The following is a 112128-nucleotide window of genomic DNA, read 5'->3' as shown; positions in this document are numbered from 1 at the left end:
TCTTGCGTTCAGCACGTTCTATCGACAAAAATTTCAACTACATTTTTTACTGTATCAAAGAAAAAACAAACTTTGAGAATAACTATACAAAAAAAAAACACATTTAAATATACCAGAGAGGGAGTTACTTCCTTTTTTACGAATTTTATAATTATTTACGATTTAACGGGACACCCTGTAAGAGGAGAAAAAGTCCCTTTTAAATTTTTTTGCCTATATATATATATATAAATGAATTTTCTCGTGTATAAATTTTTTTCTAAACGGAGTGTCTGAGTCTCTTCTCGTGATGGACTTGGTTTTTTTTAAAAATTTGATGAACGTTTACCAATTTATTAAATAAGACTTTCGCTGAATAGCTTCGGACAAAAAACGAGCTGTAAATTTGTTTGGTACTGATTTTAAATTTTGAATGAGTGTTTTGTAATGTGCCCTAGATACCTGTAGTGGTATTTTCGAGCTATTTTTTTTGTGTTATACGGTATTTACATATGAGGAATTGCAAAGGCTGATTTTGTTTGATGTGTCAAATTTACACATTTCTTTTTATATTGTGTTTCGTGTGCTGCGGATGTATATGTAATTTGTTTGTATTGCGAGAAATAAATTTTTTCAATAATGAATTTTTTAGAATGAATTAACGTAATTGTATTTACTTGATGAATTAATTTAATTGTTACTTTTTTACGAAATTATCATGAATGTTTTCCCAGCTGTTACCATAGCTGAAGAAGGGTCCTTCTTGTTCCTAGTTAGTTTTTCTTGATTCAAGGTATTACATAAATGTAAAAAAAATAAATAAATGGATAATAAATAAAATTAATTTATAAGCTTTTAGATTAAGAGATAAAAAAAATTAAGTACAGTCGAATCCCGTTATAACGAACTCAAAGAGACCGTAGAAATCACTTCGTTATAACGAAATTTGGTTATAGTGGAATTCCAGGTTGTTAAAAATGTTCCGGTGTAAACCTATCTAGGGAGTAGAAAATTGTTCATTAAAACGAGATTTTCGCTATAACTATATTCGTTAAAACGGGATTCAAATGGGTTAAAACTCAGTTCGAAAAAAGTGAAAGTTTTTATTGGTTTAAAAATGTTTCTATTTTGATAATCTAAAACCATGTGATCAACAACCTTTCATATTCCAAAAACCTTTCATATTCCAAAAGCCTAATGTCAATGCATAGGAGGCTCGCGTGCACCTAGGAATACGTGAGAGACTTGAGCACCAACAGAAATGTCCAGTAGGTGTGCATAAAGCCTTAGATATATATGCTTGGAAAGCGAGGAAAAACCTCAGATATGCGTCCGCATGCGAACTTCTATAAATGCGTAAGAGGCATGCGCATTCTTAGATATGTGTAAAAGCCATGTGGTCATTTTGAAAAGCGTAAGTGGAAGCGTGCGTATCACTAGACATATTTACAAGACACGCGAAACTTTTGAAACGCATAAGAAGTGTGCGTACCCTCCTGAATATATGATTAGAAGACGTGCAAAAAAAAAAAAAAAACAAAAAAAAACATTGAAATGAGCAGTTGGGGGGAGGGGAAGGCAAAAATTTTAAATACGTAGGAAGCGTGCGTACTACTAGATCTGCTTGGAAAACGAGCGAACTTGTTAAAATGCGTAGGAGATATGCGTAGAATGCGTGCATACTACTAAATTTGGTTAGAAGGTGGGTATACTTTTTGAAATGTGTACCATTAAATATGCTTAGAAGGCATATGAACTCCCAGAAGTGCATAGTAGGCGTACGTAGCCTAGAGAAGGTGTGCATACTCCTAGAAATGCGTATTAAGCTTGAGTACTCTCTTGCATATTATGGATAGTTAAAATGATCACAGAAATTTTAGATTTCTTTCACTTCCCCGTTGCTAATTATTTTTCACAAACCTCTGGCTTAGTAGGTTGGGGGGAACTATTGTCCTAATGAAAAGTGAAATATTTGTTGGTAACACAATACACAGGCCGAATTCGGCTTTGCTGCTCCCTAGGCTGATCAGGGGAATTACAATGCTCTTCCCCCCAAAAAAGGGGTCAATGACGTTTGGCTAGCCAATATGTTTGAGTCGAGGCCCGGAAAAAATGCCAGTCAAGCCGAGAATACATCCATTAATGCTCTAAAACGGAAGAAATCTAGGATAAAAATGTCCTTTTCATTAATTAGATGCCTTTATTACTTTCCCGATCGAGTTCAAGGTGAAGTCAATAAAGAATAAGAAGAAAAAAAACCGAGTTCATATCCATGTTTTGAAAAGTTGTTACTTGACCTAAAAGCTTTCATACTAGAGGCCTATCGGGGCCCCCTCTACGGAAATTGACACCTTTATTAAGGCTTTCTTTTTCGAATCTAGGGTTGATCCAAAAATAACAGGTATTAATTGACCTTCACGGGCAAGAGAAAGTCTGAGAAAAGGGCAGGATAATAATAATAATAATAATGTCTGGCAATGAGAAAATTTTCTTTGTTAAATATTAATCACAATGGACGGAATTTTTTGAATCGCCCTTTCTTTTTTGAAAATGAGGTTGAGAGACATGTTTTGTCACGATCTCTGCTGGCGTTGGTTCATGTCGACGCAAACGTGAATCATTATTTTTCTCCCAGGCACGTGGTCACGAATTGAAAAAACTCGTTAAATCATCATTACTATCGTTCATAATCGATATTAATCGATGAAGATAGAAGCTGATCCAACACTTATTTCTCTCGATATAAAAAAGAACGTATAATTTCTATATTTGAAGAAATAATTTTTTTTTTTTGGCCGCCAACAGCTCCTGTCTATCGCCATCGGAGAAATTTGCGCCGATGAGGGTGAGTTACGGCTGTGTCTAGTGTTATGTGTGAGGTAAATTCTCAGTAGATGCTGCCATCTATTTGCCGTATTAGCAGTTGGTGGATGCGTAATGAGAATTTATTTTTTTAAAGTAAGTTTTGGAATGTCTATTTTGTATAAATGTTAGTTTTTCGATACCCGTAAAAGAGATTCAAGCCAACGGCATCTTTGAATCAACAGGACACCCAAATTTTCGAACTGGAGTCTAGGCCGAAGTTTTTACCAAGCCTCCTGGGCAGGATATTTCTGGCAAAATTATTATTTAAAACAATAATAATGTTAAGATTCATCTCGGGCTACAGTCCTGCCAGGCCTCTATTATGAGGAGGACATGAAAACATTTTAGGCCGTCCTTCATGTGGCCCGATATGAAAATAGCACCTGGGTCCCCTTGTGTTAATACTTTTTGTTGAATTCTTAATACTATTACTTATATTTTCGTGAAAAAGTGACATGTGTGAAGCTATCTTATTAAAAAAAAAGTTGGTTAATTATTTCTATGAGAGCGAGTGTAGGCTCCCCCACCAAGCGTTGGGCCTTTTACGATTGCAGCTTTTGGTCATCCCCTAAGAACGGCTTTGCAACACAGGCCATTTTACAAGATACAGTCAAATCCCGTTTTAACGAATACCGTTAAAGCCAAAAAATCTTGTTTTAACGAGCACTTTTCTAATCCCTCAGATAAGTTTACATAAAAACAATGCAAAAATCTGGAATTCCTTTATTTAACGAAGCGATTTATCCGGTCTCTTGGAGTTTATTATACCGGGATTCGACTGGTGAGGCAATTAAAAAAAAAAATACAGTGAAGGTGATTCTTCAAAGGAATTTCAAACATTTTATTGTTCGCTGCACCCCTGGTATCAAGTATTTCGGTGGTACTTTAGCACCCCTAAAATGCGGTAACATACTGTTTGATAATTTGGAGCCATAATTACATACTCATTTGGCCAGGGTCGAAACTGTGAAATCATTGTTCAAGGATGCATTTTGGTGCCCTTCTGTTGAATCAGTTGGTTAAAGGCTGAATTCGGTGGCCTTCGATCTATAGAGACGGGGGAAACACAGTTAATTATTATTGAATCTAACTGTGAATTTTTTTCAGCAGATTTCGTGCATCTTTGATGCTGCCACCTACCTTTTGAAGGTGAAATTGACGATGAACGAATATTCCAATTAGCTCAATTTGAAAATTTTCTGAAGTCTATTTTCACCGAGGTGAGATTTCTTCAAACGGGTGACCGAAAAACTCTTAGAAGAGGCCCCTCTCAGTCCGTTAGCTGTGAGCAACGTTCCCTTCAAGCTACGTACGACTGAAAATGCACGCAGACGTTCTGTACATCAAAATATCGTCCAAAGGGAGGAGGGGGGATATGAGCGATAAAAATTTCTCTCTGAAGAACAATTTCAGAGAGAAATCCAGATTTATTCGGAGATACATGATATCATGGGCGGGGGGGGGGCAATGTGCCCTCAGCGTCAAAGCATGATATAATCACTCGTTATTTCTGATCTGATCTGATCTGAGATACATCCTGCGGAGTCCTCAGCAACCAAACTCTTACGGAGGTCCACGGACTACAACGAAGTTAACAGTTGATCAATATTGATTTGAGATGCCCTTAAGAGACTCTCCCCCCCCCCCTCTTCTCAGAAGGGCATGAAACGCGATTGAAATGACTTTCAAACAACCTATACAGTGTGTTGCGGTAGTTAAAATGCAACTACAAAAACCCGGCATATCGAGTCAAAACACCGTAGCCCATTGAACCAGACTGTAAAAGGAAAAGCTAGTATTCGTACCTAGTGCCGTCTTAACGCATGGGCCCATCCGGGCACGGCCCGGGGGCTTCAAGAGAAGAGGGGCCTCACAAAAATGAGATCTGGTTGAAATTTTCTAGGATTTACCAGGTAGGGCCTCCGAAAAACCACTTGGCCCGGGGGCCCATGATACTCTTAAGCCCTGTTCGTACCTGAACAATCAGAGACGAGTTCAGGTCCGAGGTTGTTTGGCGTGATCGTTGTTTTGGCATTAATGGCAAATTTGATGAAACTTTTTGCCAAATAAAAATGCATAAATTGTATGTTATTAATTTCAACCAAAAGAAAATCCTGATAGTGACAGAAAAAATGGTAGCTCCATCTATTGGCATACACGGGGGAGGGGAATTCATTAATAAAAGCAGTTAAATGAGAGTTCCGATTCATTCGCATTCACGTTTCGATATTTTTGTTGAAAAATGGACGTATAGAAAGATATCAATTGAAACTAAGAAAATTTGAGCCCGTGCTCTGCCACCTATCGAATAAAAACAAAACTGTTTTAAATTCGCCATGTAAAATTGACTGTTGGTTTTATACTGATGTGCAGCTTGGAAAATAAATAGTACATGTTATGATAAAATATATTGTTTGTTTTTACGCTGCATTGCGATGCAAACATATTATACACCTTTTATATATATACCGGTTACTATATATTTATGTTTTTACAAAATCAATTTTTGGTAAACATAGTAATAATGCATAAAATTGATATCAGTACATATGATTTATAATATTGGGGTTAACTGCCCCACCCACGAGACGAGATCATGTTTTTGGTCGTAAAAAATGTATGCTCCGCGCTTGAGAACATCCTACCTACGCTACTCTAGCAAAGTTACCATACAACTCAGAGAGGAGAACATTGATTGATCTCAGAACCACTGCAGTCCTTTTACATTTTAAGGTCTAGTCATTTTACGGCTCACCATTTTTTTCATTTAAATACCGTATTTACTCGCATGTAGGACGGTCCCACATATAAGAGGGAGCATGATTTTTTACCATCAAAGTAAAATATATATAAACAAGATTTATTAATTCAATTCTCTCTCTCTCTGCATATTTCGTTTATTCATAGATAATAGCATAAAAGATTTTCAGCACGTGATGACGTAAATGCTAAGAATGCTTTTATAAACTACTGTAGATGCTTCACCACCCACTGCAATCCCCTGATCTCACGCCACTGCCGGGATCCCCGTGTCTGGCCCAGGACTCTGAATAATACGGGGGGGGGGGAAGGCAAAAGTATCGAAAACTTCTACAAGTTATGAAACTAACTGTCTCATAAATTCTGAATCTTCATTAATTCTGGAAATATTTAACTCATTTTCGATTGTTTTATTCATCAATTTTCGATTAATTTACTCCGTGATTCTGACTAAATTTTCCATCAATGTTTAATTTTCAATGAATCCCGAATTATCATTTTCAATCAGTCAAAATTATCATTAGTTCTGGAGTTGTTTCTTAAATCAATTCCCATTTATCATTGATTTTTTTGTGTTTCAGCGACATTTTTTTAGATATTCGCTCGCGTATATGGGATGACCTAGGTTTTAGTGAAAATTGAATAAAAACCTCGTCCTATACACGAGTAAATACAGTAATCGCATGGTAATAGACCATCTGATCTAAAAAGACACGAAAATACACCGAAAAAATGCAGATTAACAAAAAAAACAATATATAAAATAAAAAACATCTTCTAGAATAATCTTTTTCTTAGAACACGACATGGATTCTGCCTTGCATCAAAAAAAAAAAAAAAATACCAGTAAAATCATTTTTCCACAGAAATGGAAAGCTAAAAGCAAAACATACCTTATGTATTCAAAAATTAAGAACATCATGTTTTTTTTCCCCAGAGACATTAATCTCTAAGAAAAACGACATCTCATTTAGATGTCGCTCTATAAAAACGGTAAAAAGATGTTTTCTTTCGAGCAGAATTCCTAAGAAATCATTAGTGTCCTTCACCCGTTTTCAAGACGCAAGGGAATTGTCGGAAGATTTAAAGTCACACAAATATATCTCATCCTCACGTTCAACAGCATCCAATATTTGAATTTTCGTCACGTGTTTAGACGTCTTTATCCACGAGAAATGAGCTGACACGAGTCACACTCACGGTATCGAACCAAAAAATAAATTAAAAAAATCACTTATTATATCACCGGTGATGTCTTTAAGGAGATTTGCTTATCCAAGCGACGAATCTTGACGAAGTCAAGCATGAACGATTGCAAGGTGAATATTATTGTTATCTTATACCGTTATTTACTATTTTGCTCTCGTTCGATGTATTTTTCCAGCATGATTTAATTCTGTAAAGGGTGAATGACTTCATAAAATGGCGACCGTCGTTGCCATACGAAGCGGAAAGTTTTGGTGGATTTTATGTGTTTAGCGGACTTTTAAAATAATTGATTTCATTCTATATTATGTATATGGACTTTATGCAACTGGACTGAGACGTTAATGTCCTGCGATTCATGTTGTTAATCGCGATATGATCACCGGACGTGTCCGGATAGGGTAAATCGGATGGATTAGTTTCCTTTTCAAGGATGATCTAAAACATGATGGGAAAATGATGATGTTAAATCTCATGTTGTAATATAATGGAGGGAAATTTATGCCTTATGACAAGAGGAAGTTGTTTCTTAGAACCTGGAGCGAGCATCGAGGTGATCTTTATCGGCATTAACGTGGATTTTATCGAACCATTTTTATACCATAATCGTTTCTTTCTGTAACTTTATGTTGATTGCTGACTGTAGTGTAAGGAGTCCATCAAAAGGCTTTGTTTGGTCAAAAAGGCATTGATTATGGCAGGGATATTATGGCCGAGTGTGGCCCTCAAGGACTTTTGTCGTGGTCAGCTGAGAATTAGAGATGGCAGCTACTCAACGTTGAAAGACGATTTAATCTTTCCCCAGTATATAGCAGATATCGCTGTGCCCTCACTCTACTACTTTCTTTTTTTCAAATCGAGCACAGCCAGCACCACCTCCGCACGCTGCTCGTGACGTCAACAAGTAGTCCTTTTCACTCAGAATATTCACGGGGAAAAATTTCCCTGCTCGTGCCAGTATCATCGTTGTGGAAATGATCGGGCTCAGAATTGGTGATTTCTATGCCCCCACATTCAATCACCATGCGGTACTTGTGAGCCAACCAGGAAGATTCTATGCCAAAATAAGAAGAAATAAAATAGGATGCTGTGGTAGGTAGTCTTAATGACGTTACAGATGAACCTGGCAACCCGTGTGGAGGCCTTCTACCTCTAGGAGGTGTTGGCACAACCCAGGTCTATCGCTATGGGAAAAATTCACTACCTAGTGAGTTGTGCCGGAAGTGTGTGTGTGTGTGCACTTAACATTCTAAGTTCGTATCTAGTGTTGCGTCTGATTTTGTATTGCTGCCATCTTTATTTCAGAAGTGAAATGAGTGAAGGGTAATGATTGAATAGCTTTGTATCGTTTGTAGGCCTGTTGTTCTCAGTGGCGAGACTTTTTAAGAGACTTTTATCGGCTCGCATTCACGTCTCGAAGCTGGGAACCAAAGAAAATGAATTTCAGCCAACAACCACTGTGGTGCCAGAGGGGCTGGCATGCATCTCATACACATTCTTCTACGGAATTTCTAACGAAATGGCACATTCTGGAATGTGTGTTCTGAGTGCACCCTAACGTATTTATGTTGTCAGAATTATGCTTGCATATTTTGAAATAAAGACGGTAAATGCTTGAATTTTCATGTTATGTCAGAATCATGCTCTATGTCTGTCTGTGGAGAGACTTTTATATATTGGAGACCGGCTCGCATTTACACCTTGAAATTGGAAAACCGTTAAAAACCAACTTCAGCCGATCATCAACGTGTGTGTCAACGGGGTTCGAACCTGGATCTTCGCGATGAGAGAGAATCACTTTGAATACTCTACCTACTTTGAAATGCCATATATTTTCCCCTTTTTTAAGAAGTAGGATTTCTTCAGCCATTGCAAAATAAGATATGAAAATGTGTTCTATTCAGAAATCAACTTTAGAAAGTATTTGGACTTGTCATTGATAAAATAAGAGGCTCCTAAAAAATCTAGATATCTCGTCAGTGCCGGTGAGAGCGTTAAAAAAGTAACGTTTCGATACAGCCCGCAGTTATTTAGAACTAAAAACATTTTTGGATCATGCACAATTTGATTTTTTAGGGGCCGTCTTAACGAGCTTGAACACCCGGGAACCCGAAACACTTTATTTGACATATCTCTGGAGGGGGCTAGCATTCAAAAATACATACATACACAGTGTCCCATAAGTTCGTAAATATTTTAAAAACTCATAAAAATTGGTATCTTTTGATGGGGTTCGCTGAAACGTTATTCTCACGAAGGGGGATTGGTTTCACTACAAAAAAGAAAATATTTCCCATTTTTATCGATGGAGGGCAATGCATGAAAGCAAATCACTGGAAGTATGCAAATCAGAGTCCTTTGAAATGTAGGGTGCACTATTATTGGCTCATTTCTGAATTTTCCTTTTAATGGTGCTTACATTTTTCACTTCAACGTTACATTGACGGAAAAGCACTAGTGGTGAAGTTGTCTTACCTGAGCCACGAATCGTTGGCTGAAGCTTCACGAACATTTTGGACACAGAATATGCCGAAGAATTCAGGTCCAGAATACTGTGATTTTTCATGCATAGCCCTCTATCAACAAAAATTGGAACTAAATTTCATTCGGTGCCAAAAAAAAAAAAAAATTCCCCTGTTCGTTAGAATAACTTTTTTGCAAATAGCACGGAAATATTCAATTCCGTTAATTTTTATGATTTTTTTAACTATTAACGTATTTATAGGACACCCTGTTTTTACAGAATTTGCAGAAATGCTGGTTTCAGACTGAATTAAAAATTATTTTGGATTTGCTAAAAAAATGTAATATGGGAATTCGTGGAAGAAATTATTTATAGAAAAACAAATACAGGGTGGTCAAAAAGTCCGTAGAAACTTTAGAAATTCAAAAACCGGAAAAATAACCGATAAAAAAATAACTCGAAAAACAGCCGATAGGCGGCGCTGATCCACACAAGTCAAAGAAAAGATACGTAACAGAGTACCTCCAAATCATTTATTACAGCAGCATGTGTTCCACATGACCACCACCACAGGGTATAACACACTGCAAGCGAGTCACAAATCCAGCAACGGCAGAGTGCAGCAGGTTCACATGCACGGTTTACAACCGTGAACTGGTTGTGGATTAGGAGCGCGCAAGTTCTTATAACCGTCTCATTTTCATATTTCCACCGAAGTCACTCGTACCAGCGCCACATATCGACTAGTTTTTGAGTTTTTTTTTCTTTGCCTTAAAATAATCACCGGGACTTAGTGATGCTAACCCTGCAAACCGTTTTTTATTTCGGTTATTTTTCTGGTTTTTATAAATTTTTAAAGTTTCTACGGACTTTTTGCCTTCCCTGTATATAGAAACACAAAGGGCACAACATGCAGTTTATCCTGCGATGTGGCACTAAAAAAAGTTGCCCATAAAAACTTTGGAATAACTAAACTACAGCAAAACCCAAAGTGAGAGCATATTTTTTATCTCACGGAAAAAAAACCAACCATAATAATTAATACACTCATTGCCATTAAAATTTGCGCACCGAGAAGTAACTGTCGGATCGTAAAGAAAACTTAGCATAACGAAACGTGTCTGGCAGATATGCAAATGATTAGATGCACAGCGTGATTGCGCAATGTGTAATGCCCCCAGAGGGCGTTGAACTTCGTTCTCCTTGGCGTATAAAAAAAGATACGCAGAGGAATTTTGCCTGTTATTAATCTGTTGCAAAGGGATGCTTTTCCGTTAGGGATGCCGTTACGCCACAATCGAAGACAATATGATCAGAGTTCGAGAGGGGAAGAATCATCGGGATGATGAAAGCCGGGTGCTCGGCGAGTAGCACGCCACTTAGACCGATCTGACTCTGAAGAGGTGTTGGGAACAGTGGGTGAGAGAGTGGCGTGGTGTGTGGTAAGATCCTCGTCTACCACCGTCAAGGTTGCTGTTCCGGGTTCAAATCCGATGGAGGATAAATATAAGATATTTTCCCTAACGAACTTGAGACGACCACCGATACCGCGCCTTCATTTCCAACCCATCTCATTGGAAGTTGCAATATAGCGATATGGCCAGAGTTGATGTTTGGGAAAGTAGTAGTGGATGAGAGAAAGGTAACATGTACGCGGCCAGGCTCAGGACGCCCTCGGCAGACCAATATCCGAGAAGACCATTACATCACTCGACAAGCACGCATCACAGCGCCAACTGCATCATTGTACGCCATTCGGACACACAGGCAGCAGATTCACTACAGGTCCCCTGTGTCTATTCGTACCGTCGCGAGGAGCCTCGCTGAAGACCATTTGGTATCGCGGCACTCATTACGCGTGATACCAATGACACCCATGACGCCAATACATACACGCACTCGGCCATTTATTCAGTCAGCCAAGAATATCAAGCAGTGATATATAAACTGTTTTCGGCGAGTACCGCCACCTGTGAGTTTTCCGTGTCTCGTGGAACACCCGGTATATACTTGTGAGAAAAAAAAAGCTTAAATTTTTTTTTTCTCACACTAGTTCAATTACCAACAACTGTAGCAAGCGACCCGATTCATGATCGATCTATCGATGATTTTGCATACTACGGGGTATTAAAAACCCCCTCCACAACATAAATATGATATAAAAAGCTTAAAAAGGTTTTAAGACGCTGATAATTGTAGCGGGTCAACCCTATAATATCTATTTCTTGGCCAGGGCCTGTCAATTCGGATAAATTGCTTATTTGGCTATAATTTCAGAGACAAATTCTTTTCTTTTTTACCGTGGCATACATCTGTTTTAGTACTCACATAAATGTATGTCAGCTATATGTATTTCACGCATGTAAAATGTATGTCACTTCCGCCAAAATACTAGACTTTCATCGATATGGATCGTTGATCCGAGTCTCGTTCGCATACTATGGCTCGTTCTCTCTCTTCGTTTATCCGTTTCATTGACTATCATGTGTGGACTTTAATAGTGATATTTACGATTGGGGGTTTTTAAAATATTTTAAAATTCAAAAATATATCTAAATTTGGTGGTTATAATGAATTTTGAGGTTTTATTAGCCCTCTCATACACAGGATGAACTCTCGGTGCAAGTCAAAAAATGGACTGGATGAAAAATGAATAAATTATAATTACCGAGTTTAAATTTAACTGTTAATTGAAATTTATTAATAATTTTTAAATTTCATAAAAGAGAAATATTTCCTCACTGATCATGAAACCTCTTCTTTCTAGTCCAGGAGTAGAGATCGACTTAATTGGATATTTTACAATTATTTTATCAATTAAAAGAATAATTTTCATACATTTTTTCGCAAATTAAAAAGATAGAAAAAATAATAATTTCGAGCTATTAATTTAATTTATTAATTAACTTAATTACCTTTTAAATTATTTCTCAGTTATGGGTCGCATTTGTCAATTTTTTACATCAAATACAAATATAAATTTCACTGTTTTGTACATATTTATAATATATATATATATATTTAAATATGATGACACTGTGAATTTAGAAAAACTAAATATTAAATTTATAAAACAATATTTCTTTGAAAAAAATAACGAACTTATAGATAATAAGTAATAAATGATGATTGCTATAATAATAAGTGAAAAATGAATACATTGCTGATAAATAAATATAATAAAGATATCATAATAATTTCTAGAACCATTACTGGAATCTTTAGTTGAATAGTTTAATTAAAAAAACGTTATACATAAGAAAATTTATCATGATATCAATTTCATCTGTTTCTTGAGAAGCATTTGTAGTAAATAAATATTTATTAATACATTTATAATAATTATTAATATATAACAATTAAATGGAAATGATTATATTAATTAAAATAATAATTATTATTAATATAGAATAATTGTATGAATATTTAAAATTATATGAAGATCCAGAATTAATATAAATAATAAAAATTTTATGTGTAAAATATTTAGTACTTTTAAGGCAGGAATTCTACAATTTGATATTATCGAGGCAATTCGTGACAACCTTATAATTGCCGAAACACTGGCATATATCGCCAAATTCTGCAGCTGCAGCTTCTAGACCTCATCCATAATTAATTAATTAAGATTGATAACTGATTAACCTTGTTTGCTCCTCACAATTAATTAATAATGAAAAATAAATAAAGCAGTTCTACCTCTTTAGAAGCATGCACACCGGTTGGGAATGTATCTTAAAAAGCAACTAGGCCAAATCACCACTGGTAATTATTATTATTATACATAATTACCAAAGAACAGTGAATCGTCGCTACAACGATACTCAATATAAAGATAAATCCGTCTACAACAATACTCGATATAACGATAAATACAAGATTCATCGAAAGACTATTTGTGGAGATGAAGATTACAAGGAAGAAAATTCATCACTTCCCCCACGGGGACTCGAACCCCGGTCTCTCGCTTGCCGAACGAGTGCTCTACCATCTAAGCTATGGAAGCATATAGAATATTTGAACCTTGGAGCGTATAATGTCTTTCGATGAATCTTGTATTGACAAGTGGAGAGGACGTTTCTATATGCATAACGATAAATCCCTCTACAAAGATATTTTTTCAAGTCTTGCCTGGAAATGTCCATACTCTAATGTTAAACTGCTCGATAATCCATCTACAAAGATATTTTTTTCTTAATCCGCAGAGTATCGTCATATCGAAATTTCACTATAATAGTACGAATCATCAAAATTTTAATTAAATAATAATTTCTATCAGAATCTTGCATAAGGTTTTGCAAAAAAAATAAATTATTATACTTGAATAAAAATTCCAAATAATGCTAAATAATCCGAATAATTACATTTCCCCTCCCCCCCAAAAAAATAATTACAACTAACAATAAGTCTCGTTACGCTGTTGAATTCATTAATTTACCAGATTTAGAAGGGAAAAAAATGCGAATTAAGAGAGTTGAATTTATTATAACAGTTCGCACGTGATGGTACGAGCGTTTCTCGGGTCTTTAAATCATTATTTATCATTATTAGTTGTTTATAGTGAACGCTTCTGCGCCCTCGGTTTTTCGGAGTAAAATAAAGAAAACATTTTCTCTTTTATTCCACGCCTTTTCTCCACCTTTTAACACTTTCTCCTAGAAATAAAAAAAGTAAAGCGTCGTGTGTTCTTTTCGGTGTTATTAGCGGAACGACACACTTTAAAGGATCGGACCCACAAACTGTGTAAGGTTTCCTTTCCTCCCCTTACTCTTTTTCAAGTCATTGGCCTGTGATCAAACACCTTTTTTTTTTTGCCGATTTTGTTTTCGTTTTTTTTTTGGCGGGCGCAGAAAGAATCGTTTTTCGGATCCGACACCAGAACGAGTCCAGACTCGATCCGTGTCAAACGGTTGCCAATACTCATTACTCCATTGTGTGTGTGTGTGTGTTGTTGTTATTGATATTCTATGTCTGTGTGTTAACGTGAAAGAATGTCCCAGAGACACTGAGAGAAGAACAATAAATACATCAGTGTTGATTTATTTTATTTATTTATTTTTTTTGAGAATTAAGATGGAAATCTGGATACCGGTTCGTGTCTTGGATAATTATTGTTGCTCTACGTTGGGAAATTTCAACGTTTTCTGCCGGTGAAAGCGTTTTATTCTGCGGATGGTTTTGAGTGTTTTCTAATTAGTTTCTACAACGTTTGTGGAAATATGTTGCCCTGAGAAAGTAAGTAAATTTATCGTTTTGATTTATGAATATTTTCGCAGTCAATATTTTCATATTCCATGATTGTTAATATTTCATATTCCATGTTTTTTTAATATTCCATATTCCATGTTTTTTTTAATATTCCATATTATTCCATATTTTCATATTGTAAAATACTTATCAATATCTTTCTATATTTTCATATTCCATATTTTCATAATCAATATTTTCACAATCAATATTTTCACAATCAACATTTTTCAATATTTTCACAATCAACATTTTTCAATATTTTCACAATCAACATTTTTCAATATTTTCACAAGCAACATTTTTTCAATATTTTCACAATCAACATTTTTGAACATTTTCATATTGCCCGTTTTTCAATATCTTTTCTCTTTAATTTTTTTAAATAGATACAGTTACAAAACATTAAGGGGATAAGCAAGCTTGTAAGCCCACAAAACAATAGCCGATACATATCTGTCAGCATAAGTGATAACAAAAGAAAAAAAAGAAACCATATATATATATATATATATATATATATAACACCAAGAAATATATTGTGTTGTGTATTGTTGATAGACAAAAAAACATTGTTTTGATAGTTATGCTTATTGAGTTGATAGACAAAAAAAAAAATTAATTTTATGTGAGATAATCAATTTATTGGGTGTTAGAAATTCACAACTTCTTTTAGATTGTTCACTGTGTTCTAGAATTGTTATTATCATTTTGAGTCCAGGCCTATCGTTCCAACTTTTTCCCTGGGTTTCTATGTAAACCAGACAAGCTGAAATATATATATATATATATATTTCAACTTGTCTGTCCATTTCTACTGCATTTTTTAAATTTTTGTAAAAGCCGACGGGGGGGGGGGGGTTGATTGTCTCACCCTGGTCCTTGCTCCCCCAAATAACGGGTCTGTTTGAATCGTAATGTAGGATATTCAGTTTCTCTTACATTTTAATTTTAACAAATTATATGAATATTTATTATTATTATTTGGTTTTTTGTGTGATTTCCCGTTATTATGCCACGACTTATATACCTGCAAAAGTTATCTTTCAGCTCTTGTATGCGGCTGATTCAAAGCTTTAATTAAGAATTTTTTTATGTACATTTTTCCTCCATTATAATATTTTTCGTAATATTATAAAATTCCCAAAGAGAACGTAAGCTAAAAAATGCACAAAAATTTTTCTTTTCTTCAAATATTTGTATTTTGTCAAGAGTTCTCAACTCTTGTATGAAAAATACATGCGGCTTATGCGATGCCGAGAAAACTTTATTTTTAAATTACAATTATAAAAACAGTTATCTTATTTTGTATAAACTTTATTCTCACATTTTATATGGATTATTTTATTTTTTATGGAAGATTTTAGGAGGATCAGTAAATTGCTGGAGATATTAGGAACTCAGAAATTATAAAATTTATTCCCATGCAATCTTGAAGAATTATTTTTTCCATTCGTAGTATAGAATTCTTTTTTTTGCAAATCAAATTTTCTCTTTTAATCCGAAATTTTATTGAACTAATTTCATCAAACATTTCGTGAACATTCTCAAATTCTATTCTTTTAATTCAATTAAAATGATTCCATTATCAATTTCTAGATGAAAAATACAATTTACGTATTTATATTTTAATTAATTATAACTAGAGTAGAATCTCATTATAACAGACAAATAGAGGCTGAAGGTTGCCCTTTATGATATTAGTCAGTTAATAACATATACTGTATATACTCGTGTATAAGCCGAGTTTTTTTTGTGGAAAAATTCAATCCTTAAGTGGGGGGGGGGGGGAGGGTCTTCTTATACTCGGGTCAGTTTTTGATGAGAAAATATCGACCCCCTCCCCCCCCCCCCGCAATCAGTAGTCATTTTTGTAGCAGTGTTCAAGAAACCGGCATTATTGGTAGGGGATATGTTCAAACCCCACTGAACCGATATTTTAAAAGCCGAGGCAAAGAAATCGAAAATATCATTGCCTTCGATACCAGGCGGGCTAATGTCAATTGTATAGCCTTTAGATGTGAGCATCAACAAGCCTCTTAAAGACTATTTGAGGAATTTGTAGATCGAGTTCCGATGATAAAGAAACTACGAAAAAAAGTGGTGCCTTGAAGAAACCTGACATTGGCCTGGTGTGCCAATGGGTACATGAGGCGTGGAATTCTGTTTCCACCGAAATTATCATCCGATCCTTCAAAAAGTGTTGCATCAGCAACGTGATGGACGGAACTGAAGATGATATCCTCTTTGAAAGTGACAATGGTGATGAGACAGCCCAAATGAAGATAAAAACGAAGATGCCGCACCCCTTATGATGATCTGATGGATTACGATGAGCTTGGAGACTCAGAAGAAAGGGATTAAAAGTTTGAATTATTTTCTATTGTAAATTTCCGCAAGCTATTCATTTTGCATGAAAATATAAGATTTTTCTTATCCTTCTCTGAAATGCACGGATTTTTTGGGGTCGGCTTATGCGCGGGTTTTCAATTTATTGCGATTTTGGTGGTCCTGAATACGCGTCGGCTTATACACGAGTATATACGGTAATTATTAAATCGGTGTAATGTACAGGGTGCATCAATGAAAGTACAGTAGTTATCTGTGAAAAGTGCTTATTATATATAAAATAAAAAGCACAGTCTTCAACATAGGTTTAATTGAAAAAGATGTGTACGTACACACTGTATTAATCTTAAATTTTCAATTGGCGAGCGGTATGAGTCAGGCAGTGCATCAAGATTCACGCAAAACAAGAAAAAACGATAGATGTTTAATTGCTTGCTTGGAAATGCTTTTTGTGAACGAGTTAATACTTTTTAAATACTTAAAACGAGTTTTAAACTGGTTACATAACAATTTTACAATTCTTACAGTTTTTTTAGTTGTCCGTTATGGTGAAATGTTCTACTGTACTTTTCAGATCTTTAAGTAAATAAATTCTTTTTGATATATTTTCAATTTAAATATGAATTTTCGGAAAAGATGTTGGACCGTTTTCTTTCTTTGTAGGATTAACTTGTCCCTAAAGACTTTTATGTATTTTTAAATTCTAAAACAAACAGCAATTTTAATCCATAAAGCATGAATATCATTATTAATGTGCTTTAGTCATTATCAGTAGATTTCTATATCAATATATCAATAAACAACGAAAATCGCAGAAAAAAATTATTTCAGTGTTGCACACCACCCTGCCTCCATTAATTCACATTAATGGGTTGCTTTTTCCCACTGTAGAATTTTTTTATCCTCAGGGAGTTAATTTTTAAAGGATTGTGTGTTTTGAGTTAGAAATATGGTGAATATGACATTTAAGGGGTTTCATTAGAGGGCAGCACTCAAAGTTAAATTTTCACGGGGGTGGTTTAAGATGGCTTCCATGAGAAAGTGTCTCCGGAAAAAACGTGATTTATTGCATAAAATTTAGCAATAAAATTCTGGGAAATTTTTTTTGTGAAGATCAATATGCCCTTCATCATCTTGGCTGAAAAAATTTGAACGAAATTATTTCTCTTCACAAAAAAAGAAAAAAAAACAAATAAATGAAAACTGAAAATTGGAAAAAAATAAAATAAAGATGTGCACAGATCTTCAAAACTGCAAAATCATCTTTAAAATCCCCCCAAAAAATAAATGCTCGGGCTCTATAGCATCAAAAAATTCAAGAGCTGCAGTATCAATCATTTTAGCTGCAATTTATAGGACATTCATTTATATGCCCATGATCTTTATTAAATGGTGTGTGGATGACTAGGGTAGGAGCTCCAGGATAGGATTTTTTATAGGCTGCTATGAAATTAGCTATTATCATGCATAAAACACAAAAAATAAGATTCACCTGAGAGCCCTCGTGCTGTAGCCTTGTCAGCCTTTTCTACATGGAGGTCATGCTTATTGAATACCTAAATGTCTGAAAAAGACTGTTCTGACTAGAAACCACCATTTCTCGGTCCAGATTTGCTTCCACGTGACTTTCACTCGTGCTCTGCACGTGTTCCTCTTGTCATTCCTTCTATTATTCACGGATAAATCAACAAGAATGAGGATAAGCTGTAAGGATCAGACAAGAAAATCCTCTTTGACATTTACAGCTGTATTACTATGGTAAGATGGAAGAATTCTTTTTACTGACAAGAAATTGTAATACCCATATTTCATTCACCGATATGTCTTGTGAAATATCTATATCTTTCATAAGACATATCGGTGTCCCAGTCAACAATCAACTGTATTGTTGGAGTCTGCCGGTAGATTTATTTGAAAATAAAAATGGAAGTACATTAATCAAAGTAGAGGATAAATGCAACAGGAAATCATCAAATTGTTCTCTCATTCATTGGGCATCTTTTACCATTTTTTGTCTTAACATCATCGTGACGATAAAATTGAAAATAAATTTGTAAAAAACAACAACCTCAATATTTGTTATCAAATATTACCCAAGGCTGAAAATAGAATTTTTACAGAAAATTCACTCAAACTATCCATACGCTTTACGGCTCGTGGATCTTTTCTACGTGTCGGAAACTGCGTATTTCTACTATTGCCCCCTCAAGAGTTTCACAATATTTATGTGTTTTTTTTTGCCCCTGTAATCTCAGAATAGAGGGAAAAGTGCAAATAAACAAGGTTCAGCGAGGAAAAGCAGATAAAAACAAACTTCTGACTTTTCAAGATTTTTGAGGATTTTTATTGATTTTCTATAACAAGGTCACGAAAGACGCTCGTTTATCCACAGGCATAAAATTTCAGAATACTCTAGAGATTACAACATTATCCCGAGTGAACTTATAGGAAAAAAAAATTACGTAAGTGAAATAACTGAAAATATTACTTATATCGTAGGATAGACTGTCCAAGCATGCACAATCACTTCTTGTAATTATGTATCTTGAATATTATATATTTGATGTAAAACGAACGCGGAAGAATAATATATTTTCTTTAAGATATAAAATGTTAATAACTTTTTAAGTTCTTTGTTAGTTTCACAATATACGTGTGTGTATAAAGACAAATCCGTTCGAGATACGCACGACAAACTTGACCGCTTCCTATGTCGAAACATCATACAATAAAAAAAAATGTAAAAAGAAAATCGTATGATAATGAATGAATGAATGAATGAAGAATTCAAATATTTCTGAGAAGAATAAATTCCGTCCAAGAAGACGAAATGAGAGAAAGTTTTGCAATTTTACTAGGTTTCTCTCCGTGGCTGAGTGCATTGCCCTAGAAAAACCTTTATTTATTTATTGTTATTGTTATTATTGGAATTCTTTTTCACCATTTTTTTTTCTCTTAAATACCACACGTGACTTATTATCGACCTTGGCTTCTGCCTCTTAACTCTTCTTGGACGCGAGCAGTTCTTCAAGTTGTTTTTACCATGACTCGTTGCACCGGTGTTATTAAGGAGAGTAATTTGTCTAATGAATGCGATTAGGTGTGTTCGATATACGTATACATCCCGGGCTGTTTGGTTTCCTTAAGTGTTTTAAGCCTAAGGGAAGACGTTATAAACCAATTTTTCATTTCCTTAACAATATTCCCTTGATATATGGATGTATTAAAAACAGGTGAAAAGGACGAATTAAGGCTGATAAAACAGTTGTAACAAATTGGTACACTTAAAGGAATAATATATGGAAAAATGGTTCTTTCATCAATATTTAAAACTCAGCAGTATTTTCTTATCTTTTGGTTCCTGAACTTTTGGTTCCTGAATTTTTAAATATAGTTGATAACCATATTTTTTGTTTTTTCGGGCATCTCGCTGGGCAGTTTGACTGTTGTGGCCTTTGTTTTTGTATTAATATTCAACGAATATTAAAATTCAACTGTTATGCTAAACAAAATTCACATTGGAAGTCAAAAACATATCTCAAGTTTTTTGCTAAAAAAAATTTATTAATTTTTTAAATAAATAATTTTTTTTTAAATTACTGATTAATAGAAAAAAACCCATGTTATTTTTTGCTTCATTCAGATTTTTCATCAATATGCTAAAATAATATATCAATATTCTAATACATTATTCACTGTACTTTCCGGTGTTGCTGAATTTTTATGTATCATGTTTGACAACTAATTTTTAAGGGAATTTTTTGTTCATTTTCAACCTCGTTGGGCAGTTTGCCTGCTGTGGCCTTTGTTTTTGTATTTGTATCAATATTTAAAAGCAATTTAAATTGAATGGTTACGCTAAAAGAATTTCATATTAGAAGATAGAAATATCATGTGTCAAAATTTAAAAAATTCTGGGAATTAAATGAAAATTTGTTCTTTTTTGTTTCATTCAGGTTTTTCATCATTATTTACTAGAATATTATCAATATTCTAACATATTATTCACTATATATTTTGGTGTAAGCGCCGCAGTCGTAAAAACAAACAAACATTAAAATGATAATTTCGACACAATTTTGCAACGGATTTAGACGCATCTTTTCATTGTGAAATTTGTTTTCATGCCAATAATTTTTTTTTCAATTCTGGAAACAAATATTTGTCACAAGATGCTCAGAACCAATTATGAATAAGTTGATATTTGAATGTTACACGATAATGTTTATTGTCAATTTCTTGTGACGATCGATTCTAAATACTTACGTAGACATCGCAAGACATTTTAATTATATTTTTAAAACGCAAGCGCCGAGGCAAACAGGTCAAGAAATACTTCATTTATTTTAATCAATCAATTTTAGTGAATTAAGAACAATTTTCAACCAACTGATTACACTTCAAAATATTATCGTCACATAATTTGTTTTAAAAATCGGTGACAACAATCGTTCATTAATGTCATTCACATCATTTAATGTCAACACTCATTTGTCAACAACTTTTATGTGTTGCCGGATGGTATTCGGCATCATTTTTGTTAAATAATCAATAAAACTAACATCAATGAGTTGTGTCAATCTGTAAGAAATAAAATAATTAGAATAAAAAGTAAAAATTGTGTGCGGCGCGGGTATATAGTATAAACTATACCCGCAATTTTTTAGTCTTTACTAGTACGGATAGATAGATAGATAGAACCGCTCACAGCCCCGGACTAATGAAAAGCACTTCACTTCCGTTACCTCAAAAGAGGCAGAGTTGTGTCGGAAAAGTTAGCAAAGATTTATAGTGGTGGCTCCCCTTGCCCCGTGCTCGCAAGTTTCGAATTACTCGCGTCGTTCTCCCCATGAAGACAGCCATCAACTCAATGCAACATATAAGCCATTTGTCAAATGGCTTATATGTTGCATTACAAAGCATCGCGACGGCCGGTGAGCGGTGTTGACGCGATGCGATTTCTGCCCAGTGCTCTGAATGTCAAAGTGAAGAAATTCATCCAAGCTCGAGTAAACGGCGGGAGTAACTATGACTCTCTACTAGTACGGAGATTAAGTTTCTGAAACCATAAAATGTTTGATTTTGTACCAATAATTCATTAATTTTTTATTTAAAAATGCGCAACCTTCAAGAAATTGATAATGTGAACATTGTAAGATAATAATGAGCATTATATTAGGCCGGTTGTCCATTGGAAGCGATTACGAGCGAAAACAAGTCGCGTGTATGAACGAGACCGCTTTAGTACTCTTGCGCATACACGCGACTTGTTTCCGCTCGTAGAAGTTTCAGTGGACGACCGGTATTATTGTACAAGATACAAACATCACCTAATTTAATTTCCAGTACTCAAGAATTGATTCCGAACATCAAAAAAGCGTTTTCTAATGAACATTTGTTGGAAAAGAATATCAGAAAACCCCATGTGTGAAGATTAATTTCCATTTTATAAAGAAGCGGTGCACACGCAAAGAAATGCCGCACATAAAAATTCATTAAATATCAATAAAGATTATAAATCATATATGTATATCATAGATGTATTTCTCACTAAAAATATTCGCGATAATAAAATTAGGTAGAATTGAGTTATCAATGATATCAATAAATTTGAATTCTAATAAAATTCTCTTTAATTAAAATATAAAAAAATTCATTTAAAACTATATATGATAAAAAAAATTTAAATATATAAAAAACTTCTTTTAAATTTAAATATTGAAAAAATTCTCTTAGATTTAAATATGTTGTAAATTTTTTTTTTTCTAAAATTACTCTTTTTCTACCGAGATAATTTTCAGTGTTACGTACTCATTGATATTATCTTCTTTCAAAATGTTCTATTTGTGTATTAATTTATGTCGTAACAAAGACATGAAGAAATGATGAATTATTTGAACTTTAATTGGTAGCAGTTTTATGACATGCGTAATCACGATTAAATACAAACTCATGATGAACGGTTAATTGAGCTCATTCACATGAATGAACGAGTGAACCAGATAGCGAATATGTCATCATGTTCTTGTTTTAACTAAGTTATATTATGTGGTTATGGTCTTCTTATTTTCTCCCATGAAGCATTCCATTCTTCTCTTTGTGTAACATCTAAATGCGATTTCATGCTCTAATTGTTTCTTCCGGTCTTATTTTCTTCTCAATTTTTTTTTTGTCGAAATCATACTCTTTTGTACAATTCGAACTATGTTTCCTTTTCACGCAATGTTTTCTCAGTTATATAAAAATAAATATTTTGCAAACAATTTGTTTTTTTGATAATTAGTGAGGGTCAATACACGAGAACGAGTTAGAAACGAAATTAGAAATATGTATGTCTCACGCATGTACACCATTTTTGATGAAATATTTCATCAAAAATGGTGTACATGCGTGAGATTTATAATTCGGAATTGCGAAGCTGAGAACGTAATCATATTTAACTGTTTTGAGAGGGAAAAATACAATATCATTGATGATTTGAAGTATTTATACATAAAAATTGGAAACTGATTTTCACATTTTGTTATATTTTTGAAATCTGAGTATTTTACCAACTTTAGGCTTGCATTAAAAATTTATAATCGGATTTAAAAGCGAAGATTATCTACCTAAAATAGGGATCTTAAATTTTTTTCGAATCATGAGCACCCTGTATGCCCACCATAACAAATAGAGCACTCGTACGGCAACTTTGAAGTGTGCTCAAGATGAAATTAGCTTGATTCTGATCCACAATAAAAGAAATTTAATTAATTAATTATTTTTTTTAAATAAAGAAACTAGTGAACAATAAGATTCTTTTATTTTAATTAAATACTAATTACGCAATTACGTCTGAAAAAATTAAAATAGTATTTATAGTAATTACAGGGCAATATATATTTTTAAAAAGTACAAAGGCTCAAATAATAAATATTTTATATAATAATATAATAATTCTATTAATGGTGCTAATTTTCCACAAATGTTTTTATTTTCGAGAATTTAATATTTTTTTGCAACATTGATCAACTTTAAACTTTTTACAAACATTTTGGTTTTCCGCAAATTTTAATGAATTAAAAAAAAATACACAGATTTTCCATGCACATGCACACATTTTTAGGGGAATTTTTTTATCCAAGGATGACGTCACTCTCCGCTATTCATATATATATCTTCTCGCATCAGCCAGCTGTTAAAAAACTGTTTAGAATTTTTTTAGCATATTTGTATTTAAGAAAATTCTTTATAATATTTGAAATTATATGAAATTTTTTCTCACATATAAATTTAAGAGAATTTTCTTATTATATTCAAATATAAGAGAATTTTCTAATCGTATTTAAATTCAAGACAATTTTTACCATAAGAGCGAGAGAATAACTTTTTTTCTATAAAACCCTTTTCTTCAAAACTAATTTAAATTCTTTCGCATTTTCTCAGGGGGAAATATTCATCTAATTTTATGGAAATTGTCAGTCATTGCTCTTCACGAATAATAAATATCAAGCCAAGTTGAGTAATAACAGTTGATTCAGAAAAGTTAATTTTAATTAAGAAAGCGTAAAAAAATTGGGGTTAAAAATCTACATTATTATAAGATTTCAAAAGAATATCAAAATTTATTTAATAGAATAATTCCGCTCTAAAAATGATACAAAGAGAGGAACCAAAGAGAATAAATGTTAATATTTTTTCTTTTCAAAATTTGTGAATGAAGTTTTTTTTCTTAAATAAGGAAGAAGTAAATGGAAAAGTAATAATACAATAAAAAAAACTTTGAGGAAACTTGAGAAACAATTTAAAAGTTATTGAATATACAATTTATTCTAGGTCTTATATAACGGTAAAAATAAACTATTTATTTTTACAAAGAACAAAATCTAATTATGTTTGATTTTTTTTTATAATTTTTGTGAAAATTCTAGTGTAGCAAGTTGAAAAGCTATTTGAGAGATAATCGATTTGAGGAAAAATCATATTCAAATATTTGTATTGAAATATATGTAAATATATATGTAAATATATATGTAAATATATATGTAAATATTTATGATAAAAATATCGATTTAAAAAAAATTAAATGAAATTTTTGATAGAAAATTGCAAAAAATAAAAAAATAAAATTGCATAACCTCTACCTTCTTTGGAAGATTAAAGAGTAGAATTTGTTCATTTTCATCTAATATATGTATTACATGCAAAACATAGTGACACTTTATGCTCATCATATAATAAGTAAATTGGTACGCGTTAATGGTTTCAGATCTAAATCTCTTATTATATAAAATACCAATATTGAGATAAATTTTAAATTTTATTAGATTAAATATATTTTTTTGTAAGAGTAAAATTTGGTCATTTTCATTTGCATAACATATATTTCATTCGAACATAGATCACAATCTATGCTCAGAACACCCATCTCGAATTAATCTCCTAGCTAAACTTATTGAATGAATATCAAAATTGAAATGAATTAACTAATTTGAATTAGTTAAAAGTTGATTGAAGTTGGCTGGTTTATTCATTTGTTTAATTTTATTGGGCTTGAGATCTACAGTTTGAATTATTTCTGGAATGTTAAATGGATGTACTATGTTCAAATAACTGTAAAAATTCGAAAACTGATTAAAATTATGTAACATGAGGATTTAGGCCAGGGGTCTTCAAACTTCCAGAGCTGGTGGGCCAAATTGAAACTTCCCACGAGGTCACCAACTCGTACTGAGGTGTTTAGAATTATAAGATGGAATCTCTCTCTCCATATTTAAAATGACACAATGACATCTTAACAGAAAAGCCAACGGGGGGGGGGGGCGAGGAAGGCTGAGTGAATTAAATAGGAACCCAAAATAATTGAACACTTCATTTATTCTGAGATCATAATATCATTAATTACCAATTTTCATTAATTCTGAAATCATGTCTGCCACAAATTCTGGAAAAGAAATATCTAATTGTTTTTTTTATATAGTTATCCTGAAATTACTTGAAATGATTCCGTCACTCTTTATTCCGATAATTCTGTAATTATTTTTTTCATCAGCAATGATATAATTTCTATCACTAATTCCGAAATTATTTCTTTCATTAATTCTGAAAACATTTGACGGAATAATTTCAATAATTCCGAAATTATTTCTTTCAAAAATTCTGAAATCGAATTGAAAAATTCTTGAAATTCTTGGAGGTAATTTGCTCCGCCTCTCACTGGTCTGCGGGTATAATCAATTTTTTTTCCCTAAATTCTCTTTCAATATTTTTGGCGATTTCTAAAGACTGTTCTTTTCTGTTCGGCGGGCCACAGAAAATAGCTCCGATGAACAAATGTGGCCCATTGGCCATGCGTTGAAGACCCCCGATTTAGGTCCTAAACAGAGTGAGATTAAAAAGCCGGGCTATTTATTTTTTAAATATTAAAAGTAAAGAACTACTGATATAAGATATTAAAAAAAAATCATTATAATGTACATGAAGTTACCCTAAAGATTTTTTCTCTTTAAATACGAATGGTATCCATGAGGTAAATTTATCCGCATGAATTAAAGGAAGGGATTTAAATTCAAGAGGGAAGAAATGAAACTTTCTTTTCGTTATGTATATATGATTTGTTCAAATGCCTTCTTAATGTGAATTTCTAAGGAAGTTATATCTGTTTTTCGTGAATCGTGAATGCGGAAGACATTTGTTGATAATACATTGCATTGAATAATAATGTAGTAGGATTTGATATCTGTCCCGAGGGTAATGATTCCTTTGAAATCTATTAGGGTTGAAAGATCACAGGTTTTCTTCAGCTTAGATAGTGTTCTTTGCATATTATTCTGTAGTTTGGAACATGATTTTTGTGAAGGTATTTCGAGTTGTAAAAACGAATTTTATAGTGAAATTTTAGAATTTTACATCTTGACAAAACATATTTTACAGCTATGTTACAGTAAATGAGATAACTGGTTAGTATATATAATAACCGGTTATTATGCATGCATGCTTACTAATCATCTTGTAAGTTTGATAAATTTATCACTTTTACCGCCGAATATGCATAATACCTAAGCGTCGTTGGTAAATTTGATAAATATTGAATACATTTCCATTTTCACCGGAGATTAGGCATAATAGACAAGTGTCGTTGGTATATTTCACGAATACTTGAAATTTATCGGCTTTATCTGTGATTATGCATAATACCCTAGTTAAATTGGTGAATTTCATAAGTATAAAAAAAATTCCAAATGAGTCGAGTATGTAGAACAACATAGTCAGATCCCGATATACAGTCGAATCCCGTTATAACGAACTCCAAGAGACCGGAGAAATCACTTCGTTACAACGAAATTTCGTTATAAAGGAATTTGAGGTATTTGCATTTCTCCTACGTAAACTTATTTGGGGGATTAAAAGACTGTTCGTTAAAACGAGATTTTCGCTATAATGGTATTCGTTAAAACGGGATTCGACTGTAATGATACATTATACGTTGAATTATAATGTATAGTATATCATAAGTTCGATTTATCATGTTCAACGACGAGACGCTTGGGTATTATGCATAATCACCGGTAAAAGTGTTAATTTTAGGGAAATTTATCAAACTTACCAAATTGTTCGGTGATTATGCATAACAACCGGATCAATCACATTTACTGTAACAGCTACATCCAAGGTGGTCTTTGAATGTAGTTATGTCAGTCCTCACCCTGTATTATAAAACAATTAACAGCCAAGTCGCGTGTGATACGATACTCATGTATAGCTACCTCTTTTACCATTAATACCTAAAACATTCTAAAAAGTACCATGTGTACGTTGCTTACTGTAGTTTTTATCCGGAATTTCTGCGAATTTCTGACTTCTAGGTGCGAATGCAAACCGGTCTCCCATTTGCTCTCTCTGCGGAGAGAGCAAATGGGAGACACGATACTTACATAACATGGGAAATTCAGACATTTGACATTTCACGTTAAAATATTGAAAACAGATGGCAAAACCAGTACAACGCGAAACAAGCGTAACTCTGATGACATAAATACGTTAAAAGCCACGCATATACAGGGTGGGCAAGAAGTCCGTAGAAACTTTAAAAATTCATAAAAACCGGAAAACTAACCGAAATAGAAAACGATTTGCAGGGTTAGCATAGCTAGGTCACGGGAATTTTTTTGACAAAAAAAAACAAAAAAAAACCGATAGGTGGCGCTGGCACGAGCGACTTCGTTGGAAATATGCAAACGGTTATAAGAACTTGCGCTCCTAATCCACAATCAGTTCACCGTTGTAAACCGTGTATGTGAACAAGGATGCTGAGAGCGAAGGATAAAGCTTTGTTGGTGAAGTTGTTTACGTGACACTGATGGTGGTCATATTGCTAGAATAAACGATTTGGAGGCATTCTGTTCGTTATTTGCGTATCTTATTTTTGACTTGTGTACGTCAGCGCCATCTATCGGCTGTTTTTTAGTTATTTTTTCCCTGTCAAAAAAAATCTCCCTGATCTAGCGATGCTAACCTTGCAAATTGTTTATTATTTCGGTTATTTTTCCGGTTTTCACGAATTTTTTAAGTTTCTACGGACTTTTTGCCCACCCTGTATATATTCACACACAACACGTTCCTGCATGTACCGTTTGGTTAGAAATTCCCCAGAGGTCTGTAAGTACACACTTATAAATGCATTTTGTGGGCTAATTGACAACGCCAATTTAAAAGAGATTCCAACAACAGCCGCATAAATTTGGCTGCGTCGGTTGATGATGCTACCTCTCGATATAACGACAGCCTCTCTCTGCAACGATATGTTTTCTTGTAGTATTTTTTTTCATAGTATCGTTATATCGAGGTTTCACTGTACTTCACCGAGCCTTGAAAACACACCACACCTTTCAAACTTGGATTAAATTCCACCAGAGGAAAATTTTTTTTGACTGTAATGAGAATTTTAAATAATGGGTCATTCAAGTATAACGTCATCATCGATGTGGGGGGGGGGTTCCGATTTGCTGACTTTTGATGACAAGGGGGGGGTGGGGGGGTGGGTTGGATAATGGAGGGTCCAAAATGGCTAAAAGTTTGCTTACGTAATACTTGAACGGCCCCTAATAGGTATTGAGGCTGAATCGTCACTGTAGTGTTGCCATAAAAGAGATAAAAAATCTTATCTAAGAAAATATAGTTGTCAGAGTAGCTAATAATAAACTTTATCATATGAAAAACAAACTTACTGTGGTCATTTGAAGATTATGCCCATTCAGATAGACGCCAGGACTGCTCTGATGTGATGCCACAGTGTATTTGGTCAATATGATTGCGATCTCATGACTCGATTTCATACCTTTCTTCACTTTCGAATACGATTTCTTCACGTGATAAGACAAGATTATCATTATTATGTGTATTATGTGAATACATCACGTGACTTTTTGAATCTACGCTGTGGGTGATGATGGTTCTTGGTATCTGTGGACGATGGAATTGGCATTGATCATTGTCAAGGAGGCCGTCACGAGTGGATGAGTGTGTATGAATTCTAATAACATTGTCTCAAGTAGAAAGACAAGCTCATTCATGCCCGTCGGATTTGAGGAGTGTGGTTAATTCTAACGGGTGGAATCAACTGCGAAGTCGTACAAATTGATCGAATGCTACCCGTGCGTAATTTCACTGGAAAATTGGTCTCGGGAAGGACTTTGAAAACTGATCCTGCGCGTCTTTTGGACGGAGATTAAAAGATGGCGAACGCGCATGAAACGCTTGAAGACGTCCATCGGTGAGGGATATTTACTCATGTTATTTACTGTGACGTAATATATCTCACGTGGACGATGTCGATGGTTTTTGGTGATTGAGCGTCGCCTGATTGAACACGAGTGTATAGCTTAACGCCGGCGGATGCAACAGGATACGACAATTATTGGTTGTCTTTTCGGAGCTGGGAGGAAACGGGATCTGTATGGTATAAGTCTCTTGAATATGTGTTCTTGTGGTCAGTTTAGTGTCCGAAGTTACTCACACAGTTGAAAGAGATCTGCTCGTGCTCTTTACTATGACAGTTCCTAGGCAAGAAGGGTTCAGAAATGATTTTTGTGTGATATAGTGAGTGGTGGTGGTGGTGAGAGCTTCTAGCGATGCCATCTCGATAAAAATGTGAGAATGCATTCTTGAGGAAAGCTCAAAATCGTGGTGAGTTGATTTATTCATTTAGAAGAGCCGAATGGCAATATAATTATTTGATGATGATCTAAGTACAGACGCGATTTCCCTTTTGAATTTCATGAATAGACTAGAATAGCTGTCAATTTTGGTTATCGAGATGAGTCAGCAACGTTCTGTATGGTTGAGTCTTCAAAATTTTGATAATATCTTCAAAGTTCCTTAATTACGAATATTTTTCTTCACAATATACAATATCAATCTTTATAAATACAATTTTTGTCTCATTAAGGCGCAATGCAATCTATTCGGTCTTTTAACCAAAACTGAAGATGAATTTTCACGTAAACGGGATATCGCGAAATTCATCTAAAAGCAATATATTTGTGGACACCACTGACGTTTATCTGCATTTTGTATTTTCTGACGTATAGTTCAAAATGATTTCGTTATGGTAGAATACCACGAGCTTGATACCCAAACACAATAATGAAGTGCCTCTGGATTTGATATATGAAATCTTATTCGTACCGTAGATACCGAAAACTTTTATTTGCTCCATATGGTTCTTGAGGTATGAATATTTGAGAGGTATTTTTTTACTACAACCTCTCAGAAGTGTAGCTGATTTGATCAGAAAATTGATTTACAAGACTGATATACACATAATGTATATGGACGGGTTAAAGTTACAGTGGTGCCAGTCTCATTTTCAACAATTCTGACCAAGTACAGAAATGAAATCTGGAAGTGCTAAACTTTAAAAGAAAAATGAACCAAGTCACATCTTTTCAATAGTTCGCCTCTAAATTGTGAAATCACAAAATTTTTAACATGAGAACTTATGACAAGAATTCTAGTGAAACCTTTTTCTCAAAATGAGAATTATTGACTTACACCACTGTAACTTTGACCCATTCATATATTCTCGTCAATATTGGAAGCCATTCAGTAAATATCAGGAAAAAAAATATAGTAATACATATCGTTATAACGTAAAATAACTACCCTGAGAAACGTCTTATGGCTCGAGCAGTTGAGATGATACCATTCAATCAACTTCACAATACACCACTCGAACTACGCAGCTGCAGGGACAAATAATTCTGTGAAATCGGTATAATCAGCAATTCGAATTAACGAGCATGTTCTTAATCATCATGACAATCACATGGAAAGCTATAACAGTCATCTTTAAGAAAAACCGTTTCTATAGTCGATGTTCAGGCTTGCGTAGAAGGAATCGGGGGCTTATGTATAATTGAGCGGATATCCAAGAGAATGAGTTGCGTTGAAGGAAAAGATGGAACAACATTAAAGGATGGAAACATTGCAACATCGTTGACGATGATAAGTTCCGATCACGATAGTGATCCGAAGAGTCTTTTGTGAGTGGAACACGAGTCACGCTTTGAAACTTGGCAAAGCATGAAATCGATTTCCATTCAAGTTTTCCTCTTCCCCTCCTCCTCCTCACATTGATAATGTGATATCAAGATTCCATTTGCAACTAATTTTTCTTCATTATCCATACCATATTGGGCATTTGATACTATTAGAGTGGCATTTTACACTTGCGTGAACCCACGGGAAAAACTGTGAGACTTTGAATTGAAGTCAAAATTGTACGTATATTTTATCATATAAGGTGCCTGATGGTAATACATGGCTAAATTTTTGTAGTTTTCTTATTTCGGACGGGAATCGAATGCATTTTACTCATAATTTGAACAGCTGTACGGTTCAATGCTACTTGACGTATTTTTGATATGGGATGTATAGTTTAGCCGTCACGACCTATTTTATTCCAGTGTCGTTGAAAATCTCACATTTCTTGCCATATTTTTGTTATTTAATCATTGCTCATGCAACTTTATATGCTCTTTTACGTGGAATAGCATAATTTTACTTGACATAAAAGTAAACTATAGTACAGTTTTTGTTTTTTTTTGACTAGGCTATTTTTTAATAACCATATCGACACATGCATGAATATAAATGGTTATAGTTTATAAGGTTTTCGCGGCCATCATTTGATAAAAATTGTTTTTTCGGGTTCGAAGACCGTCGTCCGTTTGAGTTTGTTCTCAACGTTTCCCCAACACTAGTGGTTGGCATCTTCAGGAGAATTGATAAACTGGATCAAAGTCAAGTTTTCCGGAGTCTCAGGTTGTATTTATGCACATAAGTGGCTTGAACTACACTATTGTTTTGTGATTGGTCAGTTGATTCTATGGCTGGCAGCGTATTGTAAACAGTTGTTATGCTGGTAGAACCTGATTGGCCGAGAGATGTGGAGTTATTTGATTGGCTGTTGTCATCATTCTGTTGCCGGACCTTGAAGGGGAAGGTTCTTGTTCTTCTGAGAGCGGGTGTCCAGGATCTGCTCAATTTCAAAGTTTCTTCTCTTCTATTATAGCTGTTTTTGTGCTTGTATATTTCAATAGCCTCTCTGTAGATTCGTGGGAAGAAGTGGTCAACATTAGCTATTACCTGTGTTTTGCTGAACTGTACACTGTGGTTGTCGTAAAGCGCATAACAGTTCAGCAAAACACAGGTAATAGCTAATGTTGACCACTTCTTCCCACGAATCTACAGAGAGGCTATTGAAATATACAAGCACAAAAACAGCTATAATAGAAGAGAAGAAACTTTGAAATTGAGCAGATCCTGAGAACAAACTCAAACGGACGACGGTCTTCGAACCCGAAAAAACAATTTTTATAAATGGTTATTTTATACAAAAATATTTATCCAATGAAATACCTAATTTTCTTATATTTCTTTCATAAGAATAAAAATTTCCCTAGTGTTTTTATTTTTCAACTCACTAAAAAATTTAAATTTTCGTTGTAATGTGTTTCAGTTTTATCTTTAAACTTAGAAAAGTTAGATTTCAAAGTTAGATTTTTGCGGCTTTTTTTTTTAAATTTATGAAAATTTCTTTCACGACTTAACAGTTCAATCTGTTTTTGAAAAAAAAACACCGATCTAATAAATATATACCGTATTTACTAGATTGTATTACGTATTGATGTACCGTATTTACTCGTCCGTAGGACGAGGTTTTCATTCAGTTTTCACTGCTTTATAAACCTAGGTCGTCCTTTATGCGCGAGCGAATATCTAATCAAAAATTGTCACTAAAAGACGAAAAAAAAAAAACAATGAAAAACGGGAATTGATTTAAGAAATAACTCCAGAATTAATAACAATTTTGACTGATTGAAAATAATAAATCGGAATTTACGGCAAATTCCACATTGATGAAAAAATTAGTCAGAATCAGGTAAAATAATTGTGAATTAATCAGTAAAAGAAATTGATAATTGATGAATAAAGTAATTGAAAACTAATAAGAGAAATAGTTGCAGAATTAATGAAAATTCAGAATTTATGAGAGACTTAATTTTCAGAGTTTGTGAAAATTTTAAAATAGTTTTGCCCCGTTCCCGTTTGATTCAGGGCATTGGTCCAGACACAGGAATCCCAACAGCGGTGACAGAGCCGGGGGCACAGTGGGTGCTCAAGCATCCTCAGTATTTTATCCCACCATTCTAAGCAACTCCCAGAATTTATTCAGAAATCTATTTTTCAATAATATCCGACCAGCGTTCGCCAGTACGCATCTGGATACGTGATTCAAGCTCCAAAGTTTAAATTTTACTCCAAATTTCACTGAGGAGTGAAACTACTCCTTCAGTAGGATGGTGAGATAACTCTTTTCAATAGTTAGAGTTATTTCTTTGTTTTTCATTAAAATAAATACCCGTTTTTTACAAAACTAAAATTCAAAATTTTGAGGAGGAGTGAGAGAGAGAAATAAATCTTTAAAACTATTTTTTGAAGACACTGACCCCGACTTACCTCGTCACCCTGTACTTGCGTCGTCTCACCTAAAAATCTTATGCTGTGAATAAGGGACCGCCCCATACTGTACGTAAGCAAATTTTTAGCCATTTTTGACCCCCCTTGTCAGCAAAAGTCAGCAAAACTCTGACGCCCCCCCCCCTTGTCAGCAAAATTTTGTCATCAGCTCTGCCCCCTCTGAATCCTAACGCATCTTGGTGGGATCAGAGACGTACACGGGGAGCATAGGGGGAATCGTGCTGCCCCCCGACGATCAAAAATTTATTTTTTAATGCAAAAAAATATTTTTTTAAATTGAAATTTCGGAAGAAAATACCTTTATACGTTATTATAATGAATTTCTGTTAATTTCAATGTGACTCCACCGTCTAAGCCTTATAATGATAAATCGCATAAACGCCCTTGGCCCGCGGACCAAATATGGCCCTGGGGGTTATCTAATGCGGCGTGCTCTGCTCAAACCTAATTTTGTAAAAATGAACTATTTACGGATCGCTTAGGTGTCCCGTGGTACAATTCCAGAGCATTTAAGCAGCCCGTGGCACATTTTCAGATCACTTAAGCAGCCCGTGGCACATTTTCAGATCACTTAAATGACCCGGGACACTTAATGACCGGGACACCGGGTTTCAGAACACTTAAGCTATCCGTGACACATTTAGAGATTCCTTGAGTGACGTGTGGCGCAGTTTTAAGTGGCCCCCAGTGCGGTTCTACATCACTCAAGTTACTTGCGGAACATTGCCATATTACTTAAGTGATCCGTGGCATAATTACGATCACTTGAGTGATGCGTGCCACAGTTCCAGAGCACTTAAGTGGCATTTCCAGCTCACTTGAATCCGCGAAACATTTAGAGGTCACTAAAGTGGCTCTGTAGGGCACTTATCAATGAGGGGAGGGTGTTACGTCAAGTGCCCACAAACTATCGAAAGGTTTTTCTCATTTTTGGAGCACCGAGTGAGATGCCATTAAGAATATTTCATATTTTCATAAAGGGTAGTTGATGACGTAAGCATTATCCAAACCCCCTCCCCCATCAAAAGTCAGCAAATCAGAAACTCCCACCCCCATCGATGGTGACGTAATACTTGAATGGCCCCTAAATGAAATGAGTTGAATTAATGAATCTAGTTTTTTTATTTTGCTCTCTAAAATCATACCTCGTCTTATATCCGTGTAGATACGGTGTATAATTTATTTCAGAAATAGATTAAAATAATCCATACAAAACTATGTGAGAAAGATAGCTTATCGGTCAAAACGTGAATATTTCGGAACATGAAAATAATTATCATCATGTGGTGTGTGTTGCATTGGTTTCATCACATACTCTATACCATGGATTTACAACTGGTGTTCCACGGATCCGTGGGGTTGAGTGAAAGCTGTTTTGGGGTTCAGCATGAGCAAAATTTGCGGAACCCTCAAATATCCCGGAACCAAGGGAGCCTTCAAAGAAGAAAACTTTCTTCTCACTATGTGTGTGTGTGTGTGTGTGACTCGCAAAGCTGTTCTTTATTTTGAATTTTAACGAGAAGTGTCTTTTTAAAAAAGAAATCAGACCACTCTTGAATAACTAAACAACATAGAAACCAGTAACATTATACTAAATTGCAATGCAATATAGCGATATGGCCAGAGTTGGTGTTTGGTAGAGTAGTAACATTACATGCCCCCCCCCCCCCCCACATACACACACATCGAATTTCCAAACCAGAAGCTCCAGAAGTTTACGAATGTCGCCTTCTGTGTCATCAGGGAAATATGAGTTGTGAAAAATAAACGCTTTTTGGGAAATTTTTTATCCACAAGTGTTACTCATGCTAGTGAGGATTCTTGAATATCAGAATTTACATGTACTATACGAGATGCCCAGGGTCATCTTAACGCATGAGTCTCCACCCAGGCACGGCACCCTCATTAGCATAGGGCAGGGGGTCTTCAAACTTCCAGACACGGCGAGCCAAATTGAAACTTCCCACAAAGCCCGCGGGTCACAACCCATATAATTTAGTTAGATTTTAATAGAAGGGACCAATGGAGCCCCGAGTTTAACAGGGACAGAAATAATTAAAGGCTTCCATTTATTCTAAAATTATTTCTTTTATTATTAATTTTGGTTAGTTCTGAAACATTTTTTTCACTAATGTAATTTTCTGTAAAGGTTTTTTTCGATTAATTACTAATGAAATTGACTATTGGTGAAATTAATTAATTCTGAAATTGTTTTTAATCTGAAATCACTTTAAATGTTCTTCAATCATTTATTACGGTAGCTCTGAGAGAGAAATTATTTATTAATTTTCATAAAAATCTAGATATCATTGCTTTCAATAATTATGCAATTACTCTTTAATTAATTGTGAAATATGTCCGTCAAAAATTCCGAAATAATTTCTTTCATTTTGTGTGTGATTTATAAGTTCTTTTTTTCTCAACAAATTCTAAAATTATTTGTTTCAAAAATTGTAACATCATTTAACTGGAACAACTGCTGTCACCTATCAAATAAAACTTACAACTGTTATATGATTCTTTTAATTAAGTTGTTGTCTTTTAATTAAGTTCCAAAGATTATTCACCGATAACTGATTTTTAGAATTTTTGCAACCGGCTTTAGTCAAAATCATCGAAGCTTAGCATGTTCATATTGCTACAGGCTGATTTTAAATTCATGGGACAAACTTTAAGAGATGACATAAAACTCCTAAAGCTTTTTGGCCGTAGAATGTGCGATCGAATCGCAATAGCCAAGTCGGTATAGGTTGTTTTTAGAGAGTGCTCAACAGCAATTCAAAGAAAAACAGATACATTTTTCCAACGGATTTGCTGCGGTAAGTGTAATCAGCCATTCGAGATCACAGGGGGTTGTAATGTGGTAGGACTACTCATGATCCAACACCTGTATAACGCAAATTCTGCCACAAGTCATCATACCACTTGATCATTGTTTGGTTCAGTATAACCTTGATGGTCCTTACACCAATAAAAAACAAACTCCAATCCAATCCGACCTCAAATGGTTGATAGCACATATCGCAGCAAATACGTTGGAAAAATATGACATTTGCGTTTGGTGAAGTGCTATTGAGCACTCTCTAAAAATCCATCGGTTTTTCCATTTAAATTCGATCACATACTCTGTGTTCGAAATGCTTTATTTAGGTGTCTTATATCACCTCAAAGAGTTTGCCCTATGAATTTAGAATCACATTCTATAGGTACCTTACAATGCACCTATAAATATGCTATTCCTTGCAGTAAAATAGTGCATTTGTTTTTTTCATTAAATGGGATGAAGATCTTATTTTCTAACGAAGGTTTTTTTTCCATAACTGAGATTTACTTTTCCAATTCTAAGAAAAAGGCAAAAAGCAAGAAAAAAAAAACCTTCAGGGATTGAGTTGAACCATAAATCTCAAGTACCTCCACGGGTAGAAGATGTCTCTTCGTTTTGTGCTGTGCTGCTGGAACTGAGAACGTCGTTGTCCAAGACGTCGTCTCAGCTCCCGTCGATAAGACATTGAAGACACCGCTGGAGACGACTTGCGTAAAAAGTAAAATAAAAAGATGTCTCCGGGGGGACTATAACGTAGTATAAGATATACGAGACTCATATTTATATATATTTATGCAATTAGCCCCGACTTTGACGTCATCAAATCAGGCTGACCAATCGGAAAATAAAGAATTGTCTTCCATCCTTGTTTTTTCCAACAATGTGATCCAGAAAACACACTGTTTAACAATCTTCCTTTACGAAACTTCTGATTGTTATAAGAATTATTAGATAATTTTTCGTTGCAAGAATATATTTTATTATATTTTTCACGGTTCACTATCGGATAGGTAAAGGTATGGTGTGTTACGATCTTAATAATGAATTAATAATTTGTGTGATTATCATGAATTATTTAATTTAATTAAGTATTTTTAAATTCAATTATTGATATGCGTACTTACGAAAATGCTCTTCCCGTCACATTTTATTGGAAGAAAAATATTAAAATTATTTATTCGGAATTTATAACAATAAATAATTCGTTAAATAATTAATTTCTTTCATGTGAGAGTTGACTATTCTCCTGATAATAATGATTTTCACATTATTGCTATTATTATTATTGTTAAATGGATGAATGAATACATGCGTTATCTTCTCATCTTTAATAATTGCAGATACAAATAATAATAATTGTAATAATCAAATTGTTGATAGATTGAATTCAATTGAATTTTCCATTATCTCTACATGCGTATTGATTTGCTTTTGACTAATCGATAGAAATTATTTGGATAAATAGTGTGTACACTTTAGTGGTGCCTAATTCAATCGCTTGAATACTTACGAAAATGCTCTTCCCCCTCTAAACTGGGGGTGGGGGGGGCTGACAGACCTAAGGGTCCCAAGATTAACCCTGTTATTTCTGGAAAAATTATATGGACAATATTGGTAGAGAGGGGCCAATCCTAGCTCAAGTTATGGAAGAGAAAGGGGGCCGTGTACAGTACTACTTATTCAAATTTGTGTAATATAGCTTATACTTGATTTTTTTTGTTTTAATTCAACCAGAGAGTTGGAGTTGCTTTTCTCTGATACATGCTATAGTCTCAGTAATTAATAACTGTTATTAGTTATTCTCTTACACTATTGTGGAAAATAAAATTTATTACAATAGTGATTACCAACCGATCATGCTTCAAGTATAACTCAGAAATAAGTAGGATCGCATCGCGCTAGTGTACGATGCTAGCTAGCTTTCTCCTTGGAATTATGTAGAATTTTTATGTTAATACTCCTTATATTTAAAGAGGCCCCGAGATACAGATGTTACTTAGCAGCATGAAAGCACGTTATTTTCGAGAAAATGCAACCAATAAGCTTATTGATGACACTGGAGCAAATGTTACCAACAAGCTTATTGGTTGCATCGGCTCGAAAGTAGCGTGCTTTCGTGCTGCTTGTGTACCACGTGCCTAAATGCGTAAGGAACTTTCTTTTTAACTAGAAATATATTGAATAGTTAATCTTTATACAAATGCGTACAAAGATTGCTTACCCCCTTTAAAAATGTCTAAGAAGTTTGTGTATCAATAGAAATGCATTGGAAAATTTGTATACATATTATTGTACATTATATTATACACTACTAGTATTGCACATTGTGTTATAACTAGATCGCTATATATAAAAAGGCATTAGTCACAAAAATTAGTTTTTAGAGGAAAAAGCAAAAAATTACCTAAAACTGTAGACTTTTCTTCTTATATTTTCGAACCTTTGTTACGTATCTTTTAACTCAGAAACTACAGAATGATATCTGTTTTTTGGCATAAAACAGCAAAGCCCCCCCCCCCCCCCTCTTAATTTCCTACGAAGTTTGGAAGTAAGGAGAGGAGGTATTTTAAGGAGATTCCAACGAAGTTCTGCAAAATATTTAAAACTATCAAGGGTGCTCGGAACGTCATAAAAGTTGGGAATCCTTGGATTGATGGTGTGTGTGGTGATTCCCAATTCTAATGGTATCAGAGATACAGAAAGAGAGAGAGAGAGAGAGAGAATACGCACATTCTTCAAACATACATTCAGATTGGCATGTTTTGAGAAATTCCGAAATGTCCAAACATCGGAAAAGTTTCAAATACTTCGGAAAAGAAGTTCTCGAAGAATATTCTTGAGTTAAAGGTCAATTACCCAAGAACGAATGAATGGCCACTTTCTTCTTGAAATAGTTGGTCGTTCACCCGGAAGAAATAACATATTCAAACGAGGCAGGTAGGCAATCATCATTACACACGTTCTCCGTCAACTGCAATCCTCTCAGTCACGACTCATCAGTTAAATCAAGGCTAAAAACGACAGGAAACCGCAAGAAATTCAACACTAACAATGTTAAAGAGAGATTCCACCACGTGCGTGTAAACGCGCTTTATTTGCGCACTTTACCACATACTGTACACATACAAGATGTCTGTGACCCAGAGACCTAATTCGCTTTCTCCGTTGATTAGAAAGAAACCATTCATTTTCCGTTCTCTCTTTTCTTATATATTCCCCCCCCCCCTTCCTCAATTTGAATGGCTCTTCTTCATCGACAGACATAATGAGACAACACTCGCGAAACTGTCCAGTGTCTTATTAAGTGAAGATTTGAGAATCCCGATAACCACCCGTGTTAAATGGACTGGAAACAATCCATCAGACGGAGATTTGGACTTTGATCAGCGGTCTCTTGGCTAGACACTATTTCGTGGCAATAAATCCGTCGTAATTACTAGGATTACATCAAGATTACCGTCGGTTTAAATTGATTATTTCGCGCGGTTTCTGTTATTTTCCAAGAAATTGGATCAGAAGTTCACTCAAGGGCAAATTGTTTTCAATAATTAAAAACAAGAAAAGCCCCACGATACAGTATTTAGAATGTGGGAGGCAAGAATGGCTTCATGTTTCCTTGAGGTTCATTCTTAATTTTGTCACTGCTTGAACATCAATCATCCTTTCCTGGATGATGTTCGCACTTAATTCCTCCTCTTTTTTGAACGACACGAATAAAAACAATATCTCTGTTTTCTGAATTAAGTTTAAATCTAGTTCTCACTCTGCTATATCAAGTTATAGAAAAAAAAAGATGTTCATACAGGGTGGACGAGAAGTCCTACTGGGACGTTCAAGTATTACGTCATCATCGATGGGGGAGGGGGTTTCTGATTTGCTGACTTTTGATGACGGGGGGAAGGGGGCTTTGGATAATGCTTACGCCATCAACCACCTTTTATGGAAATATGAGTTAGGATTCAGAGGAGCAGAGCTGATGATGAAATTTTGCTGACAAGGGGGGGGGGAGGGGGTCAAAAATGGCTAAAAATTTGCTTACGTAATACTTGAACGGCCCCTAGACACATTTTAAAAAGTTAACAAATTAACAATTAACAAACTAACAAATCAACCAATCGGCATGAAAAAAGTTCGCTTTGCACTAAAATACTGCAGAACCTCTCTATAACGGACATCCTTGTGGGCCAAAAGTTCTGTTTTGTTTTACAAAATATGTTACTCTGTGTGTGCGTGTGTGTGTGTGTGTACGTGTGCGTGCGTATGTAAAAGGGGATACACCGGTGATTATTCATAATCATCAAGCGTCTCGATAAAAAACGTTTGGTTAAATTTCACTACATTTATCACTTTTACCGGTGATTATGCATAACTCCCAAACGAAGTAGGAAAGTCTGATAAAAATATGGAAAACTTTATAACCATCACTATCTTCTTTAAACCAACTAATTATGCTTACTCACACATGATAGTGCGCACACATATTTTGCAATAAATATTAAATTTAATTTAAATAAATGTGAAGAAAATAAAAACATTCATAGCATTATCAGTCTTGTAATGTTGACTTTCTTCACAGATCAAATAACAAAACTAGCATTACCATTCAAATTGTTTAGTTCGTTAAGTAATCAATTGTCGATTTATGATATTTAACAATACGAACTTTGTATGAAACACAATCTTAGAATTGATGTGAATATGTATCTTAGAATTTCAATATGGAAAAATTAGAGTTCGATTGATTATACTGTCCTTTAACGGGGAGTGAAATACATTAAATCCTTATTCCAAGGGACCGGGATCAGAAAATTGGCCGTTAGGGGAGGTTCTTCTGTACGTATGACCTTGAAAACTTTCTTTTGATAAATTAAAAAAGTTCAAATTTCACTCACGGGGGCGCTTAGAACGAAAAACTCGCATAACATATAAATATAACACAATGTTTAAGGCAATTTTTGTTTTAAAGACCTATCAAACGAAATTCGTATATTTTGAATGTCCACGTTGCTGTAACAGATAAATCGGTTATCATACAAAATTACCGGTTATTATGCATACTTACAAATACAAATACAAATACAACGCCACAACAGGCAAATTGCCCAACGAGGTGGCTGACTTAAGAACATCATGGATCCCCGAGCCCCTACCTACTACTGCTACACCACACATGCACCCCCCCCTCCCCCGCGGAACCCCCCAACGAATCTGTACATGCGGGAATGTGCGTGTACGTGTAGTGCAACCTGACGTAAAGTTTGTTTCTGTGTAATGCTTGTTATGTGTAGTGCTGTCATCTGCCCCCAGTTTTACTAACTATGAGTGAAGTGTTATGGTTGAATGATTTACCGTTGTAGGACTGTTGCTCTCTGTGGCGAGACTTTTTAACGGGGAGATCGGCTCGCATTTGCGCCTTGAAGTTGGGAACCACAGAAAACCAACTTCAGCCGACCACCACTGTGGGGTTCGAACCCGGATCCTCGCATCACGAGTCCGGCACTATAACCACTCGACCACCACAGTGGCAAAAATTTCAACTATAATGCTTGAACAGGGGTGAACATGATACTTGCAGAACACATATGTAAAAAAAAATTGCAATGATATCTTTGCCATAGTTAATGTACTTGCAGTAAAGACAGTGCATTAACTTTCTAATGAGTAAAATATGAGAGAAATTCTTAGCTACAACTCACCAGGTCTCACTGATCAGCGACGTTAGGTAACATGGTGACAATGCCATGACAAATTTAATCGAAAAAAAGCGGTTTTAGTAAAACTAGAATTTTTTATATTTCCGAGAAATATGCGGAATATATTCTCTAGCTGTTTTTTCATTTCCATTTAATTGTCTCATTATTATTGTTACAAAAATTATAAATCAAACAAAAGAAAAATCCATCAAGGGATCCTATAGGATCCATACTGGTGGATACACCAATTCCATAAGCGTACAGTAATTTTAGATAGTTGAATCAAGTATATAATTTATGCATATACTACATCCATTAAAATGAAAAACTAACGAGAGAAGAAATTATAAACACAGAAACGAAAAAAGGGAGAGAGACGGGGAAGAAAACACAAAGTAATATCTATAAACACATAATAGGTTGTTGTATAAGTCATGATTTGCACAAATATTGATATTTATTGGTGAATCTGGTGTATGCAATGAAATGCATACACCCCAGTGTGTAATCATGATTAGCAAAAAAAGGAAAAACAGTATAAAAAAAAATAATTATATCAATAATAACATTTTATTATGAAAACTTTTCTACCAAAGTTTTCATAAGGAGACGAAAGATGATGCTTGTCAGCCGAATCTCGACTGTTTCATTAATAAGAGTTATCAGCTGATCATATCAGGCTTTTCAAGAAAGAAAGCATCCACACTAACTACAATCAATCGGAAATAGTGAAGGCAGAAAAAGTAATAATTTAATGCATTCATATTGCCAAAATTCACGGGATTTATTCATATAAGTTTGAATAATTAATTCATTAAAAAAAACCGGTTCGTTTGCTGTGTTGGGTTCAATTTTTTTATATAATGCTTCTGAATATAAAACCGACACCTACCCATATCTTTCCCATTTTAAATTCAACTCCCTTTACGCGATTTCGTCTTACACAACTATTTTACGGAACCAACTAATCACGTAAAGCGAGAGATCCCTGTATATATATAATCACCCTGCATATCTATATTCGTACTCAAAAATGTTTTTTTTTTTTAAATATTTTTGTAAATCTCTCGAATGCTTATTCGTGTTGTCATGTGAATGCGAATCAAGGAATACGTATAAAGTTTGGAAAACTCGTTCCGTTGTGAAATGTTCACTAATCAATCATAATAAAGACTTATCGTCATGAAAAACATAAAAGCAATCCCGATAATAGATTCACTTTAAAATGTTCGGTTTTCGTTTTTATAACAGAAAAGATGGATGGCTACATCAAAAGTGTCCGGTTTCGTGCGTTGTCTTTCGTGTGTGTGTCTCGTTCAACTCGCATGTCTTGATGAAAATGTCTTTTATCGTCTTAAATATCTGTCCTTCGAGGATAAAACAATGGAATCGAAGGAGATGACTACGATGTCTTAAAACTCAAGGATATAATCCTTAAAGTGACATTTCATTAAAGGGAGTATGATTCCCTATAAGCTTTAATAGTTGATGTCTGCATAATACGAGTGATATTCCTTTTAAGAAACATATCTTTGTTACGTGGACACTCAAAATTTAGCGCAATCAAGAATAGAAATGAAATATGTTTGGAAAATGTCAATTTTCAAACTTGTGAACGGTCATGTTATATATTTTCTTTTAAGCTACAGGTTTAAGCAGATCTATAATATTGAGCTTGATGAAAGGAAAGATGAGAAGCGTCTTTCCGAAAGCTTAATGAGAGTCTGAACTTGACGTTTGTGGGGTCATATCAGTATACATTATGGTTTAGTACTGTCATTTCGGTCTAATCCATGTGTTTAAGAATTACCGAGTCGTTTGCCTCATGAACAATATTTTTTCTCTCTCTCCTGTCTATTTGTCTAGAGTTAGAACACAGCTGGAATCGACAGGCTTCCTTTTTTCCGACGACTCCCCCCCCTCCTCCCCCAAGTCCCGAGTAAGTTGCTTTCGCTATGACGACAACGACTCACCTCCTGGACAGCGGTTGGTTGTCCCTGGTCATAGCGGGACACGACCCATCAACGACGAAGTTGACGACGACCGATCCGTCCAAGACCGTGATTCATAATCCTGCTAACACCATAGCTGCAAAACTCAAGGTGTCTTGCGAGAAAATGGACCTGGACAAGACGAGGGCGAGCAGCCTGTCGTCTCAGGACGAATCGTGCATCGGGGGCTGTTCCAAGAAAAACCGACCCAAAAATCCCAAGTAAGTGAAAATTTTTTAGTACATTTCTTCTAATTAATTGTTTGCATACATTCCATGCCGCGGTCACACACACTTAAAATCTCATTTCAAATCGCACAGAAAGGTATATTTAAAACAAATTGACATTGGCACAAGCACACGTTTGAACGTAAATACGTGTTTTGCATCTCAATATACGGTCTCTTTCGTGAATAAACTTGCTGTAACCAAAGCTGAAGACATGTTTAAACTAGGGCCCATTCCTTACAATTTCGGGTCCTGGAAAACATAAGTTTTTCGGCCCCACTTAATGCTCTTTAAGAAATCGCTGCGAACAGGGGGGTCTACGACACGTGTGTCCCCGCACTCGCATTGATAGAAACGGAAAAGATAATATCGATTGCGAGTTGTTTTTGTAACAATGTCACAAAAGCGTCAAGATAGCTGCCCTTCAACAATGAAAATGCTTATGAAAGCTAAATTATAGCTTAAGTTATTCGTTCCACTAAATGGGGCGTATAAACGATTTCAGCGCCCTGGGGAGGGGTGGCCCTAAACCATTTTATAGGCTCCTTTAGCTTGATTTTATATACTTGGGGGGGGGGCAGAGTCAGTATAAAAAAAAACGTGCATTATTATTAGAGTTGGGAATCGATTACAATTTTTAACTAGTTAATCAAAATGTTTTAAAAATCGATCAATCCACTAATTAATCGAATATTTTTCTTAACTGTATAATATTAATAGGAATATCTTCACTTTTTTGGATTTTGATGCTTTTTTTAAAAAAAAATCTGGTTTTTTTTTAGGTTAGTCGCTGATTTTGAAACTATTAAACTCGATCATACTGTCGCCAGTGACATCTTAATGCATGGGCTCAGAGAGGGCACGGCCCGGGAGGCCTCAAGTGTAGAGGGCCCCATGATAATGAGATCTGGTGTACATTTTCTAGATTGAGCACGTGAATTTATATTGGCACGCATTTTTCTAATCAGATTGGGGTCATCAGAAAAAGTGATTTGTCCTGGGGCCCCATGATGCCCTCACACTGTTACTTTCTTTCCAAGAAAATTCTCTCAAACGGTACTCGTGAGGAGAGGAGCTCTGGTGCTTCCAAGAATACGAAAAATTGCTATTCACACAGTGAAAACAACTAATTTTTGGTCTTGCGTACTGAAATTCCCATCAAACTCAATTCAAAACTAAAATAATCAGTTTTCATTGAATCGTCTTGTATTTTCCCTTGCCGAAAAATTTGATCAAAATATTGATCCAAATATTTTTAAACATGGTCACTCATCTAAAATGTTATATATAGATACACAATAAGACATCTTCGTTAAAAAAGTCAAGTCAAATATTACAAACGTTTTACGAAAATTTTAATCGGATTGATCGAGTCGATTAACTCGACTAAAATTTTTAACTGCGATGAGCAACTGATCGATTAACTGACCCAATTAATCGCATCGGCCCTAATTATCATACAATGCACAGGGATGCTGAAAAATATCTATACAAAAATGTGAACTCTCTCATAATTAGATGCAATTCACGCACAAAAATGTAGATTACAACAAGAATTGATGAAAATTTGAAACTAATGAAAGAATTACTGAACTAATTAAAATTCAAAATTAATGAAAGGAATGATCCAATAATTAATGTAAATTCGGAATTGATGAAAGAAACAATCGAAAATTAAGAGAAAGATCATAAAAAATAATTAATAACAATTCAGATTAGGTACAAATTCAAAATTAATGAAAAACAATTTTGTAATTTTTGATAATAACTCCAATTTTAATTAATTGAGAACTAACGAAAGAAATAGTTGGAAAGAAAGGTAAAAGAATAATCCGGAATTTATGCAAACTTGAAACTTATGAAAAAAAAATTCAAGAACTAATGAAAATTCGGATTTGTGTGTATGTGTGTGATAAAAGAAATAATTAGAAATTAATGAGACAAACTATCCAGAATTAATGAGACAAACTATCCAGAATTAATGAGACAAACTATCCAGAATTAATGAGACAAACTATCCAGAATTAATGAGACAAACTATCCAGAATTAATGAGACAAACTATCCAGAATTAATGAAAACTCATGACTAATGAAAGATATTATCCGGAATTAATGAAAATTCACAATTGATGAGAGAACTAATTCCAAACTTAAACGCCACCGCCCGTGAAAAGGTCCCTCTATTGTTTTTGGACCATGTCCCTTCGTTTGATGAGGGCGGCACTGGTTACAAAGTATTGGTATGTGTCAATTTGACTCTTATACTTTTGAAATAGATTCTGAAATATGTATGACATTTGCTGATTTAAAAATTTTAAAAAGAAAATTACGAAAGTAATATGGTAAATTTTAGGCCCTGAAAATTTGTTGATCCTTGGCACGTGTCCCGTTGGTCTGCGAGAAAGGGGAACCTGTTCAAACGTCATTACGTGTTGAATGACGTGATGCTTACGTATTCCCAAGAGATACGTACGATCTGTCCAGGGAATTTGTTGGTGATAGTAAGCACCCATGCCTGAACCGGGATTCGAACCCAGACCGGCACAGTCAGAGGCTAGCTCCCTAACCATTCGACTTCCAAGCGGAATGCACAGAGATATTGATATCCATGGAAGTGCCGTGGGATTTATTCAAAACAAGTATTTCCGTTGATACCATTGGGCTTTTTAGCATCTTGTACTTCCGGAGGTATACGAAAAACAATTTTGATGCTGTACATTGTCGCGGGTTTGGTACTCGAAACTTGAAGATGTATTCACACTGGTGGGATGTTGTTACCTGTGGAACGTCTTAGGGGTCATTAAAGTATTACGTAAGCAGACCCCCGTAAGCAGATTTTCAGCCATTTTTGACTCCTCCCCCCTTGTCAGCAAAAGTCAGCAAAACACTGACCCACCCCCCTGTCAGCAAAATTTCGTCAGCAACTTAGAATACTTCATATCTTCAAACAGGAGTGGTTGATGATGTAAGCAACCTTCAACCCCCCCCCCTTGTCATCAAAAGCCAGCAAATCCGAAACCCCCCCCCCCCGATGCTGACGTAATACTTTAATGACCCCCTTATATACAAGGTGCATAGGAAAGTCCCTTTATCCTGGAATGACTCGAAAACCGTTGATCACAGAAGCATACTTCAAATTAAGGAAAAAGTATCCAAGTAACGTGTAAATCTCAGATTCGTTATTCATATTGCAAGGGATTGTATACCCTGCTCTAAAAAACACAATTACAAAGTTGTTGCTCTGTTTCTCCTGAGGCCAAAAAGAACCCATGTTTTTCAGTGCAATGTTCACTTGGATTTTTGAATTCGAAAATCGCTGAAAATGAAGGAAAAGCGCAAACTAACGGACAAGTGCATTCTAGGCTTCATATGCTGCCCTTTCTTTCATTTGCACTTAAAAACACGGATTTTTTTTGGGGGGAGGAGAGGGGCTCAGGAGAGACAGGGCAACAACTTTCTACGAGATATACAGAAACAGGCTATATATAGGGATGTTGATTTTTTTTGGTTAGAAAAATTCATCTCTGTCACTACAAGTTTCAAAAGGTGCCGTGCGACGTACAGCGACAGCAATCACTTAATTCATTTTAATAGCCATACAACCCCTTGAAATATGCATGACGTATCTGAGGTCTACACGTTATTTGGATAATTTTTTCTAATTGAAAGTATGCTTCTAGGATCAACGGTTCGCGAATCATTCCAGGATAAAAGGACTTCCTTGCGCACCCTGTATTTCTTGGGGCACTGCCAAATTTTGTGAAATGCAGCCAGTTCCATCAGGTATATGATTTGAAAGACGTATTCACATCGATATGTCATCGAACTACCTAGCTCCTTGGAGAAGATTCTAAGAACTCATCCGGCCTTCCGAAGGTCGTATAATAACGCCTTCGGCATAGCTTGTAATGAAAGACTGGCGACGATAATGCTGGGCGTTTTTGAAGGTCGAAAGGAGCAATAAGGCGGCTAAGAGTCATCTTCAAGTAACGGAATTCTGAACGGAATCTTCAGATAGACATGTATAGGATGCAATACGTTGGCCGTAGTATGTTCAGAGAAAATTTCGCTTGGAATCATGCAACTCAACACTTGCCTCTATGGGTTCTCCACCTGTGTAGGTTACGAGTGGGATCAAAAAAAGTGAAAAGAGATTTTGAGTGCCCTTCACATTACATTCAAGTCCTTGATTGTCCTGTTGGAGAGCAGTCAGTCGCCCTAAATATTGACGCAAAAACGAGAAGAAAAGTCTTTCGCTTTACATGTAGGTTTATCCTCTGTCGCCATTTTCAAGGCGATATCAACAGAGATTCGATGTGCTTAAGAAACGGGTGTTACAAATGAATAGAATTCTCACTATTTCTCCAATGTGGAAACTACCTCTTTTCCTGTCTGATGTATTTGCATGTTTATAAGATATGTATGTTGTGTGCGTATGACACTCTATTCAAATGATCGAGGTCAACACATGTGCACGTGAATAACTTAAGAAATCACTTTGTGTGGGAGAATTTCAACATTATTGTATTCAATTTATGTTTATTATTTTGAATATGATGATACATGTACTGACAATTACAATATTCAATCAACAATGACTCAATTCAAAGTAAATCTGCTAGTAACAATCGTTTATGGAAAATGACTCACGTGCCATCCGGACGTATTCTTTTGCATATCAATACGTAGAAGCACTTACTAAGGAAAGAGAAATGCTTATATTGTTTGATTTGATGGATATTGATATGATGCACATTTGATGCCTTTTAATGTTTTTCATTATGTACAATTTTTAAATTTCTTCGTTAAATTGTTGAATCTTCCGACAATGTGTGGTTGTGTAGGTGTGATGATGGGCTTCATGTCGCGTAATCTACAGTTTAATTTTCACCACAGTGCATTGTTGTAGATCTGAAGTTGATTTTCAGCATTTTTTCCAATTTAAAGCCTCGAATGCGAGTCTAATTGCAGAGAATGTTTCACAACAAAAAGAAAGACTCACGAAACTACAAAAAAATCTATTCACTCCTTTGCAGTTTGAAAGATAAATAATGGCACGCAACACCGGACACGCTCATAAGCTGTAAACTTCCCTAAAGAAATCAAATATTTTGTCTCTGACATCACTCACCATTTTAAGCCACAACGACGAACGATATACCGATGTGATAAGAAAAATATTTTTATAAAACCTACTCCCTGACCACACAATCTCATCTGTACTATAAGCTGAATAACCTTCACATTTTTATCCCATTCGTCAAACAATCTAGGCAACCTTCATGTCACATTTCATCCGACCAATCTAAATATGCGCGTATGTGTATTTCTCTCTCATCCAATCTAAATAACCTTTCCATCATCCGTCAGCCAAATCTGGACGATGTCTATATTCCACTAAATAATGTATTCTAGTTTTCTTCAAACGCTGGTCCGCGGACCGCGAAACATTTAATCGAATTCTTAAAACTGATGATTGGGGGCATTATTCCGGATGGGAAGGATGCTTTTGAAATTTCTATTTACGTGAAAAGAAAATTGGAGATGTGTGTGTGGTGACAGATTTGGAGGGGAAGGGGGGTCCTCAGGGCCTTATACAAATTTACTCCTGTGGTACATGCATTTTCTCAGAGCGTATCTAATTTATAGACTCCCGTAAGCTTCCCTGTTTGATGCTGCTCCATACGAGCTGGATGAAAAAGATAAGAAATTGTTTCCATGTGATAGTTGGCATGTGAGTGTACGTGTATAAGAAGTGTGTCAATAAAGGATAATGAAATTTAAAGCCTAAGCTGTACTCAGAGAGTCAGTATAAATCAAATCAATATTGAAATCATTTTAGAAAATAGAAAATATTAATTCGATAAGTTGTAGCTTACCTATCATAGAAGGCTGCAGAGATAAGTCCGAAGTTTGTCGAGAAATCTCTATTAGATGTTATAATCTACAGGGAAACCTCGGACGATGTTATTGCCTTCGTAACAACCTGGGAACCTTACGTTTTTGGGTTCTTCGGGATTCCTTTAGACCAGCGGTTCTCAACCCTTTTTGACTCACGGAGCCCTTTTAAGTAAAAAAATTCCATGGAGGAGCCCCGTGGGCCAACTTTTTAATTATTCATCAAAGTTACTGATTTATTTGTACTATTTAAAAATATTTATAATTATTTTTTTATATTTTACTGTTTTTTTTATTTTCCTCGAGCGGCCGCGGAGCACCGGTTGAGAACTGCTGCTTTAGACTGATGATGTTTAGGGGGAAAAAAACCCCCGGTATGTTGTTATTACAATTATTACTGAAGTATCAAACTTAAAGAACGCCGAGTAAAATCACTATATTTTATTAGCCAGACCCATGATTTTTATATGTAATTACAGAATCTAATTATCAATTAACTGAACTAATAATTGATAAATATGTGAGGAATCATCCACCACTTCAAATCCAAACTTCTTTCATCCAAACTTCTGCTGCCACCTATTAAATAAGCACAAAACCATTTGTTATAATTATCCATGTAAAATGTTTGGTTTTAAACTGGTGGGCAACATGAAAACGAATAATGTTGGAATGACACTGTATTTTTTATTTTTGTGCTCACTTCGGTGTAAGTGTCAATACCTGTCAAAATGTTTTTACGTTTGCCGCACACACACACACACCACCAATACCACCAGTACATAGTAACTGGTATCAAAGAGCTTATAAATAAAATATACCATACCACGTATTGTTCATTTCATACTGCATACCGGTTTAAAACAACCGATCGAATTTTCTTCAAGATTTATACATGTAGTTTCATTTTTATGTGATAGGTGGCAGCAGGAGTAACAGCTCAAATTTTTTTTAATCATATTTAACAGCAGAGTATATAATAATATGAAATATAATAGTTCAAACGCGTGGATATAGGAAAAAGTTTCCCCCTATTATTTTCTCTTCACCGATTCGCAAACTTTTTTCCCCATTAATACCCGTTCGCAAAATTGTTCATTTATTTTCACCGGTCCGTAAGTAGAAAAAAAGTTTGAAGAACACTGTTCTACTGTCATCCGCCAGGTAATGTAAGCAGCGTTTATATATTCCTCTGTCTTGTCTATCAACGAATTCAAACAACCTCCAACAATCCATTTTCACTCTTTAATATTTATTTCTCTCTCGCGGTAGACAATATATAAAGAAAATTTACTTTCATTTCTATCTGTCAACCGCTAACCTCGTCTGCCGATCAGTCAGTATAGCCGATAGACTATTCCAGTGTTTCCTCTTAGTATGCGTCGCGGCGAGCTGACAATATTGATGTGAGCCTATTCAATACTTTGAAGTGGTTCTTTTCCTCACTTATATAGGAAGTCGCGGGTGGCAAAAGTTTGAGAACCACTGGACTAATCCATGTAGAAGGAACGTTACAAAAGCCCTGAGAGTAAAATCATTAAAAAAAATCAAGAAATATAGGTACAGCAAAAAATGAGTCTTTTTTAAAAATATCTTACTTCAGACGATATGAAATGGTTTCATTGTTCAATCCACTTTTTCAAAGCAAGTGAAAGAGAAAGCTTTGGGGAATCGGTCAAAGCTTTCCAGATATTATATATATTTTTCCTTATGGTTGGTAGAGAAGTCAAAGCCGTCTGGAGATGACGCTCGGAGTTTTTGGTTGAGGTGTTGCGCGTGTCTATGTCCGTTCCATGCGTATGTAGTGATTTTTGTGATTTGTTTTTGTTAATTAAAGTAAATTAAATAGATTATTCCATTGTCAATCACTACAACTGGTGACCTATATCGTGGAGAGGACAGGCAACCAAAGGATTTAAGCAGAACAAAATGGCAGATGAAAACGCTACTGGTTCGGAAGAGATCGCCCATGTTTCCGTAAAAGCTTCACCGTTTTGGCGAGCAAATCCGGAGATCTGGTTTAGGCAGATGGAAAGTCAGTTTCTCTTGGCAGGAGTGACAGCCGAGGTGACAAAGTATCATCATATCGTATCTGCCTTGCAACCCGAGGATCTTTCTGTTGTCGGGGACATTATCACCAGCCCGTCCACCGCAACAATATATGACACCTCAACCAAAAACACCGAGCGTCATCTCCAGACGGCTTTGACTTCTCTACCAACCATAAGGAAAAATATATATAATATCCGGACGGCTTTGACCGATTCCCCACAAACCTTTTTCTGGAAGCTGCCTCAGTGTACCCTGCACAACTGAAATTTCTATCAATTCTCAACGCTTTCTCAATACGTGTTGACACAAACTCTTTTATATTTTTCAATATAATACTTTTTCATCTACATTTCAACATAATGGGTGAATACAATATTAAAATCATGTCACAACTCCCTTACAGTCTAGATCTTGCGTTCATAATATGACAAGTGTAAGATAACAGATGAGATGGCATGGGGGGCCCCCACCAATTGCTTTTAGAATATACCTCCACCCTAATATATGTACATTCATCTACAAAAGCCCAGAAACTTTTCTCCAACTTCCAACTCATCTCGACTGTAATCACCACAAAATTTGATAATCGCGATAGTACCAAATTGTCCGGGGAAAATATGTTGTAAAAATTTTGTATGTGTGTTTTTCTTCGACACAAAATAAATTGTTCCGGACTCTGCCACGAAGCTGGCCTGAAAGAGATCTCGGCAAATCTCTCTGGATAAGACCAGTGGCAAAGTTTTGACGTTCATTCATTCAGTCCAGATTTTGTTCCATGAGATTTCTGGCTGTTTTTGAATTTGAAGGAGAAGCTCTCCGTGGGGAAATTATCAGTTAATTCATCTGTGCTGAGGCAACTTTAAAAAAAAAAGATTTTTATACTCGCTTTGATAAGTGACTTGAACGATGGGATCGTGCATATCTTCTGAAGAAAGATATTTTGGAAAAGAATATTTTTCTTTTGCTGCTCCTATCTTTCTTGATTTTTTTACGATATCACTCTAAGTTCTATAGAACGCATCTTGTATGTTCCAATCTGAGCAACTTTCCCAATTCACGCACGCTCATCCAATCGCATCCTTCTGTCAAACAATGTCTATATGCAATACTGTCATCAGCCAGTCAAAATAAACAACTTAAATGATGTACTCTCACCTGGACAAATTTTGATTCACTCGTACCTGTCAACACTGAACTGAAGACAGGGCCGCAACTGGGGGGGAGCAGGCGGGTCTGGTGACCCGGCCGCTGAACCAGAAGGGGCACCGAATTCACCCTTTAACTGGCGGTGTTACATAATTGTAGGGTTGACGTGTGTGTAAAGCACCATTAATGAAGTTGTTTTACTTCAGCCACGAATCACCGGCTGAAGCTTTAGAAACGTTTTGGACACGGAAGAGATTGAATATAGGTTCAGGTCCTATCAGTAATTACGGACTTTCGAGCAGTGTCTTCTACCAACAAAAATTTGAACTAATTTTTTGAAGTGAAACTTCTTTAATGGCATAAGAGTGAATTTTTTGTAGGAGAAAGGAAACCATCACAGATAGTGAAACGCTTTCTTTTCCTTCAAAACCGGTTCCGTAGAGAAACTTGTGTGTGATAAAGTTCCCACAAGCAGATGGGTTGGTGGTATTGGGAGGGATGTTAATAGAGAGAGAAAATAAAAGAAACAAACAAAGAGTTATATATAGGTGGAGGTGCGTTTTTTTTTAATAGTAATAGAGTCCTACTTACGCTACCCAAAGTTACGTGGACTCTGTGTTTGCGACTTTTTTAATGAAAAAATGTATATTTCTCAAATTCAAGTATAATTACAGGAGAATTTCTGAAAATTGGTAGCGATTATTAAGTTATAAGCATCTGTTCTCACGTGGGATTCACGTTTACAGGAGTAGCGAAAAATATCTCAACAACTAATCAATGAAAATGGAAATCAATTTAGGAAGTGACTCCAGAACTTATTTAAAGTGATAATTCGGCATTTATTATAAATTCAAAATTAATGAAAAATGACAGCAAAAAAATTAAGGAATTAAAAATAATGCAGCCAACATTGAACAACATAATAATGAGACAAATAGTTTCAGAATGGATGGAAATTCAGAATTTATGAAAGACATAATTACTGAAAGCTTATAATTTTGGTGACCTCTGAATGATTCAGGTTCCTGGGCTAGACTCATGGGATCTCAACAGTGGTGTTAGGGTTGCAGTGGGTTCGTGTAACACCATCTATAGCGAAAGGCGTCCGAACGAAGCTCGTGACGTCACTGAAGAAGGCCATTTCACCTATAGCCATTGGATATGCTACAAAAAAGGGTAAAAAGATGGCGCATGCGTCGGCCTGCTATATATCCAATGGCTACAGGTGAGATGACCTTCTTCAGTGACGTCACGAGCTTCGCACGGAGACCTTCTGCTATAGACGGTGGTGGTCCGTGAGAGTTCCAAGGCCATTAAACGCCCGTTTGACCTGTGAATGATGCGATATTAGGAATCAAAAGTTTTTGTATCTGATTTCGGGTAGCTCTAACAAACTAGTTTAGAAGATATTTTTGTTGGATTTATAACATATAACACAACCCAGAAGTTTCACTTCTATCGCGCGAGGTAGATTTTTTTTTGTATAACAAAGAAATCTCCCCTTTCGGGGGAATAACTTTTCGCAAACCGCATTCAAATACACCAGTTCCTTCAATTTATATTAATTTTTAAACTACAGTCGAATCCCGTTATAACGAACTCCGAGCGACTGGATAAATCATTTCGTTGCAACGGAATTCCATGTTTATGCATTGTTCCTAGGTAAACTTATCTGGAGGATTAGAAAAGTGTTCGTTAAAACGAGAATTTCGCTATAACGTTGACACGGGATTTGACTGTATATTATTCAGTCTCATCCATCGCCACTGTGGTGGTCGAGTGGTCATAGTGATAGACTCACGTCGCGAGGTCCCGGGTTCGAACCCTACCGTCGCCACAGTGGTGGTCGGCTGAAGTTGGTTTTCTGTGGTTCCCAACTTCGAGGTGCGAATGCAAGCCGATCTCCCCTTTAAAAAGTATATATAATATGATATATAAATATAAGAAATACAAATATAATTCAATCATAACACATTACTCACTCCACACCACGCACTCAGACTGTTAGGTACACACATGGATGATGGTGATAGATCTGAGTTGTGCTCGGTTTGAAAGAAAGAAAGTCTCATCCGTCAACCAATTCGAACAAACTCAATATTTGAAATTTCGTCCATCAGCTCATCGTGATTTAGCATGTTATTACCACACACACAAAAGGTGCGTAACAAACCTACTACTACTAAACCACACATGAACTTCGTCCATATCCACATTTCTCTACGGAATTTGTAACGAATTGGTGCATGTTGGAAAGTGCGTGACCATGTAGAGAACCTAACGTTCAATTTGTTTCTGTGTGATGCTTGGTATAGTGCTGCCATCTATTTTTCTAACTATCAGTGAATAATGATAATTCAAAAAAATAAAATTCATAGAAAAATACTTTTGACGAATTTTAATTTAAAAACGAATGGTTAAACAAAAGAGATTGTCAACGAAAAAACAAAATGGCGGAAACGATTATATCAAGTTGATTAATGAGCTAAACATTGTATTTATTATAAGGGAGGGACAAGAGATTTAGAATTGAAAAAGGAAACAAAAGCAAATTCTCGTGTATGTCCATTCATTGCACCATACATAATGTATATAATAAAAAAAAATGAAGCTTAATTCCAAACAAAAAAACCCTAAACGCATGCGTGTGAGAAAAATGCCGAACCAACCGAAAAGCTTATTTTCCTCCATAATTTTTTTTATACATTATTATCCATATAATAGCCTTAACGCGAATAGCCTAACTGAAACAATTCTTCTCTTTTTATAACGTCTTCCCGGTTATGTTTTTTCCCACCTCCATAGCCTTTATAACCAGTTTATATCCATCCTTGCTAAATGAAAAAAAAAAAATTCGTCTCGAATGACGGATTTGAGATTCTTTTCACCTTATCATTATTTCCTATTATTTTCGACCACAGGCGCGAAAAACTGTTGTTCGGTGGATTATTGTTCGGTGGATTATATTGTGGTGATCCATTGCCGTATTCGCGGCTATGCTAACTCAACTTAACTATTTCGTTGTGTGGATTTACTGTTACGCATGTGTCCCATGTCCAAAAAACAGTCTAACGCGTATAAAATGAAGGTGGAGAAGTTTGCGACTGAAGATGATGGTTATCATAGACAGTAAGATTTTGTTGTTATCCTTCGATGTTTTTGTTATCGGAAAAATAATTTTGAATAATTTTTGTTAAAAATTTGTTTGTTGTGGTAATAATGACTTGAAAAAAATAATAACGATGACTCGAAAAAGGGAAATGATGATGATTAAATTGTGAAAAGATTCATCAGGTGTTTGAAAGTATTAGGGAAAAAATTTTTGCTTCATATTTGTCTCATTATTTATTATTTTTACATTGTTATTACAATCTTAATTATTATCTTATTATATTTAATTAGTCTTATTATTTTATTAAAATTTTTAGTTTTATTACGCATTACTTTTTGTTTCGTGTTTCTGAAATTCAAATTTTACATTGTGTAATTGAAATTTCAGATTATATTTTAAAATATCATATTAGTTTCAAACTTTGTATTTGTATTTTAACGATTTAAAATACAAAAACAACAAAAAGCAAAATGCCAAAAATATACACATATAATGTCAAATATTTAGTACAGCAACTCAAAAATAACAATTATCACGAAACAAAAAAATTGAAATAATGGTGATTGAATATAATGTCAACTTTATACGAAAGTTTGAAATTTCCATTTTCACTCCACTAAAAATTTATTTTGACATTCTGAAATTTTAAATTCCATATCATCAAAATTTATATTTCATAATTACAGAATCTAATATTCATACTATATTATTGAGATTTCGAAATTTCAAATCTTATTTTCCGTTTTATATTATGTGTTTATGCAATTTCACATTTTATTTCATCATCAAATATGAAATTTTATTTCTGACATTGATAAAATTTCGAATTTTTTCATTGATGTCATTACGGTCTATTAACTGTTCGTATTTTGAAGCTACAGAAATAACTTCTCTTAAATGATATATAATGGATTCATCATTATTTTATTATGATTTTCACATTCATGGAAACATTCTATATTTATATCTAATTATTAGATGGCAGAATAAATTCAAAATGTAATGTTTTCTTTAATATTCTTTTACATATATTTGCCATCGTTCTAATTTTAAATGTACATAATTTTAGAATTTATTATTTACCTATTATTTATGTTTAAAATAAAATCTAATTAATTATTTGTATTCACACATATAGTTAAAATTGTGATACGCTAATGATATCAGAGGAAAAAAAACTACAAATTATCATAGAAAATACTGAATAATGTCATATAGTATTATATATATTTACTAATTCAATGAACAAAAACTATTTGAATATAAAAATCAATAAATATACAAATTGAAAACTGATTGTTTTTCTTCTGAATTCACAATAATTAGAAATAGTTTTGACCAGACTTAAAACAATGAAATAAAAGTAGTGATAATTATCAAATTTAAAAATTATTTCTGATCGTCGTTGATTCATGCAATTGATTATAGAGTATGTAACTGAAATCGCGCATTAGGGAGAAAGTATAATTTAAATCCTGGTTTATTTATTTTTTTGACACTAGAGGGCAGTAACCGCCTGTGATCATTGAGATTCTTTGTTAATTCGAAAGATGGCGCCACTATAACTCTTTCCGATGACACCTATGACAGATAAAAAAAAGAAGTTTCTGTTTCACTTTCGCTCTCTAATTCAGTGACTACTGGGAGGTGGGCCGTTACACCAACAGGGCTGTAGCTGCTGATTTCTATCGGAGGGGACAACTGGTATTTCGAATTGGGGGGAGGCACATAGGATTGCGGCTGTGTGCATGTCCAAATTTATTGTCAAAAACGGATATTTCATTGACTGTTACATAATTGTTACCATTCCAACATGTATCTCGTTCACGGGCACCAACGAAAAGCCTGGGGGGAGTGTGGGATGGGGGAACCATAAGTGTGTACAGCCTCCTTGAACGGGGGGGGGGGCGGGTGGTAATCACTGAGGGTTTGCATAGGGGGGCGATTATCAATCTTTCCCCCCCCCCATGCTCTCTTCTACGCCAATAATAGTAATAAAAGTTTTTTACTGAACTAGCGGGGAAGAGACGATCGCCCCCTTCGCTCTCCCCTGTATCCAGCTATGTAGGTAACTCGTTTATGGACCAGTGGTGCCCGGTATAAGAAGCAAAGAAAGCAAAAAGTCTCTAGCGTAAACAACAGAAAATAAATCACATTCAGAAAAACATGCACTAAATTCCCAGTTTCTCACTTCGGTCTGGAAGACAGATGGCAGCACAGAACCTACAGAACACATCACACACACACACATCAATATAGGGAATTTTATTTCAAACTTAACTTTGAATAAATACTTACTTCATCGCATACTGTAGTTCAATAATTTCTAAATATAGTGCTGCGGTACGCTACAGCAATGGTACTTACCAAATCTGTATCAAAGAGAAGTGTTTTCACTTATATGAGGAAACCTATCACCAAAGCTGTATTAAAAAATAATACAGTTTTTTTTTACAGCTTTGTACAGCTCTTTAATACAGCTTTGCCTGTCGCTCTTAACCACATCCTTATTCATAAAAATTTTGTACGTTGCAAATGTATTCAGAAATAATTTTAATAACGGTAAAAGGTCTCACTCCTGGATATTGCGGGCAGTGACGTCCTAACGCATGGGCTCACCCGGGCTCGGCTCGGAGGCCTCAAGAGAAGAGGGGCCTCAGAAAAACGAGTTGGATTTTTCGAGATATTTCTTTTAAGGTCCTCAGAAAAATCACTTAGCTCGGGGCCAATGATGCCCTTTAGACGGCCCTGGTTGAGGGCCCTGATTAAGATAGAGAGCTGGTGGGGGGGGGGGGGGAAGTACTACACTTTTTACATGCACTTCGTGAACATTCCTCTGTGGATTTTCCGACTGCAGTCGATTTTACGAACCCGTATGGACGTAATTAGTTCGTAGATATGAGAGATGATGTGAAAAAGAAATGCAGGAAATAAAAAAACGATTTCGTCGCTCACCTTCATTGACGAATTTACATAGAAAATAAGTTATTTTTGTTTGCTTCATCGCAACGTTTTGGTGAACATGAGACTCCATAGAATTGATTTACGACAGTGATTCTCAACGTGGGCGTTAACGCCCCCTGGATGGCAATGGAATGTTCCGGGGGCGGGAAGCGGTAGAAGCTACGGATATCCTATGGGTTGGATTGCATTAGGGGGGCGATGAGAAAAAATTTCTGAAGAAAGGGGGCGATAGGACAAAAAATTTGGGAACTATGATTTAAGATAACATTTCAAGCGAATCTCTTTTCTCTGAAGTATTTTCAGGATGATGGAACCCCGCTAAACTACTTGCCGTATAGAAACGATCTTTTACTGATCTTTGATTAGAGGACGCAATGTAATTTTTTGAATCCCGTACTTTTTTGGTAATTTCTGCGCTTGTAAGAGAGTTCGCACGTTAATTTCTTTCAAAAAAAATATATTTTTTCATTCACTGTCAAGCACAATCTTTTCCGTTTTGTTGACATTACGAAGTGGAAAGTAGACGAACCGCAGTTGGCTGAATTGGCTGAAGTAGAGTTCGATCGACTCTCGACTTAGAAATGGCCTATCAACAACGCTGTCTTAACGCGTGGGCCCAACCGAGCACGGGCCAAGGGCCCCAACATTTAATTGGGCTTAATCAAAATTAAATCTTGTCAAAATTTTTGAAAATAAAGCGTGTGAATTGTTAGACAGGAAATTTTTAGCCAGTCAGAAAAATCACTTTGCCTGGACTCCACGAGTCTCTTAACCCTTTATATCCGACATTATGAAGAGTAGAACAAGAAGAAATTTATAATAAACTAGCTATAATACCCGGCGCTGCCCGGGTTTTCTTCAATGAGGCTTTTTGGATCACATGATATCTTTCTTTGAGGAGAACTTACAAACCTTGTGTAAGGTAACCAATATGGCGACTTCCTGCGCGATTCATGAGATAAACAAATCTAGATTTAATGAAACGTAGAAATGAATATATTTTTTCCCCTTTTTTAAGGACGCTAAGTATTTCGATTCCACTTCTCCCCTTTTTGAACTTCAAGTTATCTATTTCTGCCTATTTCAGCTTCCAAAAATGCTTAGTTACAGCTGTGGAATTTCTTCGATGTACTTTTTATGGGTACCCATATAATTAATTTTAAAACCACCTAAACTATATGAATTTATGCAGTTGAATATTAAAAGAGAAAACGAAGACATTAATTTTCACGCTTGAGAAGATATAAATAAAAAGTTGAAATCAATGTTATTGCCTGGATATCCAACTCAAAAGTAGGTCCGGATAATTATTACTTTTCGTTTAATTTTCTGGACTTCGTATCTCTAAGTGAACTTCAGTATTCAAACAATCGAGAATTCAATACAATTTTTAAAATTATAGATGTGACAGAAAACCCCACCAAATTTCAGCATTTCTACAGTAAAATCGGCAATTTTAACACTGATTTCTATGAGGATCACCCTTTTCCTGATCCTCAAAGCGATGCTTATGATGATTATAGCATCTATTCAAAAAGCCTCATTACTGAGAGTATTGAAAATGTGGCAAACCATTATAAAGGCATAAACTTTTATACATATGCATATATTAACAGAATTAAAGAAGAGACAAACCGTTGTAAAGGCATACACATGTCTGAAACGCATTGCTAGGGAACCACGGTAACCAAAGTAAACGTTCGGAAAGTGACTGTTGAGGCCCAAAAACCATTGTTGCCCGACAGTTTTTCTCCCGTTTGGGACATTTGCCCTGCTCTGACGAAATTTTAAAGTAGCCTATTGTCCAAGTCGGGTCCCATTTGGTATATATGCAAAATTTGGTGACGATTGATCTAAAATTATACATTTGTATAGAGAACATACACACACACACAGACATACAGAAAATCAATTTTATATACATAGATTATAGTAAAAGTATAAATGTAATGAGATAATAATAAACAATTATCATGGTTATTTGGGTACATATAATATATAACAACCTTTATAAACATTATTTGTTATTTTAGTTCTAATTAAAGACAAAAAAAAACAATGTTTTTGAAACAATTGGTTAGCTCAAAACAAATTATCTAACCTGGTAAAGTACCGTCAGGATATAAAGGGTTAAAACTACCCTGCTTATCAATCACCAAATGCATCATACCATTTTTGAAACCACCAGTATATCCAATCATAATGCCGAAAGAGTGAATTGATAACACGTTGTCAACGCATCTTTAATTCCTGGCATGTAATTCGCAAAACACCTGTATGCTGGTGATGACAAATTGGTCAAATTGAGCCTTCTAGCTCCTATCTCTTCCTCTATTTTCTTTCTTCCGAACTGGGAAGCAAACAAATTGGCTGGCTGTTTTAAATGTTGTGGACATGAGATTTCTTATGGTACGTATTTCGTGACTTCAGCTGTTATGTCATGATCGACTGAGCTAGTTAAACCATGAGATGTTCTTCAAGCATTTCGTCGGATGCCGTGGTTGTGTTGCTCATAAAACCACGAGATTTTTTCTCCAAACTGTTAGCGTTTGTCAATTCGCTGATAAAGCCATGGTATTTTTTGGGCTGCTATGGGTCACGCCATTCGTAAGCATGGGAATTTTCAGGGTCGTTTCCGTCATGATTGTCCCGATGGAAACCATGAGATTTCGCGTAACTGTTATACTGCGGTCGAAACACTCGAGAAACCAGGAGATTCCTCCAGGTTGTTATTCTATTATCAAGTCATTTGAAAAATATCTTTTTCCCCAGGTTATCATGGGAGATACCGATTGCTATGGAGAAGCGACTCGACCATGGCTTAACAGCTGCGACAATACTTCATGGTTTCAGTTTTTCGATGGTTTTTATTTTCACCGCAGTGCTTATCCTTAGACATGAAGTAGCCATGAAAATATCGATTCAAAAAAAAGTTGTCGACTTACAAAAAAACATCCATAACATACAGCTCTTCTGAATCACGCGTGGTTAGCACCGCAATGAATGGCTCACATTTAACGCGAAAAAAGCATGAATTATTCCCGCTATTGTTCAGCGTTTGATTGGATGTTTAGTGACACCCACTCACGATTTATACTACTATCCATACTGGCCCTCTGATGTATATAAACTTGAATTTACCTATTGACATTGTGTGTATGTGTGCCACTTTGTGCTTTTCCTCGACTAGTTTTCGTGCGGTGTTAATAATTTCCTCTCTCATGTCATCTCATCTAAGCTAGTTTGACCTTTTCTTCTCTTGAATTCGTATTTATCCTCTGGCCCCATGTCATGGCACCCATTGGAGAACGCTCTCTCGTTTCCCCCGAATAGAAATAAGAACAATACTCGTGCAATATATTGCGTATACACTATAATTATGGTGCGACGCATTTGCTCATCCGTGAATCTGTGAAGCGCATGCAATTTATTTCTCTTGAATGTTTGCAGTTATGCCCTGACGTGTATGATTGCGTGAGTATGAAATGAATATAAGGTATTTATATATATATTTCATATCATTACACTGGGAATTATTCGGTAATTACGGTCAAAATCTTCAAGGTAAACTGAAGTCCTTGGATGTCTTCGATAACTATGATAAGGTTTTAAAAATGTCACCAGTTTTTGTTATCTGTTTATTTATTTTATGGTTATGTACGGATATATGTTAAAGTATATTATCCACTTAATGAGGAATTTTTGATATTTATATATTTTAGCATTAAGCCAGGGCCATAACTGTGAATTTTGCGGCCCGGGGCAAACATTATTTTGCCGCAACCACAGCTTTAAAATTCAATAATTTTGTAATGGCGTTCTTTGTCCCCACCTAAAACAGCCGCTCCCCGTAAATCCTGCCACCCGGGGCAGTTGCGCCTCTACTGCCCTCCTCCCCTCTAGTTACGGCCATGATTAAGCATATAAAAACGTGATGAATCTCATCACAAATTTGAATTAAAATAAATTCTGAAGAAAACGTTGATGGAAATTCGAAAAATGTTAGAAAAATCATTTAAAAATGTAACGAAATAAAATCTATGATAAATTAGGGTGTGGCATTGATGAAAAATCTCGTAATAGAAGAATAAAGTAGGAAAATCACAAAAAGTTATATTTAAAGTAAATTTGAAAAAAACTGATGAAACAAAATTGATGAAAGAGAAAGAATTTGTGAAAATTTGAAAGAAAAATGGAAAATTGTAACAAAAAAATTTCATGAGGATCTAGTAAAATATAATTCAGGAATGAATAGAATTTGAAGAAAATGTTAATGAAATGAAATTCAAAGAAAACTAGAGAATGAAACTTATGAAATATTTCATTGTTATTGAAAAAATAATGAAACTAAAATTATGAAAATGTAAATGAAGACTCTAAACTTTTATAAAAATATAATGAAACTAAAATTACAAAACGCAGCGAAACCTAGATATAACGATACTCTGTGGACCAAGAAAAAATATCGTTGTAGAGGGATTATCATTATATCGAGTATCGTTGTAGCGAGGTTTCGGTGTATAATGAAACGAAATATATAAAATGAAAACAAATAAAATATTGTAAAAAAAATCAAATAAAAATAAGTATATAAAAATTTAATGAAGCAAAATTGATAAAAACAAAAATTTAATGAAACAAAGTGAATAAAAATTTAATTAAACAAAATAAATAAAAAATTTAATTAAACAAAATAAATAAAAAATTTAATGAAACAAAATAAATACAAAATTTAATGAAACAAAATAAATAAAAAATTTAATGAAACAAAATAAATACAAAATTTAATGAAACAAAATAAATAAAAAATTTAATGAAACAAAATTCATAAAATGTGTAAAGAAAAGAATTTTCCTAATTAAAAACTAATGAAAATTCCTGAAAAACAAAAGAATAAATTTGATGAAAAATATTTTGAAAAGAAAGAAAGGAAATGTGATGGAAACAAAGCCGATGCAAAATAGAATAATGCCGATAACTTTTTTTTTTAATAGAAGTAAAATAAAAAAAGATAATGAAAAATAAAACTATGTACATTTAATAAATATCACTTGATTCGCGATTAATATTACGATATTTCATCATTGTTTCACAAAATTTTTGGAATTTTATTCCATAAAATTCAGTTTCTCATGAACTTCTTTTCCTCATTTTTAATCAATTTTGCATCATTAAATTTTTCACAAAAAATACAACTCACCAGTATTTCTTTTTAATGAATTTTCCTTCAAATAAAACCGTTATAAATATGCCTTTATAACTTTTTCATAAAAATTGTGTGTAACACTTTAATTAATATGAAACAACAATATTTTTCATGAACATTGAATGGAGTAAAAACTCGTGGGGATTCACTGATAAAGAAAAAAGTTATTGAAAAATAACGTGACTGTATTTTTACAAATTGATGTGATCTTTCCATTTCTACTCAAATCATATATTACAACATCTTAGAAACCAGAGCCTATGAAATCCCAAAACTTTTTCAGTTCACGGCACCCCTGCTCTATCCCAAAGCCCTCCGGTGACACCCTAAAAATGATGTAGACTGATATGGAATCGCAGCCCTATTACTAATTTCAATGTAATTCTATCACAAAAATATTTCGCTGCATTCCAGACCGATCTTTCGGAACTCTAGATTACCAGGGCACACCGTTTGGGGAATCATCAAGTAAATAAGATGTCATGGAAAAACATTTTTCATGTTTTGACCTTCTCATAAGCAGCAATAAAACTTGGAATAAATTCCAAGATGATCATATACTTTCATTCGTAAATGCAGCGAAATTTCGTCCGTAGGGTAGGCAATCATTGCCCTAATACGGTTCAATGGTTTGACATGAAATGCTTATTCTTACGGAAGTTATTACCGATACATTCTTTGCTTATCCAAGATAGAAATTCTTCTGGTGATGGCCGAGTGAATTTGAGAAAAATATAGCAATTTTTTCGAGCAAAATAACCAATTTATTGCTGGTCCGTTATTCGTTTTCCGCCGGATTATGTATTCTCTTCGCTATTAATGATCATTTATGGATTTTGCGTATTTTCTTAAAAACATCTCTAAGACGAACACACTCCCGTTACATGGGAAATTGACCTCTTATTTAATGGTGTCTCTTTTATAGGGGATCCTTAAAGAATGATTTCACTGTAACATTTTTTTATTTCTTTTATTTATTGTTCCTTTTTTCTTCCACATAATATTCCTCTTATACATATAGTCTGTAGCAGAAGTACATGGTGATCATAATTAAAGTTCCCGTACTTTGAGTAGTTTTTCCTCAAAAAATACTCGTCCGAATACAGCCAGATTATCAGAATATCTTAATAACACCATGAGAGAAAGATTTATGCAAGGAAAAAATAGTTCAATTTTTGACCACCAGGTGAAAAGGTAGTGCTTTTTTATTGCATTTTTTTTTCTATAGTCTATATAATATATATATACCAAGTTCCGATGGAATACGTCCACCATAACGGGCGCTACATTGGTCTGATCCGTGTCAATATACTGACGGGCGCTACATTGGTCAGAGCAGTGTCAGGATATTGAAACTACTTCGAAACTACTATGGATTTACCAACATGAGATTCATATATTAAAAATCTGAGATCAAAATGAGAAGCTTTTGATTTTTTTTTTATTCTAGAAAAACGATTGCCTATATACTTTTACGACAGACTATATGATACAATGTTAGCTTGAAATTTCTATACAATGGGTTTTCCACGCATTGCGGTTGCGAAAGCTATCGAAATTCTGGTTTTTACGTGTGTATTGTAATTTCATTTTGAAATACGGATGACACTAATTGATCATTTGCGATGGCGTTGGTGAGAGAGACAACATGTAAGTTAATTCTTTAGCGATGATTTTTTTTTGCTATTGATATCTGGATTTCAAGTGTAGATTGATAAAATAACTGCTATTTTTGTATTTTTTGGGGAGGGATATTACTGTTATTTTGCACGAGTAGAGAGAGAGAGAGAGAGAGAGAGTGTGTGTGTATACAGCATATGTATTGGTTCTACTTTATTAAACACGCGTTATAATGTAAGATGACTGCGTTCAATGATTTACGACACCGATCTGTTGGCATTTGAATTCTTGGTCACCAGAATGGAAAAATGAAATGAATGCTCTTATGCTTATTCTTATGAAAAAATCGCAGTTACTGTAGAGAGGATTCCGCGTAGGGCGGACAGTTGTCCAGGTTTTGCGCCATTAAATTAACTGTCCCGGAAAAGGCTTTCGGGACGCCTATTGTCCCGGTTTTTCTTTGCGCAGTCAATGATCGAATGAAACAGAATAATTTTCAAATACATTCTGTCCCGCTTAATTTGGTAATAACTAAACGGATACCCTCTTGAACCAAAATTTCTCCTATAGAGACAATGTTAAGGTACAATATCAACTTTTCTCCGCTTAAATGTGAGTGTCGCACAACCAGAGTCCTGCACGAAAATTTTGAATAATAGCTATTCTTATTTTCATTTCAGAAAAACAATTTTTTAAAAATTAAGTATAATAGGTATAATATTCTTGTTACAGTATTATGAATTTTTTTAAATATTTTTACAAAAAATTAATCTTAATATTAAATTTTAATGTAATATGCCAAGAACTTTTATTGGGATATCTTGAATAAACGAACTTTTCGGACTGAAATTTCCTACCCTTCTCCCGTAGTTTCAGAGTAAATTTACATACGGATTACTACTAAAAAAGAATAATAACTAAAATTTTGATAAAACGAATGACAAAAATTTATAATTTATGTAAATACATTAAAACTTGATTATAAGGACATCGTAAGGAGTCATTCAAGAATTACGTCAGCATCAATGGGGGGGGGGGCAGGGGTTTCCGATTTGCTGACTTTTGATGACAAGGGGGGTTTGGATGATGCTTACGTCATAAACCACCATTTATGAAAATTATGAAAATGTAAAATATTCTTATTCGCAGTACGCCAAAACCGGAAAAAACCTTTCGACAGTTATTGGGCACCTCAACTAACATTCTTCTTATTGATAAGTCCCCTACAGAGCCACTTTAGTGATCTCTAAATGTTTCACGGATCCTTCAAGTGCTCTGGAACAGTGCCACGCATCACTCAAGTGAAACTATGTCACGGATCACTTAAGCAATCTGGGAATGTTCCGCGGGTAACTTGAGTGATGTAGAACTGAAGTGGGGGGCTACTTAAGTGCTCCAAAACTGCGCCACATGTAACTCAATGGATCTCTAAATGTGCCACGGATAGTTTAAGTGTTCTGGAACTGTGACGCGGGTTACCTAAGTGATCCTTTAGGCCTACTTCAGTGATCTCAAAATGTGCCACGGGCCACTTAAATGCTTTGGAATTGTGCCACGGGTGATTTAAGCGGTTTGCAAATGTGCCGCTTAGTTCATTTTTACAAAAGTAGGTTTGAGGGGGCAAGCTACATCAGATAAAGTTCAGGGCCAGATTTGGTCTGCGGATCGAGGGTTTACCATATATTGCTTAAAGGGTGGGTCGCAATGAATTTCTTAAAGATAAATTTTGAGTTCTTACCCTTCAAATTGCATTGAAATTAACAGAAATCGATTGTAATAACATATAAAGGTATTTTCTTTCGAAATTTTAATTAAAAAAATATATTTTTTGCATTGAAAAAATATATATTTTTTCCATCTGGGGAGAGACCCCCCTGTGCCCCCTTTTCTTGCGTACGTTTCTGATTCCACCAATGTGTGTTAGGTGGTGGGGGCAGTGCTGACGAAATTTTGCTGACGGGGGGGGGGGGGTCAAAATAGGATAAAAATTTGCTTACGTAATACTTGAACGGCCCTGAAATGGAGCAAAATTCATCCAAACATTTCACAATTAATATTGATGGAATGAAACTTTTAATGCTAGAATTTAATGAAAAACGTTTTAAGAATTAATGTTCATTAAAATATTTTATTATCACATAAATTAGAAACTTTGCCTGGTTTTAATTTATACAAAAATTCAACCGGTCGAACGGTCGACCGGTTGAATTTATTTGTCTTGAAAACGTAGCAATTTTGGCATAAAATAAAATATTTTAATAAAAATGTAAAGATAAAAAGGTTGATGAGGAAAAATTTTCAAAAAAATTTGTACCAAAATTCAAAATAATTCTTTCTTAGGAAAAACAATATCTCTTTCCCAACCAACGAATTCTCTTATGAAGGCCTCGGCCAGTAATTTTCGTATCAACAAATAAATAAATAAAACGAAATTTATTGAAAATTTCGTGAAACAAAAGTTAAATGGAATGTTTTTACGAAAAAAAAATTAAAAATGTGTAATGAAACAAACCACATTAAAAAATATAAAAATTATCAAATATTTTATTAAAAAATTATCAAATATTTTATTAAAAAATTATCAAATATTTCATTAAAAAATTATCAAATATTTTATTAAAAAATTATCAAATATTTTATTAAAAAATTATCAAATATTTTATTAAAAAATGTTCAAAAATTCAATGGAAGAAAATTTGTTGCAGTTTGAGGATAAAACAGAAAATATTAAGAATGAATTAAAAAATGAAATGAAGACGATTTGATAAAAACGATATCTCGTAAATTAAGTAGGAAAATATCCATCAAATTTTTGAGTTGAAAAATTATGGAAAAATTCTGTAAAATACAAAACTAAAATTTTGAAAAAAAAAATTTACTCATTTTTTCTACTCATACATCAGAAGTAACAATTCCTTAAAATTTGCGTAAAAACATTTCAGTTCAACGAAATATTTGAATAATATAATATATCATCATAAATCTCCCATACTACTCATTAAAAATGAACTGAATTATCTATACAAAAAAATAAATGTCAAGAAGATACAAAAAAATAATTAAATTTCCAAAATTACATAACACTCTTCAAACAGAAAATGATACGGCAGAAAAAACCGAAACCGACACACGTTAATGAAACGTAATACTGCAATAAATAAAACCTTAGATAACATTTCCGCATTATCCAGAGCGTAACGATCCAGGAAAAAATATTCAAAGATGATATAACTGTAATCAAACCGAGATTCCCAATCATTACTTATCTGGACTTGATTTCGTTTTCGATTCCTAAAGATTAGGTTCCTTAAAAAGTGATTCATTTCAACCCTTTTTATGTCCTAGCTTCACACGACCCGAAAATGGAAGAAACAATAGTGTAACGTCTTCCATATTAAATGTAGTATAGTATATGCATATGCACGAAAGAAGAACCAACACCTGAATATTCTCGAAGACGTAAAAAGAAGAATCTGGTTCACAGCACTGTTCACACTCAGGTAATTTCTCACTCGTTACGGTTTGAAGCGTTTTCCAAATGACCTGAGAACGGGTCAGGATTGACGTGAAAGAAGAGAACAACAACAGCAAGTCCAATAAAGTAAAGTAAAGTAAAGTAAAGAAAAAGACATTAAAAGAGAGAGAAGTTGGAGAAAGAAAAGTTTTTCTTTCCCGCATCCATGGCAAACAATGTGTTAGCTGGAGTTTTTAGTCATTTGCTTTGAAGTCTACGGTGGTGTGGATCAGATGAGAAAAGTCCTTCCTTCCTGGTTGAGCTGGACTTGATGAGAAAAATACCTCGTGCCCGTTCTGGAATGGAAGTATTACCAGTGCATTTCTAAGTGTTCGGTTGATATGGATAATATGGGAGAAATTTTCTAATATCGGTTGGGAAGTTTGTTTGGAGTCGATCGTGAATGTCGTTCTTAGTCTTGTTGACGGGAACCGAAAATGAAAGGCCAGTATCGTGCGAGGTGATTTCGAGCAGTGACTTAGACTACAGCAGCAGCTCCAATGTGGATGATGACATGTCCAGGATTCCGGACTGCAACGATCTCCGTCTGATGGGCGGACGTCCTGGGAACACATCCGTGGACAATCCTCGACCGAAAGGTGTCTATATACCTAGTGAACAGTTTCGTTCGAGGTACTTGAGGTACATCAATTCTCACTCTTCTACCAGCGCTTCCGACGACTCCAATCATTCGTCTTCTATGAAAAATAAAGGGTGAGTTTTCTCGTGTTCCAATTTTCAACTGGTGGAACTTCCATTCGATCAAGCGAAATAATCGATTAATTGAATCTAGTAATGGCATTTAATCATCGAAACGTGCAGCAGCTTTCAGTTTCACTTTTTATGAATGGTAAACATGATGCTGAGGCATTCATTTTAGTCAGAAAATGAACTTTTTCAGCACTTTTTACATGGTTTGAATGTTTGAAAATTTCGATCGAAGATTAGGCTCTAGATTAGCGTTTGTCAACCGGTGTTCCCAGATACATCTCCTGGAATTCTACGGGGAGAAAGAATAGCTGGGTTAAATACCTCTAGTTAATATCTGGGTTTTGAGAGAAGTACCTTATAACATGGTCGAAAAGCGTAAAAAATTCTGTTGTAGAAATATCATAAAATTTTTATTAACCACTGATTTATTTCAAATTTAGTACATTTTCGATTGCATATCCTAAGCCAATTACACAGCGTGTCCTGCCAGCTCTCTTTCTCTCTCTATCTCATATATATATTATCTCATAAAACGTCCGTCGTAGAGTTATTTTTCCAGTTTAAAAATGCTCAAAATGTGTTCAAAATCCCTCTGTACCAGTTTTGGGAGTGAAAATACAGTGTGTCCCAAAATAAAAGAAACCAAATTTTTAAATAGACACCCCGTCAGCAAACCCCAATTCGAACGTTGATGACCTGACAAAAAATTCCGCGTTTCCAAGCGCAATATTCACTAATATATTTGAATTAAAAAGTCGGATAAAAGTTCGGAAAGAGCAGCATAAAAATGAAGCTAAAGAAGCGTTGTACATTCGTTTATGCACTTCTTTCCAAACTTATGTCCAATTTTCGAATTCAGATATCTCAGCGAATATTGCACTTATAGAAAAGCGAACTTTTTTTGTTACCCTTAGAAAAGCCAGGGCAACAATTTTCCAATTGGGTTTTTCTGTACCGTATAGAAACATAGATTTTTATTTTTGGTCACACTGTATTTTCAATCTCAAAATTGGTACAGGGTGTGATTTTTGAACACTTCTTGAGCATTTCTTAAACCGAAATCATTCCTCTACGACGAGCGGTTGATAGGATAAAGGATAGAGTTAGGACTTCCAGGACACCCAGTACACATATCTTCAATAATTTTGTTTGCAAATATTCAAATATTAAGAAATATAACGTATTTTATTCAATATTGCATCAACACTTTTCACGCATGATACAATATCATGACATCAATATAATTTGATAAAAATTATTTCAAAATAAAGGAAATTATTCAGTTCAATAAATGAGAAAAATATTTGAAACCTATTCGCATAAATATTTGATTTTAAAAAACAATTTGATATTTTTTAATTTTTTGAACTTCGAATTTCAAATTTTATTTAAAATAAGATTGAGTAAATGAAATTTTAGTCTTTTGCCACATTTGATGAGCTAAACAATTTTCATTACTTTGAAATCAATTTTTATTCAATTATATTGATGCCGTTCAATTTTATCGTGCGCTTAATGTGTTGATGTAATAATGAAAAATATTTTTTTCTCGATATTTGGAAATTTGCAAAAAATAATTGCTGGAGATATGCATAAAATTGTATTGGCCATAGCAGAGCATATAAAACCTAAAATGTGTACTAAATTTTAAATATAAATATTGGTGTTTAAATAATATTTAAATTTATTTCAACAGGAGCATAGGTTGTGAGGATTTTTGACCATATTAAAGGGTGTGAGACCCTTTAAAGGCGGAGAGGGGGAGGGTTTCTGATTGGAGTGGAATAATAGAAACCATTGTACCTTGAAGAAGTTAACTAGAACATCAATATTACTTCACAAGGTTTTTACAAGGAAAATGGATTTAATTTAGAGAATTTAAACATTTAGTAATTTGAATCAGTACAATTTTAATATCGACATTTTGGTTAATTTTTGTGTTTGTTTTATTCTTCAATATTGAAAACTATAATATAGTTTAGTGAAAAATTGTGATTATATATGATTTAGGTCTGATTTTCTGCACGAGCAAATGCGTCATCTGTCCAGAGCCACATAATTTGAGGCAACATTACTAATTTAAACATACACTCACATTGATATCTCAAACATCTTCGACCGTAATCGTAGGGAGGGTAAAAAAAAATGCTTGCTTTACACAGAGCTTCTCCAAGTTTAAGTCGAGCTATGCTACCCAGAAAGTTGAAAATAAATACCAAGTCATTATTCAAAATTTACCAGCTATTCCATTTCAGTGGAAAAAAATAGCATTGTTATGTAATCAGGGCCCGAAATGATGAAATTTTCATTTTTTTCTTAAATTTTTTCGTTGTTTTCACTTTTAAGGTATTTTTAAAGCGTTTTTTCCACTTAATTTTTTCAGATTGAAGAAGTTTAAAAAACTATGTACATGCCGTTGCATTGGTAAATTATGAAAAAAAATGCTATGCTTTCATCACTTCACTTGTATCTTTCTTTATACATCACAGGCAAATTTTAGCACAAATTCCATGTAAATTTGGTATTTAGAAAAAATTCCAAAAGTTGGCTACTTCACTAAACAATAAATGAAAGTGAATTGAATGAATTTTGATCTTTTATGTGAGGTTGAGTGAGAAAACTTTTATTTTTCGTTGTCCAAAAGGGTGAATTGGGAACATGACGGAATATTGCAAGCACTCTCTACTGGTACAATTTTCAAATCTTCAAATTCATGTGGAATGATTTTGATCCGATGGCATTCATAAGATTTCACTAGTTTTGTTTTGCCAGGAGAATAATGAACGGCATATGGCATACAGTATTTGTTTCCACTATTCAGTCCTTACAAAAACAAGGCGACATGGCGCTTATTGATGCTATCGATTTAGTCAGTGAAGCTAAAGATGGGATAGGGTAATTTTCACGATTCACTGAGACTGGTTATTTGTGGAGATTACAAGGAAGAAAATTCTCACACACACACCTCTGCCCCCACGGGGACTCGAACCCCGGTCTCTCGCTCGTCGGACGAGCGCTATACCATCTAAGCTATGGAAACAGAATATTTCAACCTTGGATTGTATATATATTTTGAAAGGCTCCGTACATGGACGGCGGCAGCAATCAACTAATTGCTCGTGAATCACATAGGCCATCAGATGGCCACATGCATATAGAAATGACCTTGCCACTTGTTAATACAAGATTCATTGAAAGACTATAGTTATTTGTGGAGATTACAAGGAATCATGTACGCGGAGCCTTTCAATATATATATACGCTCCAAGGTTGAAATGTTCTATATGTTTCCATAGCTGAAGATGGTAGAGAACTCGGCCGGCAAGCCAGAGACTGGGGTTCAAGTCCCCGTGGGGGCAGAGGTGAATTTTCTTCCTTATAATTTCCACAAATAACCAGTCTTTCAATGAATCGTACAAGTGGAGAGGACATTTCTATATATGTAAGGGTAATTTCCTATTACGAAATTGGACAAAATGATGGAGGGGGGGGGGGAAGAAATGAACTTACTGACCTCAGAAAAATCTATGATGTCTTGACGGGAACGTCTGAAAATTTTGAAGTCGAAGAGAAATTAAACTGTAAGTAGATCACTTTTTTTCACAAATATCTCCAATAACATCTGTTGATGTTGAGAAAATTTTGTTTCAGTATAAAAAGTTTACTCGGAATTTATACTAAAAAAACACACTTTATAAATTATAAATTGTTCATTGAAATTAAAAAATTTCATTGAGTTTTTGATAAATTGTGATGTTTTGAGCACACATTTTCATATGATTTTCATGCTATAAACAAAATGTTTTTCTTTGACTTTCGAACATAATAGGTATTTTAAGAAATTTGTTTTGTGTTACTTTAACAGTATTTTTGTCATTTTTTCGAGTTTTTAAGGTTACAGCATCCGGATCTTAATTATAAATATTGATTTCGGGTTGTTACATATTAGCTTACATTATCTCAATGAATTTAGAACATGGGCACACAAAGTTTATGACTTGTGGGCCATATTTCATAGAGGATTACTTTGGCGAGCCGAGTAGAAGGATTTCATTCGACAATCTCAAAATCAGAACTTCAAGGACCAAATACAAAGGAGAAACACTGATAAAACCAATTTGAATGTATTTGTTTTTTTAATTAATTTGCGGGTCGTATAAGACTCACGAATGGGCAGTTTTTCCACCCATGATCTATATCTAAACGAAAAATTTGGATATAAAGTCCCGATATAATTATTAGGAAACGCATCAATACTGCAGTATATGCCTCTAGCCAGGGTCATTTTAACGAGTTCGAGGGCTTGAGGCTCTTTTTTCACGACCACAAGAATATAAATCATGGATCGAACTGCTCAAAACAAAATGAAATGAAATATTGAAGAAATATAAATGAATGAATATTTAAATAAAATAGTTAAAACTAATAGTAATCATTAAAATTTTCGATGATTTGGGGATTCTTCTGCCTATTCGTTTACACAGAAAGAAGCCGTAAATTAAGATAAATATTCAAACCCTGATTATCGCATCCGCATATATATATTTTATGCAATATATTCTCTTCCAGTTTCTAGCAAATAAAAGATGAAGCAATTAATCTTTTATTCATTACAAAAATAGATTGTTCATGAATAAGAATCCGGTACGATTTTATAATTATAATCCCATCTAGGAAGCTGCGCTAATTCCTTCAAAGTAAACCATACACAATTTCCATTCTTTTCATGGATTGAGACTCTTTTATATGTTTACATATTTATGCATGTTTTATTCATTTTTTTTTGGTGATCACTGAAGCTCAGGTGCGACACTTCACTGCTCGTAAATTTACGCCAGTCCGAGTATATGGAACACACATGGAGATTCCGCAAGTTTCGCATGAGATAGCGTGTTAGAATTTCCCATGAAATGAGGACGCGTTTAACAACTATCATCGCCCCAAAGAATTCCAGCAAATTTATAATCCATTAAGTATGAAGAATATTTAGAATAAACATGTAATAAAAAAGAGAAAAGAATCAACATGCTACTTTCATTACGAAGTAGGAATGTGTAATTTTATCAGTTGGAGGTATAATGTCCTATTTTCCCATGGAATTTTAGAAACGACATGTCGTTTTTATTTACAATTTTTTTCGTTTTCCTTCGATGTGGATGTAGTATCACAGCATGATCTGATCGCACATTTACGTGTAATCCACCCGGAAAAAATTCAAGTTCATATCTAGTGGTGATACGAAGACAATGCGAGCTGAACAATGGAACTAACGCCTCAAGATAGAATAGAAATCCTAATCTTTTGCTCTAGTTTCCAATTTCAAGAAAGAAAATCCGGTGGGAATCGTTGAACCTTGGAATTTTTGTCTTGCGTGCACCCAGAATATCTCGGAATTCAGGAAAATCGGCCATTATAACAAAGAACCGTGATTTAGATTCAGATTTCGATTTAAATATTCATAGAAAAATTAGAATTTTCGATTAAATACTTATGAAAAAAAGGGGATCAAAGTACCTTCTTGTACAAAGTGCAGTTGTAGATAATCCAAAGTGCAATTGTGTGTGTGTGTCTTTCCATGTGTAAGTCTACACATAATGCCCATATTTATAGTCTCTAAAGATCCTGTGCAGTGAAATATTTTAAGTTTCAATGTTTGCCCAGTCAAAGTTTAATAACAGGAAAAAGGTTGCTTCTGTGAAAAATATGAGCACACACGTTACAATGTCCAAACATTGTCCAGCACAGCAAGCCAATTCTTGCTATTATCCCTAATTCTGCCAAAAATATCGCCAAATATTGTCTATTTATGACCAAATTACATAATGTTGTGTTCTGTCGGGAAGCTCTGAAGTCAGACGGGACACCGGTGTGTCTAGTCATTCTAAGTTATGAGTGTTGATAGCTGAAACAAGAAATTCTCTTATGAAAAGACTTATTTTTAGTAATAGTAACCTATTTATAAATAACAATCGGTTACCATTTAATTTATTTCTCAACTAATTGACGCATCTGGTAAATGATTATTTACCAATTATAATCACAGTACATCTGGTAATTTATGTGATCATCTATTGACGTATCTGTCCCTATGGCTGAAAGTGTAAGGTGATTGATGTGGTCATTGATTGTTGCGTTCAGTCCCCATCTCTATTAGACGTATGAGGCGGTCGATACACTTGGGAATAACGGAACGATGCACCTGGTCATTGATTGGTGCATCTATTTCCATGCTATTTAGCTATAATTTAGTAAAATATTATGAGGTATTTGATACACTTCATATCTGAATGATACACCACCTGGTCATTAATTGTTGCACCTGTCCCCATGGCCATTTGAAGTATGAGGTGGTTGATAGACTTGATAAGTACAGAACGATGTACTATTTGAAGTATGAGGTGAATGATACATTCCATAACTGAATGATATAACACCTGGCCAGTGATTGTTGCGTTGGTCCCTGTGGCTATTTGACGTATGAGGCGGTTGATACACTTGATGACGGAACAATGCACCTTGTCTTTGATTGGTGCATGTATATCCCCGTAGATTTTTAAGCGTATATATATATAATATGCAACACAGTATCTTTCATAATGGAGGTATCTCTACACACATATATGGAAGACAATTTTTCTAATTGTGCACTCTTTTTATACAGTTCATGCAACTACCCATCCATTCACATATGCTAGTCAAGAGAAACAATCCATGAAAACATCATATAAAAACGGAATTTACATTGGAAATTTCACCGTTTGCTCATCTGTTCTCTGGTTAAAATATTTTGTTGCTTCCACTTTTTCCCATTTGTTGTGTCCACATTACCGTCCCCTCACGTCACTCCTATATATATCAACATCCGACTTGAAATAAAACAGCGATTGGAACATCCGGTCAAACATATATCAAAACATATACTTCATTCAGACAAGAAAACAATCATTTCAGTTATCGGTCGCAATATAGGTAAATAATCGAGTAAAAACCATAATGACATGATAGAAAACAAGATGGAGATCAGACACAAGGAGAAACCAAAACAAAATTTAAACAACATTTTTACTATAGAAGTTCAAAGATTATAATTTTCTTCTCCGATTCCGTCTCAACTCGGATTATCCTTATTGTGATAATCCAAATAATAATAAGATAACTGCATGCTAAGCTAGCAGAAAATCGATGGATTAATGATATTGAAAAAATTTCAGTTTCGGTTTCTCCTTGACGGATCTCAATCTTGTTTTTTACTATGTTATTATAGTTTTTGGTGTTACTTCTTTTTTTTTTTGCGAATAATATTGGATTTTGGTCTTTTACTTTTGCAATTTGGATTTATTTCCTACTTCCTTTCATTTTTCTTTCAACGTCTTTTCTCTTTTATCAAGTCTTTACCAATAGGTTGCAATAACGAAATTTGTAAACCAGGCAAGATCAGGCTTGCATTACTTCTGTCTGAATATGAACCATATAGTTTTAAAACTACAATAACATTATGGAAAAGAAGATAGACATGAAGAAGAAACGGAAACTAACTTTGAACAACGCCTTCAATAATGGAAGTTTAAAGATTACAATTTTTTTCTTCGATTGCCTCTTAGTTTGGATTATCTACATCGTACTAATCCGAACAATAATGGAAGAAGTGTGTATAATTCCGGCTAAAAAAAATCGATGTATTTTAGTTTCGATTTCTCCTTGACGAATCCTCATCTCGTTTTTATTATGCTATTATAGTGTTTACGATTACTTATACACTTTTTAAAGAGAAATATCAAATTTTGGTGTTGCAGTTCTGTTGTTTGGATTCATTTCTAACTTTCTAGCATTTCTCTTTCAATATATCTCTCTTCTTTTTTATCTAGTCTTTTTCAATAGGTCGCCGTAATGAAATTGATAAACCAGTCTTCACGATAAGGCTTTCTTTTTACGAATTCGGCGTACTTTACTCTAAAAAAACATAATAACCAATTAGAAAACAAGATGGAGATCAGTCGATGAAAAAACCAAAACTAAAATTTTGAACAACACTTTCATAATGGAAATTTAAAGATTATAATTTTCTTTTTCGACTGTCTCTTAGCTCGGATTATCCACATCGTAATGATTCGGACAATAATGGGATAAATGCATGTAATCAAAGCTTAAAAAATATAAAAACGCTGTTAAAATTTTCAGTTTCGGTTTCTCCTTGACGGATCTCCATCTTGTTTTCTACTATGTCATTATAGTTTTTGCGATTACTTATTCACTTTTTTTACGAGAAATATCGGATTTCGGTACTTTATTTCTGTGGTTTGGATTCATTTCCTACTTTCTTTCAATGTCTTTTCTTTTCTTTCAATTCTTTTTCAATAGGTTACGATAACGAAATTGATAAACCAGTCGTCGAGATAAGGCTTTCTTTTTACAGATTCGGTCGTTTTCTGTCGCAACGCTCTGTTAATTCGTGTAAATGATCGGGTTTTTTACTTTTTATCCTAAGTAGAAGAAAGGAATATCCTTACTTAACGTCTTCCTGTATTAGAAGTAAAAGAAATAATGATGGCGGTGACAAGACAAAAAAAAAAACTGTCTTTAAATAGCAGTCTTGTACGTAAAATAAGCGTAACAAGTGGCTGCAGGTTACTGAGTAGAAATTAAAGCGTGGAAATTAGCATAGGAATGAAATTATATGCACGAGAGTTGATGATTCGGAAAATATCCGCTGAGTCGTGCATGTACTGTTTGCAGTATCATCTTATAATTAGATGGAACATCATTCGAAATCCGTTTTAGTTCCGGTGCGTGCTGAATTTGTAATTTTTAGGATTTGATGCATGGATTGCGACGTTCCGGGATGTCAGCCATGACAGACACTACCACGATATGGCATCCATGTTTGTTGGGAGTCAAATTATCTGAAAGACTCAGACAAAGTCTTTCAGATAATGTGACTCCGAGCGAAGGGAAGTGAATCAGAACTGATTTTTGTCAGATGTTTGAGTGTCTCTGATGTAGGTTATACAGCAGTGTTCGTCAACCTCTGGTTCGCTGACTGCTGCTACCGGTCATTGAGAATTTTCTGCCAGTCGGCAAAACTTTTCGACCAATTCATATAGCTGTTATACAGGGGTGCATACATACCAGTATGCCCCTCGTTTTACTGGTCAACCGTTAATCCTAGAGGCATGTTTTCAATTACAAAAAGTACCCAAATAACGTGTAGAACACAGATACGGCACTCATGTTGTATAATTATTAAAATAAAAAAACTAACTTTATATTTATATGGACATTCTGTCCTCGGAAATCCAATTAATAAAAGTTGTTATTCTGTCTTTCCTGAGGCCAACAAAAGAAGCTCTACATTTTTACGTGCAATATTCGCAGAGATATTTGAATTCACAAAATGGAGAAAAATTGGGATAAAACAGCCCCCCCCCTCATTTTTATGCTGATTTTTCGAATTTTTCTCCATTTTTTGAATTCAAATATCTTGGCGAATATTTCACTTGGAAACGTGGAATTTGTTTCGTTGGCCTCAGGAGAAGAAGGAAAAAAACCTTTTAAATTGGGTTTTTGAGCACAGGGTGTCCACATTAAAAGTCTTTTTTTTTTTTAATTTCAATAACTACACAACCCCTTGCAACATGAATACAAATACAAATACAACGCCACAACAGGCAAAATGCACAACGAGATGGATGAGAAAAAGATGCCCACAATAAATATGGATGTCATATATTTCAAAAATACAGCAACCCAATTAAAATTGCAATTACAAACAATATATATACATGATGAAATACAGGGTGATTATAAAAAAACTATCCCGACATATGGGCCCCTAACTATCATACCATTCACAGAAACAATGAAATTTTTTTTTGTATTCGCTCAAGAATGATATGGAAAACAACAGTGTCACTCTAACAGTTACGGTCACAGTGAGAAAATTTCTAAAATATCAAATGGCAACACCAAGTTTTTTGTATTGGAATGTGATCTCGATTGTGAAAAACCCTAAATAGCCTTCGAACGGCAACTGTAGCATGAAAATCACCGGCGGTAGATAGGCTAAAAGTGAGGACAACCAATAAGGACAGAGAAGCAGCATAAAATAAAGCATTTTATTGTGTTTCACAAATTTTCCACATGACCTTGTGGAGGACTAATCAGGCTGGGATCTCAGCCGAAGAAACGGTGTGACGAATGAAACGAACATTAATGCTCTGGTGCACGGCAAAGTCCTTTTCACTTTTTCCTTGCCTAGCTCCGGGGATTTTCGTGCTACAGGTGCCACTCCAACGCTATTTAGTGTTTTTCAGTATGGAGATCGCATTCCAATACAAAAAACTTGGTGTTGCCATTTGCTATTTTCGAAATTTTCTCACTGTAACCGTAACTGCTAGAGTGCCACTTGTTTTCCATATCATTCTTGAGCGCATACCTCAAAATACCTTATGCCAAAATTTCATTCAGTTTCTGTGAATGGTATGATAGTTAGGGGCCCATATGTCGGGATAGTTTTTTTATAATCAATCCGTATTATACAATGCCTATAAGAGTACTTATGGGGTTTTGTCTTACTCTAAGTTTGGATAACTTCTCGGATGACGTATCTGATTTCAACCAGCACCTCCTAGAGATAGAAGGCCTCCGCACGGGCTGCCATAAATGCCATTCAGACTACCTAGCAAGTTTGCCACATTTTAAAACACAGCATCCTACATCGTTCTACAAATTCTCATTTGTAGGCACAAAAAAAAAGCTGCAGCATCACAAGTAAATTCATCTGATTTGGTTGCATTCGAAACGTGAATGCAACCAATGCATGTACGATGTCAAAGGAATACAGGGCTCTCAAAGAAAATAATAACCCAATAATCATACTTCAAAATGCTTATAAATAGAAATGTAGAAATCATAAACACACATGATATACTGGTGTACAGAAGGACAGAGCTGAAAAGTTGAGGCCGAGTACTCTTTAAGGATGAAACAGATTTTCTATCGGTCCCCTCAAATATATACATATATACAAATATACAATACAATAAAATACAAATATGTACATACATACATTGAGTACATGTACTCCCCCCCCCCCCGGAAAAAGTTGAAATGACGGCCCTTGTTCCTGCTATTGCAGAGTTTATGTATTACACAATAAAAGGGCTTAATGGAGAAGGGTAATAAAGGGCAATTTCGGCGCAGATTCAGAAATAAAAAAGGTGACTGGAACCATAATGTAATCGCTTTTTAAAAGAGCGGCAGAATTCACACAGGCTTAGACAGCCTTGAAGAGACATTTAGCCACGGAAGAAGGGACATGGACAAAGAGAAGAATTAAAAGAATGAAAAGGGCACAACGGGCTTTTTTGAATGCCACCAAAAAAAAAAAAAGTGAAATATTAAAATGCATTTTGTCTTTTTATAAATGAACGTGTTCTCATTTCTAGACAAAAAACCGGGGGTCTTATGAATGGGATAATTGTGACATTTATGGCCGCATACACGATTGCCAGAAAAAGCTGAAACGAGGCAGCATGATTCATATTACCGTGATTTCTATGGTTCCGTTTTCTTTACTCCTAAACGTATTATACTATCCATGCATTTCTGTGAAGTGTTGAAGGGATATGCATAGTTTATATACTTGTAATATGATGCTAGTTGATGGCTCTTCACAAGGAAGTGGCTGAAATATTTTCAGTTCTAGAGTCCCTATATATATATTTTTTTTTTCACACTATAAATTTACTAGAAAATAAATATAAAAGCCTACTAAAAATTCCTGCCCTGGGGAGTGTCTTGTATTCACCCCAATATGATTCATTGGCATCAAGCATGATTGTCATTCATTTGTTGTTGCTACACCCACACATTGTTGGTATCCTTCCAGTTTCAAGTCACTTGGTTTAAGTAAGGTATCTTCAATCTTTTGCTCGGTGCTCGCCGAAAAATCCGAGAGTGCTCGGTACTTACGTGTAACTTCGTGAAACTTTGGCAATGGCGATAGAATGGGCTCTTTTCTGTAGTGTTGGAAAAGTGGAAGTTTCCACATGCTAGGTAGCCAAGAAGACCATAGTCCAGTTGAAAAATTTTCGAACTTTTAATCCATTCTTTGGTGACGAAGTCATCTTACATGTTGTCCAGAAATGACATTTTTTTAATATCGTACACATCCCAGGCTCTATCGACAATCTTCAAATTTAGTCATTGAGGGCTGAGAGAGAGATAGCTAAGGAAACTACAGTACTTTTGCACTCATCTCATTCGAAAAATTGTCATTACTCTTTTCTGGGATTAGCTAAACATGTGTTGCCACATGGTTTCTGATGTTGAGCATAAACGGTGGTTGCACATTATATAGTATGCATAATACCCAAATGCCGTTGATAAATTTGATAAATATTGAAAACATTATCACTTGCACCGTCGATTATGAATAATAAACAAGTTTCGTTGGTAAATTTCACAAATACTTGAAACTTATCGCCTTTATCTGGGATTATGCATAATACCCTAATGTAATTGGTGAATTTGATAAATATGAAAAAAATTCAAAGGAGGTCTAGGATGAGTGATTAATCTACTCGCACCCCGATATAATAACAAATCTTACTATGATACACTAACGACGCCGACTATTGGGTGTTATGAATAATTGTCGGTAACAGTGATTAATTTAGGGAAATTTATCAAATTTACCAACGACGCTTGGATTCTATGCATAACCGTCGGTAAAAGTGATTAATTTAGGGAAATTTATCAAACTAACCAAAATGCTCGGCGAGTATGCTAATAACTGGTTATTATGTAAAATAACCAGATTTAACACATACAAGGCTTGGCTTTCGTACTTCTATAAATACTTAGAAGACAAGGTCCATTTCCCTAGAAATGCGTAAGGGACTTGCTGACCACTTGCATGCGTACCTTCAGAAATAAGTAGGAGGATTAGTATATTATGCCATGATCCGTGTTTTTCATCTATTTATTACTATACTCATTTTCTTTGGTCATTGCTGATTATTTTTCACGTACCCTGAATAGCTCATCATGTACCTCAAGGGGGTACACGTACCACCGGCTGGCAACCACTGTCCCAAGCAATTACAGTTCTTCCAATCGAGTTTCCAAGGCTCAGTCGGAGATCATACCTTGAGCTCAGATCACAAACGTTTCAAAAAAAAAAAATCTATGGAGTCACATCACTTTACCTCATCGAAAAATTTATGGATAAATGAATAGAGCAAATGTGTTCGCGTCTGACATGCAGAGTCAATGTCCCACGTCAACAAAATATTCAGAGACATTCTACTGACACAGAATCTTGTCCGTGTTCAGATGATATTTCACGCTCAAGGAAATGGAATATACATGAGTGGAGCCGCCTAATGGAGATTGATGGAAATGGCAGCTGCGGCCGCGCGATCAGGGTTAATCTTAGAATCTCCACTGTGATGTACGTTTTTTTAAAGATCGGAGAAACTCCTTGATTCATGATCTATAATTTACAGAGAGCTCGGAGGAATTCACTTGGGCTGTTAGAGCGTAAGTCGAGCGTTTACCCGGAACGCAAGAGTAAGTCAAGAATCCGTGAAACGTGATCGACAAGACCGCGTATCTTGTACGTATAAACGAGAGTGGAGTGAAATGCTCCTGCAAATTGATTCGACATCAAGTCACACGAGAAATCCCAGGTTAATGATTCTTATCATGGGAATTGTCAGGTTTATGTACTTAATGCTCGGAATGTCTCACGTAAATACTACATACTTACTACATACTACTCGATTAAGATGTTCAAGGAAAAGAATTTTTCCTTTTCCAACACATTTTTATTCTGAGAAATACGACCTTATTAGCGAAAATGTCCCCGTTTCTCTACGAGAAAATGTCGATCAGTGTTTGATGGATGAAATTAAAAAATTTGGGATGGATAACTTATGAATTTTCCATGTTATATCGTGGTTTTTACGCTCATGAAATATTCAGAAGTAAATAGGAGAGGAATGTCTAAGGAGAACTGCTCACATATTGAATAACCAATGACTTCTTGAGTAATTTTAAATCAGGGGTCTTCAACCCTTCAGATATTATGGAGCAAATCGGGTGGAAGTATTTGCCTACATTCATATTCTCTAAAATCATACCACCAGATCTCATTATGGTGATGGCTTCTATGCATTTGAGGCCGTTGTTGGGTGCGGCCCATGCACAAAGGTGACCTTGCATATCCAGAATTACGAGGTTTTCAGTGTAGGGCATAGTTTCCCAAACTTTTCATTCCATCGCCCCCTTCTTCAGAAATTTTTTTCTATCATCGTCCCCCCCCCCTGCATCTCAACTGAACCCATAGGATCTTATATTAAAGTCGTAGCTTCTATCGCCCCCCTGGACCATTCCATCTCCCACCAGGGGGGCGATATTGCCTACTTTGGGAGACTGGTGAAGGGTATCCCTTTCAGATCCTGCACGCACCAATGTGGTGTGGTTGCTTTTTCTCACTATAGAATTTTTTTCGTTTGACCTCAGGGAGTTAAGCCCCGACTAAAATGATTCTGTAAGTTTTGAGTTAGAAATATGGTGAACATGAAATTTGGGGGCTTTCTTCAAGGGCAGAACCTACAATTGAACACTTTCAGGGGTTTTTCTCTCAAGATGGCTCTCAGGAGAAAGTGCCTCGAGAAAAATGTAATTTGTTACATAAAATTTAGCAATAAAATTCTGAAATTTTTTTTGTGTGAATATGAATATACCTTCCAAAGTGAATCTCTACAAGTGATTTCGAAGTGATTTCTCTACAAAAAAAATATTTGTTGACAATGAATTTTCAGTATCAACAAATCCAAAAAAATGCTTGGATTTGAAAGGGTTATAGTTGCGTCTAAACGAATGGGCCAGTAAGCCACGAAGAGAACAGAGGACCCTCAAATAATTTAGAAATTCCATTATTACTCTGAAATTACTTCTTCCACTAAATATTAATTTTTATTATTTATATATATACATAATTCTTAGATTTTTTTTCCTTTCCAAAATTTAGAAAGTTTCTCGTTCTTTTAAAGTTTCTCGCAGTAGTTCTTGAATTATTTTTTCTCCATCAAATACACACGGTGTGTGGTGAATCTCATCAAATACTAAATAAGTTCTTTCACCAATTCTGCGAAATTATCTCTTTCAATGATTTTTAAGTTTTCCTCCATCAAGTTGGAGATTATATCCGAAAATAATTATGAAATAATATTTCGGTGAAACCAATGATAATTTGATAGGTGTTTTATGATTTGCCGCTTGAATTTAAAAATTAACGGTAGGATCTAGAATCACAGCATTCCTTTCGGACGCTTGTGGTGAAACAAACTAGGTCGCTATACATTGCCCAAGTGGCGTGGTGGTAAGATGCTCGTTTACCACCGTGAAGGTTGCTGTCCCGGGTTCGAACCATAGGGAGGATATAGATAAAATATTTTCCTTAAAAAATGAACTTGAGGCGACAACCAGAGTTGGTGTTCGGTAAAATATATCCTATACAATATTCACTATATGATATATGTATTAGTGTCACTACCGTGCAAATACACCACGAGAAGTGATTCCAGAAACATTTACAGGAATGCACAGGAGATTTGAATATTCTTAGAAATGTGCACATACGAGACTTGCGTATCCTTATAAATGCGTTGTCACTTTACTAATTTTTCCACCATCGTTAACTATTTTCCTCGCATAATCCTGAATTGCCTTTCATGTACATGTACTATTGGAGGGTACGCGTATCCCGATTTGGAAATCACTGCATTAGATGTTAGGCTGGGATAGATCTCGGCAACGGGATAAGTACGACGGCAGAGTTCTGGCGTTCATTCATTCATGCGTTAGATGTTGCCATCGAAATTCAACAAGAGTTCCTCTGGCATAATCATCTTCATCAGACCGAGAAAGCGCTTCGTTCGCCTTCGATAATGATTTCATTTCTATTGCCGTAAGTAAGTGTCAAATATCTCTACAGATGGCGGTGATTATCTCCAAGATCAATCCGTAAATCTTTACTTCAGAATATTTACATTAGTAGACAACTATCCATCTGTGAAAGTGAGTGGCACCATTTCCTCCATCTCTTGGATCTATAAAAAAGTAGCAATCAGACGATGATCATTATTATTATTATTATTATCATCATCATCCATGGAATCTCGAAGCATTTAGAACACCTTCCGGTTTCGATACTTTCCTTCCAAGACGTTATAAGAAATGAACTGAAACATGATATACGATGTGCTGATCCGTATCTTCAAAAAGAAAAAAAAGCCAATGCTAGAGACACATACATACAAGGAAGAACAATCTTAACATCGAAAAATTTCAAATTTCGAGCACTCTTACAGCCAGTTGAACACTATTCAGTGATAGATCGTAACGGTTGAACACTCCGTTTTTGTTTCAGGCGTTTGGATTGCATATCTGTGCTGTGATATGAAGACATTATAATATACCGTCCCATATCTTCGCTGATAGTCATTCCTAAGACTAAAGGGGTATCATCTACATTCCCCTCGAGTTTTGTTTAGACCTCTATATGAATGTATATTTAGAGGTAAAAAAAGCACAAAGCCAACTGAGCGAAACTTTCTTTTTGTCTTGATGGAAAGCTATTGTAATGAAATGCGTATGTTGTACGCTATGTACGCAAAAGGTTCGCTGAACCCTCACTGTTCTTTTGGGGTTTTTTATTTCTATACAGTACAACGTGTAACCTTAACTCATCTCGGTGAGGATAAACCGTGTTAACATGCGAGATATTAATGCATCAGTGATCTGGGTCATAATAATTCATGGGGAGGAGTATTTTTTGTCAGATTTTTATCACTGATATAGAGTACTCTGTATTAATTTTTTTCTTGATTAAATAAATTAAAATTTCATTCGAGTTTTTTATAGATATTTCTATTTTTGCGGAACAAAAGGTTTATTACGGGGGTATGATTGATATAAGATGAGTATTGTGGGAGAATCGATGGTTATGGTAGGTGGGGGGGGGGGTTCAATCTTAGGACGTCATTGAGTTCAGGAAAATAATTTAGAATTTTTCAAAATACCCTCCAATACCCAAGTCACACTCTACTCATTAAATTGATTTCTGAGTAAATTTATAGCCTACACAAATTTTGTAATTAATTAAGGTGTATAGAACCCCCCACTGAATTTTAGAAGCAGTCAAAATTTTCCTGCCGGGCTTCACTTGAATGCTCCACATTTGTGATTAAGCTTAAAATACGTGCAGAGCTCCCTGTGTGCTCCTTGAAATTCATAGGAGTCTTGTATTTTCCATTTATATTGTCAGAAGGCTTGCGTACTGCTAGGAATGTACGACTTCGCATATAAGTAGGAAGAATGCATATCTTCTTGCCTGAAATAACTATAATGTGATTTACACTTTTTCATTGCGTTACACGTTCCCCCCCCCCCCGGACTTGACTTATTAATTTTCGCATATTCCCTGGATAGTTCTTCATGTACCTCTATGGGATATGCAGAGCACGAATAGGGGAATTGCTGCTCTAGGAAAAAAAAAAACTTTTATAAATTGGGTGATATTTCCCCTGGAAGATGCTGAGGCCGGTCGTCCAATGGAAACGACTTGAAGAGATAAACAAGTCGCGCGCAGATATCTGTATTTGCAAGACTGATCTCGTTGTCCAGAAAGTCAGCGAACTTCCACCACTGATTTAAGGCAAAAAATATTGCGATCATTTTTTGCCTGTTGTGGTGTTGTATTTGTATTTGTATTTTTGATCGGTTGTTCCTTTCATTTCGAATTGAAAGTTCCGTTCATTTTATGCAACAGCAGACGGAAAAAAATGTTCCGATCTAAATGGCATCTCGTGCCTCTTCCTGTATCTGCGCAGGCACAGCGCGGTTGTTTACTTTTTTTCATGTCATCCGGTTTTTTCCACGGTATCTCTCCTTTTATCTCCCTTCTTCTCCACGTGAACAATGAAGCTGTAATTTGATAATCGCCCTTCATAGGTTGTGATGGTAAGTAGTAATCGATGAAATATAATTATCTATTTATTTATAACACGAACGTCTTTTCCGAGTTTGTGTGAGGTGTTTCATTAAGTGTGGACTTTTTCAATATTTTCTCAAGGCTACTACTGACTACTGAACCACACATGCACCTCGTTCATATTCCTCTGCGGAACTTCTGACGGATTGGTACATGTTAGAATGTACGTGTATGTGTATTGAACCTGACGTGAAGGTTGTTTCTGTGTAATGCTTGTTGTATGAAGTGCTGCCATGAATTTTTCTAACTATGAGCGAAGTGTAATGATTGAATAATTATATTGTCGTAGGCTTGTTGATCTCTGTGGCGAGACTTTTTAACGGGGATATCGACTCGCATTCGCGCTTCGAAGTTGGGAACCATAGAATATTTTCTCAAGACTATTTAACGAACACACTCGTCCGCATGGAATGCAGTCGCGAGCTGAGTAAAGGACGACTGGTGTGAAACGAATCAGGCGATAATCACTAAAGTCTTCAATATGGGGTCAAAAGGGTTGGCTTAGCAAAGGGAGGTATTAGTAATTTCATTCTCTTAGAAGGAAGTTCAGTAATCAAATAAGGTTTGTAAACTATTGTAGACTGAAATTCCGGGATTTAACATTTCACGAAGCTATCAAAATGTAGATTCACGTGAAGTATATACTTATATATAACATCGGCTTTAATTTCATATATATATTTCTACATGTTCTAACTACATTATCCACACTTGAAAGAAATTGCAATAACAACATCAAATTTGATCAAATCCTATTTTTTTTAAACTAAAACCAGATTGGCCGTCTCAGTAGACTTTTAACTGTCTCCATGTTGCCTGGAGCGTACGCAGGATCGACCTTTGAAAGGAGGCACAAGGAATTTCGTCCAGAGAAATATTGAGTTATCAACTTTCGAAAGTTAACAGAAATTGATTAGAATACCATATACAGCTATTGCTTCAGGTATTTTAATTTTTAATCGTTTTTTTTTTGGGGGGGGGAGACAAGTGCCACCTGTGTCAACTTACCTCTACGTATGCCTCTGTATGTTGCCACAAAATGTTTATTTAAATATGACTGAAGGACATCAACAGCGCGTAAACATGCATCTACAAAATACACCAGGAACTGAACTTCCGAGGGCGAAATTACTACCACGTCTGCTGCTTTATTAAGGAATAAAATAATTAATCATTTCTCTCACTTTTATCAGGCGTAGATCTTTTCACCTTGTATATCATTACTGATTCCTGATCCGTCAGCAATCTTCTGACCGTGACGGAAGCTATAACGAAGTTCCGTCAGCCGTCTATTATGTAAGGGCAAGGGGTACAATACTGTATACGTGCCTTTAGTAATGGAACTAATAAGAGAATAGTGTTCAACTTTTTTCTACTTGCGGGCCGGGGAAATTAAGCGAACCATTTCGTGGACCGCCATAAAAGAGGGGAATAATTTTGAGAACCGGCGATAAAGCAAAAAATAATGGCAGAAAAATATTCCCAACCTCCGCTTATTATACATATATATTCCAAAATCTACTATTATACATTCGAGAAACATCATTGATTTGCGATTTCTGCTGCCACCAATCGAATAAAAACAGAACTGTCCGCTATGATTCTTCAAATGAAATCGGTTGTTAGTTTTAAACCGTTTGCAGCATAAACATGAACAATATATAGTAGAACGCTACATATTATTTTACATATCATTATTTTTTTTAACTGCGCACAGTGTAAATTTGATCTTTTAAAATATATTAAAACATCGATTACTATGTTTTTATGTTTTCCGCTAAATCACATTCTTTAAGCGCTGTTGCAGAAAACATTAAAGCATATTAGAGAATTTCTTGACGTATAAGATCAACACCATTATACAACATTAAAAAGAACAATATATGTGATATACACCACATATTATTTATTTTCATGCTGCTCCCTAGTTTAAAACACAAATAAAATTTTAGTTAAAAAAGTCGTAGAAAATAGTTTGGTTTCTCTTTGATAGGTTGCAGCAATGGGCCTAACGCAAAGCTTCTCTATTTCAAGCAATATTCATGCGCATTTCTCTTCTATACCAAAATATCGGAACGGGAAAATGAATAGAAAATTAGACTCATTCACATCAATGCTCAAGACAACACAATTAACCTCCTGACGCACACAAATCTTTTAGAGAAATCCCCAAATCAGAAAAAAAGACTAAAGATTTTCATCCGCACTATCACTGCTCTGAAGTCAGCAAGAAATCCAAGTAGGCCCCTAGTAAAATATATCGACGCAAACGTAAATTAAGTTTGAATGCATTTTAAATGTTATTTATATTAAAGGCAATCAAGGATGATGGAGGAGGTATGAGTTGTTGAAGTCTCATGTACGGCACCCTGATGAACGAATTGAGGATAAAATTCTCATTTGTTTCAGTTGAACATCCACTGCTTACGTTTCTTCAGTGCTGTCTCTGTAATTATAAAGTATTGCATTAACTTCTATTCCATTTTTTTATTTGGTTTATATTACCGACACGGCTGACCAGTGTGTGTGTGTGTGTGTATTTTCTGCACGTAAATAGAAATTTAAAAGCATCCTTATCGCCATACTAGTGGCTTTAAGGTTGAGAGACACTGGAATAGAACAGTCGTTCTCAACCTTTGGAAGCCCGCGGCCCGGTTTTATTTATTTCGTAAGGGGAAGGCCCTGTCAAACACATGATTAACGGAACATGAATGGGGGAAAAGGAAACAGCAGATCTGTCGCGGCCCGGTATGAATGTCACGGCCCGGCGGTTGAGAAACACTGGAATAGAACACTCTCTTAGAAGAATGTATTTTTGAAGAGAGTGCACATCAAGGAAAATATTGTAAAAGTTCAAAATTTCTATTAATACATTCAAATTTTATCGATTCAGAATTTGTGCTCAATTATAGATATTTGGCTTGAAAGCTAGATTCAAGTTTTTTCTGAAGATTGCCATTGTGCTGATCTGAGTTTACGCGAATGTTAGAATCGTCATGGGGTGTTCTTATAACGGTGGCTTTGAAGATAACGGGTGGAGATGGTGCTCGTAAATGAACAAAATAAGCCTAAATACTCTATTACAGGAATACCCAACCTTTCCATTTCGCGGGCTAGATATGCGGTGATTCTGCTGCTCGAGGGCGAGAAACTCTTATATATAGGCTGACCTGCATTTTGCGGGACATCCCGGAATTTCGGTAGTCCTACCTTTTTCTTAAATGTCCTGCCTTTTCCCTTATTTTCAACGATGCTTACTTGAATTTTGGAGATCAAGAAATTCACTAACCTTTGAAATGTTTTTAAGCTGCGATTGGCAACTTTACTTGCCTTTGAAAGGTTCTTGACTGTAATTTACATTTTTACTTTGCTCTGAAAACTTCTAGACTGTAACTGGTAACTCTACTAGCCTTTAGCAATTTTTTTGTGTGATTGGCAATTTCACTTGCCTTTGAAATTTTTTTTGGCGATAATTGGTGATAACCCATATGGATTCTTTATATTCCTCCATATTTCCTTATTTTTTATGAAGGAAATACGGTCAGCCTGCGCATGTAATGTGTTGCGCGTATTAATACTTTTCAACTGGAATACTTTTCGTGGGCCGGATGGAATCCTTTGGCAGGCCGCATTTGGCCCTTCGGGCTAGAGGTTGTGCACCTCTGCTCTATAAGAAGGCAGACAACTATAATTCTACATAGCGATTAACACTTTCTATATAATTTTCTGAACATTGTTCAGCGGTTGTCAAAAAATCGAATAGAATGCTTGGTCTCATTTTCAAAAAGGTCTCTTCGCGTTCTCCTAAAGTCATTCTTCCGCTTTTTCGAGGCTTAGTTCGTCCTGGACTGGAGTATGCTGTAAGGTTTTGGAGACCATACCTACAGAGGGACATAGACTTGGTTGAAGGGGTGCAGAGAAGAGCTACGCGTGTCCTTATTGGCACACAGGGCTTGAGTTATGAAGAAAGACTTCATTTTTTGAATATGTTTACATTGGATGAACGCAGGTGTCGAGGAGATATGATCGAAGTGTTCAAAATTTTCAATGGGATGGATAGGATGGACCATGAACTTTTAGTACACCGCCAATCGACTGCTTTTACAAGGGGACACCAGTATCGATTGGTGAGGGACAATGCAAGGTTATGGTGTCGCAGGGAATTTTTCTCCAATAGGGTTGTTAATAAATGGAATAGCTTACCCCCGGAGGTAGTAAATTGTAACACAATTGACACGTTTAAAAAGAAATACGATAAACATGTTGGGGTAAATCGGGAAGCTATCCATTCTTAGAATAAGACAACCATAAGTATTCTTTATGGGCATTGTATAATATTTTATCATGTGTATATATTGTTTGTAATTTGTGTTAATTGCATTTTTAATTGGGTTGCTGTATTTTTGAAACATATGACAACCATATTTTTATGGGCATCTTTTTATCAGCCACCTCGTTGGGCATTTTGCCTGTTGTGGTGTTGTATTTGTATTTGTATTTGTATAAAACATGACTTGCATTATTTTTGCACGGCGAATCGCAATCAGACGCATCATTTGATACAGTATCTGCGTATTTCCATCCGGTCCAGTGCAATTAATTTCAGGAAACCCCTCATCATGTTCGAATATGCATCCCCATACTTTCGGAAAGCATTGTCTATTTGAGGAATTAGGCTGTAGCAATTTTGTGCTTTCGGGAATCTTTTTTGTTTTTTTGGTATTGTGGGAATTCAATTGTATAGCCATTTTATTTTTGTTGTAAACTGTTTTGAATTTTGGTATTATTGAACTCTTGTGTGTGTGTGTGTGTGTGTGCTGGCAGAATTTCGGATTTGACGGGATCATGGCTTAATGAGATTTCGGTGTCGTCAGAATTTCGGATTTGCTTGGTAGTCGTCTCCAGTATTTTCAGAATTTAGTTGCTGGGGGGATTTTGCCGAAAAGTCTGACGAAATTTTCTGTTGACTTAATTTTGGGTATTGTATTTGTGAATTGAATCTCAACTTTCGGGAAGCAGTGTATTTAAGCATTGAGTTGTCAGGATTTGAGTTTGTGAGAATTTCAAGTTCAGGGGATTTAAGTATTGTTGGAATTTCGGGATGTTGGGAATTCAGCTTATCTATTCAGTTTACAGTACAGTCGGGGTTTTTCACCTGTTTTTATTCTAATTATGTTATACAAATACGAAAGCTACAACAGACAATATATATAAGGTTTAAAATATGATTTAGGAAATCATTAAACCATATTACATAATGAAACGGGATACTTTATTTAAAAATATATCTGTCACTTCCAAAACCCGAAATCAACCAGTTCGCGAAGTGGCAAATTTCGTCGTAAATCTAAATGGCCAATGTCCGAATTTTGGGCGTTGACGAGCCATTTCGCTAACTGGCTCGAGATCCCAGGTCAAAGCCCGAAAACAGAAAGCATGATTAGAGGGCCGTCCGTCGCTATGTGTCTCATTTTTTCGTGATAATTATTTCCACGTTAGCTCTGGCAACCCGTCACGTCGCAGTCGCGATGCGGCAATCATTTTTCTTTAAAATTTGACACAAAAAACTATATGTCTATATTATTATATAAATTGCTTTTCTCTTAAATTTTTTTTTTCTCTTGTCACATAGAGCTAATCCTATACAGCTGCTAGGTATAACCATGTTCACTCGTTAACGATGAAAAAAAAAAGGATTTGGGGCCTTTTTTTTTTCAAACCGTTCACAACTCAGGTCTATTGCCATAGGCAATTTACTACCTAGTGAGTTGTGCTGGAAGTGTAAGTGTGTGTATCTAACAGTCCGAGTGCTTATCTAGTATTGTGTATGATTTTTCAGTGCTGCCATCTATATCTCAGAAGTGAAGTGAGTGATTTGTAGTGACTGAATATTTGTACTGCGAGTCCGTCACTATGACCACTCGACCACCACAGCGGCAGGATTTGGGGCCTACTGGACCGTCATACATCAGCACATTGAACATCGACCAGGGATCTCCAGCCACTTCGCGAATTGGCCCAACAAAGCCCGAATCATTTCTGCAAATTGGACAGTGGCAAAAAATCTCAGCCAATGGGAAAAAAACTCTTGGCCACACCTCGGGCTTTGGCAGTAACATATCTAATTATAAATACAGACAGTGGCAGACTAAAGTCGTTGAGGTCCCGGGCGAAAAAGAAAATACTGGGGCCCCTTGAATTAAACAAAAGTGTAAAGTTTGGGTTTTTCGGGGCTCTTCAGAAGTTGGGGTCCCGGGCGCGCGATGTTAAATCCGCCTCTGAATACAGACAGATTATCTGAGATCAGAAGCATTAAGAAGTCATTACAACCAAAGTATAATAGCGTGCGCGACTCATTTGCATTTCATGGACCTCGTGGATTAAAAAGTAAAACTTATTAGTTGATGAAAGATACGATGATAACTTTCTCTGGTTCCATATTACGATATTTTAATCTCCATTCAAGAACTTTCCTAGATTTTTCTTTCTACTTTCCGAAAGGATTATAATAATAATAATGAGATTTGGAATATACGATACGCTATAATGATACATTCTGTTTCAATGACTTCCTAAGTTGATCCCTCTGGATCCATTTCTTTCACATTTGTTTCCAAGGGAAAAATTCCCACGTTTTCCCTGACATTGATCTAATTCCTATAACATTAGGGAAAAAACTGAGCTATTGAAGTTCAAGGCTAGACATGAGAAAGAAAGAGATGTTAGAATATATACGCACACTTATATGTATATAAATAAAGCCCGAAATTGGTTAGATCGCGTATCGGCCAATTTCATTGCAAATCAACTTGGCCAATGTCCAAATTTCGGGTCGTGGCCAGCTAGTTCACAAAGTGGTTGGGGCCTTACCAAAGTCCGATAACAAAAGACATGATTTGGGTATCATCGCCAATTTTGCGTTTTCTTTCGTGATAATTATGTCCACGTCAGCTATGGTAATCCATTATATCACGGTCACGACGCGAAACTATGTTTATATTATTATTTTTGTAGTTTTTTTTCTCTCAAATTTCTCTTTTTTTATTCTCTCGTCACATGGAGCTAATTCAATACAAATCTATATATAGCCACGTATCACACAATGGCGATGATAAAATGGATTTGGCGCTTACCGGACTGTCCTACATCAGCACATCGAGCTTTAGCCACTTCACGAAAAGGCCGCACTTTTTTTTGCAGTAACATATATATACTGGGTGTCCTGTAAGTGCTGGCTTGGCCTTCATAGCGCCCGAGTGTCGTGGTGTTAAGATGCTCGTCTACCACCGTGAAGGATTCTATCACGGTCCCGATAGATAGCGAATGACGACCGATAGATAGCGCCATCATTCCCAGCCCATTTCATTAATGACAGTAAATTGCAATATAGCGATATGGCCAGAGTTGGTGTTTGAAGTAGCATGCCCTTTATCTCATTAACCGTCCATCGTAGAGGTATGATTCCAATTTTAAAAAATGCTCAACAGGTGTTCAAAAATCACCCTGTACCAGTTTTGAGAGTGAAAATAGTGTGTGTAACGAAATAAAAATCTAAAGTCTTATATGGTCACCCTGTGCTCTAACTTCCAATTAGGAGGTTGTTGCCCTGTCTCTCCTGACGCCAACAAAAAAGATTCTATGTTTTAAAGTGCAATAATCGCAGAGATATTAGAATTCGAAATTTGGGAAAGAACAGCGTTTAATGCAAAAAAAAACCTTTCAAACCCCGCATTCAACGCTGCTGTTCCCCCAAATTGCTTCCATATTTCGTATTCGAATATTACAGTGAATATTGCACTTAGAAGCATGGCATTATATATATATATATATATATATATGTGTGTGTGTGTGTGTGCGTGTGTGTATTCGATTCACACATGATGATAATGAGACATGCTGTCAAAGAAATTCGTATTTTCATTTATTGCCATCTCTCAGAGACTCATCTCAATCAATCTCTCAATTCAATCTCAGTGGACTAGTGGACTCAGACACTATCACTAGTCGACTAAATTTTTTTTTAGATGTCCCGAACAAGTCAATTAATAAAGAGCAAATACGAGTCGAATTGTCGTTCAAAAGAATCTTGCCAAACCATTGAGATTGAGCAGATTCTCTCTTCCTATTCCAAAAATGTATTCATTTTGATCATTCATTTATTGCTATTGTAAAGGACGGATTTCAACACTAACGAAGTCTCAAACTTATCTCTAGTCAAACACTTTTTCCTGGCTGCTACATTCCAACTCAACCCTTAATTAATTTTGGACATTAAATGGTTTGGAACGTGCTGAATTCACTCGTACGGAATAACTTTCGATAAACAAACCTTGGAGACGTTATCACGTTATCGTTGTTTACGAGGGTCCAGTAGATGAGGAGTCCATTAGTTTTTGTTTTGAGTCCATGGTAAAAGATGACTACATGAGCATCTTTTGAGTCCAAGACGAATTCATGAATTATTTTTTAATCCATGAATGAATGATTCCTTAAGACTTTTATTTTGGGCATAAAAATGTATGTTGCTACTACCAAAGCCCGAAATTGGCCAGTTCGCGAATCGGCCGATTTCGCTGAATGTTGATTCGGCCAATGTCCAAATTTCATTCTTTTGCGAATAAATTCGTTAAGTGGCTGGAGATCCCTGGCCAGGGTCCAAAAAGAAAAGGCATGATTCGGAGGTCATCACCATCTGGAGTATTTTTTCGTGATAATCATGTCCACGTTAGCTAGCCATCAAACCGCAGTCACGATGCGATAATAATTTTTTTTTTAAATTTGATAGAAAAACTACGTTTTTTTTCTCGTCATAAGGAGCTAATCCAATACAGCCACTATATATCGCCATGTATCACATATTTGCGATGGAAAAAAAATGAATTTGGTGCCTTCGGACTGTCTTACATCAGCTCATCGAACTTTGGCCAGGGATCTCCGGCTACTTCTCGAATCGGGCGGTCAAAGCCCGAATAATTACTGAAAATCGGATTTTGGGCAAACTTCTCGCCCATTTCGTGAATTTGCCGCACTTCGGACTTTGGCAATAACATGTATAAAGACGAGTCGAATTCATAAGCGTTTTTTAGTCAAATATGAAGACGAGACCATCACCATTTCGTTGGTTAAAGATGATTCCATGAGTATTATTTTGTGTCTATGTTTAAAGACGAGTCCATAAGCATTCTTCATCATCATCAATAGTACATCAATCCTGAGACTGGTTCGCCCCCAGTCCAACTCCTAACTTATTGTTGTGGAGGGATGAGGAAGTAGCACATTTTCTCTTATCGTTCCTTTACAATATAATGTGACATTTATAACTTTTCTCAATAACTTTAAATAGAAGAACTTTCTGTTAACCATACCCTCATCCTTAACGAAGGATCCAGTTGATAAGTACTTTTTTAAGTCCAATTTTAAGGATGAAAAATATATTTAACTGTGTGGAAATTTTTATTGTGTCTTACGAACAAGTCCTAACTTCAAACCAAAATATTCCTCAATAACGATGAAGTGTTAATATGACTTATAGTTATTAGATTATTTCATCAACAACCATCATGAAACTGAAATATACATTTATATTGCAGGACGCAGCAGTTCATTCTGATGAGTTCGACATACGCCCAGTTACTGGTCGTAATATGCGTAGTGTTTTTCACATCGGAAATCGTCACGCCGAGGGTTCCGCTATTCTACTTCGAGGTACGTATAAAAATACACTTAGTCTGAAAAAGGGGCCATTCAAGTATTACGTCAGCAGATTTTTATCCATTTTTGACCCCTCCCCCCGTCAGCAGACTTTCGTCAGCTCTGCCTCCCCCCCCCCAACGCATATTGGAATCAGAGACGAACGCCGAGGGGCACGAGCGCCCCTTATGCCCCCCTTCAGACGATATTTTTTCATGAAAGAAATATTTTAAAAAATTAAAATTTCGGAAGAAAATACATTTATAAGTTATTGTAATCAATTTCTGCTAATTTCAATGCTATCTGAGGGCTGAGAACTCAAAATTTCTCTTTAAGAAATTCATTGTGACCCCCCCCCCCCCCTATAAACCAGACATCTTCAACTCATTACTCACGAGCACCGCGGTGATTCCTGATGCACCCAGAGTGCTCGATGCCCGTGTCCGATTTCGTGCTCGCGAGCGCTTGATAAACGTTCCAATTAAACACCTCGTACAAATTGCATTCAAGGACAGAAATCATCCTGGCGTCACCCATTTTCATGCCAAACTTGCCGTTAGGGTGGTCTTCTCTTGATGATCCGTACAAGAAGTGCTCGCAACTAAGAAAAGGTTGAAGACCTCTGCTCAAAAACATATGCTAAACCCATCGCCCGAGCGGTTACCTGATGTGGCAAGTCACCTCAAACCTAAATTTGCAAAAATGAACTAAGAGGCACATTTTTACAGATCACCTAAGTGACCTAAGGCAGAATTCCAGCGCATTTAAGCGACCCGTAGCACATTTTCAGATCATTCAAGTAGGCCTGGCCCATTCACAGATTCCATTAAGCGACCCGCGGCACAGTTTTAGAGCACTTAAGCGGCGAGCAGTGCAGTTCTACATCACTCAAGTTACCTGCGATACATTCCCAGATTACTTAAGTGATCCGCAACATAATCATGGATCACTTGAGTGACGCGCGGCACAGTTCCAGAGCACTTCGAGGATCAGCGGAATATTTAGAGAGACCACTAACGTGGCTCTAAGGGAAGGGGTTTCCAAAGTAGAGTTGTTCGCGGAAACCGTCTTGGTTGTAAGGCTGTACAGCGGAAACCTTGATGATAATGAGGCTGTTATACGGAAATTTTTGAACATTCATCCGAAAAAAAGTTTGTCCCTACTTGCCATCTCAATAGCGTCAGGGCGAAATGATAGATGGCTTAGGCACAACCTCTTAATGAGGGGTGTACACAGAATCGACCTTTAAAGGGGGCACAAAAGGCTTGGGGGGGGGGGGTTCCAAATTTGTCTTCCCGAGAAAAAAAAAAGAACGGCCCCCCCTATACATGGAGGGGGGGGGGCTCTGCTCTTAATATACATATTTATTATCATAAATCATATTGCGTCAGATAATATAGTGGAACCGCTATTCAACTGAGGTCCCCGCATGTCCCCCTATAAGGTGGTGGGTTTGGCAGTTCTACAGCCTGAGGCCAGAGATTACTCTCATCATTTCTGTTTATAAGTTCATAATGGCGGGGGTCAGTGAAGCGTCTTGCCTGGGATCCCACCAAAGGTCTCAGCTGAGGGTCCTACTGTAGGTTGGAGGAGGGGCGTGGGTCTCCGTACCGTGCCTGATTGAACTCATGGTTGGGACTGAGAGAGCCCTGTCAACTTATCGGGAGGCATATTCACGAATCAAGAGCTTTGATTGTAACCATCCCATCACCAGAGCTCCTGTACAAGAACTTTGGCATGTGCTTTAAATAATCATGAAAATGCTTGAAATAATTATGAAAATGCTTGAAATAATTATGAAAATGCTTGAAATAATTATGAAAATGCTTGAAATAATTATGAAAATGCTTGAAATAATTATGAAAATGCTTGAAATAATCATACTAGAAATAATCATGATGCTAATCATTGAATCATAGGGTGTTCATCTGAGTGTGTCACGTTTTTGTTTTGCACTATAAAATTCTTTATAGAGGAGGTCCCCCACTAACGATCTCAGTCTGGGACTTGGCTCCAGGATGGGTAAAAGTGGGGTCATGATGAGCGCAGAAATGCTCTCGGGGAAAGGAAAAATTTTTTATTCCTCCATGAAATGTGCCCTCCAACTATTGTTTTCTTCCAAATGAGGGCATGTTGTCTTTTATTTCTCTGCATAAGAAATTTCGATTATCTGTACAGCGAATCTCAAAATAATATGCTACCTCATACAATGTAGAGATTTTTTTTTTCTTCTGCGCAGCAAAAAACTCTATGAACACGGAAAACATTCTCAGTCTATAAACATCCATATTTTGTAAACTTATTGACCATGAAAAAATGGGGCCTTTCTTAGTAGTTAAGCGTTAGTTTGTGCCTTTTCCTTTTGCCCATAACCAACAAATGGATAAAAATGAAATTTTATCAACCATAAAATATGCCTTTCAGAAAAAAAACTATACAGTACAGGATGTATTAGATTAGGAAACATCATTAAACTGGAACCCGGTTCTGTCACCTATTAAATGAAAATACACAAGTGTTCGATTTGAATGGCGTTACAAATTTTTGATTAACGTGCCGCACGCAAAAAAAAATACAGTATGATATTAGTAAATATTTTATAAGCAAACAATATGTTGATTAAATTGTTAAATTGATTTCAAAGTTTTAACAGTTGATATTTGTGTAGCGTATAATAATACGAGGCAGGGGCGTAGCCAGAAATTTCGTTCGGGGGGGAAAACCAAAGTGACAGAACAATGGATTTGGCCATCTTTTTTCGGTCATTTTCTCACATTTCGGGGGGGGGGGGGGACCAGACCCCCAAGTCCCCCTATATAGGTTAGTGATCCAAGTGGTGTGAATTTGTTTTCAACGCTACACTATCTCGTTAAAATTCAAAACAAGGAACAGCTTTGCGAATATCAGCAACAAGAAAGTTTTCTTCTTTGTGAAAGCTTTCCGGGATTTTTAAGGGTTCCGCGGCGTTTGATCATGTGGAACCCAAAAAAGCCGTCCCGGAACCCCAGGGTTCCGCGGAACACTAGTTGTAAGCCCGTGCTATAGAAGCCTTATCAATAGGAAGAACGTTTATTTAGGTGCCCTAAAACTAGGGAAAGGTTTCTCTCGTTTTCGGCATACCCTGTGAGATGCCGTGAAGAATACCTCATATTTTTATAAAGGGTGGTTGATGACGCAAACATCATTCAAATCACACCCTCCAGTAAAATGTCAGCAAATCCGAAACCCCACTCTCTTGTTGCTGATATTCAATGATGACGCAATACTTGAATGACACCCCCCCCCCAAACGTCTCAAATGCATAATTCTAAATTCAAAAACAATCTCTAGCCTAGTTAACGACCTCCTAAACTGAGTTCAGATGCTGTTGGATTGATTCTCCACAAATAAGATGGAATTAAATCATTTTCAAAGAAAAATCACCCACGCAAAAAACGAAAATGCCGATTAAAATCACCAGGTCAAAACGATTAAAATCATTTCGAATCGTAAAGTGGAGAAACTGTTTCTTGTCTCTTGGATGCATCTAAAGTCGACCTAAATTTGATGATGGCCGTAGTTTAAAAGAACCATAGAAAATACAAGCAACAACGGTCGCTTATCATTACTATTATTATGTATTATTAGTATTGCATCCGAACAACTTGGTTGTTATTTCGGAACATTATGGAGGAATTTTAAGGTATATAATACACAAGTTTGACCGAGTAAACTCTGGATAAATTTCTATTCCCTTCGAGGTTAATTTCACCGATTTCGTAAAAGAATTCTTGTTTGATCTTCTTCCCCCGAGGGCCTATGGGTCTTATCTAGCCGTGGCCCCTTCTAGAATCTGAACATGGTTTAAATGTACTTTCAATGGTTGACTTCACGTAATTATAGGATGCAAACTCGTTTTCGGTGAACGAGCAGCTAAAATATATCAATTTATTCGTCGTTTTTATTGTAAGAAGAGAAACGTACTATATGTCGTTAAATGTCAACTTTAATGGTGCAATGATTAATTCACCTTCGGGGTAACATAGTTGGTTTCCTGTGGTGTTTTAATCGGTACTCACCACAGAGACAGTTCCGTGACAAATTCGTAAACGCGCATTCCAGACGTTATGCTAGTTCAAATAAGGAAAAGTAAATGGTAGAGTATTCTGAATGAGTAGAGATTTCTTATTGCGTCACGATGGCTGTAAATGACCCCAACAATATTTCAGTCAAATTCGTACGCTCGTCATAATACGTACCGATATAATTACCTAATTAAGTAATAAGACCATGATTAAGTACTGATTTGCTATGACTAATAGACGCGCATGGACTATACTATACAGCTGAGGTCTTCAACATTTTTCTAGTCGCGAGCACTGCCTGTATCCATCGACAAAAGAAGAGCACTATTTACGGCAAGTTTGACGTATGAATTCATGGAGAATCAGGATTGATTTCAATCCTTGAATGCAATTTGTGCAAGGTATTTAGTTTTAACATTGACCAAGTACTCGCGAGCACGAAATCTGGCACGAGTATCGAGAACTCTGGATGTTTCAGGGAGCACCGCGATGCTCGCGATCAACGGGTTGTAGATGCCTGCTATGCAGGGCGTGTAGGTAAACAGGGCGTATAGCATTTTACTGGCGAACCTAGAATTTAACGAACCTTTACTGGCGTTGGTCCTAGAAGCATACTTCCAATTAAGAAAAGTATCTAAATAACGTGTACCACCCCATCGGATTCCGGATGAAGCGGAGTAAAACGCGTCTTTTTCATCCGTTTCGTTTACACATCCCGAGGAAGACCGCTGACGTAAAGTTTCTTCCCTGATCGGAATAGATCAGCATGGGGACTCCGTATCGAGGCGCCCGATTTTGCACAACATTTGTGCCAGCGTCTCGGCCTCCTCATCGGGAACGGGAAATGCTTCTGGCCAATTGGTGAAACAGTCCATCACCGCAAAAATGTACTTATTAGATGTTTCTTTATATGTTTTATTATTTAATTCACCATTTTTGTGTTTTGTTTTGAATTGCCATCGTACAGGCTTTGCAAATATTTTTTTTTTATTTACTGTTCAGGGATTCTACGTGTTCCTATATTCAGTGAGTCTGTTGTTCTTGTTGTACGTTTACGCTTATCTGCTGAGGGAGCCAGCTTCAAAGCCATCCAAGAAAGTGACCATCTTCGATGGCCTTAAGCTGAAGATCGGAGAGAAAGGAGCGAAGAAGGACATTCCGGACAACAGCAACATCAACTCGACATGTCTCACCGTGACCAGAGGCAAGAAGCATCGCATATCCGAGAACGATCGGAGCCACGGCAGCCTCTTCCTCAGGATAGGAGCGATAGGTATCAACTTGAAACCATTTCCACAATCTACTTTTGAAAATAAACTGAAATGTATTCAGTATCACATTCACATTTGTTTAAACTAATTGTCAAAAAAAAATCGGGCACATCCGAATTAATACGTTCAATTCTGATAATATTCGTCGTAATCTAGGATGGTCAGTTGTCCTGGGTTCCAGGGAGTCTTGGTTTTGACCAATCATACAATAGCTGTTTCTATTAGAACGACTATAGAACAGACGCACTCCATAGATGTGGCTGTAGTCGATGCCCCAAACTGAACTCAGACACGCCACTGAGAGAGAAGACAAGCTGGCTCCATTCTGTACCCGTCCGCTTTTTACTCGGAATCACACCACTGCAAACGCAAGTGACGGTGGATGGCTGTCAGTTGTAGCAGACAGATGTACATCAGCCAAAAACTTTGGCCGCTGTAGTGGTCGAGTGGTCTTAGTGACGGACTCGCATCATGACCACCTGTGTTAGAACCCCACCGTCACCACAGTGGTGGTCGGCAGAATTGGTTTTCTGTGTTTCCCAACTTCAAGATACAAGTGTGAGGCGATCTCCTTGTTAAAACGTCTCGATACAGAGATCAACAGGCCTCTACAACGATACAATTATTCCATCATTACACACGACACTTCACTCACTGATGGCAGATGCACACTACACACCTAACAAGCATTACACAGAAACAAAACCCATGTTAGGTTCACAACACGGACATGCGCATTCCAACATGTACCAATTCGCTAGAAGTTCCGCGGAGGAATACGGACGAGCTGCGTGTACGGTTTAGTAGTAGCCAAAGGTTTTCGAGTAACACTGGCAGGTACCTGTAATGATTATGCAACATGTCTCCGTGTGAGCTGGGCATTGCTCTATTGTTCAACATGCTCAAAGCATGTAGAAATTTCGACCGTTCATGCAATTTTTACTACACATGCCCGACGCCGGGCCTATAAAATATAAATATCAGAAATTTAAACACTTCCGTTTATTTAATTTTTCCATCGACGATGATGCCAGTGTTCCTACACACATACGTGCAATTTTACCAAATGCTTTCTTTGGCAGCCATGATGCAAATGTGCAGTCAACGTATTTTGATCTATTTTTACGATCATAATGTTTAGCAGCCCATTTCAGGTTGTATTTGAGCCATGAAAGGTTGCGAGTGACTGCAGTAGCGCAATAAAGAAAGCAGTTTCACACTTTCTGGGAGATGGGATGTGCAAGGTGTGCTGTTAATATTATCATGGGCCCTCAAATACTGCAGCTGAGCTCATAGCTGGAATCTTTGGCTCCCCGGAATATAATTTTTTACGGGCCTATACCTAGAAATGATAAATCCGTAAAAAACAATAATATCCGGATAAATTAATCGGTAGAAAATCCTGCCCAGGATTTCTTACGGATTTCTATAATTTATTGGTTGATTTTAACTCTTTAATAAATTTAACTCTTTCGTTAAAAATAGTTAGGATTTTCATCCTAATCTGGGGTTGTCCTGGTTTTTGACCAATAGATGCAATAGCTGTTTCTGCCGGTATTTGCTAAGCTAATTAAAGATTCAATAAAATCAAAATCAAATTATTTTTAAGAAGAACATGGACATGGTGGCGAATATTGGCGTTGGCCTCCACACCTAAAATTTTTGGTTAGAATACATTAGTTGCCTTGTGATTCCTTATACGACTATCCTGCCTCTTACTTTTAGTACTCTACGTCTTTTAACCCTTTAAGAGGCACATTGACGAGATATCTCACCTCTTTAAAAGCTTCTTATTCTAGCGTGATAAGCCTGGATATTTTGTAAAGTTAATTTCTCAATAAAACAGCCCCCCCCCCACCTCTACTTTTCACTTTTCGTTTGCTTAAAATCGGAAAAAAGTTTACTTAAATTGAAAAAGATGTGGCATATTTTAAAGATTTAATGATTTAAGAGCCTTTCAATAGGCCAATGATTCGTAACCTGTAGTACACGTAGCCCCCAACATTCGTACTCTAGAATTTTCATGGGGTAAGCAGAAAAATTATCAAAAATGGCGAGAAATAATAAACGAAGTATAAAGAGGGAAAGCATTGCACAATATGAGCGGTTGGGGGTACTAAAGCTCACTACACACTCCTAGGAGCATACACACACACACACTTGTCCCATATTTCTATTTATCTACGCATATTTGGTGGGGGGGGGGGGGGGTTATCGGAATTTTGAGTATTACAGTTTTAGTTTTGTCGGGGTGACGTCGTGGGGAATTTTTTGTTTTGAAAATTTCAGTCCGTTGGAATTTTCCCAGAATTTTGAGGGTCTGTTAATATTTATATGACTTCTTGGATTCCGGTATTGTGCGAAGTTTCTGGCAGTCGAGATTCTGGTTTGTTCGGATTTCAATGTTGTCTTAATTTTGGAGTGTTGGAATTTGTGTTTGTAGGCATTTCACTATTTACTGGTTTAGAACATCAAGATTTTTAGGCCTTTTCCTTACGCATTCAGTCTCGTACGCATTTCAGGTTGTATTTGAGCCATGAAAGGTTGAGAGTGACTGCAGTAGCGCAATAAAGAAAGTAGTTTCACGCTCTCTGGGAGATGGGATGTGCAACGTGTGCCGCGTCCGATCTTTAGCATTTGCGTATCCACTTGAGGTATTCTACTACATGGAGTTTTGAAGGAAAAAGTAATAATAATCGACAAGCACAATTTCTATTCATCCAAATGTGCGCACACACAAAGACCACAACAGGCACATAGTCAATTCATTTTAACTATGAGCGTATCATTCTAATTGCATTTATATGATTTTGCATAGCTTTTGGATTGGGAACTATGGTCTACAATGGCTTGGAGTTCGGATCGTTTTTCGAGATTCCATCGACGTCTCCTTGCTATAGTATACTGCTTGGCATCAACCCTGTCCTGCAGATGATGTTCACCTTTGCCCAAATGTACTTCATTTTTGCCAACGCTCGGGTGAGTGTCTTATTATTGAAAGAAAGAAAAAAACTCTTTTTGGTTATACGCATGGCATATATATGCAATGCATACGGATTAATGATAGACTTTTGGTCATGTTCTCTCGTATACGTGGTGTTAATTGATTTTTGTTTCGCCAATCTCATTGCAGCTGAATATCCATAAGTTCAAAGTTTTGGCACGTTTTGGTTTGATGCACGTCGTAGCCACAAATATCTGCGTGTGGATAAGGACAGTTGGCAAAGAAACGCTCCAGGAAATCGTGAAACATAGGCTGTCGCAGGAAAGGGGACACCCGAGCAGTCTCGAGGAACTCATATTGCCGTTCAGAGGTCAGTAAAAGTAGATTAAGAAAAATCAGACAATATTGACATTATGATATGCTTCAGTTTGAAATAATTATATAATATCATCATATATATATTTGTTGCAGAGAATTACATCATGAACAGTAGCAACCCCTGCCAGAAACAGGATATCATGGGTTCCATCGTGTCAGACTCTTCACCTTTCCTGTTCCCTTTCATTGTCGAGTACAGTCTCATCGGAGCCGCTGTTTTATACGTTATGTGGAAGAACATCGGCAAGGACCCCGTCTTCCACGGGAACCCCGAGTACGAAGACGGGCTCTCAAGGGCATCCAGCGTCCAGACGTTACCTAAGATGAACTGCGCAGGTTCCAGCAAAGGTCTTTTCTTCGGGCTCCTGATCCTGGTCATAGCGACCATATGCCTCATAGTATTTTTTGTGCTGATCGAGAACGAGCGATATAGTCTGTTGGCGATCTTCCTGTCGGACGTTTCGCACAGCGCCATCATGGTGATGACCATATTCACCATAATCATCGGCTTCTTCAGAATCAAGCAACTAAAATTTCAGGCGGATCGTACCGACCACCTGAGAGACATTCTCCTAACGGTGGCCGCCTACGGTCTCTACGTGTACGCCATGTTCGGGATCATAGCCGGTACCCTGTCACCGAAAGACTATGTTCCTAACCTGCTGGTGATGGTGACCAGCTGCCTGACGATCGTGCAGGTCACGCTGCAGTCACTCTTCGTCGCCGAAATCACATGCAGGTCGACGTACCTGCCCGAGCACGATCAAACGAAGCCCGGCAGGCAAGTCGTCGCCTTCCTGATGATGGCTAATCTTACGCTGTGGATCATATACACGTTCGAGATGCAAAAGGCTGAGGCCAGCCCGGTGCAGCTGGGCTTCTACGGGTTCATGGCCTGGACGGTCATCGTAAGAGCCACTCTACCTTTAAGCATTTTCTACCGCTTTCACTCTTCGATCACATTTGCCGAAGTCTGGAAGAATTCATACAAAAATGTCTCCGCGTGAAGACAGACTCGAAGCCATGTTGTTTTGTTTTGTTTTTTTTTTCTTCTCATTTTTCACCTTAGAGGAAAGTCAGTTCGTTTTTTGTTTTCATAAATATACTTTCTCTTCAATTGTCACGCGTTAGCTCGTTTTGTGATTCGTGAGAAATCGTTGTGATGTAATATATGTCATAGTTCTTCTTTACGAAGTTTATCTCGCAGTTATGTATTTCATGTATTTTATGCACGTTGACGTACATTGGAATGACGTTTACCAAGAAATATTACTTGTAAATATGGGCAGAATGCATAACTCTATTTCTCTGCAAGGCAAGGCACATAATTTTTGGCCAATAGTTATAAAGGTGCAAATCTATTCATTTCTCTTCACCCCTAACCCTTTAAACGGCATAACAGAAATCATTGAACTTCTGTTGCGTTCTTCGTAAACTGTCACATCGTTTTTTTCTTCTGATTTTTAGCAGGTGCGAAATAAAGGAAACAGGAAACATGTCTCATCGAGAAATCAGGGCTACAAAATATCTGGGCTTGTCACTATTCAAATTAAAGATTTTAAGAAGGTGAGGTACTACACACACATCAATTTCGGTGACAGGTTAAAAGCTTATAGCGTGTCGGGTAAAGACCCCATAAGAGCTTTGAGGAACAAGAGAACTCTAGTTCGTATAAGCTTTATCTCTTATATAACTCTCATACAAGTTCTAATAATAAGAATTGTCACTGTTTATGACCGCTTAAGCTCGCCAGAGCAAGAACCCTAGATTTAAACAATTACATAAGCTTTGTAAAACAAGAACACCAAATTACAACAGGCACATAAGCATTGCAGAACAAAAATCATAGGTCGTAATGATCACATAAGCTTTGCAGAGCAATAACCCTAGACGACTGCGCAAGCTTTGCAGATGAGGGGAATCCTAGTTCTAAATAACCGCATAAGTTCTGTAGAGCAAAGATTCTACTTCTTCACTACCAACCGCATCAGCTTTGTAGAATACGCCTTCGAAGTTTACAAAGCCCATCTTTGTTCGATAGCGACCGCGTAAGCTTCGCAGAGCAAGAATCATAGCTCTTACCAACCGCAAATGCAAAACACGTTTTTGCTCGTAACCACCACACGCAAGCTTAACAGACCACAAATCCTAGCTCGTAACGACCGCATAAGCTTTTCGGAGCAAGAATCCTTAACGACCGCTTAACTTAAACCGCAGAACGAAAATCCTCGGTCGTTACACTGCGCATGTTTTATTGAACAAGACTCTTAGATACTAACCATCGCATACGCTTTTACAGAACGAAAATCCTATGTCTTCAGAACAAGAGTTCTTGCTCAGAGTGAGAAAACTCATTTTCTATCTAGTACCTGAAGAATTTCAATCAACGCCCTACCAATCGCTAACATCTTATCGCAACAGGCTCTCAGAGTTCGACAGTCTACGCAAGCTTTTGATTATCATGGCGGTAATAAATAGGAATCGAAATTGGTGATAGGTGTCCTAACACCTCATAAAACAGGTTCTTTGTGCTCTTCAGTCTATTCAACTCACTAGCAAAACAGAATTAGAACTCTACCAATTGATGACGCCTCTCCAAAATGGGGTTTTCTTAGTGCTTTAACCGCCTGGTGGCGTGGGAGTCGGAAAAAGAAATAAGTGCCCTACCAATAAATAACGCATAATCGAAACAGGTTCTCGATCTTCTACCGCCAACACGAATTCCCTTCGGTGGTTTGGCGGTGGCAAGTCAAACGCGTGAACGATTGGTAGCGCATTATTTTTCAATTACTTGCGTATTGCTTTGGTGCTTTCAAACTCATCAGTGTCCATGAATGTTATGAATGTTTTAGAGAGTGTAATGTGTGCAAAAAGAAGATTTAGTTTATTGATTTTAATAAAAATATATGTGTATATCGTCGGCTGTGTGAATTTATTTATGAATGAGATTAGATTGTGCTTCTCTTATTAGAAGATGAAAACCAAAACTTTGTGATTAAACTCACATATTTGAGTGAGACTTAGGTGCTGTGATTTGCTTTAATTATTAGAATAAAGTCTTATTATATAATCAGTTCTGGTGTATTTTACTCTTTTGTGTCTGTGAGTCACGTGAAAATACTAACCAACCGCAACCTTTTTCCAAGCCAATAAAGATTATTTTTGATGCGGGTGCCGCTATACGAATTTTAGCATGCACAACATATGTCCCGCTTTACGGGGAACAAGCATTCTCTCGCTTCCTATAAAATATTGTTCAGCTGTCCTATTACACTCGTGTGCAAAATTGAGAGAATTTGAACATTGCGTAACTTATATTTACGTACCTTCATCTGGAGAGAGAGTGAGTCTGGGACCCGATACCATCCCTCCCACATCAGGGAAATGGACCACTATGGTGGTGGAGGTATCATGGTCTGAGCGGGCATCATGTTGGATGGCCGCACACCCCTCCATATGTTTGACAGAGGATCCCTGACTGCTAAGAGGTATAGAACCCTATGTTCGATTTTTCAGGGGCGCAGTTGGCTCTTGTTTTCTGTTCATGGACGACAGCGCTTGTCCACATCGATCTCACCTGGTCAATGATTATCTGGAAAGTGAGAATATTTGGCGTATGGATTGGCCAGCCAGATCTCTTGACCTAAACCGTATAGAACATGTCTGGAACGCTCTTGGAAGGGCAATTGCATCTAGCCATCCCCTTCCGAGAGCCATCCCTTAGCTGAAAACTTCGTTACTGCAGGAGTGGGGCCGATTGCCTGAGGGACTCCTCAACTGCCTCGCGTCCAATATGCCGTCGCGCTGTGCGACCTTTCTGGCTGTGAGATGGGACCATACCCCATATTAGATTCATTTTTGGTTCGATCTCGCAACGTGGATTGTGGACATTCCTGCGATGATGAGCATTACTGGCAATCATTCGTGCGTCCTATGAGTTTTGTATGATACTTCTATTTTCTCTGTTATAACTGTGTATTCCTACCAAATTGCATTAAAATCTGCCCATTAGTTTTTCAGAAATTCGACATAATGTGCTAATTCTCCTAATTTTGCACACGAGTGTATATTCCTAAAAATGTTCAGTTTGTTCTTCTTTTGAGTTATAAATTGTTTTTATTTCTGAGTCGTAAATTCGATTATGTTATTGCAAATTGTGTATGTACGTATACATTGGTAGAAGCTCCTTTTATCTATACCATGTTAGACACAGACACCGTAACCTGAGGACTCGGAGTGTTTGCCTCCCCCACCCCACCAATAAACTTTGTAAGAGGGCTTATCCTCCCCCCCCCCCGGTAGAATTCATGGGTATATAATGTAATTGTATTATGCAAAATGCATGCCCCCATGCGGTCGATATTGAATCTCTAACATATAGAAAATAATGCCCAAAGATGAAAAATTGAACAGAAAACGCATTTCAATAGGAAATCATCACAAGATTATTATTAAGATTGCCTACCTACTAAATACAGGTTTGGCAGCTTACAAGCAGCGCCGTCTTAACGCATGGGCCCGGGGGCCTCAAGAGGCGAGGGCCTCACAAAAATGAGAAGTGGTTGAAATTTTAGAGAATTTTCCAGACATGGCCTCAAAAACGCCACTTTGCCCGAGGGCCTATGATGCTTTTGAGATGGCCTTGCCTGCAAGTACATCATTCATGAGAAAAGGACTGTTTAAAATTGGAGAGAATTTCTTTGATTTTTGAAAAAAAATTTCACGTGTCACTTGTGACACGCGTGCCGTGTGTTTGCCACCCCCATAGAGTAATAATAGTACATATCTTACAATAATACATGCATATTTCTTTAGTCTATGGCCACCCCTGATCTAGCCCATGCTCGACCGCCATAAGTTGACTCGACA

At 35.9% G+C, this 112128-nt stretch overlaps 1 protein-coding gene and 1 non-coding gene across 4 annotated transcripts; one reads left to right on the top strand and one right to left on the bottom strand.

Annotated features, from left to right (window-relative positions):
• Positions 1-14167: 14167 nt before the first annotated feature.
• LOC149070189 (proton channel OtopLc-like) lies at positions 14168-110332 on the top strand. Of its 3 annotated transcripts, none has more exons than XM_089249766.1 (7): positions 14168-14509; positions 44276-44621; positions 98503-98617; positions 103669-103939; positions 106756-106916; positions 107071-107251; positions 107353-110332. In XM_089249766.1, exons 2-7 carry the CDS (start codon positions 44365-44367, stop codon positions 108264-108266), a joined length of 1899 nt encoding a protein of 632 aa, XP_089105892.1. In that variant the 5' UTR covers positions 14168-14509; positions 44276-44364; the 3' UTR covers positions 108267-110332. The 3 variants fall into 3 exon arrangements, with proteins under 3 accessions (XP_089105892.1, XP_089105891.1, XP_089105890.1); XM_089249765.1 differs by lacking the exon at positions 14168-14509 and adding an exon at positions 19216-19332; XM_089249764.1 differs by lacking the exons at positions 14168-14509; positions 44276-44621 and adding an exon at positions 70285-70854.
• On the bottom strand, positions 73820-73891 carry TRNAV-GAC (transfer RNA valine (anticodon GAC)). Its single transcript has one exon. It is a non-coding gene; the product is annotated as a tRNA-Val (tRNA).
• Positions 110333-112128: the final 1796 nt, after the last annotated feature.

Source organism: Pholcus phalangioides, unplaced genomic scaffold (genome assembly GCF_987345545.1).
Source record: "Pholcus phalangioides strain wild (caught in Gottingen) unplaced genomic scaffold, Ppha-v1.0 ptg000022l_1, whole genome shotgun sequence".
Classification (NCBI taxonomy): Eukaryota; Metazoa; Arthropoda; class Arachnida; order Araneae; family Pholcidae; genus Pholcus; species Pholcus phalangioides.
This window is presented reverse-complemented; position numbering and strand designations above follow the sequence as displayed.

Bases quoted from the DNA above. Each gene is read 5' to 3' on its own strand.
- LOC149070189 (XM_089249764.1), top strand. From the start codon at position 70,544: ATGTCGTTCTTAGTCTTGTTGACGGGAACCGAAAATGAAAGGCCAGTA. The intron at 70,855-98,502 runs GTGAGTTTTCTC...TTTATATTGCAG, and splicing joins TCTTCTATGAAAAATAAAGG to GACGCAGCAGTTCATTCTGA. The intron at 98,618-103,668 runs GTACGTATAAAA...TTTACTGTTCAG, and splicing joins TTCCGCTATTCTACTTCGAG to GGATTCTACGTGTTCCTATA.